General features: G+C 45.8%; 1 protein-coding gene across 6 annotated transcripts; it reads left to right on the forward strand.

Moving 5' to 3' along the window:
• The first annotated feature begins 47,086 nt into the window (after positions 1-47,086).
• CBFA2T2 (CBFA2/RUNX1 partner transcriptional co-repressor 2) lies at positions 47,087-106,741 on the forward strand. Of its 6 annotated transcripts, none has more exons than XM_069751949.1 (11): positions 47,087-47,246; positions 87,779-87,922; positions 94,429-94,670; positions 95,307-95,396; positions 95,488-95,669; positions 95,746-96,008; positions 96,905-97,002; positions 98,866-99,058; positions 99,291-99,359; positions 99,529-99,719; positions 103,314-106,741. In XM_069751949.1, the coding sequence occupies exons 1-11, from the start codon at positions 47,219-47,221 to the stop codon at positions 103,587-103,589; spliced, it is 1,776 nt and encodes a 591-aa protein (XP_069608050.1). In that variant the 5' UTR covers positions 47,087-47,218; the 3' UTR covers positions 103,590-106,741. The 6 variants fall into 6 exon arrangements, with proteins under 6 accessions (XP_069608050.1, XP_069608055.1, XP_069608049.1 ...); XM_069751948.1 differs by having other exon boundaries at positions 47,111-47,246; positions 99,487-99,719; XM_069751953.1 differs by lacking the exon at positions 47,087-47,246 and adding an exon at positions 82,022-82,246.
• Positions 106,742-144,179: the final 37,438 nt, after the last annotated feature.

A 144,179-nucleotide genomic window follows, 5' to 3' on the forward strand; every position in this document is an offset into this window, starting at 1 on the left:
CGTTCAAGTTTTGGGTCTCTAAGCTGGATACATGGCCAGAGCTAAGCCAGTATGCATTGGAGGTGCTGGCTTGCCCTGCGGCTAGTGTCTTATCGGAACGTGTCTTTAGTGCCGCAGGTGGTGTACTAACAGACCGTCGCATGCGACTATCCTCCGATAACGTTGACCGGCTTACTTTCCTGAAAATGAACCAGGCCTGGATCTCGCAGGAATTTGCCACTCCTCTGCCTGATTAAGTAATTGGGTGTCATCCAGGTCTCCTGCTGTGTTCATCTTTCTACCACCTGAACTGCTATTCCTGGGCTCCAACACCGCCAGTTGCGGCTCAGAAGTGCAGGCTGCACAGTCAAAACATACGACCCAGTGTTATTGGGTTTCAGTAACGTCAGCTGATCCCCAGCTGTGTAGCCGGCAATGTGTCCTGCGACCGCCACGCTGGCACAACAACCTAAATGTAAGGGAACCTGTCCCCCCCCCCCCCCCCGTCGTTTGTTACTGAAAGAGCCATCTTGTGCAGCAGTAATGCTGCACAAGGAAAAGGTAGCTCTTTTTTTTTAGCTCCTTGCACACGCAGAACTTAACACTTATAAAATGTGTTCACTGATACCGTTATACTGTCCCGGAGCTGGGACTTTCCTTCGTAATGTGACGCAGCACAGCCGTCATTCCTACCCCCTTGGTGCCATGCGCTGCCTCCTCAGCGTTGTTTTAAGCTGTCACGGAGCCTGCGCTGTTCTGTTATCCCTTGGGCATGCCCTATTTGCGCTGCCTGTCTTCTGACATAATTTGGTGTCAGGCTGGCTGCGCCTGTGCCGCCGCGCTGCCCGAGATCCCGAGAAGGAAATTCGCACCTCCGGGACGGTTTAACGGTATAAGGGGACACATTTTTAGTGTTTACTTTGGTGTTTGCAAGGAGCATAATTAAAAGAACCACCTTTTCCTTTTGCATCCTTAGTGCTGCACAAGATGGCTCTTTCAGCTACAAACGTCTTGGGGGGGGGGGTTAAAGGTTCCCTTTCAACTTGCTCCAATCAGGCTTCGGCCTACACTCTGTTCCTCTGCTCCTCCTGCTGTCCCTGGGCTCTAACACCGCCAGTTGGTGCCTAGAAGTGCTGTGTGCACAGTCAACAGTCGCTCCTCTGTTATTGGGGTTCAGTAACGTCAGCTGATCCCCAGCTGTGTGTGCGGCAATACCTCCAATCTGCTCCTCCTGCTGTCCCTGGGCTCTAACACCGCCAGTTGGTGCCTGGAAGTGCTGTGTGCACAGTCAACAGTCGCTCCTCTGTTATTGGGGTTCAGTAACGTCAGCTGATCCCCAGCTGTGTGTGCGGCAATACCTCCAATCTGCTCCTCCTGCTGTCCCTGGGCTCTAACACCGCCAGTTGGTGCCTGGAAGTGCTGTGTGCACAGTCAACAGTCGCTCCTCTGTTATTGGGGTTCAGTAACGTCAGCTGATCCCCAGCTGTGTGTGCGGCAATACCTCCAATCTGCTCCTCCTGCTGTCCCTGGGCTCTAACACCGCCAGTTGGTGCCTGGAAGTGCTGTGTGCACAGTCAACAGTCGCTCCTCTGTTATTGGGGTTCAGTAACGTCAGCTGATCCCCAGCTGTGTATCCGGCAATGTGTCATGCGACCGCCACGCTGGCACAACTAAAATGTAAGGGGACCTGTCCCCCCCCCCCCTAGGCGTTTGTTACTGAAAGAGCCACCATGTGCAGCACTAATACTGCACAAGGGAAAGGTCGCTCTTGAAATTATGCTCCTTGCAAACGCTGAACTACACACTCATGTAATGTGTCCCCTCACACCGTCCAACCGTCCTGGAGGTGGGACTTTCCTTTGTAATGTGACGCAGCACAGCCGTCATTGCTACCCCCTTGGCACCGTGCGCTGCCTCCTTAGCGTTGTTTGATTCCGTCATGGACCCTGCGCTGTTATGTTATCCCTTGGCCATGCACAGTTTGCGCTGCCCGTCCTCTGACATCATTTGTTGTCGTCCTGGCTGCGCCTGTGCGTCCACGCTGCCCGAAATCACACCTCGCAGTGTCGTCTAATGTGATCCCACAGTGGGCCTGGTATCCATGACCATGCGCAGTGCATATACTAGCCTCTCACTCCCCTTCTTCACGCTTCTTCAGACTAGGCGGCGTCAGCTGATCCCTAATAGCATGCCACGGCCGTGACGCCGCACAGTCTGAAGAAGCAGGAAGGAGGTGAGTGAGAGGCGATGATATGCACTGCGCATGCCCATGGATCCCTGGCCCGCAGTGGGACTACATTAGATAACACTGCAAGGTTGGATCTCGGGCCGCTTGGACGCACAGGCACTGCCAGCCTGACACCTACATGATGTCAGAAGACGGGCACCGCTAACTGTGCATGGCCAAGGGATAACATTACAGCGCGGGCTCCGTGACAGAACCAAACAACGTTGAGGAGGTGGCGCCCGGCACCAAGGGGGTTGGAATGACGGCTGTGCTGTGTCACATTACAAAGGAAAGTCCCACTTCCGGGATGGTTTGACGGTGTGAGGACACATTATATGAGTCTGTACTTCAGCGTTTGCAAGGAGCATAATTTTCGGAGCCACCATTTTCCATATGCAGTATTACTGCTGTACAAGATGGCTCTTTCAGCAACAAATGCCTGGGGGGGTTAAAGGTTCCCTTTCAACTTGCTCCACTGCAGGCATCGGCCTACACTCTGCTCCTCTTTGATTCCCTGGGTTTCAAAACTGTCAGTTGCCACCTGGAAGTGTTGTCTACACAGAAAAAACACTAGGTGATGTGTCAGTGGGGTTCGGCACCGCCAGCTGTTCCCCTGCTGTGTAGTCGGCAACGTGTCCAGCACAAGCCACGCTGGCACAACAGAACAAAAGCTGCCACCAGTGCAGGCTTCGGCCTAGACTCTGCTCCTCTCCTCCTCCTGCTGACCCTGGGCTCAAACACCGCTAGTTTTTGCCCGGAAGTGCTAGCTGCACAGAGAAAAACACCAGCCAATGTGTTAGTGGGGTTCAGCACCGCCAGCTGTTCCCCTGCTGTGTAGCCGGCAACTTGACCTGCAAACGCCACGCAGGCACATGAACTGAAATTAAAGGGAACCTGGCCCCACCCCCCCAGGTGTTTCTATGTATAACAGCCACCTAGTACAGCAGTACTGCTGCATTTGTACAAGGTGGCTGTTTTTTTATCCTTGCCCACGTAGAATTAAACACGTAAAATATGTGTCTCATTACAGACCACTACAATGTCCCTGAGGTGTGACTTTACTTTTCAATGACACGCACCACCCCCCTTGGTAGCGCTGCTCGTCTTCTGACATCATTGGTTGGCTGCCTGTGCCTCTGTGTCCGCCCTGCCCGACACAACCCCCCTCGTTTCATATATTTTGGCTGCGAGGGTGTGATTGATGGGCATGTGCAGTGCATATGTTCGCCTGTCTTAACTCATCTCCTTCCGCCTTCTTCAGACTGTGCGGCCTCCTGGCTGTGGTAGGCGATAAGGGATCAGCTGAGGCCGCCCAGTCTGAAGCAGGTGTAAGGACATGTGTGAGCGGCAAACATATTTACTGCACAAGGCCACGAATCCCAGCCACGCAGTGTGATTTTTTGAAAACACACTGTGAGCCTGGGATTCATATCCATTGCTAACCGCAACGGCCAACATGAAATGAGGTGAGAAGACAGGCAGCGCTCAGAGCGCATGGCCAAGGGATCACAATAGCGCAGACTCCTGTACAGCTAATACAGCGCTCAGGAATCTGCGTCCACCACCTAGGTGTAAATTTTGACACCTGTGCTGCGTCTCCTTAAAAAGACAAGTCACGCCTCCACTACTGTTTGACAGTTTAATTGGCTAAATAGTGTACGTGTTTTATTCAGCGTGTGCAAGGAGCAAACTAAATAGAGCAACCTTTTACTTGTGCAGCATTAATGCTGCACAAGGTGTGGCTCTTCTACTTTGCAACACCTGAGGGGGGGTTAAAGGTTACCTTTGAAATTGGTTCAACTAGGCTTCGGCCTACACTCTGCTCCTCTCCTCCTTCTGCTGACCCTGGGCTCTAACACCGCTAGTTTTTGCCCGGAAATGCGAGCTTCACAGAGAAAAACAACAGCCAATGTGTTAGTGGGGTTCAGCACCGCCAGCTGTTCCCCTGCTGTGTAGCCGGCATCGTGTCCAGCACAAGCCACGCTGGCACAACCGACCAAAAGCTGCCACCAGTGCAGGCTTCGGCCTACACTTTGCTCCTCTCCTCCTCCTGCTGACCCTGGGCTCTAACACCGCTAGTTTTTGCCCGGACATGCGAGCTTCACAGAGAAAAACAACAGCCAATGTGTTAGTGGGGTTCAGCACCGCCAGCTGTTCCCCTGCTGTGTAGCTGGCAACGTGTCCTGCAAACGCCACGCAGGCACATGAACTGAAATTGAAGGAAGCCTGCCCCCCACCCCCAGGTGTTTCTATGTATAACAGCCACCTTGTACAGCAGTACTGCTGCATTTGTACAAGGTGGCTGACTTTGTCTACTTGCCCACGTTTAATTAAACACGTACTAAATGTGTCTCATTGAGACCATTCCACTGTCCCTGAGGTGTGACTTTCCTTTCTAATGATACGCAGCACTACCCTTGTTAGCGCTGCCCGTCTTTTGACATCATTGGTTAGCTGGCTGCGCCTGTGCGTCTGCCCTGCTCGAAACAACACCCCTCTGTGTCTTATTTTTTTGGACAACGAGGATGTGATTGATGGGCATGTGCAGTGCATATGTTTGCCTGTGTTCACTCATCTCCTTCCGCCTTCTTCAGACTGGGTGGCCTCATGACCGCGGCATGCGATAAGGGATGAGATGAGGCCGCCCAGTCTGAAGCAGGTGTAAGGACATGTGTGAGCGGCAAACATATTTACTCCACAAGGCCACGAATCACAGCCACGCAGTGTGATTTTTTGAAAACACACTGTGGGTCTGGGATTCATTTCCATCGCTAACCGCAACGGCCGACATGAAATGAGGTCAGAAGACAGGAAGCGCTCACAGCGCATGGCCAAGGGATAACAAGAGCGCAGACTCCTGTACAGCTAATAACAACGCTCAGGAAGCTGCGCCCATGCACCAAGGTGTTATTTTCGACACCTGGGCTGCTTTTCTTTAAAAAGACAAGTCACGCCTCCACTACTGTTCTACAGTAGAATGGGCTAAATAGTGTACGTGTTTTATTCAGCGTGTGCAAGGAGAAAAATTAAGAGAGCAACCTTTTACTTGTGCATCATTAATGATGCACAAGGTGTGGTTCTTGTACCTTGCAACACCTGAGGGGGGGTTAAAGGTTACCTTTGAAATTGGTTCAACTAGGCTTCGGCCTACACTCTGCTCCTCTCCTCCTCCTGCTGACCCTGGGCTATAACACCGCCAGTTGTAGCCTGGAAGTGCTAGGTGCACAGAGAAAAACACCCGCCAATGTGTTAGTGGGGTTCAGCACCGCCAGCTGTTCCCCTGCTGTGTAGTCGGCATCGTGTCCAGCACAAGCCACGCTGGCACAACTGATCAAAAGCTGCCACCAGTGCAGGCTTCGGCCTACACTCTGCTCCTCTCCTCCTCCTGCTGACCCTGGGCTCTAACAACGCTAGTTTTTGCCCAGAATTGCTAGCTGCACAGAGAAAAACACCCGCCAATGTGTTAGTGGGGTTCAGCACCGCCAGCTGTTCCCCTGCTGTGTAGCTGGCAACGTGTCCTGCAAACGCCACGCAGGCACATGAACTGAAATTGAAGTGAGCCTGCCCCCCACCCCCAGGTGTTTCTATGTATAAGAGCCACCTTGTACAGCAGTACTGCTGCATTTGTACAAGGTGGCTGACTTTTTCTCCTTGCCCACGTGGAACTCAACACGTACAAAATGTGTCTCATTAGAGACCATTACAATGTCCCTGAGGTGTGACTTTACTTTTTAATGACACGCACCACCCCCCTTGGTAGCGCTGCCCGTCTTCTGACATCATTGGTTGGCTGCCTGTGCCTGTGCGTCCGCCCTGCCCGACACAACCCCTCTCGTTGTCTCATATATTTTGACTGCGAGGGTGTGATTGATGGGCACGAGCAGTGCATATGTTCGCCTGTCTTCACTCCCCTCCTTCCGCCTTCTTCAGACTGTGCGGCCTCATGGCCGTGACAGGCAATAAGGGATCAGCTGAGGCCGCCCAGTCTGAAGCAGGTGTAAGGACATGTGTGAGCGGCGAACATATTTACTGCACAAGGCCATGAATCCCAGCACCGCAGTGTGACTTTATGGAAAGGCACTGTGGGTCTGGGATTTATGGCCATCGTTAACCGCACCGGCCAACATGAAATGGGGTCATAAGATGGCCTGCACTAACAGGGTATTGCCAAGGGATAACACAAGAGCGCACTCTCCTGTACTGCAAATAACAATGGTAAGGAGTCTGCGCCCAGCACCTAGGTGTAAATTTTGACACCTGTGCTGCATCTTCTTCAAAACAAAAGTCACGCCTCCACTACTGTTTGACAGTATAATGGGCTAAATAGTGTACGTGTTTTATTCAGCGTGTGCAAGGAGCAAACTAAATAGAGCAACCTTTTACTTGTGCAGCATTAATGCTGCACAAGGTGTGGCTCTTGTACCTTGCAACACCTGAGGGGGGGTTAAAGGTTACCTTTGAAATTGGTTCAACTAGGCTTCGGCCTACACTTTGCTCCTCTCCTCCTCCTGCTGACCCTGGGCTCTAACACTGCCAGTTTTTGCCCTGAAGTGCTAGCTGCACAGAGAAAAACACCAGCCAATGTGTTAGTGGGGTTCAGCACCGCCAGCTGTTCCCCTGCTGTGTAGCCGGCATCGTGTCCAGCACAAGCCACGCTGGCACAACCGACCAAAAGCTGCCACCAGTGGAGGCTTCGGCCTACACTCTGCTCATCTCCTCCTACTGCTGACCCTGGGCTCTAACACCGCTAGTTTTTGCCCGGAATTGCTAGCTGCACAGAGAAAAACACCAGCCAATGTGTTAGTGGGGTTCAGCACCGCCAGCTGTTCCCCTGCTGTGTAGCTTGCAAAGTGACCTGCAAACGCCACGCAGGCACATGAACTGAAATTGAAGGGAGCTTGCCCCCCACCCCCAGGTGTTTCTATGTATAATAGCCACCTTGTACAGCAGTACTGCTGCATTTGTACAAGGTGGCTGACTTTTTCTCCTTGCCCACGTGGAACCCAACACGTACAAAATGTGTCTCATTGAGACCATTCAACTGTCCCTGAGGTGTGACTTTCCTTTCTAATGATACGCAGCACCACCCTTGGTAGCGCTGCCCGTCTTCTGACATCATTGGTTGGCTGCCTGTGCCTGTGCGTCCGCCCTGCCCAACACAACGCCCCTCGTTGTCTCATATATTTTGGCTGCGAGGGTGTTATTGATGGGCATGTGCAGTGCATATGTTCGCCTGTCTTAACTCATCTCCTTCCGCCTTCTTCAGACTATGCGGCCTCATGGCCGCGGCATGCGATAAGGGATCAGATGAGGCCGCCCAGTCTGAAGCAGGTGTAAGGACATGTGTGAGCGGCAAACATATTTACTCCACAAGGCCACGAATCACAGCCACGCAGTGTGATTTTTTGAAAACACACTGTCGGTCTGGGATTCATTTCCATCGCTAACCGCAACGGCCGACATGAAATGAGGTCAGAAGACAGGAAGCGCTCACAGCGCATGGCCAAGGGATATCAAGAGCGCAGACTCCTGTACAGCAAATAACAACGCTCAGGAAGCTGCGCCCATGCACCAAGGTGTTATTTTCGACACCTGGGCTGCTTTTCTTTAAAAAGACAAGTCACGCCTCCACTACTGTTTTACAGTAGAATGGGCTAAATAGTGTACGTGTTTTATTCAGCGTGTGCAAGGAGAAAAATTAAGAGAGCAACCTTTTACTTGTGCAGCATTAATGCTGCACGAGGTGTGGCTCTTGTACCTTGCAACACCTGAGGGGGGTTAAAGGTTACCTTTGAAATTGGTTCAACTAGGCTTCGGCCTACACTCTGCTCCTCTCCTCCTCCTGCTGACCCTGGGCTTAAACACCGCTAGTTTTTGCCCAGAAGTGCTAGCTGCACAGAGAAAAACACCAGCCAATGTGTTAGTGGGGTTCAGCACCGCCAGCTGTTCCCCAGCTGTGTAGCCGGCAACGTGACCTGCAAACGCCACGCAGGCACAACAGAACAAAAGCTGCCACCAGTGCAGGCTTCGGCCTACACTCTGCTCCTCTCCTCCTCCTGCGTACCCTGGGCTCATAACACCGCCAGTTTTAGCCTGGAAGTGCTAGCTGCACAGAGAAAAACACCAGCCAATGTGTTAGTGGGGTTCAGCAACGCCAGCTGTTCCCCTGCTGTGTAGCCGGCAACGTGACCTGCAAACGCCACGCAGGCACATGAACTGAAATTAAAGGGACCCTGCCACCCACCCCAAGGTGTTTCTATGTATAACAGCCACCTTGTACAGCAGTACTGCTGCATTTGTACAAGGTGGCTGACTTTGTCTACTTGCCCACGTTTAATTAAACACGTAAAAAATGTGTCTCATTACAGACCATTACAATGTCCCTGAGGTGTGACTTTCCTTTTTAATGACACGCAGCACCCCCCTTGTTAGCGCTGCCCGTCTTCTGACATCTTTGGTTGGCTGGCTGCGGCTGTGCGTCCGCCCTGCCTGAAACCACGCTCCTCGTTGTCTTACTTATTTTGACTGCGAGGGTGTGATTGATGGGCACGAGCAGTGGATATCTTCGCCTGTCTTTACTCATCTCCTTCCGCCTTCTTCAGAATGTGCGGCCTCATGGCCGCGGCATGCGAGAAGGGATCAGATGAGGCCGCCCAGTCTGATGCAGGTGTAAGGACATGAGGGACAGGCGACAAAATTTACTGCGCAAGGTCACGAATCCCAGCTCTGCAGTGTGACTTTATTAAAAGACACTGCGGGTCTGGGTTTCATGGCCATCGCTAACCGCACCGGCCAACATGAAATGAGGTGAGAAGACAGGCATCGCTCACAGCGCATGGCCAAGGGATAACAAGAGCGCAGACTCCTGTACAGCAAATAACAACGCTCAGGAATCTGCGCCCAGCACCTAGGTGTAAATTTTGACACCTGTGCTGCATCTCCTTAAAAAGACAAGTCACGCCTCCACTACTGTTTGACAGTATAATGGGCTAAATAGTGTACGTGTTTTATTCAGCGTGTGCAAGGAGAAAAATTAAGAGAGCAACCTTTTACTTGTGCAGCATTAATGCTGCACGAGGTGTGGCTCTTGTACCTTGCAACACCTGAGGGGGGTTAAAGGTTACCTTTGAAATTGGTTCAACTAGGCTTCGGCCTACACTCTGCTCCTCTCCTCCTCCTGCTGACCCTGGGCTCTAACACCGCCAGTTTTTGCCCGGACATGCGAGCTGCACAGAGAAAAACACCAGCCAATGTGTTAGTGGGGTTCAGCACCGCCAGCTGTTCCCCTGCTGTGTAGCCGGCATCGTGTCCAGCACAAGCCACGCTGGCACAACTGATCAAAAGCTGCCACCAGTGCAGGCTTCGGCCTACACTCTGCTCCTCTCCTCCTCCTGCTGACCCTGGGCTCTAACAACGCTAGTTTTTGCCCGGAATTGCTAGCTACACAGAGAAAAACACCAGCCAATGTGTCAGTGGGGTTCAGCACCGCCAGCTGTTCCCCAGCTGTGTAGCCGGCAACGTGACCTGCAAACGCCAAGCAGGCACATGAACTGAAATTGAAGGGAGCCTGTCCCCCACCCCCAGGTGTTTCTATGTATAACAGCCACCTTGTTCAGCAGTACTGCTGCATTTGTACAAGGTGGCTGACTTTTTCTCCTTGCCCACGTGGAACTCAACACGTACAAAATGTGTCTCATTGAGACCATTCCACTGTCCCTGAGGTGTGACTTTCCTTTCTAATGATACGCAGCACCCCCCTTGGTAGCGCTTCCCGTCTTTTGACATCATGGTTAGCTGGCTGCGCCTGTGCATCCGCCCTGCGTGAAACAACGCCCCTCGGTTTCTTATTTATTTTGTCAGCGAGGGTGTGGTTTATGGGCACGAGCAGTGCATATGTTCGCCTGTCGTCACTCATCTCTTTCCGCCTTCTTCAGACTGTGCGGCCTCCTGGCCGCGGCATGCGAAAAGGGATCAGCAGAGGCCGCCCAGTCTGAAGCAGGTGTAAGGACGTGTGTGAGCGTCGAAAATATTTACTGCTCAATGCCACGAATCTCAGCACCGCAGTGTGACTTTATGAAAAGGCAGTGTGGGTCTGGGATTTATGGCCATCGTTAACCGCAGCGGCCAACATGAAATGAGGTCATAAGACGGGCAGCGCTAACAGGGCATTGCCAAGGGATAACACAAGAGCGCAGACTCCTGTACAGCAAAAAACAACGCTCAGGAAGCAGCGCCTAGCACAAAGGCGTTATTTGGGACACCTATGCTGCGTCTCCTTAAAAATACAAGTCACGCCTCAACTACAGTTTGACTGTAGAATGGGCTAAATTGTGTACGTGTTGCATTCAGCGTGTGCAAGTAGACAAATTAATAGAGCAACCTTTTCTTGTGCAGCATTAATGCTGCACAAGGTGTGGCTCTTGTACTTTGTAACACCTGAGGGGTGTTAAAGGTTACCTTTGAAATTGGTTCAACTAGGCTTCAGCCTACACTCTGCTCCTCTCCTCCTCATGCTGACCCTGGGCTGTAACAACGCTAGTTTTTGCCCGGAAGTGCTAGCTGCACAGAGAAAAACACCAGCCAATGTGTTAGTGGGGTTCAGCACCGCCTGCTGTTCCCCCACTGTGTAGCCGGCAAAGTGTCCTGCAAACGCAACGCAGACACAAAGCTGACTCCAGTGCAGGCTTCGGCCTACACTCTGCTCCCCCTGCTTACCCTTTGCTCCAACACCGCTAGTTGGGGCTGTAGGAAGACAGTGTTTGATAGGCAAAGCATCCGGGTTCCAGCACCGCCAGCTGGTTCTCGGCAGTGTTTTTGTCACAGGTACTCCCTCGTGCCAAACCTGGTTTCAGCACCGTCAGCTGTTTCCGGGTTGTGTCAAGTTCACTGAGACGCCTATGCTTGCCCCGTCATGGTGCGGTCGGGTTAGCCAACTCCAGGGTGCCTCCAGTTTAGGAGCTTCCTATGTGGGCTGCGTGAACTGGTAGTCAAGGCTGGTTCTGTAGTGCCAGTAGGCCCAGCTCCCCCTGTAGGACTGTTGGGGTTCGGTAACTGCGGCTGCCTCGCGGCCTAGCTGTTCTCTCCTCTCCTGTGGGCCTTCGGGTCCACCTCCTGGTTCCAGCACCGTCAGCTGGTTCCAGGCCGAGCCTTTGGCTTAGGTGCCTCCTCCTGGGTATCCGAGTTCCGCCAACGCCAGGCGGTCCTTGGTAGTGCTTTTAAGCGCGGGCACCTACAGCTTAGTAACCGGGTTCCAGCACCGCCAGCTGGTCCTCGGTCGTGCCATTGGCTCTTGCACACTGGGGCAACGCATCTGGGTTCCAGCAACGCCAGCTGGTTCTCGGCAGTGTTCTTGTCACAGGTACTCCCTCGTGCCAAGCCTGGTTTCAGCACCGTCAGCTGTTTCCGGGTTGTGTCAAGCTCACTGAGACGCCTATGCTTGCCCCGTCGTGGTGCTGTCGGGTTAGCCAACTCCAGGGTGCCTCCAGTTTAGGAGCTTCCTATGTGGGCTGTGTGAACTGGTAGTCAAGGCTGGTTCTGTAGTGCCAGTAGGCCCAGCTCCCCCTGTAGGACTGTTGGGGTTCGGTAACTGCGGCTGCCTCGCGGCCTAGCTGTTCTCTCCTCTCCTGTGGGCCTTCAGGTCCACCACCTGGTTCCAGCACCGTCAGCTGGTTCTCGACAGTGTCTTTTGCTCTTGTACCTTCTGCTCCCCATTTTGGTTCCAGTACCGTCAGCTGGTTCCGGGCAGAGCCTTTGGCTTAGGTGCCTCCTTCTGGGTATCCAAGTTCCACCAACGTCAGGTGGTCCTTGGTAGTGCTTTCAGGCACGGGTACCTCCTGCTTAGTAACCGGGTTCCAGTAACGTCAGCTGGTCCTCGGTAGTTCCATTGGCTCTTGGACCTTCGGCTACCCATCCGGGTTCCAGTACCGTCAGCTGGTTCTCGGCAGTGTCTTTTGCTCTTGTACCTTCTGCTCCCCATCCTGGTTCCAGTACCGTCAGCTGGTTCCGGGCAGAGCCTTTGGCTTAGGTGCCTCCTTCTAGGTATCCGAGTTCCGCCAACGTCAGGCGGTCCTTGGTAGTGCTTTTTAGCACGGGTACCTCCTGCTTAGTAACCGGGTTCCAGTAACGTCAGCTGGTCCTCGGTAGTTCCATAGGCTCTTGAACCTTCGGGTAGCCATCCGAGTTCCAGTTCCATCAGCTGGTTCTTGGCATTTTCTCAGCCTTCTTGTACCTTCTGCTACATTTCCAAGTTGAAGACCCTAACGTCGACGACCCGGAAGACCACCCCGATGACGACGACGACGACCCAGAAGACCACCCCGATGACGACGACGACGACGGCGGAGACGACGACGGCGTAGACGTATACGGCGGAGACGACGACGGCTGAGACGACGACGGCGGAGATGGCGACACTGGAGACGACGACCCTGGAGACGACGACATGGAAGACCGAGAAGCAGAAGAACAAGAGGCTGCAGAACAAAGAGCAGAAGAACATTAAGCATAAGACTTAATATCAGAGCAAAAGATATTATCTAAATTATATGCAGAAGAAGACTAAGCAGTGTATGGGGGTGAGTCCGTTCCTCCTCGTGGTGCCCCTGGATAAAGCCTGATGCTGCAGGCCAAACTGAACGCGGACAAATGTAACTTTTGTGACTGGCAGAACGGAAGGTGTAATCTTCCAACTTTTATAGATAACAACTACGGGAATGCCTGTCACAAATGAGAATATGATGAAGAAGTAGAATAGGAAGAATAATAACAGTTGAATAAAATGAATATGTAGAATAGGAAGAATAATAATAGTTGAATAAAATGAATATGAAGAATGTATTAAAAAAAAAAAAGGTAAAGGATGAAGAAGAAGATGAATAAGGTGAAGAAGAAGTTGATGTCAAAGATGCTGATGATGATGAAGATGAAAGTGTGGGAAAAGTAAAAAAAAAGAAGGGGAAGGGCGTGGAATAGTGAAACATCAATATCTGACAAAATAAAAAAAAAATTTACATAGTCAATATCTTTGTCACTCCGAACGTCTTAAAAAAAAAAAAAAAACATGCTATTCTATTTGATTGGGATAAACCTCTATGACTTTAATGTCTCCGCCACCTCCCCAAATACATCCGGCATTATTCTTAGTTGTTTTCCTTCATGTAGAATGAACCTACAAGGCAAGAAAGGGTTTATTTTAATTCCGATATTTTGGTCCCATTGACTTGCATTGGGATCGGGTATCGGTATCGGCGATATCCGATATTTTTTGAATATCGGCCGATCCTATCCGATACCGATACTTTCCGATATCGGAAGGTATCGCTCAACACTATTAATGACCAAATACTTATTTCCCACCATAATTTGCAAAATAAATCTTGCCAAATCAGACAAGGTGATTTTCTGGATTTGTTTTCTCATTTTTACTCTCATAATTGTGGTCTACCGATGATGTTAATACATACCTAATCGCAGAAGAAATAATGCGGCCATCCTTCATCAGTGTCATTACAATATTTTTTCCAAGTACTGTTATAGTCAGAATGTCTCCATAATCTTGACAGAGAAGGTATGGTATATAGTAGTACTCTTGTATACTGTTTGTGTAGCTTTTTACTATACACAAAATATTTGCTGTAACAAGAATACCCCTTTAATGAGTTCTCTTACTGCACCAAGCATGCATTAAGTTAACACAAACCATCAGATGACAGGCTCAGCTATGTGACATCTGTACAGCATCCATATGTCAGTCTATCTGCATTTATGAACATGGTCCCTCCTCTATGGTCATAGTCCCTGAGATCAGCACTTAAGACTGTATGTGTCATCTTTTATTCTAGCTATATTTGTACAAAGTTTTAATGACTCGTCTATATACACTTTGTACTTGTTGTTTGCTATCCAGCTGTCACTCTTTAGACTGCACAATTAAATATGCTAAATACTTGTACAGAGGCCTCAGGCAGATAAGTCCCCCACCCCATCCAGGCTGCTCAGCAGTCAGATGGCAAATGTCCCCTGCACATAGACAATGGGTCACTCTGCTGTTTGTCCTATTGTACTACCTGCCACGTGCCCCTCACTGGGCCAGCTGCTGGTACAATCCTATTATACAAAGACCCAGGCGGACCTGACCAGGACTGTGACCATCTGTTTCTTCATCAATTCCAGTCTGCACTACAACCGTCATCTGTGTCAAAGCTGTTGAGGCCTGGGGGGCAGGGAGAACTGAACCCGCTTAGAAGCTGTAGGTTTCCAGAAAAACCTGACATATGTGGCTGTATGTGCTAATGAAAAACATCTCATTTCAACCTTATAGATAAAAAGCCAATATAATTCCAACCATTACAATAACTCAGACATTGCTAGCACTACTGCTGCCTCCGCTGACTGGCACATAACTTTCTTCACTTCTTTGGATCGCATCAGTTGTGCAACTTAAGTTTCAGTAATGAATAGTGTTGAGCATTCCGATACCGCAAGTATCGGGTATCGGCCGATACTTGCGGTATCGGAATTCCGATACCGAGATCCGATACTTTTGTGGTATCGGGTATCGGTATCGGATACATAGAGATGTGTAAAATAAAGAATTAAAATAAAAAATATTGATATATTTACCTCTCCGGCGGCCCCTGGACTCAGCGCGGGTAACCGGCAGGCTTCGTTGTTCAAAATCAGCGCTTTTAGGACCTGAGAATCACGTCCCGGCTTCTGATTGGTCGCGGGCCGCCCATGTGACCGCCACGCGACCAATCACAAGCCGCTACGTCTTTGAAAGTCATTAACGCGCTCATTTTTAAAAATGAGCGCGTTAATAGCTTGCGGTGACGTCGCGGCTTGTGATTGGTCGCGTGGCCGCGACCAATCACAAGCCGCTACGTCTTTGAAAGTCATTACCGCGCTCATTTTTAAAAAATGAGCGCGTTAAGGACCTGCGAATGACGTCACGGCTTGTGATTGGTCGCGTGGCGGTCACATGGGCGGCCCGCGACCAATCAGAAGCCGGGACGTGATTCTCAGGTCCTAAAAGCGCTGATTTTGAACAAAGAAGCCTGCCGGTTACCCGCGCTGAGTTCAGGGGCCGCCGGAGAGGTAAATATATCAATATTTTTTATTTTAATTCTTTATTTTACACATCCCTATGGATCCCAGGGCCTGAAGGAGAGTTTCCTCTCCTTCAGACCCTGGGAACCATGAGAATACCTTCCGATACTTGATGTCCCATTGACTTGTATTGGTATCGGATATCGGTATCGGCGATATCCGATATTTTTCGGGTATCGGCCGATACTATCCGATACCGATACTTTCAAGTATCGGATGGTATCGCTCAACACTAGTAATGAAGCACAAAATGTCACGTCGGGACAAGAAACATTCCGCAGTAGTTCCTGCTCCAAATCTACAAACCTGTTGATCTCCTCACCACCTTCCAACCACACAAGCCTAGAAATCCACACAATGGTGCACTGCATTTGACAAATTGCCATCATTGATTGGATTTTCACTGGCCAGCTATAGACGATTACAGAACAAAAGGTAACCTGACTGATCAATATTAAAATTGAATTTCGAGCCTGGTGGACCAATGTTTCTATTGATTGCCATTGTCCACAAACTGTGGTCCCCCAGACACAATGAAGCTGGATGATTTAAATAAACCATTATGTGATAGATGGATTTTTGCTTCTATGAGACAGAATTTTGCCTTAAATATGCATTAATATTCGTAGCATCTCCATTTTTCTTGACCAGAGGTTGGGTGAGGGCTTATTTTTTGTGCGCCCAGCTGACGTTTTTAATGATACCATTTTGGTGCAGATACGATAGTTTGATCGCCCGTTATTGCATTTTAATTCAATGTCGCGGCAACTAAACAATGTCATTTTGGCGTTTTTACTTTTTTTCTCGCTACGCCGTTTAGCGATCAGGTTATTGCTTTTTTATTGATAGATTGGGCGATTCTGAACACTGCGATGCTAAATATGTGTATGGGTTTTTTACTATTGTTTTATTTTGAATGAGGCGAAAGGGGGGTGATTTGAACTTTTTTTTTTTTTTAATATTTTTAAAAACATTTTTCTTTAACTTTTGGCATGCTTCAATAGCCTCCATGGGAGGCTAGAAGCTGCCGCATCTCGATCGGCTCTGCTACATAGAGGCGATGATCAGATCTCCTCTATATAGCAGAATTAATCACTTGCTATGAGCGTCGATAGCAATCCGGCACTGACAACCATAGAGGTTTCCAGGAGACCTCTGGTTGTCATGCTGACGAACCGATGACCCCTGATCATGTGACGGGGTCACCGGTGGGTGTACTTCTGTCATGATTGCTGGGGGCATAAGTTAAATGCCGCTGTCAGAGTTTGACAGTGGCACTTACACTTAACTATTTAATAGCCACGGATGGATCGCGATTCGACCCGCCGCTATTGCGGGTACATGTCAGCTGTACAAAACAGCTGACATGTCCCGGAAAAGATGTGGGCTCGCTGCCGGAGCCCACATCAAAGGGAGGGATACTGACATCGGCGTACAAAGTCCAAAGTCAACTTATATAATTTAAGGCAGGAATTAAAGCCCCCCCGCCCCCCGTCACAGCACAGCTGTCGGGTGACCCGGGAACAGGGGCTCTGTCTCTGTCCCTAACACTAGAGGCACCCTAGCTCGTCCTCCTCCCCGAGATACTTCAGATGGCGAAGATGCCAGGGCCTCTGCCCTTACCTTATCTCCTGAGTTAGCCCTCCATCTGTTTTCTTCCCTACCCAGGCAAGAGGGGGCGCTGCTGGGTTCCATAGAACCCGACAAACAAGGCAACATAAACAAGGGTTAACAGAAAACTCCAGTCATACAAAATATTTACTCACATGTAACAGAGGAATGCATCGGGGTGTGAAGGAAAGGGAATAAACCAAAATAGAGGATAGGTAATTACCACACATACAAACCAAGCAACAGTCACAGATAACTCCATCAACTCTCCTCATATGTGCTCCTCTCCTACCGTTAGCCAAGCAGCAATAAAGCTAGCTCTGACAAGGAATAGTAACAGAGCCCAGAATATAAAGGGAAAGGGATTGGGTGACCGAGCTCAGCTGTGAACATAGGGATTTCCAACATGGCTGATTAACCCCTGTTCTGCTAGAAGAAATAAACACATTTAAAATTAAAGGGAACCTGTCACCTGAATTTGGCGGGACTGGTTTTGGGTCAAATGGGCGGAGTTTTTGGGTGTTTGATTCACCCTTTCCTTACCCGCTGGCTGCATGCTGGCTGCAATATTGGATTGAAGTTCATTCTCTGTCCTCCGTAGTACACGCCTGCGCAAGGCAATCTTGCCTTGCGCAGGCGTGAACTACGGAGGACAGAGAATGAACTTCAATCCAATATTTTGGCCAGCATGCAACCAGCGGGTAAGGAAAGGGTGAATCAAACACCCAAAAACTCCGCCCATATGACCCAAAACCAGTCCCGCCAAATTCAGGTGACAGGTTCCCTTTAAGGAGAAGTGCTTTTTCTCAGCATCGGAGTAGGAGCAATCAGACGCTGCACTCTTCTGGCTCCACACTGTTGTGGTAAACCTCTGACAGAACCCCCTCTTCTACAAGGGAACCTCAGGACCAGGCCTATCGGTGTGTGCCACGTGAAAAGCCCGGACCAGTCTTGCCATATGAACATCAGATGGTAGTACCCACATTCTGTCCTCAGGACCGTACCCCCTCCAATGTACCACATACTGAAATAAACACATTTAAAATGAAGGAGAAGTGCTTCTTCTCAGCGTCGAAGTAGGAGCAATCAGACGCTGTGCTCTTCTAGCTGAACACTGTCGCGGTAACCACGCGACACCCCCACATATATCAGATGAAAATTGGCCAAACCTGCTGATTTTGGAGGGACTCATCAGCTATTTGATGTGTATGAGGGCTTCCTGACTCTTTCTAAGAGTTGATATAAGAGATAAGCTGTCCGATGAACAGTTATCTTATGTATATGCAAGTATATGAGGTGTGTGTTCTCCAGTCAAGCCAGTTGAAGGGGGCACCTTGGATGCCTTCATTTCAATCTTTTTAACATGAAGAATAGTAATGGTTAGTGGTTGAATGTACAGCTGTATTATTTAGTCATTGTGTAGAGCTCTAGATTAATATAAGAAATCTTTGTTGATCACATTATTTTGCTATTTAACCAATTAATGATAGAGCCAATTAAAAGCCTAATTACCAAGCCCCATTTTTAATCTGACCAGTCTCACTCTATGTGGTAATAAGTCTGGAACGCCTCTACATATCCCAGTAACACATTGTACTTTATGTTAGCGGTAAATTAAAGGTAATATGTTTTTTAAAATGAAATTTGATGAAAATTTAGAAAAATTAGCGATTTTCAACTTTCAGTGCTTATATTCTTAAACTCGATAGTTATACCACACAAAACAGTTAATAATTAACATTTCCTATAGGTCTACTGCAACATTTTTCAAATGTTCTTTTATTTTGTTATGATGCCGGAAGGGTTTAAATTTTGCAGCAATTTTTCATTTTTTTAAAGAAATTTATGAACCAATTTTCTATGAACCTGCTCCATTTTGAAGGAACTTTGAAGTGACTATATCGTAAAAAACTCCAGAAGTGATACCATTTTAAAAACTGCACCCCTCAAATTATGCTAAACTCCTGTTAGGAAATATTTTAACCTTTCACGTGCCACACAGGAATTAAGGCAATGTGAATTGAGAAAATGAAAAGTTAAATTTTTTCCACTAAAATATTGGTTTAACTGCAAATTTTTCATTTTTGCAAATGGACCCTAAAATGTATTATGCAATTTCACCCAAATATAACAATATACCATATGTAGTCAACAACTGCTGTTTTGGCACATGGCAGGACTCGGAAAGGAAAGAGCGCTATTTTATTTTTGAACCATAAATTTGGCTAGAATAGATGAATAGATTGTTGGATACAAAGGGCCCCTGAGGTGCCAAAAAGCAGAAGCCCCCACAAGTGACCCCATATTGAACACATTGAAAATTCACTGCTTAAAGGAATTCATGTAGGGGTATAGTTACTATTCTGAACTCACAGAGTTTTATAACATTGAGATGTGGAAATATAACATTTTAGTGGTAAAAATGTACTGTAATTTTTTTATTAGCTGCAAACTTTTCAGTTCTTGAAAGGTTAATAGGTGAGTCTAGACCCCACTATTTGTTACGCAATGCTGTGATGCCCCATATGTCCTCAGAAATTACTGTTTGGACAAGCAGCAGGACTGAGCAAGAAGGAGCGCTATTTGGCTTCCGGAGCACAGAATTTGCTAGAATAGTTTGTAGGAGGCATTTCCGGATCCTTGAAGGTGCTAGAACAGCAGAAAAGAAAACCAAAGTGACCCCATTTTAGAAATTGCACCTATTAATGAATTCATCTATGGCTGCAATGGCTATTTTTGCCCCACAGGTGTTTTCACTTTGTAACATCCCCGCCATGCTTTTCCCTGGAAAATTGCAAATCTGCCAGTTTAGGCTAGGTTCACATTACCTTAATGGGTGTCCGCTAGCGGACTCCGTTACATGGCGCAATTGTCGCAATTAACGCTATGTAACAGATCCGTTAGCGCACCAATGGGTGCAATGGACTGCAATGTGCTAACGGATCTCTAGCGCATGCCATTTTTGGCATGCGCTAGCGATGTCCCGTTAGTTTCGGACGGACCGCGGACACTGCTTGCAGCGTCCGAGGTCCGTTCCTCGCTAGCGCAGATTGGGTATCTGCGCTAGCGGGATCGCCAAACGCGATCCCTTTTGGGACATTGCGTTAGCGCAATCTGCTAGCATATGCGCTAAAAGGATTGCCATAACGCAATGTGAACCTAGCCTTAGTTATTACTCTGGAGACACGCATCTTGTACATTTTTAATTCGGCTCTCCACAATAGTAATGACAAACAGAGAGTCTCATACTGTGGTTTAGGCACAGTGGGGCTCAAGGGGGGGGGGGCTTTTGGGGGCGCATATTTTACTGGATTTTATTTGAGGGTATACTGGGGACGTATCACTTCTCCAGAGCCTGGAGCTCTATCAGTAGCGTATGAACCCCTATATTTCAAGTGACAGATGATGGACCTGCATAGCGACTGCTATGTAACCCAGCTTATGATCATTCACTGAAAGGGCAAAACACTTGGCCATTGGGTGTAATGATCTTTTGTGCAGCAGAAAGGATCATCGTTCTTGGAGGTACATCATCCTGTGTAAACAGGACTCGTGCTGCCAAAACCGTGGCAGAATATCTGCACCAAGCAATCTAATATAGATTTCCCTATGAACATCATTACTGTCAGGGTTGCCAACTTTCTTTTTTTCTGAACAGCTTCTCAAAAAATTACAGGCAGCCAATTTTTTTTACGGACACATTAGAAAACCATTCTGATTATGTTATCCATGTCTACAGCCCATAATTCTGATATGAAAACATGAGCTGCATTTACTGTAAACAGATGATAATTACAGTTATAATAATCTGTAGAAGTTTTTCCAGCTTTAAAGGGAACCTGTCACCTGAATTTGGCGGGACTGGTTTTGGGTCATATGGGCGGGGTTTTCGGGTGTTTGATTCACCCTTTCCTTACCCGCTGGCTGCATGCTGGCTGTAATATTGGATTGAAGTTCATTCTCTGTCCTCCATAGTACACGCCTGCGCAAAGTAATCTTGCCTTGCGCAGGCATGTACTACGGAGGACATAGAATGAACTTCAATCCAATATTTCGGCCAGCATGCAGCCAGCGGGTAAAGAAAGGGTGAATCAAACACCTGAAAACTCCGCCCATATGACCCAAAACCAGTCCCGCCAAATTCAGGTGACAGGTTCCCTTTAAAAAAAAAATCACAGGTGAAACAATTTCTTTTAAGGACAGGGAAAAAAATTGCCATATTACGGACTGTCCACGAGTTTCTGCTTACTGATGTCTAAACAGGCTATTAAACTGCCGCCAATCAGTAAAAATGTAATTTCCTATTGTTGGTCAGTTCCTGTAATTGTAAATGGATTATTAGTCTTGCAAGTGCCCGAAAACTTTATTGCACGCAATATCCAGAAAATAAGTCTGCATACGGTTTGGGCAGGGCAGGGCAAACCATCCATGTGCACAAATGCAGAACCTTCTGAATTAACATTGAGCACATTTTCCATATGTAACATGGACCCCATAACTTCGACACAGCTTTTTATTACCAATAGAAAACCTATTGGTGGCCACCACACCCGTGATGTAGCATGTAATTCAATGTAGGAGAGCCCAAATAAATGTGTTTACATAAAGGAGCCTGGAAATCCATGTTGATACAAAGTCCGATCATGTAGATCAGCTGTTTGGCGTATAAAAGGCACTCAGTGGGTCTCCACCAACAGTGAAGTGGCCTTCAGCCTGCCACCTGCCCTGATGACATTGGATACTTGATGAACATGCAATGTGACAGCCAGAAAAGGACATGTCCTCAGGAAGTCAACCCACGTGTGCAAACACAGACAGGCAATGGATATTTACACTGCACAGCAAACATCAGTGTCCTTCAGCTGTCAAGCTCTGAGTTGCATATGGTAGCAGGTTGACGTTGGACTTGGCATTGGATTATGAGGAGTTAATTTTAAAGATTAGTTTAAACAGCGTATACAGACTTGGATGTAATTAGCACCCGTCTATAAATACAGCATACGCCCACGATATACTGATACATTATTCAGCTGGGGCTGCACGGTGTCATACTGCAGGCATTGCAAGATCACAGTGCAACTCATATACCATATGCAAGTCAAGAAGCAATTCCATTAAAATTCTGGAACAATTTGCATGTACCGTATATGTAGGATGCTAGCAGGTGCGTAGGATGCAGTGACACACAGGAGGCTGAAACAGGGTTAACAGGTTCTTTATGAATAAGAATAGTAATGGTACAAGCAGGGGTTAAGAAATGTGATTGGACGATAGAGCAAAAGTCAAATGCAATATAATGTAACAGGTTAACTTATCAGTCTCTGTGTGCCGGAGGCGGCTGGAAGATCCCACGGCCGCACCTCAGGCGGTGCAAGATGTCTCCGATCCAGTCCCGCAGATGAACGATGCAATTTCCCCTTGAGACGACAAATCCTCAGTGTTCTTTGGCACTCGATCTCCTGATCCGTGCACATGGTGAATCAGGGGTGATGGTAGGTGGCACAGAAGAAGAAGAAGAGAGTTCAGTGAGTAAGGCCGCAGTAGGAGCACACAGTCCAGTGGGCACAGCCACAGGTACGGGCTGGTCCTCAGCAGGCACCGCAAGGATGGGACTAAGCGGTGCCTCCGCCGTGGTGAGCGGAGTGAAGATCTGTACTTTATCCTGGTCACTACCCGGTGAGCAAGTCTCTCTGTACTGAGCGTAGGAAGCGTCGGCAGTCTGGCTAGCTGGGGGTATAGGCTAGCTGGGAGTATAGGCACAGCTAAGGGGTGTGGGTCCATGAAGAGGGAGTTAACTACTCACAAGCTCGGTCCCCGCCAAGTCTCCTGTCTTCACACTCAAAATGCTATTTAATCCGACCTGCCCCATCAATCAGGTGCCCCATACTGCTCCGGTCAGTAATCTCTTCCCCCTGCAACACTGGTGACAGCCCCGATGGTTCCGGCCCAGATACGCAGGAGAGACCATCAACCTGTTTCTCCTCCCTACGAATACAATGGGGCGCACTTTCATAGATTCATGGCAGACTCAGATGTTGAAATTACCAGGCCAGTCAGGTCAGCAATATGGGGAGTTGACTAGGTCCATGTGCAGCCCCTTCAGCTCCTACTCACCACAGGGCGCAGCACTTTGTCTTTAAAATGCATAATAATAGTGCATGCTGCAATTTGTTTTGTAGGCCAGTGTACAGTTTCACACTGACTAACACACTATATGAACAAAAGTAATGGGACACCTACACATTCAACCTACAGGAGCTTCCATGACATTCCATACTAAGTCGTAGGCATCAAGCCTTTCGCGCCAGAGCCTGTTTTCATCTTCCTGACCAGGCCACGTTTTACAATTCTGACCAGTCACTTTATGTGGTAATAACTCTGGAATGTTTCAAAGGATCCCACTGATTCTAAGACTGCTTTTTTTGTGACATGTTATACTTCATGATAGTGGTAAAATTTGTTCAATACGACTTGTATATATTTCTGAAAATATCAGAAATTTGGCAAAAATTTTGCAATTTTCCAACTTTTAATTTTTATGCCCTTAAACCAGAGAGTCATATCACACAAAATAGTTAAAGGGAAGCTGTCACCCCGTTTTTCCAATATAAGATAAAAATACCGTTAAATAGGGCCTGAGTTGTGCTTTACAATAGTGTATTTTTTGTCCCCTGATTCCCGACCTATGCTGCCGAAATACCTTACTAAAGTCGCCGTTTTCGCCTGTCAATCACGCTGGTCTGGTCAATACATGATTTTCATGCAGGACAATGCTCCATCACATGCCTCCAACTACTCCACAGCGTGGCTGGCCAGTAAAGGTCTCAAAAAAGAAAAAATAATGACATAACCCCATTGTTCACCTGATCTGAACCCCATAGAGAACCTGTGGGATATACGTGGTTTTTGTTAAGTTGCCTAATAATTCTGCACAGTAATAGTTACCTGCACAAACAGATATCCTCCTAAGATAGCCAAATCTAAAAAAAAAACCACTCCAACTTCCAAAAATATTAAGCTTTGATATTTATGAGTCTTTTAGGTTGATTGAGAACATACAGTTGCGGCCAAAAGTATTGACACCCCTGCAATTCTGTCAGATAATACTCAGTTTCTTCCTGAAAATGATTGCAAACACAAATTCTTTGGTATTATTATTTTCATTTAATTTGTCATAAATGAAAAAACACAAAAGAGAATGAAGCAAAACATTGATCATTTCACACAAAACTCCAAAAATGGGCCAGACAAAAGTATTGCCACCCTCAGCCTAATACTTGGTTGCACAACCTTTAGCCAAAATAACTGCGACCAACCGCTTCAGGTAACCATCAATGAGTTTCTTACAATGCTCTGCTGGAATTTTGGATCATTCTTCTTTGACAAACTGCTCCAGGTCCCTGATATTTGAAGGGCGCCTTCTCCAAACTGCCATTTTTAGATCTCTCCACAGGTGTTCTATGGGATTCAGGTCTGGACTCATTGCTGGCCACCTTAGAAGTCTCCAGTGCTTTCTCTCAAACCATTTTCTAGTGCTTTTTGAAGTGTGTTTTGGGTCATTGTCCTGCTGGAAGACCCATGACCTCTGAGGGAGACACAGCTTTCTCACACTGGGCCCTACATTATGCTGCAAAATTTGTTGGTAGTCTTCAGACTTCATAATGCCATGCACACGGTCAAGCAGTCCAGTGCCAGAGGCAGCAAAGCAACCCCAAAACATCAGGGAACCTCCGTCATGCTTGACTGAAGGGACCGTGTTCTTTTCTTTGAATGCCTCTTTTTTTCTCCTGTAAACTCTATGTTGATGCCTTTGCCCAAAACGCTCTACTTTTGTCTCATCTGACCAGAGAACATTCTTCCAAAACGTTTTAGGCTTTTTCAGGTAAGTTTTGGCAAACTCCAGCATGGCTTTTTTATGTCTCGGGGTAAGAAGTGGGGTCTTCCTGGGTCTCCTACCATACAGTCCCTTTTCATTCAGACGCCGACGGATAGTACGGGTTGACACTGTTGTACCCTCGGACTGCAGGGCAGCTTGAACTTGTTTGGATGTTAGTCGAGGTTCTTTATCCAACATCCGCACAATCTTGCGTTGAAATCTCTTGTCAATTTTTCTTTTCCGTCCACATCTAGGGAGGTTAGACACAGTGCCATGGGCTTTAAACTTCTTGATGACACTGCGCACGGTAGACACAGGAACATTCAGGTCTTTTGAGATAGACTTGTATCCTTGAGATGGCCCATGCTTCCTCACAATTTAGTTTCTCAAGTCCTCAGACAGTTCTTTGGTCTCCTTTCTTTTCTCCATGCTCAATGTGGTACACACAAGGACACAGGACAGAGGTTGAGTCAACTTTAATCCATGTCAACTGGCTGCAAGTGTGATTTGGCTATTGCCAACACCTGTTAGGTGCCACAGGTAAGTTACAGGTGCTGTTAATTACACAAATTAGAGAAGCATCACATGATTTTTCCAACAGTGCCAATACTTTTGCCCACCCCCTTTTTTATGTTTGGTGTGGAATTATATCCAATTTGGCTTTAGGACAATTCTTTTTGCGTTTTTTTCCTTTAAGACAAATTAAATGAAGATAATAATACCAAAGAATTTGTGTTTGCAATCATTTTCAGGAAGAAACTGAGTATTATCTGACAGAATTGCAAGGGTGTCAATACTTTTGGCCACAACTGTAGTTGTTGATCAATAATAAAAATAATCCTCTAAAATACAGCTTGCCTAATAATTCTGCACACAGTGTAGTGATTGGCAGCCTGTTTACCTAGCAAGATAATCGTAAACCAAGCCATAGGTTACAGAAAATATTGCCTTGCCTTCTAAAGTGGTCTGGTTTTATTGAGACATGCCTTACTATACGTTTCTTTGGGCGTGTACTTTTCTTGTGTACTTTCAGACATTTCCTCTGCTGCACCCATAGGTAACAACTCAATTTTTTGATTCACGAGTTATACAAATTCTTCTGCAGATTTTGCACAATGGAAAATTCTGTACTAAAAATTTGCAACAGCCGTAACACACTGCGGATCTGAGTGTCCTGCATGCTCACAATCTGCTGCCATTTTTTATGCTGCATGCTGTAGGGGCTACGGAAAACCTATTTTTATTTCTTTTTTTTCTTTACTGTATTGTGTAGCATGCTTTCAGAGTCATTTCAACAAATATCCTAATATGAAACCATAGTATCTCAAGCACACAGCACAGCAGTCTAAAAAAGTCTGTACTGTGGCAGACGGACTTCCATATGGCTCCATACCACAGTGCCTGAAGGACTCCATGTGCCTCTATACCATATTTACAGAGTAATTCTCCCCTAGACACATACCTTAAGTTATACACCATGCCGTGATTTATATATGGAAATGGAATGGAAAGGTGTTTTTAATGACAGGAAAATATTTTGCTAATATTTCACCAAATCTACTAAAATGATGCAGCAACTAAACACTACTTTAACCCCTTCCCGACCTTTGACGCCACGTAGGCGTCATGAAAGTCGGTGCCAATCCGACCTGTGACGCCTATGTGGCGTCATGGAGGGATCGCGTCCCTGCAGATCGGGTGAAAGGGCTAACTCCAATTTCACCCGATCTGCAGGGACAGGGGAGTGGTACTTCAGCCCAGGGGGGGTGGCTTCACCCCCCGTGGCTACGATCGCTCTGATTGGCTGTTGAAAGTGAAACTGCCAATCAGAGCGATTTGTAATATTTCACCTATGAAAAGTGGTGAAATATTACAATCCATCCATGGCCGAAGCTGCAATATCATCGGCCATGGCTGGAAACCCTGATCTGCCCCTCCCCCACGATCTCCTCCCCAGTCCTCCGTCCTGTGCTCCGCTCCCCTCCGTCATCCTGTCTGCTCCCCCGTCCTCCTGCCCGCTCCCCCCGTGCTCCAATCCCACCCCCCGTGCACCGATCCCCCCATGCTCTGATCTCCCCCCTCATACTTACTGAGCCTCCCGGTGTCCGTCCGTCCGTCTTCTCCATGGGCGCCGCCATCTTCCAAAATGGTGGGCGCATGCGCAGTGCGCCCGCCGAATCTGCCGGTCGGCAGATTCGTTACAGGTACATTTTGATCACTGTGCTAAAACCTATCACAGTGATCAAAATAAAAAAAAATTGTAAATGAACCCCCCCTTTATCACCCCCACAGGTAGGGACAATAATAAAATAAAGAAAAAATATATATATTTTTTCCACTAGGGTTAGGGCTGAAACTAGGGCTAGGGTTAGGGCTAGGGATAGAACAAGGGTTAGGGTTAGAATTAGGCTATGCGCACACGGTGCGGATTTGGCTGCGGATCCGTGGCGGATTGGCTGCTGCGGATGCGTAGCAGTTTTCCATCAGGTTTACAGTACCATGTAAACCTATGGAAAACAAAATCCGCTGTGCCCATGGTGCGGAAAATACCGCGCGGAAACGCTGCGTTGTATTTTCCAAGGCATGTCAATTCTTTGTGCGGATTCCGCAGCGTTTTACACCTGTTCCTCAATAGGAATCTGCAGGTGAAATCCGCACAAAAAACACTCGAAATCCACAGTAAATCCGTAGGTAAAACGCAGTGCCTTTTATCTGCGGATTTTTCAAAAATGGTGTGGAAAAATCTCACACGAAGCCGCAACATGGGCGCATAGCCTTAGGGTTAGGGTTGATATTAGAGTTAGGGTTGGAATTAGGGCTAGGGTTGGAAATAGAGTTAAGATTAGGCTTGTGGTTAGGGTTAGGTGTGTGTTGGGGTTAAAGTTGTGGTTAGGGTTGGGACTAGGGTTAGGGTTGGGATTAGGGTCACGGGTGTGTTGGGGTTAGGGTTGTGTTTAGGGGTGTGTTGGGGTTAGGGTTGTGATGATTAGGGTTATGGCTACAGTTGGGATTAGGGTTGGGGGTGTGTTGGGGTTAGTGTTGAAGTTAGAATTGAGGGGTTTCCACTGTTTAGGCACATCAGGGGTCTCCAAACGCAACATGGCGCCACCATTGATTCCAGCCAATCTTGCGTTCAAAAAGTCAAATGGTGCTCCCTCCCTTCCGAGCCCTGACGTGCGCCCAAACAGTGGTTTACCCCCACATATGGGGTACCAGCATACTCAGGACAAACTGGGCAACAACTATTGGGGTCCAATTTCTCCTGTTACCCTTGCGAAAATAAAATATTGCTTGCTAAAACATAATTTTTGAGGAAAGAAAAATTATTTTTTATTTTCACGGCTCTGCGTTGTAAACTTCTGTGAAGCACTTGGGGGTTCAAAGTGCTCACCACATATCTAGATAAGTTCCTTGGGTGGTCTAGTTTCCAAAATGGGGTCACTTGTGGGGGGTTTCTACTGTTTAGTCACATCAGGGGGATGTGCAAACGCAATGTGACGCCCGCAGACCATTAAATCAAAGTCTGCATTTCAAAATGTCACTCCTTCCCTTCTGAGCCCTGACGTGTGCCGAAACAGTGGTTTACCCCCACATATGGGGTATCATTGTACTCAGGACAAACTGGACAACAACTATTGAGGTCCAATTTCTCCTGTTACCCTTGTGAAAATAAAAAATTGCAGGCTTAAAAATAATTTTTGAGGAAAGAAAAATGCATTTTCCCAGCTCTGCTTTATAAACTTCTGTGAAGCACTTGGGGGTTTAAAGTGGTCACCGCACATCTAGATTAGTTCCATGGGAGATCTAGTTTCCAAAATGGGGTCACATGTGGGGGAGCTCCAATGTTTAGGCACACAGGGGCTCTCCAAACGCGACATGGTGTCCGCTAACGATTGGAACTAATTTTTAATTCAAAAAGTCAAATGGCGCTCCTTCCCTTCCGAGCCCTGCCGCGTGCCCAAACAGTGGTTTACCCCCACATGTGAGGTATCAGTGTACTCAGGAGAAATTGCCCAATAAATTTTAAGATCCATTTATCATGCTGCCCATGTAGAAATGAACAAATTGTGGCTAAAAGAAATTTTTTGGGAAAAAAAGTACTTTTTCATTTTTATGGATCAATTTGTGAAGCACCTGGGGGTTCAAAGTGCTCATTATGCATCTAGATAAGTTCCTTGGGGGGGTCTATTTTCTAAAATGGGGTCACTTGTGGGGGAGCTCCAATCTTTAGGTACACAGGGGCTCTCCAAACACGACATGGTGTCCGCTAACGATTGGAGCTAATTTTTCATTCAAAAGTCAAATGGCGCTCCTTCCCTTCCAAGCCCTGCCGTGTGCCCAAACAGTGGTTCCCCCCCACATATGGTCCAGTTTCTGTTTTTACGCTTGGGAAAATAAAAAAAAAAGTGTTGCTAAAAGATCATTTTTGTGACTAAAAAGTTAAATGTTCATTTTTTCCTTCCATGTTGCTTCTGCTGCTGTGAAGCACCTGAAGGGTTAATAAACTTTTTGAATGTGGCTTTGAGCAACTTGAGGGGTGCAGTTTTTAGAATGGTGTCACTTTTGGGTATTTTAAGCCATGTAGACCCCTCAAACTGACTTCAAATGTGAGGTGGTGCCTAAAAAAAATGGTTTTGTAAATTTTGTTGTAAAAATGAGAAATCGCTGGTCAAATTTTAACCCTTATAACTTCCTAGCAAAAAAAAAATTCCAAAATTGTGCTGATGTAAAGTAGACATGTGGGTAAAGTTATTTATTAACTATTTTGTGTCATATAACTCTCTCGTTTAACAGAATAAAAATTCAAAATTTGAAAATTGCGAAAATTTTCAAAATTTTCGCCAAATTTCCATTTCTTTCACAAATAAACGCAAAAATTATCGACCTAAATTTATGACTAACATGAAGCCCAATATGTCAGAAAAAAATAAACTCAGAACCGCTAGGATCCGTTGAAGCGTTCCTGAGTTATTACCTCATAAAGGGACACTGGTCAGAATTGCAAAAAACGGCCAGGTCATTAAGGTCTAAATAGGCTGGGTCATGAAGGGGTTAAAACTATGCAGGCCTGCAAGGCTCAAGGACTCTGTTCAGCACAGCCTGGCAGAGAGGTAATGCAGACTATGCCATATGTGGCTGGCAGTAAGAGGGGCACCTGTGGCAGACACTCTCAGCGTCATCCGTGGCAAGAATGCTGAGGGGCATCTGTGGCAGACACTCTCTAGGTCAGTGTTCCCCAAGTCCGGTCCTCAAGAGCCACCAACAGGTCATGTTTTCAGGATTTCCTTAGTATTGCACAGGTGATAATTGCACCACCTGCACAGGCAATAATTCCATCACCTGTGCAATACTAAGGAAGTCCTGAAAATATGACCTGTTGGTGGCTCTTGAGGACCGGAGTTGGGGAACACTGCTCTAGGTCATCTGTGACTGGCAGTAAGAGGGGCATCTGTAGCAGACACTCTCAGGGTCATCCGTGGCAAGAATGCAGAGGGGCATCTGTGGTAGACACTCTCAGGGTCATCCGTGGCAAGAATGCTGAGGGGCATCTATGGCAGACACTCTCTAGGTCATTTGAGACTGGCAGTAAGAGGGGCATCTGTGGCAGACACTCTCAGGGTCATCCGTGGCAAGAATGCTGAGGGGCATCTATGGCAGACACTCTCTAGGTCATCTGTGACTGGCAGTAAGAGGGGCATCTGTGGCAGACACTCTCAGGGTCATCTGTGACTGGCAGTAAGAGAGGCATCTGTGGCAGATGTAAGGGGGTTGGAAAGACTGTCTTGTTCCCCCACACACGTCCTGGTAAACTAACGGTTAATGTTTATCTTGTATTGTAGAAATGGTTTGATGCCCTTAACACTATCCGTTTAATGTCTTACTTGTAGATGTCTATTGTCTTCCATGCTGATAATGCAGAGGTGGGCAATTAATTTTCCCAAGGGACCACATGAGAGACCGTGACTGTTGTGTAGGGCCGAACCAATAGGCCGAAATTACTTCTCAAAAATATTAATATCGGTATTTTATCATTATTATTGATAATTTTATTTATATTAATTGTATCAGAATTGTATATTGAGCAGAAATAAGTATGCTGACATCCCCCTATATATCATTTTAATCCAAGCACAGCCCCTTCTGTATATCTTATGAGCCCCCCGACAGCCCCTTATATGCGGCATGAGCCCCACACAGCCTCCCCCATATGTGGCATGAGCCCCACACAGCCTCCCCCATATGCGGCATGAGCCCCACACAGACTCTACCATAAGTGGCATGAGCCCTAAACAGCCTCCCCCATATGCGGCATGAGCCCCACACAGCCTCTCCCATATGCGGCATGAGCCCCACACAGCCTCTACCATAAGTGGCATGAGCCCTAAACAGCCTCCCCCATATGCGGCATGAGTCCCACACAGCCTCTCCCATATGCGGCATGAGCCCCACACAGCCTCCCCCATATGCGGCATGAGCCCCACACAGCCTCCCCCATATCGGCATGAACCCCACACAGCCTCCCTATATAATGCATGAGCCCCACACAGCCTCCCCCATATGTGGCATGAACCCCACACAGCCTCCCTATATACTGCATGAGCCCCACACAGCCTCCTCCATATATGGCATGAGCCCCACACAGCCTCCCCATATGCGGCATGAGCCCCACACAGCCTCCCCCATATGCCGCATGAGTTCCACACAGCCTCCACCATATGCGGCATGAGTCCCACACAGCCTCCCTATATACACTGCATGAGCCCCGCAAAGCCTCCCTATATACACTGCATGAGCCCACACAACCTCCCTATATGCACTGCATGAGCCCTTTACAGCCTCCCTATATTCACTACATGAGTTCCACACAGCCTCCCTATATGCATTGCATGAGCCCCACGGCCTCTCTATATCCACTGTATGAGCCTCAACAAGCTTGCCTATATAGATTGCATGAACCCCAAAACCTACCTATATACACTGTATGTCACCCCCATAGCCTCCCTATGTGCAGCATGTTGCCCCCATAGCCTCCTCATGTACAGCATGTTGGCCCCATAGCCTTCCCATGTGCAGCATGTCGCCTCCATATGCAGCACCATGTGCCATGTGTCACCCCAATATGCAGCAGCATGTCGCCCACATATGCAGCAGCATGTCACCCTCATATGCAGCACCATGTCACCCCCCTATGTGCAGCACTATGTCACCCCATGTACAGCACCATGTCACTCCCCATGTGCAGCACCATGTCACCCCCCATGTTCTACACCATGTCACCCCCCATGTGCAGAACCATGTTGTCACCCCATGTGTGCAGCACCATGTTGTCATCCCCCATGTGTGCAGCACCATGTTGTCACCCCCAATGTGTGCAGCACCATGTTATCAGCCCCACCATGTGTGCAGCACCATGTTGTCACCCCCCATATGAGCAGCACCATGTTGTCACCCCCCATGTGTGCAGCACCATGTTATCGCCCCCCCATGTGTGCAGCACCATGTTATCGCCCCCCATGTGTGCAGCACCATGTTGTCACCCCATGTGTGCAGCACCATGTTATCAGCCCCACCATGTGTGCAGCACCATGTTATCAGCCCCACCATGTGTGCAGCACCATGTTGTCACCCCCCATATATGCAGCACCATGTTGTCACCCCCCATGTGTGCAGCACCATGTTGTCACCCCCCATGTGTGCAGCACCATGTTGTCACCCCCCATGTGTGCAGCACCATGTTATCAGCCCCACCATGTGTGCAGCACCATGTTGTCACCCCCCATATGTGCAGCACCATGTTGTCACCCCCCATGTGTGCAGCACCATGTTATCGCCCCCCATGTGTGTAGCACCATGTTGTCACCCCATGTGTGCAGCACCATGTTGTCACCCCATGTGTTCAGCACAATGTTGTCACCACATGTGTGTAGCACCATGTCACCCCCATAGCCTCCCCATGCCCACCCAAATAGCCCACACACAAAAGAAAATAAAACACCACATACTCCCCTCGGTCCCGCTCCCTGGTGCTCTGCTTCTCTCCCTGCCTTCGGTGCATGGACTCTCCGAAGTACACAGCTGACGCGATGAAATGACGTCATCGCGTCAACTGTTTCACACGCTGACTGGTGCAGGAAGTGGCCGGAGGCCCCTCCTCCACCAAAGGAGTCAGCGGCGCTGCGCAGAGCCACAGTACACATGGAAACAGCAGGCGGGTGAGCGGGCATCGTGCCGCCCGTGGACCTCTGATTTCCAGCCCCACGGCTGTCTCGGTCTGGACTGAGAGAGCCAGAGGGCCGGGTGTGGCCCGTGGGCCGCACTTTGCCCAGGTCTGTGCTAATGTATATATTTCTATTGTGTCATATAATGTGTTATAGGGAAAGTGCAATACTCTTATTAGCACACTTGGTGTAGTAATAAGGTTAGCCCACTAGAGGGGAATCATTAGGATTAAATAGTAGAAGGATAGAAATAGAAGCTTAGTAGTAAATAGTTAATCTAGGAGAGGCCTGCTGTGGGTAACAAAGAGAATTTCCTGTTTTCTAGTCCGTGGAGCCTGCCAGCCTGGGAGCTGAGACAGGCCAGGAGGGCCAGAGAGCCCAGGCAGTCCCGTAGGGCCTCAGAGCCCGGGGCAACATAGTGGGCCCCGCAAAAGTTCTACCCAGCCATCCAGAGTCAGTGGGCAAGAAGTGCAGCAGTGACAGCAGCAGTGCAAGAAACAGAGACAGCAGCAGTGCAAGAAACAGAGACAGCAGCAGTGCAAAAAACAGAGACAGCAGCAGTGAAAAGAAGCAGTGACAGCAGTACTAGAGCAGTAGCTATCGCAGGAGTCACAGCAGGTCGCTCCAAAAATGTGGCCAAGCCAGACAGGGAGGACACTGCAATACCGAGCGGGATGGGATGTCCTGGGAACACATTGAAAAGCACAGGGAAAGAGAAGGTAATGTGCTGTGTGAAACCTAATGTTGATTCTGTAACTGATAAGGCAAAGGAAATATGCTGTGTTGAACCTAATGTTGATGCTGCAAAAAACATGGATGTGCTGACAGAAGAAACTAGTAAAGTTATCTGTTTTAAGTTGAACATGACCCCTGTCTCTATTTGTGTAACAACACCAGCAGCAGAACTTCGGCCGCTCAGATGGGACCCGGACGGTGCAGATTATGAAGCTGAAGGTACGCTAAAAAGGGGACATTGTTTTCATGTGACAAATAGATAGAATAGAGAGATTACCTGCGGTAACCTCTTCACTGGCATTTTCCCACGGCCAAGAGGTTACCTCAGATCAGGCTGGGAGGGAGCGCAGGCTCAGTAAATGGTAAAACTGTGTGGTGTTTTATTTCATTAAAGGGAACCTGTCACCCCGGTTTTTCAGTACGAGATAAAAATACTGTTAAATGGGGCCTGAGCTGTGCGTTACAATAGTGTATTTTGTGTACCTTGATGCCCCACCTATGCTGCCGAAATAAATTACCAAAGTCGCCGTTTTCGCCTGTCAATCGGGCTGGTCAGGTCATATGGGCTGTTATGAAAGGCAATTCAGTATCACAATGGACATGGAGGTCAGAGCACATAGAGTGATCTGACAATAACCCAAAATAATAGAACGAGCTCTGAGACGTGGGCACTCTGCAGACCACAATCCCTGATCCTCTCCAAACACAACTAGAGGCAGCCGTGGATTGCGCCTAAAGCTCCCTATGCAACTCGGCACAGCCTGAGAAACTAACTAGCCTGAAGATAGAAAAAATAAGCCTACCTTGCCTCAGAGAAATACCCCAAAGGAAAAGGCAGCCCCCCACATATAATGACTGTGAGTAAGATGAAAAGACAAACGTAGGGATGAAATAGATTCAGCAAAGTGAGGCCCGATATTCTAGACAGAACGAGGATAGGAAACATAACTTTGCGGTCTACACAAAACCCTAAAGAAAACCACGCAAAGGGGCAAAAAGACCCTCCGTACCGAACTAACGGCACGGAGGTACACCCTTTGCGTCCCAGAGCTTCCAGCAAAACAAATAGACAAGCTGGACAGAAAAAATAGCAACAAATAGCAAAGAAGCACTTAGCTATGCAGAGCAGCAGGCCACAGGAATGATCCAGAGAAACAAAAGTCCAACACTGGAACATAGACAGGAAGCATGAATCAAAGCATTAGGTGGGGTTAAGTAGAGAAGCACCTAACGACCTCACCAGATCACCTGAGGAAGGAAACTCAGAAGCAGCAGTACCAGTTTCCTCCACAAACGGAAACTCCCAGAGAGAATCAGCCGAAGTACCACTTGTGACCACAGGAGGGAGCTCTGCCACAGAATTCACAACAGTACCCCCCCCTTGAGGAGGGGTCACCGAACCCTCACCAGAGCCCCCAGGCCGACCAGGATGAGCCACATGAAAGGCACGAACAAGATCGGGAGCATGGACATCAGAGGCAAAAACCCAGGAATTATCCTCCTGAGCATAACCCTTCCATTTAACCAGATACTGGAGTTTCCGTCTTGAAACACGAGAATCCAAAATCTTCTCCACAATATACTCCAATTCCCCCTCCACCAAAACCGGGGCAGGAGGGTCAACAGATGGAACCATAGGTGCCACGTATCTCCGCAATAATGACCTATGGAAGACGTTATGTATGAAAAAAGAATCTGGGAGGGTCAGACGAAAAGACACAGGATTAATAACCTCAGAAATCCTATAAGGACCAATGAAACGAGGTTTAAACTTCGGAGAGGAAACCTTCATAGGAATATGACGAGAAGATAACCAAACCAGATCCCCAACACGAAGTCGGGGACCCACACGGCGTCTGCGATTAGCGAAACATTGAGCCTTCTCCTGGGACAAGGTCAAATTGTCCACTACATGAGTCCAAATCTGCTGCAACCTGTCCACCACAGTATCCACACCAGGACAGTCCGAAGACTCAACCTGTCCTGAAGAGAAACGAGGATGGAACCCAGAATTGCAGAAAAATGGCGAAACCAAGGTAGCCGAGCTGGCCCGATTATTAAGGGCGAACTCAGCCAAAGGCAAAAAGGACACCCAGTCATCCTGATCGGCAGAAACAAAGCATCTCAGATAGGTTTCCAAGGTCTGATTGGTTCGTTCGGTCTGGCCATTAGTCTGAGGATGAAAAGCCGAGGAAAAAGACAAGTCAATGCCCATCCTACCACAAAAGGCTCGCCAAAACCTCGAAACAAACTGGGAACCTCTGTCAGAATCGATATTCTCTGGAATGCCATGCAAACGAACCACATGCTGGAAGAACAATGGCACCAAATCAGAGGAGGAAGGCAACTTGGACAAGGGTACCAGATGTACCATCTTAGAAAAGCGATCACAGACCACCCAAATGACTGACATCTTTTGAGAGACGGGAAGATCTGAAATAAAATCCATAGAGATATGTGTCCAAGGTCTCTTCGGGACCGGCAAGGGCAAAAGCAACCCACTGGCACGAGAACAGCAGGGCTTAGCCCGAGCACAAATCCCACAGGACTGCACAAAAGAACGCACATCCCGCGACAGAGATGGCCACCAAAAGGATCTAGCCACTAACTCTCTGGTACCAAAGATTCCAGGATGACCAGCCAACACCGAACAATGAACCTCAGAGATCACTTTATTTGTCCACCTATCCGGGACAAACAGTTTCTCCGCTGGACAACGATCAGGTTTATTAGCCTGAAATTTTTGCAGCACCCGCCGCAAATCAGGGGAGATGGCAGACACAATTACTCCTTCCTTGAGGATACCCGCCGGCTCAGATAAACCCGGAGAGTCGGGCACAAAACTCCTAGACAGAGCATCCGCCTTCACATTTTTAGAGCCCGGAAGGTACGAAATCACAAAGTCAAAACGGGCGAAAAACAGCGACCAACGAGCCTGTCTAGGATTCAAACGCTTAGCAGACTCGAGATAAGTCAGGTTCTTATGATCAGTCAATACCACCACGCGATGCTTAGCTCCTTCAAGCCAATGACGCCACTCCTCGAATGCCCACTTCATGGCCAGCAACTCTCGGTTGCCCACATCATAATTCCGCTCAGCAGGCGAAAACTTCCTGGAAAAAAAAGCGCATGGTTTCATCACTGAACAATCAGAACCTCTCTGCGACAAAACAGCCCCTGCTCCAATCTCAGAAGCATCAACCTCGACCTAGAACGGAAGAGAAACATCAGGTTGACACAACACAGGGGCAGAAGAAAAACGACGCTTCAACTCTTGAAAAGCTTCCACAGCAGCAGAAGACCAATTGACGAAAACAGCACCCTTCTTGGTCAAATCGGTCAATGGTTTGGCAATACTAGAAAAATTGCAGATGAAGCGACGATAAAAATTAGCAAAGCCCAGGAACTTTTGCAGACTTTCCAGAGATGTCGGCTGAGTCCAGTCATGGATGGCTTGGACCTTAACAGGATCCATCTCGATAGTAGAAGGGGAAAAGATGAACCCCAAAAATGAAACCTTCTGCACACCAAAGAGACACTTTGATCCCTTCACAAACAAAGAATTAGCACGCAGGACCTGAAAAACCGTTCTGACCTGTTTCACATGAGACTCCCAATCATCCGAGAAGATCAAAATGTCATCCAAGTACACAATCAGGAATTTATCCAGGTACTCTCGGAAGATGTCATGCATAAAGGACGGAAACACTGATAGAGCATTGGCAAGTCCGAATGGCATCACTAGATACTCAAAATGACCCTCGGGCGTATTAAATGCAGTTTTCCATTCATCGCCTCGCCTGATTCGCACCAGATTATACGCACCACGAAGATCAATCTTGGTGAACCAACTAGCCCCCTTAATCCGAGCAAACAAATCAGATAACAATGGCAAGGGGTACTGAAATTTAACAGTGATCTTATTAAGAAGGCGATAATCTATACAAGGTCTCAGCGAACCATCCTTTTTGGCTACAAAAAACCCCCTGCTCCTAATGGCGACAATGACGGGCGAATATGCCCCTTCTCCAGGGATTCATTCACATAACTGCGCATAGCGGTGTGCTCAGGCACGGATAAATTAAACAGTCGACCTTTTGGGAATTTACCACCAGGAATCAAATTGATAGCACAATCACAATCCCTATGCGGAGGTAGGGCATCGGACTTGGGCTCATCAAATACATCCCGGTAATCAGACAAGAACTCTGGAACCTCAGAAGGGGTGGATGACGAAATTGACAAAAATGGAACATCACCATGTACCCCCTGACAACCCCAGCTGGACACCGACATGGATTTCCAATCCAATACTGGATTATGGGCTTGTAGCCATGGCAACCCCAACACGACCACATCATGCAGATTATGCAACACCAGAAAGCGAATAACCTCCTGATGTGCAGGAGCCATGCACATGGTCAGCTGGGTCCAGTATTGAGGCTTATTCTTGGCCAAAGGCGTAGCATCAATACCTCTCAATGGAATAGGACACTGCAAGGGCTCCAAGAAAAACCCACAACGCTTAGCATATTCCAAGTCCATCAAATTCAGAGCAGCGCCTGAATCCACAAACGCCATGACAGAATATGATGACAAAGAGCAGATCAAGGTAACGGACAGAAGAAATTTTGACTGTACCGTACCAATGGTGGCAGACCTAGCGAACCGCTTAGTGCGCTTAGGACAATCAGAGATAGCATGAGTGGAATCACCACAGTAGAAACACAGCCCATTCAGACGTCTGTGTTCTTGCCGTTCAACTCTGGTCAAAGTCCTATCGCACTGCATAGGCTCAGGTTTAAGCTCAGGTAATACCGCCAAATGGTGCACAGATATACGCTCACGCAAGCGTCGACCGATCTGAATAGCCAAAGACATAGACTCATTCAAACCAGCAGGCATAGGAAATCCCACCATGACATCCTTAAGGGCTTCAGAGCGACCCTTTCTGAACATAGCTGCCAGCGCAGATTCATTCCATTGAGTGAGCACTGACCATTTTCTAAATTTCTGGCAATATACCTCTATCTCATCCTGACCCTGACAAAGAGCCAGCAAATTCTTTTCTGCCTGATCCACTGAATTAGGCTCATCGTACAGCAATCCGAGCGCCAGGAAAAACGCATTGATATTACTTAATGCAGGATCTCCTGGCGCAAGAGAAAATGCCCAGTCCTGAGGGTCGCCGCGCAAAAAAGAAATAATAATCAAAACCTGTTGAACTGGATCACCAGAGGAACGAGGTTTCAAGGCCAGAAATAACTTACAATTATTTTTGAAACTCAGAAACTTAGTTCTATCTCCAAAAAACAAATCAGGAATAGGAATTCTTGGTTCTAACATAGATTTCTGATCAATAGTGTCTTGAATCTTTTGTACTCTTGCCGAGAGCTGATCCACAAATGAAGACAGACTTCTAATGTCCATCACTACACCTGTGTACTGAACCACCCAAATGTCTAGGGGAAAAAAAAGACAAAACACAAAGCCAAGAAAAAAAAATGGTCTCAGAACTTCTTTTTTCCCTCTATTGAGAATCATTAGTACTTTTGGCTTCCTGTACTGTTATGAAAGGCAATTCAGTATCACAATGGACATGGAGGTCAGAGCACATACAGTGATCTGACAATAACCCAAAATAATAGAACGAGCTCTGAGACGTGGGAACTCTGCAGACCGCAATCCCTGATCCTCTCCAAACACAACTAGAGGCAGCCGTGGATTGCGCCTAAAGCTCCCTATGCAACTCGGCACAGCCTGAGAAACTAACTAGCCTGAAGATAGAAAAAATAAGCCTACCTTGCCTCAGAGAAATACCCCAAAGGAAAAGGCAGCCCCCCACATATAATGACTGTGAGTAAGATGAAAAGACAAACGTAGGGATGAAATAGATTCAGCAAAGTGAGGCCCGATATTCTAGACAGAACGAGGATAGGAAAGATAACTTTGCGGTCTACACAAAACCCTAAAGAAAACCACGCAAAGGGGCAAAAAGACCCTCCGTACCGAACTAACGGCACGGAGGTACACCCTTTGCGTCCCAGAGCTTCCAGCAAAACAAATAGACAAGCTGGACAGAAAAAATAGCAACAAATAGCAAAGAAGCACTTAGCTATGCAGAGCAGCAGGCCACAGGAATGATCCAGAGAAACACAAGTCCAACACTGGAACATAGACAGGAAGCATGAATCAAAGCATTAGGTGGGGTTAAGTAGAGAAGCACCTAACGACCTCACCAGATCACCTGAGGAAGGAAACTCAGAAGCAGCAGTACCAGTTTCCTCCACAAACGGAAACTCCCAGAGAGAATCAGCCGAAGTACCACTTGTGACCACAGGAGGGAGCTCTGCCACAGAATTCACTACAATGGGCATGGCGACATCGCTGTTTCTTCCCCCAGATCTTGCATATCTTTCCGTAGGTGGCGTAGTGGTTTGCGCATGCCCATCTTCTGAATCCACTGGGCAGGAGAAGAAAAAACACGCGATCTGCGCTATTTCCCTGGTGATCTGTGGGGGCGGCCTTCTTCCTGAGGCCGCGCGTGCGCATATGGAGTCCTCTGCTGCCCGGGGCTTCAGGAAAATGGCCGCGGGATGCCGCGCGTGCGCAGATGGAGATCGCGGCGGCCATTTTCCTGAAGTTGAGATGCGAACTCGGCTTTAGGAAAATGGCCGCCGCGATCTCCATCTGCGCACGCGCGGCATCCCGCGGCCATTTTCCTGAAGCCCCGGGCAGCAGAGGACTCCATATGCGCACGTGCGGCCTCAGGAAGATGACCGCCCCCACAGATCACCAGGGAAAGAGCGCAGATCGCTCTTTTTTCTTCTCCTGCCCAGTGGATTCAGAAGATGGGCATCCGCAAACCACTACGCCACCAACGGAAAGATATGCAAGATCTGGGGGAAGAAACAGTGATGTCGCCACGCCCATATGACCTGACCAGCCTGATTGACAGGCGAAAACGGCGACTTTGGTAAGTTATTTCGGCAGCATAGGTGGGGAATCAGGGTACACAAAATACACTATAGTAACGCACAGCTCAGGCCCCATTTAACAGTATTTTTATCTCGTACTGAAAAAACGGGATGACAGGTTCCCTTTAAAGGACTTTATTCTGGCTGTGTCTTTATTTACATGTAACAACTATAGGATTAGTAATGGATAGGTGTCTTATAGACGCTTTTCCATTACTAAACCGTGGGCTTAATGTGACTGGTGACATTAACCTCACAAATATTACCCCGCTTGCCACCGCTACAGGGCAAGTGGGAAGAGCCGGGCAAAGCACCAGAATTGGCGCATCTAATAGATGACCTTTTCTGGGCAGCTGGGGGCTGCTATTTTTTGGCTGGGGGGCCTATATCAATGGCCCCTTATAGCCTGAGAATACCAGCCCCCAGCTGTGAGCTTTAGCAAGTCTGGTTGTCAAAAATGGGTTTAGACCCCACGCCATTTTTAAAAATTATTTATTTAAATAATTTAAAAAGCGTGAAGACCCCTCTATTCTTGATAACTAGCCTTGCTGAAGCTGACAGCTGGGGGTTGCAGCCCCCAGCTGTGAGTTTTGTCTGGCTGGTTATCAAAAATAGGGGGGGAACCCACGCCATTTTTTTTTAAATTATTTATTTATAGCGCAGGAGTGGCAGATGAAACCTCCCATCTGCCGCTCCTGCCATTGTAATTAGCGTTAGCAGGTGTCAGATGATGGGATCAGTAGTTCCATCAGCTGACACCAGTGACCGGAGGTAAACTTTATACCTCCGATCACAGCTGAGCGTTCCCGCTGTCTTCTTACAGAGTGGGAACAGCGGCTCTCTGACCGGCAGGGAGGATTTCCCCGTCGATCACAAGCAGTGTTTGCCACGCTGTTATGCATATGACAGCGTGTCAAACACTGTATTTTTGGGCCCCCCATTCAAGTGAATGGGGTGCGGGTCGGCTCTGCTGGATGACAGGCTGCATGGATGCACCATGTAGCCTGCCATCTAGATGTAGCAGAGCGGAGTGTGAGGTCACATCTGGCTGTCCTTGACTTTTCTGCAGCAAATACGCTGCAAGAAAACTCAACCTGCGTATTTGCAGCGTTTTTTCACCATCCATTCAAGTCAATGGGTGAAAAACGCTCAAAAAACACTGAAAGAAGTGACAAGCGCTAAGTCCAAAAAACGCAGCAATGCAAAAAATCCTGATGACACAAAAAAACAATGTGTGTGCATAAGATTTCTGAAATCTTATAGGCTTTGCTGGTACTGTAAAAAGCAGCTGAAAATTAGCATAAAAAAACGCAGCTAAAGCACCCTGTGTGAACTTACACTTAGGCCGGCCTCACACTAGCGAGTTTTACGGACGTAAGAGCGCAGAAACTACGTCCGTAAAACTCGCATAACATACGGCACAATTATTCTATATGCCCCTGCTCCTATCTGCCGTATTTTACTGATCCGTATTATACAGCATGCTGCTTTTGTCACCGTATTGCGCAAATAAAACGTCAATGAAAGTCTATGGAAGCCCCAAAAATATGGATTACACACGGACCAGCAGTGTGACTTGCGAGGAATACGCAGCGCTGTTAGAGAGAAAAGCCGGTAATTCAGTGCGGTGTACAGTAAAATCACACTGACAGCTTACATTAGAATAGGTAGAATAAATGTGCACACATAGAATAGGTATATACAGTGGGGCAAAAAAGTATTTAGTCAGTCAGCAATAGTGCAAGTTCCACCACTTAAAAAGATGAGAGGCGTCTGTAATTTACATCATAGGTAGACCTCAACTATGGGAGACAAACTGAGAAAAAAAAATCCAGAAAATCACATTGTCTGTTTTTTTAACAATTTATTTGCATATTATGGTGGAAAATAAGTATTTGGTCAGAAACAAAATTTCATCTCAATACTTTGTAATATATCCTTTGTTGGCAATGACAGAGGTCAAACGTTTTCTGTAAGTCTTCACAAGGTTGCCACACACTGTTGTTGGTATGTTGGCCCATTCCTCCATGCAGATCTCCTCTAGAGCAGTGATGTTTTTGGCTTTTCGCTTGGCAACACGGACTTTCAACTCCCTCCAAAGGTTTTCTATAGGGTTGAGATCTGGAGACTGGCTAGGCCACTCCAAGACCTTGAAATGCTTCTTACGAAGCCACTCCTTCGTTGCCCTGGCGGTGTGCTTTAGATCATTGTCATGTTAAAAGACCCTGCCACGTTTCATCTTCAATGCCCTTGCTCATGGAAGGAGGTTTGCACTCAAAATCTCACGATACATGGCCCCATTCATTCTTTCATGTACCCGGATCAGTCGTCCTGGCCCCTTTGCAGAAAAACAGCCCCAAAGCATGATGTTTCCACCACCATGCTTTACAGTAGGTATGGTGTTTGATGGATACAACTCAGTATTCTTTTTCCTCCAAACACGACAAGTTGTGTTTCTACCAAACAGTTCCAGTTTGGTTTCATCAGACCATAGGACATTCTCCCAAAACTCCTCTGGATCATCCAAATGCTCTCTAGCAAACTTCAGACGGGCCCGGACATGTACTGGCTTAAGCAGTGGGACACGTCTGGCACTGCAGGATCTGAGTCCATGGTGGCGTAGTGTGTTACTTATGGTAGGCCTTGTTACATTGGTCCCAGCTCTCTGCAGTTTATTCACTAGTTCCCCCCGTGTGATTCTGGGATTTTTGCTCACCGTTCTTGTGATCATTCTGACCCCAAGGGGTGGGATTTTGCGTGGAGCCCCAGATCGAGGGAGATTATCAGTGGTCTTGTATGTCTTCCATTTTCTAATTATTGCTCCCACTGTTGATTTCTTCACTCCAAGCTGGTTGGCTATTGCAGATTCAGTCTTCCCAGCCTGGTGCAGGGCTACAATTTTGTTTCTGGTGTCCTTTGACAGCTCTTTGGTCTTCACCATAGTGGAGTTTGGAGTCAGACTGTTTGAGGGTGTGCACAGGTGTCTTTTTATACTGATAACAAGTTTAAACAGGTGCCATTACTACAGGTAATGAGTGGAGGAAAGAGGAGACTCTTAAAGAAGAAGTTACAGGTCTGTGAGAGCCAGAAATCTTGATTGTTTGTTTCTGACCAAATACTTATTTTCCACCATAATATGCAAATAAATTGTTAAAAAAACAGACAATGTGATTTTCTGGATTTTTTTTTCTCAGTTTGTCTTCCATAGTTGAGGTCTACCCATGATGTAAATTACAGACGCCTCTCATCTTTTTAAGTGGTGGAACTTGCACTATTGCTGACTGACTAAATACTTTTTTGCCCCACTGTATATATATATATATATATATATATATACTAGATTGTGGCCCGATTCTAACGCATCGGGTATTCTAGAATATGCATGTCCCCGTAGTATATGGACAATGATGATTCCAGAATTCGCGGCAGACTGTGCCCGTCGCTGATTGGTCGAGGCAACCTTTATGACATCATCGTCGCCATGGCAGCCATTATGACATCATCGTCGCTGTGCCCGTTGCTGATTGGTCGAGGCCTGGCGGCCTCGACCAATCAGAGACGCGGGATTTCTACGTCGATGCTGTGCCGGTCTCTGATTGGTCGAGGCCTAGCGGCCTAGCGGCCTCGACCAATCAGAGAGCCGGGATTTCCAGGACAGACCGACAGAAAGACAGACAGACAGACGGAAAAACCCTTAGACAATTATATATATAGATATATATGTCAGTGAGACACATATATATGTATATATATTAATATTTCATCCAGCGCGATATAGCAGAAAGCCGGTAATTCAATTGCCGGCTTTTGCTTTCTCCTTCCTAAACCCGACATGATTTGTGACATGGTTTACATACAGTAAACCATCTCATATCACCATTTTTTTGCATATTCCACACTACTAATGTTAGTAGTGTGTATATGCAAAATTTGGCCGTTCTAGCTACTAAATTAAAGGGTTAAATGGCAGAAAAAATTGGCGTGGGCTCCTGCGCAATTTTCTCCGTCAGAGTGGTAAAGCCAGTGACTGAGGGCAGATATTAATAGCCTGGAGAGGGTCCATGGTTATTGCCCCCCCTGGCTAAAAACATCTGCCCCCAGCCACCCCAGAAAAGGCACATCTGGCCACTCTCTTCCCATACCCGTGTAGCGGTGGGATATGGGGTAATGAAGGGTTAATGCCACCTTGCTATTGTAAGGTGACATTAAGCCAAATTAATAATGGAGAGGCGTCAATTATGACAGCTATCCATTATTAATCCAATAGTAGTAAAGGGTTAAAAAAAACACACACATTATTAAAAATTATTTTAATGAAATAAAAACAAAGGTTGTTGTAATAATTTATTCTACGCTCAATCCAATCACTGAAGACCCTCGATCTGTACCAAAAAAAAACCAAACCCAACAATATCCATACCTTCCGCAGATCTGTAACGTCCAACGATGTAAATCCATCTGAAGGGCTTAAAATATTTTGCAGCAAGGAGTTCTGCTAATGCAGCGCAGCTCCTTGCTGCAAAACCCCGGAGAATGAAGGTAAAGTAGGTCAATGACCTATATTTACCTTCATTTGCGGTGAGGCGCCCTCTGCTGGCTGTTCCTAGATCGTGGGAACTTTCCTAGAAAGCTCCCAGGCTCGAGTTCATATGAGGACAACCAGCAGAGGGCACCTAAGGCTACTTTCACACTTGCGTCGGTACGGGTCCGTCGCTATGCGTCGGGCAGACGTATCGACGCACGTGAAATTTGTGCACGACGTGGGCAGCGGACGCAGTTTTTCAATGCATCTGCTGCCCATTCTGAAGTCCGGGGAGGAGGCGGCAGAGTTTCGGCCGCGCATGCGCGGTAGAAAATGGCGGACACGACGGCCAAAAAAAGTTACGTTGAACGTTTTTTGTGACAACGGTCCGCCAAAACACGACGGATCCGTCACACGACAGACGCGACGTGTGGCCATCCGTCGCGATCCATCCTGCGAGCACATTTGCAGGATCCATTTTTTGACCAAAATGACGGATTACGACGGATTGCAAAAAACGCAAGTGTGAAAGTAGCCTAAGTGTCTGCCTCCGCTGGAAGATATCGCTGAACAGCGCTGGTGCCGTGGGTGTAGGTACCAGGTGCTCGACTGTCCACCTGGTCAGTTCCAGGCCGCACACTCACGGCCGGTAGCAGAGTGGTGCGGGTGAGAGCTCCGGTAGTAAGGCTAGGTTCAAATTGCGTTAGTGCAGTCCGTTCAACGTATACATTAAACGGACTGCACTAACGCAAATGCCGACTTTGGCACAGCACTAGCGCAGATGGAGCATCTGCTAGCTCCATCTGCGCTAGCAGTGACGGACCCGGAAACGCTGCAGTCTCGGGTCCGTAACTCAATGACGGCACATCGCTAGCGCACGCCCATTGTGGGTGTGCGCTAGCGATGCGTCAAACATTGCATTCAATGGCGGCATTAACGGACTACGTTACACCGCGTTATGCCACGGTGTAATGTAGTCCGTTTAACGGAGTCACTGAACGCAGTGTGAACCTAGCCTAAGGATGGACGGACACACCACCTCAAGTCTCCCACAGTCAGTGTGCACAGGTACTGCAGCGCGGGCCTGAATTGTTGCGCAGTTCTGCAGAGAGGGAGTTAACCTTCTCTTGCTGCGTGATCTGTCTTCCCACCAAGTGTCCCGCTTTGCAGCGCACCGCCCCTTTTATACCCAACAAGACCCCCTACAGTCAAGTGCAAAGTTCTGTCCGGGTTGGAAAGCTTTCCCCCCTGCAACAATGGTGACAGCCCTGATAGTTCCGGGATAAGAGAAGCATCCCTGGCGGGTCCATCTTCCTACACATGTTTAAAAGCTCACCAAAAACTCATAGCGGGAACTTAGTTTGTATATTTCTTGATATCTCATTCATGAAGCAGTTGCTATAATACGCAGATTTCTCACACAAAACTGCAGGAGACAATTTGATGCATATTCACTATGTGGAACATACCCATACAGGATTAAGTATGCCACATAATAAAAAAAATGCTATAAAAATGAAAATCATGACTGTAAAGAAATGAGATCCTCATATGTGTGAAATAATTCTGTAAAGTGAGAATTTCCAGGATGCTATCCTATAGACACAGTATGTATATAGCTTTATATGAGTGCAGATGGATGTGTGACCTGCTTACTATGAGATGACCTTCTTTCATTTTTCCTTGTTTTATCCCATAATGCCGAAATAGAACAGCTCAGCTATGTGGCCATGTAATGCAATGCTATGTACTATGGGAGGGAGGTGTTTCCTGTAGAGTGAGGTCCACCCTAGAAACTGGGAAGGAGGACTGTTTCCCTGCCCCCTTTTCCTTGTCCTCCTCCTCCCAGCCCCCTATCCTCCAGCCTCCTCCAGCAGAGCAGAGGCCCTGTAACCTCTTGTGTGGTAAGGAGCAGTTGCAGGAGGGCACAGACAGTATATTGTCTTCCTATAGAGGATATATAAGATGGTGGGAATCCCAGGATCATTCCAGTGTAAGTATCTTATTCTTTATTGTTTCATTCTCACTTGTTGGATGGAGTTACTGTGTCCTCTAAGCCGTGTGCTTTGGGAATTATAGTGTAAAAATGATCCCAGATGATGGTGAGAGCACTTATTCAGGGTGAACTCCTTATTATTATCTTCTTTCCTTCCATCAAGAAAAGCTAACAGTGATCATTCATAAACCTGTACGTCATTGCTCTTCGATGCCTTCAGGAGATCAGTTCTGGTTGTAGATGGGTTATCATCACCGTTGCATGATGTCCTAGTTTATAGCATGTCCTTGGTGATGTCATCATGATGCTATGTGTGATGTGGGTTGTTTAGATCAGGGGTCCCCAACTCCAGTCCTCAAGGCCCACCAACAGGTCATGTTTTCAGGATTTCCTTTGCATTGCACAGGTGATGCAATTATTACCTGGGCAAGACTAAGGAAATCCTGAAAACATGACATGTTGGTGGGCCTTGAGGACTGGAGTTGGGGACCCCTGGTTTAGATGAGCCAGGTCTTGGCTGGTAAGGTGAAAGTGCTAATGACCACGTCACATATACATGTGTGATGTTGTGGTGCTGTACCAGTGGTGGAGGACGAGGGATAATCTTGGATTCTTGATTGTGTCATGATCGAATTGTTAAGACTACAATGCGAGATGCTTAAAAAGTCTGGTTCGGCATGGTCTATGGTCATTTGTGAGGATCCCACCATATCGGTGTAACATAATTGGACCAGCAATCCTATAGCGGTTCTACATCTGGGACAACATGTTGTCTGATGCTATCTGTGCTGACTCCAAACTGTTGCTGAATGGACAGATGTTCTTGCAGGACGATGATCTGATGGCATGTGGTGGCTGCGTATATCGCGTGTATATATTGGATGTTAGTACTAGTCCGTTCTCAGTTCTATAAATATTATGTCTCATCTTGGTGTTCTGTTTATCTCACCGTAAAATGTACGCAGCATATACAGTCTAGCGGGAGGTCTGTCTTCTATATACAGTAGCGCAGGTCGATCCTTTTTTGGCTGTTGTCTATGGGCCAGAATATGCCATCCATACTTCATAGTATTTACATTTCAGTGGCGACAGTTCCCAAAATGGTAGGTAGGACTCCTTCAAACTCAAATCCAAGTTATTATAGTTATGTTATAGACTTTACTTTCCGTTTATGAGGATCATATATGCAGTTTTTGATGCTGGCACTAAATCCAATAAGGGTTTGCTGGGCTGAATAGTCCATCGCAAATAGTGCAGCATGCAATGCTATTTTCCCAGTAAATTAGCAAACACCATCACTGAGATCCGTGGGGTGCCGTTGGGAATCAGTTTTCATGCTCCTGTGATAAAAAAAAAGAAAATATTGCACAGATGTAAACCTTGCCTCAAGCCATGTTCTCATGTGGTGTAAATGCTGTGCTTTTTTGGTGGGGAAAACCTAATTTAACAGTTCAAGCAAATTGGATCGGATTTAATGGAAACTCATCCCCACCGTGCGTTTAAGGATGCTATATGCTTCTATAAAGAAACTTAATAAATTCATGTAAAGAAATGCAATTGCATTTTAAATGCAGAATCCCAATGTTTCTCCATTCAAAAAGTGCCCCAAAAAGTGTCAAGTTTGCACCAACAGGAAAGAAATGATAAAAATGCAGTTAAAAAAAACAAATGTTTTCCCTTGTGGGAACTTGGGCTAAGCCTAGGGTATATTCCCATAGGATATATCAGCAGAACAAGCCTTAGGCAGTATAAGCAAACTTTCTAAGGCGAGCTGTTCTAGAATTGCAGATGTTGCAGGCAGCCGCTAAAGGTTGGAGTTTAGATAGCTGTTGGCCAAGAGGTTGGTTGGCCGATATCTTAACTCTCGGGGGAGAGTCGGGAGGCCCCCCACACAAATTAGACTGTCGGGCAATACCACTGATGTTTGTTAGCCTTTAGTCCATATATGAACATTGATTTGTATGTTCACATTTCATTGACACTTAGGCCTATTTGTAGTGGGTGTGTATATCTATATACATATATAATTGTCTAAGGGTTTTTCCGTCTGTCTGTCTGTCTGTCCTGGAAATCCCACGCCTGGCGGCCTCGACCAATCAGCGACGGGCACAGCGATGATGATGTCATAAAGGACGTAGACATCCCGCGTCTGATTGGTCGAGGCTGCCAGGCCTCGACCAATCAGCGACGGGCACAGCGACGATGATGTCGTAAAGGACGTAGAAATCCCGCGTTTCTGATTCAGCGACGGGCACAGTATCGACGTAGATGTCATAATGGTTGCCATGGCGATGATGATGTCATAAAGGTTGCCTCAACCAATCAGCGACGGGCACAGTCTGCCGCGAATTCTGGAATCATCATTGTCCATATACTATGAGGACATGCATATTCTAGAATACCCGATGTGTTAGAATCGGGCCACAATCTAGTATAATAAATATATACAAACTGTTCTGCAGCAGCCATCTTTGTGGCCCACAATTATTGAACCAGTTATTTTCTTGTAAGTGGGCTTTGCAAGATTTTACTCTTTATTTTGCACTTTTTTGGACTCCATATTGAATGACCTACTTGTTTTTTGCTGTTGCAGCTTGACCTTGGCAGCACAATAGGAACTGATGTATTTGCCTCTTGTGCATTCAAAAATGCAATTATATCAGCAAAGATATTGAGACATAGGCTACATGCAACAATGAAATCACAGTGTTGCGTTGCAACACTGCATGGAATGACTTCCTGTGGTGTCGTATTGCAACCTGCTGCAACAGTCGTAATTTTTTCCAAATGTGTTGGATTTTCTGTCCCTTGTTGCAAGTCACATGCGACTCATTTGCCAAAGACTTCAATCCAAATCGCATGCGACTTGAGTCCAATTTGGCTGTTTTATTAGCGGCAAAATTGGAGCTCTAAAGTAGTCGCGCGGCACACAAGTTGAAAAGATGTGTTTGGTTCTGTGACACAGGTCGCCATCTAGTCCCTACCCTTTTGAGGTCCTTCACTGGAAATAACCTATCACCTATCCTCAGTGGTGTAACTTGAAACTCATGAGCCCAATGCAAAAGTTCCAATAGGACCCTCAATAATTGCAAGTCTTTATTAGTATGAACCAAAGGGACTTTTTGGACCCCTTTGGCTTCGGGGCCTGGGTGCGATGGCAACTCCTGCATCTATTAATTACTCCCCTGCCTATGTTAAACACAATAAATGTCATCACTAAGCTTCATGATGTTGACGTGGTTAGTTATTTAGATTCACAGAATGCCCATATAACAAGACCAATGTCAGGCCACAAAGTGATGCTATAATATGGTGGTGGCTTTGGGCCTGCAACTTCAATGATACAGTGGGGCAAAAAAGTATTTAGTCAGTCAGCAATAGTGCAAGTTCCACCACTTAAAAAGATGAGAGGCGTCTGTAATTTACATCATAGGTAGACCTCAACTATGGGAGACAAACTGAGAAAAAAAAATCCAGAAAATCACATTGTCTGTTTTTTTAACAATTTATTTGCATATTATGGTGGAAAATAAGTATTTGGTCAGAAACAAAATTTCATCTCAATACTTTGTAATATATCCTTTGTTGGCAATGACAGAGGTCAAACGTTTTCAGTAAGTCTTCACAAGGTTGCCACACACTGTTGTTGGTATGTTGGCCCATTCCTCCATGCAGATCTCCTCTAGAGCAGTGATGTTTTTGGCTTTTCGCTTGGCAACACGGACTTTCAACTCCCTCCAAAGGTTTTCTATAGGGTTGAGATCTGGAGACTGGCTAGGCCACTCCAGGACCTTGAAATGCTTCTTACGAAGCCACTCCTTCGTTGCCCTGGCGGTGTGCTTTGGATCATTGTCATGTTGAAAGACCCAGCCACGTTTCATCTTCAATGCCCTTGCTGATGGAAGGAGGTTTGCACTCAAAATCTCACGATACATGGCCCCATTCATTCTTTCATGTACCCGGATCAGTCGTCCTGGCCCCTTTGCAGAGAAACAGCCCCAAAGCATGATGTTTCCACCACCATGCTTTACATTAGGTATGGTGTTTGATGGATGCAACTCAGTATTCTTTTTCCTCCAAACACGACAAGTTGTGTTTCTACCAAACAGTTCCAGTTTGGTTTCATCAGACCATAGGGCATTCTCCCAAAACTCCTCTGGATCATCCAAATGCTCTCTAGCAAACTTCAGACGGGCCCGGACATGTACTGGCTTAAGCAGTGGGACACGTCTGGCACTGCAGGATCTGAGTCCATGGTGGCGTAGTGTGTTACTTATGGTAGGCCTTGTTACATTGGTCCCAGCTCTCTGCATTTCATTCACTAGGTCCCCCCGCGTGGTTCTGGGATTTTTGCTCACCGTTCTTGTGATCATTCTGACCCCACGGGGTGGAATTTTGCGTGGAGCCCCAGATCGAGGGAGATTATCAGTGGTCTTGTATGTCTTCCATTTTCTAATTATTGCTCCCTCTGTTGATTTCTTCACTCCAAGCTGGTTGGCTATTGCAGATTCAGTCTTCCCAGCCTGGTGCAGGGCTACAATTTTGTTTCTGGTGTCCTTTGACAGCTCTTTGGTCTTCACCATAGTGGAGTTTGGAGTCAGACTGTTTGAGGGTGTGCACAGGTGTCTTTTTATACTGATAACAAGTTTAAACAGGTGCCATTACTACAGGTAATGAGTGGAGGAAAGAGGAGACTCTTAAAGAAGAAGTTACAGGTCTGTGAGAGCCAGAAATCTTGATTGTTTGTTTCTGACCAAATACTTATTTTCCACCGTAATATGCAAAAAAAATGATAAAAAAACAGACAATGTGATTTTCTGGATTTTTTTTTCTCAGTTTGTCTCCCATAGTTGAGGTCTACCTATGATGTAAATTACAGACGCCTCTCATCTTTTTAAGTGGTGGAACTTGCACTATTGCTGACTGACTAAATACTTTTTTGCCCCACTGTATATTCAAGCAAGTCAGGCTTTCATTTATGTATTATGGCATTTTGGAATGGCTTCCTAAGGATGAATCCCATGTACCGATTTATATAAATAGATAAATGTTGTACAGAGTTTCAATCATTAAAGGGAACCTGTCACCCCGTTTTTTCAGATAGAGCTATAAATACTGTTAAATAGGGCCTGCGCTGTGCGTTACAATAGTGTATGTAGTGTACCCTGATACCCCACCTATGCTGAGAAATACATTACCAAAGTCGCCGTTTTCGCCTGTCAATCAGGCTGGTCTGGTCAGGTGGGCGTGTTCACAGCGCTCTTTTCTTCCCCAGCTTTCCGTTGGTGGCGTAGTGGTGTGCGCATGTCCAGAGTTCCGACTTCCCTGCGCCCACGTGAAGACACAGCGCGCGATCTGCGCTGTTATCCCTTGCATCGGTGGGGGCGGCCATCTTCCTGGGGCCGCGCGTGCGCAGATGGAGTGCTCTGCTGCACGGGGCTTCAGGAAAATGGCCGCGGGATGCCGCGCGTGCGCATTAGAGATCGCGGCGGCCATTTTCCCAAAGCCGAGTTTGCATCTCGGCTTTGGAAAAATGGCCGCCGCGATCTCTAATGCGCACGCGCGGCATCCCGCGGCCATTTTCCTGAAGCCCCGTGCAGCAGAGCACTCCATCTGCGCACGCGCGGCCCCAGGAAGATGGCCGCCCCCACCGATGCAAGGGATAACAGCGCAGATCGCGCGCTGTGTCTTCACGTGGGCGCAGGGAATTCGGACCTTGGACATGCGCACACCACTACGCCACCAACGGAAAGCTGGAGAAGAAAAGAGCGCTGTGAACACGCCCACCTGACCAGACCAGCCTGATTGACAGGCGAAAACGGCGACTTTGGTAATGTATTTCTCAGCATACATGGGGAATCAGGGTACACTACATACACTATAGTAACGCACAGCGCAGGCCCTATTTAACAGTACTTATAGCTCAATCTGAAAAAACGGGGTGACAGGTTCCCTTTAATTGCAACCATATGTTTCCATATCTCCAGTGTACACAGTGAAGTACATAAGATTGCCTCCATTGTGCTTATGGCTTATTAATAGACGTTAGAAGTCAATATATTGGTCAGTCACATTTTCTATTTAGTTTGTAACCTAAATTTCATTATTTTAGGATTAGAAACGGAGCCAAAACCAAGTAGTAGTAATATGTTTTGTGACTGAAAGCAAAATTCACCTTAGAGAAATAAACTTGTCAAAAAGCCAAGGGAATGAGAAGTTGAATTCTGGTTGCTCTGTGGACATTATCAGGGTCCAGGCCTGGCTTGTGTTATGGTGTGTGAGGTTTCACAGAGCCAGCCCGTCTCTGAGAGCAGCTGCTATAGATTAACGTCCAGAGACTCCATTGATTACACAGACACAGCTCGCCTGCATATAAATAGAATTTTGCTTGAAGTAACTTTTTTTTTCTTAAAGGGAAATCAAACTGTTTAGTGTGTGAGCGTCCGTACATGTGGTTGTAGTTATACACATATGTAAGGCACATGTGTGCAGGTACAGCAGATTCATGCTAGCAATACATCTCTGGAGCCAGACAGTCTAGCTGCCAGATTCTACCAAGGGCTCCAGGCTTTCTAGAGAATGATTTGTATAAATATCTCGTTAATTAGTTCCTTCACTTTTTACCTGTACACATTCCTTTTTGTCTCTCAGGACTGTGATTACTCTGGGCCTACTTTACACCGTATGATGTTGCTATTAGGCTTCCCACAAATGACAACTGTTTGTATACGGAGGTGTATGGCAATATGGAGCTCACACTATTGGTGTCACCATGTGGTCCCTTCATCTTGCTACATATTCCTATTCTTTATGCAAACAACTCTAATTACAGCAAATTAAAAGTGGTGATTCCGGTTTTAGAAATCCGCTGCCCATCACCTGCAGTTTGTTTTAAAAAAACAAACTGTAATTTACTCACCCTCCCAGGGTCCTGCGATGGGTCTCTACCGCTGCCCCTGGGTCTGTTATAGTCTGCATTGGTGACTTCACATCGATAGTATGGGGTCACTTTATTGGCTGCAGCACTGTCGACTTGTCGTCAGCGCTGCAGACAATAACAGACATTGGGAGCAGTGGTGGAGAATTAGCGCCGGACGCGGGGAGGGTGGGTAAAACCAGCTTTTTTTAAAATCTGCCGTCAAGACAGGGGTTTCATGAAACTTAAAAATGCCCTTTTAAAAGCTTGCAATGATGTTCTTTTTGGGAGCCAATACATATTAGACTGTTCATTAAGGTACCGTCACACTAGACGATATCGCTAGCGATCCGTGACGTTGCAGCATCCTGGCTAGCGATATCGTCCAGTGTGACAGGCAGCAGCGATCAGGCCCCTGCTGTGATATCGCTGGTCGGGGAAGAAAGTCCAGAACTTTGTTTCGTCGCTGGATCTCCCGCTGACATCGCTGAATCGGCGTGTGTGACGCCGATTCAGCGTTGTCTTCGCTGGTAACCAGGGTAAACATCGGGTTACTAAGCGCAGGGCCGCGCTTAGTAACCCGATGTTTACCCTGGTTACCATAGTTAAAGTAAAAAAAACAACCACTACATACTTACCTACCGCTGTCTGTCCCCCGGCGCTCTGCTTCCTGCACTGGCTGTGAGCACAGCGGCCGGAAAGCAGAGCGGTGACGTCACCGCTCTGCTTTCTGGCTGCCCGGCGCTCACAGCCAGAGCAGAGAAGCAGAGCGCCGGGGACAGACAGCGGTAGGTAAGTATGTAGTGGTTGTTTTTTTACTTTAACGATGGTAACCAGGGTAAACATCGGGTTACTAAGCGCGGCCCTGCGCTTAGTAACCCGATGTTTACCCTGGTTACCGGCATCGTTGGTCGCTGGAGAGCTGTCTATGTGACAGCTCTCCAGCGACCAAACAGCGACGCTGCAGCGATCCGGATCGTTGTCGGTATCGCTGCAGCGTCGCTTAGTGTGACGGTACCTTTAATCAGCTGGATCAGTGAATTGAACGATCATTCATTCTGACAGACCGACAAACATTTGTAATTGTTCAAAACACCAGTTGAGCGTGTTGGATTTTTTCAGCCGAAGATCAGCATTGATTGCATTATTGGCCAAAAAAAATTAAATATTGGCATATGTAGTCTGTGATCTGTTTGGGGCTATGATCATCTGTTTGAACAATTTTCAATAAATTTGTATAGGGTTCCTTCAGGCCACAATATATATGTGAGAGAAAAATTATTTGGTTCAGCTGGCTACCTTTTGTTTATTACATGATGAGACAGATGATTGTAAGTTAATGATCTGGTATGTCTGATATCGGACTGGCAATCTTTTTTTTTTTCCTGAGATAAGCTGCCACCACACCTCTAGCAGCTTCTTTCATAGAGAACACAGGAGTGCTCGAGCGAGTGAGCATTCTTGTGTACCGGTGAGACAGCAGAGATAGCTGCCAGCTGAGCAATTGGTCAACAGACATCTAATGTGTGTGGGGTGCTTTAGAATGTATTTACGCAATCAGTAGTGCTGAGTCCAACAAATAGACCATGGGCAACACCATTTTTGGATATATTGACAAGTGGCAAATGTTCTGCAGTAATTTCGTCAACTAAATACTGGTTTCATTCAAGTGGAAGGGCTTGTTCTTGCAGCAAGCTCCTGGATTTCTGCAAGCCTCATTCAGATGACTAGAAATTTCTGTAGCAAATCTGCAATGCCTGAATTCACTCTTACACCCCACACACACTAGACTGTCAGTCGAATCCACCAGTAGCAAGGGGTTTGGCCTACAGTCGAATGTGTATCAGGACCCTAGATGATTGTTGGGGGAGTTAAGGACCCTGCATGTCAAGAGACTGCTGACCCTTTTGTTCTTAAAGGGAAGAGTCACGATGGCTATATAACTTGGATGAAGAACGCCACACAATGCTTGTGGATCGCCCCCACGTAAGGGCAATGGGGTACTCGGTACCGGGTCCTTCAGTTCCCTCTGCGAGGATGTCACGGTGACCCGACCTGTACAGTGGCCCTATGAGGGGCGCCCAATAAAAGGCAGAGTTCGTAGATAACGGTAGTGTTCGTGACGCCACCTGTGGTATTCAGTCAGGGTGACCGACGCTGCTTAGGGGTCCGCTGGGGTAATGGAATGGCAGCTAGATGGTATACCTTCCCACAGGTGAAGTATATCCCCAGGGCTTCCCAAAAGTGTAGATGGTGAATGGTGCAAGGCGCGGTGAATAACGAGGACACAATGGGTGCAGTCTCTTTACCTTTACTGAAGGCTTCAGCATCCACAGTCCAGAGTGCCAGATGAAAGGGTAGGCAGAGTCCGGTCGTTCTGATGGCAATTCCAGAATCCCCTTATCCAGGTGGAAATCAGTAGCCTTCCCCTTGCGCACAGTAACGTAGTAGGTCCCTACTTGCATTAGCTACCATAAGGTCCTCACTCTTGTTACTTCTCTCTCTCTGTCCCCCAGATGGATAGGACATACCCGTATGACGGTGGTGGCCTGAGGCTATTTTATAGGGACCCTAGTGTCGCCCCTCCTCCGCGTTGCCACCTTGTCTGCTTAGGTGTTTAGGTCGGACAGCTAACTTGGAATCGACTGCCCTGCCGATCTCTGAAGTAAAGCGTAGAGTCTATTACTCCCTCGGTGTTCCGGTCACCGGATCTGCGCTTCAGATGGAGGCAGCCTGCTTCTAGCTGGTCTCCCACTGATGTTTCACTCCTGTTGCTATGACTTCTGTGCTCACTCACTGCGGCACACTTCCCTTCGTGTCCTTGCTTAGGAGGCTGCCGCATGGGTTGCAGGCGCAGCTCCGTGTCCTTCTTTCCTACTGAGCCGCTGATGTTCTTCCCTTTGTCCTCTGTCTGCCTGACAGGAATTCCCTGGGCCGAGCCCAGTCTGCTTCTCTCCCTCTCCTTCTCATTTCGACTCCCTGATTGACTATCTCCTTCTCCCTCCAGTCAGCTTCTGTCTGACTTCCTAACCAACCCACCAGTTTTACCCTTTGTGAGGAGTGACCTAGTACATAGAACCCTTAGCTCCCCCTGGTGGACTGGCGTGTGAAGTGTGTGTGTGTGGCTGTGATACCTGGCAGGGTGAACTCCTTTGGTGCCATCAGACGTACCATCGCTCCCCCTGGTGGAAGAACGACATTACTGCAACGACCAGGACTCTGGGGCGCTGCACTTGGACTGGCCAAAGGCTCTCCTGACCCTAGCGTGACGGCATGTATTTCAATGCAGTTGTCAAGCTCGTGTCACCAGGGCCGTCGGTGTGTGAGTATTGCGTTGCGTTCCTTGTCCAAGGCAGCACTCATATAAAACAGGAGTGCGCGGCTGAGTAAGCAATCCTGTATATGGGATTGATGGCGAAGATAGATGCCAGCTAAAACATTGTTTGTCTGACAGCCGACTAATGAGTATACTGTATTCTTAATCTGTACAGTATATTACTTTTTTCCATTGAAGTCTATAGAGGAAAACTGCAAGTGAACGCAGCATGCACTCAAAGCCATGTCGTTTTCAGACCCTTTGCATGAATGAGATTTAGTTCACTTTAAGGCCTCTTTTCCACTTGAGAGAAAAAAAACGGTCCGTAATCTGGACCGAAAAAAAGGGATGAAAAGTATGCTTTTGTCATGCGAGTTCAATGCGATTTTTTAATCGCACCATCCGTTTTACATCCGTATGACATCCGTATGCAATCCGTTTTTTTTCTCTGCAACTATTTTTATACAGTCATTTACAGGACTATTTACAGTGTTCTATGCCACAGAATGGTAAGGTATCCGTAAAAAACGGATAGAATACGGATGGTCCGTATTCCATGCGTTTTTTTTCTCGCACCCATTGACTTGCATTGGCGAGTCTCATCCGAGACTCGCAGCATGCTGCGATTTTTTTCTCAGTCCGATTTCAGCTGAGAAAAAAAATCGCAAATGGAATGTCACCTAATGAATAACATTGGTCCGAGTGCAATCCGATTTTTTATCGGATTGCACTCGTCCGTTTTTCTCGCAAGTGGAAAAGAGGCCTAAAGGTAACATCTCGGTGCAATATTAATGTTCGTGGGTATATAGTAAAGGTAGCTATTGGCTGCATGCTTATTCGGCCAACTGTTATCTTGACTGAGATCCCCATGTGTGCTATGTGCATTGTGCCTAATAAGTTAGTTTAATGAGGAATAAGCCAATTGCACAACTGAACCATTTTTGGTACCCAACAGCAGGCGACGCATACAGTTTAACTAGCACCAAGCCCACCAGAATATCATCAGTTACTGCAGAAATTGTTAGGACATGCCAAATTTGGTGAACATTCCCCACATAAATGATCCAAACGTATTTTTGTATGCAGTGTTCTAAAAGTCAAAAAACGTAATCAAATGTGTATACATATATTATCAGCTGGTTATAGACATAATATATCTGTGAACAGGTGTAGACCTTTTGGTGGGCGCTGTGGGCATGTCTAGCTTCGCCATTGGTAAGCAGTAGATCTAGCCTAAAATGATGGGAACCACGTTTTCCCGAGTTGGGGACTCTTTTTGAAGCTTTTTTTTAGGCTCCCTTCACACGTCCGTATAAAACTGGTACTGGAAAAGAACAGTACCCGTGTCTTTAGTGTTTTGGATCAGTGTGTCATCCGTGTTTTTCTGGTATGGATAAATAAAGACTGAAATTAAAAAGCTTCTCCTATACTTCTCAACGTTAAACACGGCAGCACGGGGATGGCTGTACATGTTCTTCATGAACCCGAAAATTGGTATTGGCTCTTGTCATCCGTGCTGCCGGAAATAAACTGAGGTGTCTCCGTGTTGTTCGGTCTGTGTAAAAACATGGAAATGTAAAGATCACCAGGTTATAATAGGTACATGTGGTATCAGTGGAAAAAACGGATTCTGGTAATGTCTGGAACGCGCTGTGGAATTAATGGCGCTATATAAGTGAGTAAAATAAATAAAATGCCACACGTACATGTGAAGGGGGCCTTAAGCAGTACTGGGGAGTAGGTTCACAGGTTTTTTTTTTTTACATGGATTTTCCTTTCCGAAAAAGCCACATCTCTAAACTGCTTATTAAACAAAGATACGGTATGCATATTTTTTGCTGCGGCTGTTGACACAGAGTTTTTGACTGTAATATTGGATATATCAGAATGGTGTGTGTTTTTTAAAATTTTTACGTGGTTAAGCTGTAAAAGCACAATTTTCGCTCCCAAAATTGATATATGCTTTTTTTTTTTTATTGGTACACGTATTTAGTCAGTATTTTACCTCTGTATTTATAATCCAAAACCAGTAGGAGAACAGGGGAAAAGTATAAGAGAAACCCGTCACCACTTCTGCATTTATTACCCACTCCTGGTTTTGGCTTACAAATACTGCAGTAAAAACTGAACGTGTGACTGTGGCCTAATACACATAAAAAAATCATCAGAGGCACGTTTTCCCATTCAAATAAATGAATCTTGAGACCAGATTTTTTTTTGTCAATTTTAGTACAGAATCTATGCCTAAAACAAAGTAAAAAAAAATTGTGAGAGTGAACATAACCTTGAAGTGTTTTTTTTTTTTGCAGCCTTTTGACTTGATGTGTCAAGTTTGGAGCTGATTCCAAGAGGAATTTGCCTCAAAGTTGTAACATGTCAATTTTTTTTTTTTTGCTACCAGCTATTTTTCAAAACTTTTTCAGGAAAAAAAATACTGAAAAACATTCCTCAAACAGCGAAGTGGAATTCACATAAAAATGAATAGTAAGAGTTATTCTAAGTGTTTTTTGAAGTGGATCCATTCCATAAACTGTTTGTGAACCCAGCCAAAACAGAAGGATAGCATCCATATGGATGAGCACTGTTCCCAGTCATGGCTATTATGGATGAGAACGCTATTCCCGGGCATATGCATCTTTATGTCCACATGAGCCTTTTCATGATCTGGATGTTTGTGTAGTCATTACTATATGTACTAGGTGGAGACCATACATGTCGCCTGTGGGTGTGGGAGCAGCCAGGTGTGTAGGGCCACCTGGCGGGTGTGTGACTTGTCTGGCACCTGGGACTAACGTCAGCGCTTCCCACCAGGTGTCCAGGTCTCCCAGTTTACCTCAGGCCTGGACTGTGGGGGATGTGTATTAAGTATTTAACTTCTTGTATGCTGTCACACAAAATGATCTGGACCATAGGACTATCATGTGCATCTCCAGCAGAATCTTAACCCTGCCTGCTCCCATGTTTTTTTTTCCCTTGGAAATGGAACTTTGAGGCAGATGCAGATTTTCCTGAATAGAGCCAACCCTGTATTTATATGTTAACAGCCCACTCAGCTGGGTGACAAAACATTTCCTTCATGCATTGAGCAGCCTTTGTGCTGCTAATGACCCCTCCCAGAGGCCTTTGCAGAAAGCTGCCTATTAGCTGACTTACTGATGTGGTGGGGACACACAAAGAAATCTCCCTATGTCCTCAGCTCACTTCCAAGCAATTCTGCTCACTCTAATCTCTGGCTTATTTACCACACAATTTCTACTCCGATGGGTAAAAATAGGAAAATACAGATTTCTATTTCCTAAAATTGCTTAACCTGCAGGAAGCATGGGATTTTCACAGGAGGAAGCCATCTTTGTCTTTCACCAAGTTAATCAAGCTAGGCTTTGAACATATTTTTCAAGCATGCTGAAGACACTCAGTTAGCACACGAGCGTGCTCAGATAACATGTTCTCTCATCACTATTTTTTACCTCAGCATTTGTAAGCCAAAACCAGGAATAGGACAGTCAGAGGAAAAAGTATAATAGAAACACGTCACCACTTCTGCATTTACAAATACTGAGTTACAAACCTCACCAAATGCTCAACGTGTTCACGTGGCCTCATCACAGCGGCTTCCCTGCAACAGTGATTGTGCAAAAAGACTGCAGCAGCACAGGACTGTTGCTGGTAAGCCACAGTATGGCTGCTCTATGTGAACACAACCTAATGAGTGTCGGGATCACACTCAGTCGGAGCAGCCTTTGGAAGTGGGGAATCACCAGAAATAATACACAAGACACGTCTTGTATAGTGTATCACTGGGAAGTCTCTGAAGCACGCCTGCCTTCAAAGTGCTATCCCTTCTTTATATAGTTGTTTCAGTAGGTTTAGTGGTTATACAAGTTTTGCATGTTTAAACAAAGAGACAAAACAGGAAAGAAAGAAAAGAAAAGAAAACAGTTTCGTGGGCGGCAGTTTCACAACAAACAGTACAAAGGCAATTCCACAGACAAGAAAAAACAGGATTTCATACTATAGCTAAAATGTCCTTGAATGGACAGGTCAATATTTATCACAAATTCTTTTTTTTTATTTTTGTTCATTGAGGTAATCATTTTTGTTCTGCTCTTCACAATCCCCCCTTTGACATATTCCATTCAAAACCTTGTCAATCATTTGTCATTCTTTTTGTGATATTACAAAAAAAACCTTTATATTCTCGCATCCATTACACAAAATTTATTTGTGCATACCGAGATACCCTTGAGTACAACCTTGAATAATACATATATAATTACAATAACCATAACTGTATGTATTAGGCTTTGCATAATCCCGGTAACCCACCCACCGATCCCTCTGAACCAATTGGCCGGGTTAAGAAAAGAAAAGGTATCTGACCACCAGCTATCCTTATTTTGGTCATTGTCTTTGTCATACTGATCCCTGAGTCGTTGTACGTCTTTTAATTTAAATCTCATACTCATAGTACTATTCGGGTCTATATAATGACAGCAGGTGGGTCCGATGATTTGACACATACCCCCTTGTGAGGCAGTTAGGTAATCCAATACCAGGGTATGTTGGTTAGTGACTATTATAAGCTGATTCTGTACAGCTATACTAGTATTTAATATGTCCAATATATCCCAAATCTGATCATCTAGATAATCCGTGGCTCTAACTAATTTATCCCACATTTGTGTTAACATAGGATAAATAAAAATGGTACTAGCAATTTTGTTGGGAATTCCCATTTGTACTATATGCGGCCTCCCCGAGGGACGTGGTGAGTTATCTGCAGCTCTTTTATACAGTGTGTGCTTGGGCACGGCTTGCATATTCACTTGTTTATTTGAAATTATGAAAGTAGCCGGGGTTAGGCGTCCTAATGTACAAGTACCCTTTATACCTACGGGAAGCCATTTATATGCTCCTTCTCCGCATATCCAAAATGTACCCTCAGGCAGATCCCACAAAGCTGAGTGCTGCAATACCAATCTGTGAGCCAAATCCACAAAACTAGATACATTCTGAAGCATACACCAAGAGGGTTTTTGTCCCAAGGGGCTACAGTACCCGGCTGCGGGATTCCCACATACATGCATTCCGTTGACATACTCATTGGATTCATTACAAACCAGGTTCCCCGGCTTACTTGTACAACTGTCTGCATCACCTTGGGGGAACAACTCAGAATGTTCCCATTTTCTATTATGTATGTATCTTTCCAATACTGTAGGTTTGAAAGCATCAGAGGAAGGGGTGGTTGTACTGAAACTGAGCTGTAGATTTTCAGTGGGGACCTGTCCTAAATCAGTTAATCCAGTCTTATTCCTAGGTACCCATTTTCCTCCCTTGAATGCTAAATATTGTAAGTTGTCTATTTTTCCTGTAAGATTGCCCTGCCACCAAGGAAATTCTACCCATCCCACAATTGGTATGGCGATTGTAGTATTCCATAGTCTAGTATTGCCAGGTTGGTTGTTGGCCAGGTTGTCTGAACAATTAGGCCAAGCGAATATTTCTTCAGCTGACACGGGAACTGCTAGAAAAGGTATACTTGTGGCTGATACTGGTGAATGGGTACAGATCCAACAATCTGCCAGGGGTTGCGTATTATTTAACAAGTCATGCACTAATTTTCTATGATGTTGTACGAATCTATTGTTCAAAGGGGCTAGAGAATTCAGTCTTTCCCATGCCTCCGTTGAGGTTAACATTATTAACATCAATATCATGAGTCTTATACTGCTTTTTTGCAATGGCTTGCATGTATCCATGATGCCTTTCCTTCAAGCTTGACTGCTGTTGGAGTTGTTAACAGGACTTGGAAAGGTCCGTCAAATCTCGGTTCCAGAGTCTTTCTGGTGTGTCTTTTCACGTAGACTTGATCACCAGGTTCCAACTTGTGGCCTCCTTCGAGATTTTCTGGATCTGGAAGGGAAGCAAAAACTTGCGAATGCACTTTAGTTAAACGTTTTTGTAATTCTTGTACATAAGCAGTTAAAGTCTCAGTATTCAACATCAGTTGTTGTGGAAAATAACAACCCAAATTTGCTGCTCTACCAAAAAGAATCTCATGTGGTGACAGCTTAGCCTTCCCCCTTGGGGTGTTTCGGATGGAATACAGGGCAAGTGGTAGACACTCGGTCCAAGGCTTTCCTGTTTCTGCCATGGCCTTCTGGATTTTTAATTTTATTGTCCCATTTAATCTTTCCACTTTACCTGAACTCTGTGGATGATATGGAGTGTGAAACTGGTTTTCTACTCCCAACATTTTCATAACATTCTGGAATATTTCCCCAGTAAAATGGGTACCCCTATCTGACTCAATCACCTCAGGCATGCCGTAACGGGGTATCAGTTCATGTGCTATTTTAATGGCAGTAGTTTTTGCTGAGGCTTTACGAACTGGATAAGCCTCTGGCCACCCTGAGAACATGTCCACACACACAAGCACATATTCGTATCCATTGTACCTAGGAAGTTGGATGTAGTCGATCTGGAGTCTTTGAAAGGGATACAGTGGTCTTACATGATGCTTGGTTGGGGTTTTAATGGCCTGACCTGGATTGTGTGCCAGGCATATAGCGCATGCAGCACACATGTTCCGAGCAAAATTACCAAAGCCTGGAGCCAACCACCTTTCTTTTACCTTGAGCGTCATACCATTTGCCGACACATGCGTGGGTAGGTGGAGGTCACTTGCCACTGCGGGTACCAGGCTCTGGGTAAACACAACAAAGTTCCTTTTTTCCATAATCCTTGCTGATCTTCTGCCCCTTTTTTCTGCCACTGCCCTCGTTCTTCGTCGTCTACCTGTTTCTGAGCTTCCTTCAATCTTTCCTCATCATCTTCAGAGCTATCTAGTGTGTGGGCATGATGTAAGGGTTTACGTGCTGCCTGTTTTGCTGCCTTATCGGCTTTATCGTTACCCCTGGCTTCCTCAGTGTCGAGTCTCACATGTGCAGCTACATTTATCACCGCTATTTCTTCAGTTTCTTGTGCTGCCTCCAGAATCTGTCTAATGAGGGAGGCATGTTTAACAGGTTGGCCTGAAGCAGTCATATAACCTCTGGCTCTCCATATTACGCCAAAATCAAAAATAATGCCATGTGCATATCTAGAATCAGTGTATATGTTTGCTGTCTGATCTTTGGCTATTTTTAGAGCTTCAACTAATGCCGTAAGTTCTGCTTCTTGTGCAGACTGATTAGCAGGGAGAGGTTCTGCTTTCAGCACTTCATGCTGAGTTACTACCGCATAACCTGTATGAAATTGTCCATTCATATCTGCATATCTACTGCCATCTATGAAAAGTTCAAATGTAGCATTACAGAGTGGCTTGTCACATACATTACATAAGCCCTGAGTCTCTTGTTCCATTAATTGTACACAATCATGCATTGACTTTGATGGGTCAAAGGAGTTGGAGAGTGCAGTTTCAAAGGAGTTGGAGAGTGCAGTTTCCTCAGGTATGGTACCCCCCTCAGACTCTAAAGGGAGCAAAGACGCGAGATTAAGAGTCTGAATCCTGGCAAAGGAAATGTTGGGCGGCAGTAGTAGGGAACATTGGAGACGGAGGTGTCTGGCCATTGAAATATGTTTAGGTTGGACCTGGTTAAGAATGCCATGTACATCATGAGTGGTCTGAACTAGAAGTGGGTGATCAAGAACAATCTCAGAAGCTTTATCTAATAACAGTGAAATTGCGGCTACTACTCTTAGGGTACCGTCACACAGTGCAATTTTCATCACTACGACGGTACGATCCGTGACGCTCCAGCGTCGTAACAATATCGCTCCAGCGTCGTAGACTGCTGTCACACTTTGCAATCTACGACGCTGGAGCGATAATTTCATGACGTATGTGCGATGTAGAAGCCGTTGGTTACTATGCGCACATCGTATACGATATATGTTACACCATGCAATCATGCCGCCACAGCGGGACACTAGACGACGAAAGAAAGTTTCAAACGATCTGCTACGACGTACGATTCTCAGCGGGGTCCCTGATCGCAGGAGCGTGTCAGACATTGCAATATCGCTCGAACGTCACAGATATATCGCTCGAACGTCACGAATCGTGCCGTCGTAGCGATCAAAATTTCACTGTGTGACGGTACCCTTACACAAGAAGGTGCGGCTCTAGCTACAGGGTCCAGATGAGCTGATATGTATGCCACAGGTCTGTTTGTTTCCATGTTTTTGTGTGAGCACCCCTGTAGCATGTGAGGATATCTCAGCTGCCATCAATTGAAAAGGTTTAGTGTAGTCTGGGAGTCCCAAAGCCGGAGCTGATACCAGTGCTGTTTTCAAAGAGGAAAATGACTGTTTAGCCTCTTCACTGAGTGAATATGGTGTGTTGGCAATACAGTCATATAAAGGCTGCATGAGTTGACTTGCATGTATGATCCACTGTCTACAGTGTGAAACAATACCTAGGAAAGCACGCAGCTGTTTGTGATTCCTGGGTTCAAGCATGTTACGTATGGCTTCCATACGTTGAGGTGTGAGGTGTCTGATGCCCTGTGATATGCAGTGACCTAAAAACACGACTGTTTGTTGACAAGCCTGGAGTTTCTGTCTATTTACTTTACAGCCTTCTTGCGCTAGGAAAATTAAGAAATTAACAGTTGAGGTAACTGCCGTCTGTTCATCAGGGCAACAAATAAGTAAGTCCCTGCAGACTGTGAGCCCTCGCGGGCAGGGTCCTCCCTCCTTATGTACTCGTGTGCCTTGTTATCTGCTCATGTTTAATGTATTTGTCTATATTTGCCCCGTATTCACATGTAAAGCGCCATGGAATAAATGGCGCTATAAAAATGTATAATAATAATAATAATAATAAGTCATCTACATACTGTAGAATGACTACTCCTGGTTCTGGGATGAAATTTTTTAGCACGGTCTGCATTGCTTCAGAGTACAAAGTTGGTGAGTGTACCATACCTTGTGGCAATCTTGTCCATGCTAATTGTTTACCCTTGAATGTAAAGGCAAACAAATGCCAACAGTTCTTATGTAGTGGCACAGAAAAAAATGCGTTTGATAAGTCAATTACCGTAAAATATGCAGCAGTGCTGGGAATCTGAGACAGTAAGGTATGAGGATTCGGTACCACAGGGGTGACCGGTGCCAAAACCTTATTGATTTCCCGTAAGTCGTGCACCATGCGATATTTCACCATAGTTTCTTTGGAGGACACTTTCTTTTTAACAGGATATAAGGGTGTATTGGCGGGTGACCTGATTTCTACCAAAACACCTTGTAACACATAATCCTGAATTTGTTGAGAAATCGCCTGTTCTTGCTGGGCGCTGATGGGGTATTGCCTAAGCTGAGGTAATATGGTTCCCGGGGCAGTTTCTAACAGTATAGGAGCTACTGATAAAAATCCTACATCAGTGTCTCCTTTTGCCCATAGGCTGTCAGGAACCCGAGACAAGTCAATTTTTGCTTGTTGAGTGTAAATTTCGGGAAAATCCTCCATTGCCTGTATTCTAACATATGGTTCCAGAGTTTCTGCATCTTCAGGGATGTTCAGCATAACTGTGCCATCTTCTCTAAAATGGATGTTTGCATGCATTTTACTTAAGACATCAGTACCCAACAAGCAGGTAGGTGCACCTTTAGCAAATAAAAATTTGGATACAAAAGTTTTAGGGCCAAAGCTCACATTTAAAGGTTTTGTAAAGGGCAACGCCTGAATTTTACCATCATACCCTTCTGCATATGTAACATTTGAGGATATATTGTCAGGATATGGTAAAAAGTCCTGATTTAAAATGGAGGATGTTGCTCCCGTATCTATCAGAAAAGGTACATTTTTACCCTCAACTTCAACTTGTATTATTGGTCTTCTAGAAGGAAGAGAGACCTGCATAACTTTCAGTCATTCTGAGCTGTCTGTTTGATCAGGCACTGGGTTATTTATCCTATTTTTGGGTACAAAGGTTCCTGAATCTATATCTGTTTTTCTCTTCCTACATTCCCTTTGGAAGTGTCCTGGCTTCTTACAGTAATGACAAGTAAACTTTTGATTAGCAGAGCCAGTATTAGCCTGTGCAATTCTTACTGGCTTAGAATTTTCTCTTAAGTCCATTTCTATCCCTACAGCTTTCTGTCTAGCCAGGTGTTGGTCTTCCAAGGTTCTCCAATCAGGGGTTGCGGCCTTAAGCTTTTCCTTCACTTTTGGAGACAACCATCTATAAAGGTTTTTGTAACTAACCTCATCATTCCTGGAGCGGTTAGATCCATGCCTTCATCTCTGAAATTATTTTCTACACTTAGATAATATTCGTCTACTGATTGTCCAGATTTCTGAGCCACCACTCCTGTTGTTCCTCTCTGCCTCTGTCTCTCCCTCATGAAAACCATTAAGTGATCTACAAATTGTGTACCTGATTCTATCGTTTGTAAGGCACCATCTCCTGCTTGGGGCCTATGTACCTGTAGATTCGCTAATAGCTCCTGGAAGAGTCCAGGAGTCATTTTCATTCTACATAATTCTTCTCCATCTGCCCAAACTCCAGCGTGAGTCTGCATAATTTGCTGTATATATTGTGCAAATCTAACTGGACACTGGGTGGGATCTGGTGCGTTATGCAAGAGAGACATGCCTTCAGCGGGGGACCAAGGGAAATATTGTCGAGTTTGGTGATATCTAGTTCCCATTACTCCGTCAGCACCAGGTTCCCTAAAGGGTCTTGGTACTACCCTAACAGGGGCAAGTACAGCGCCATGTCTAGGTGTACCACAGGCTAGGCAATCATTTCTCCAGTCTGGATTTTGTTGTCCACAGTGCGGACATACCCATCCTCCTGGTCCGGCTAAACTTTGAGGTGGTGTTTGGAGAAAAGATGGGGCATGTGGGTTAAGGTATGGGGGTGGGGTATTTTTAGATTCCACATTTTGTTTTTCTCCACAGCCTGTGGGTCTAATACACCACTTTTTACTCTGTTGATTATATGTCCATCCCTCATTTTCTGCTACCCTAGAGACATCAATCAATGCTTGGATCTGATCTATCCATTTCTTGTCTCTGATTATGCCTTTTTTCCTTTCCTGAATTCCTTCCCATAGTTTTCTACTAAAAGCTTCTGCCCTAGTAACTCCAAACTTACTAAAAATCTTTTTCAGCCCCTTAGTGGCATCTTCACCACTTCTCTCCTTTATGATAGTATAGATATCTAATTCTTCTGGTTCCGACTTTGTTTGCTTATTCCCCATTTTCTTATCCTGAGCTTTCTTGCCCTAGGTGGCGTTTGGGTATGAGAATACCTCGTTACCTTCTTCCTAAGGAGCTAGGATGTCTTTTTCTTGCCCTAGGTGGCGTTTGGGTATGAGAATACCTCGTTACCTTCTTCCTAAGGAGCTAGGATGTTTAAACTGTGTTGATGTAAGAAAATCCTGATTCCTACACCTATAGCAAACAACACAAATGCAACCAGACAGAAAAAGAAAAAGAACATACAACGTATCTTGTCCCAGGCTAATTTATCTGTCCTGGGCTTATACTATCACATACAACGTATTCTTGTCCCAGGCTAATTTATCTGTCCTGGGCTTATACTATCACATACAACGTATTCTTGTCCCAGGCTAATTTATCTGTCCTGGGCTCATACTATCATACACTTATCCGTCACCAGGTTTTTGTCAAAGACAGGATCAGAGATTGAACATAGGCGCGGAGGTCTCCCCGAAAGGACGCAACCACGTTGCCCAGTGGGACAGTCACTTCTTCTGTTTCAACCCCCTGGGCGGCTTATAGGGCTATTCCCAACTTCCACACACCTTCTATTCACATTCACTCTCATTCAATGCCGTACTCCGTGAGGTGATCAATTCCTAAATAGTTCAAGAACCCGAGCTATAGGTATCCTCCTCTACTAGAACTACCCGCTAAAGAACACGACACAGAAAATCTTACGGACAGTGCAGGGCAGATATAAGAGATCTAACAGTGTCTCTTACCTGGCCAGGTTTTTGTTCATCTGCCGTCCATTATCCCAGATTCTCTTTTCGTTCATATTCTGCTGGTGTTCTTGAAGGAATACACAGACCTCGGGTCCCTGTTCAGGCGCCAGGAAATGTCGGGATCACACTCAGTCGGAGCAGCCTTTGGAAGTGGGGAATCACCAGAAATAATACACAAGACACGTCTTGTATAGTGTATCACTGGGAAGTCTCTGAAGCACGCCTGCCTTCAAAGTGCTATCCCTTCTTTATATAGTTGTTTCAGTAGGTTTAGTGGTTATACAAGTTTTGCATGTTTAAACAAAGAGACAAAACAGGAAAGAAAGAAAAGAAAAGAAAACAGTTTCGTGGGCGGCAGTTTCACAACAAACAGTACAAAGGCAATTCCACAGACAAGAAAAAAACAGGATTTCATACTATAGCTAAAATGTCCTTGAATGGACAGGTCAATATTTATCACAAATTCTTTTTTTTTATTTTTGTTCATTGAGGTAATCATTTTTGTTCTGCTCTTCACATGTCCCTTTATTGACGTGATTTCAGAAATATCTGCAGCATTGTGAGCGGTAACAATTTTCCCACAAAAACCGATAGGAAATGGTTTATGGACTGTTGGCATTCAGGGTTCAAGAACAGACTGCTGTGACCTAACCGGCCACAGGTCTCCTGACCCGAACTCAAAAGCGTGTTATGGTGCTTGCACAGTGAATGACGGACATCTTAAACTGCCTAAAACCTCATTCAGGCGTGATTTTTCTCGAACACAGAACACCGGTCCAAGTTCCGTCAGTGTTTGGTCAATATTTACCATCAGAGTTTCATCATTGATTTTCAATATATGAAAACATAAATGACAAAGCTTCTTTTATATGTTACAATGTTAATCACGGACAGCACATGGATTGTACACTGATGTCATCCATGTGCTGTCTGTTAATTTCACGGATCATTAGACTTGTATGGATAATTTTCACTTGTGATGCTGAGATCACCCCCCCCAGACATGTCTCTCCTTGACTTTTTGTAGTTACATGGTCTGTAAAAGAACGCAGCCATGTGCATAGCCCTGTAGACTATAACACGTATGCTTGCTATACATGGAAACCCCAAATTGAACACACATGTAAAAAATGGGATGTTTGACCTAAAGGTACCGTCACACTTAGCGACGCTGCAGCGATACCGACAACGATCCGGATCGCTGCAGCGTCGCTGTTTGGTCGCTGGAGAGCTGTCACACAGACCGCTCTCCAGCGACCAACGATGCTGGTAACCAGGGTAAACATCGGGTAACTAAGCGCAGGGCCGCGCTTAGTAACCCGATGTTTACCCTGGTTACCATCCTAAAAGTAAAAAAAACTAACAGTACATACTTACCTACAGCCGTCTGTCCTCCAGCGCTGTGCTCTGCACTCCTCCTGTACTGTCTGTGTGAGCACAGCGGCCGGAAAGCAGAGCGGTGACGTCACCGCTCTGCTTTCCGGCTGACCGACGCTCACAGCCAGTACAGGAGGAGTGCAGAGCACAGCGCTGGAGGACAGACGGCTGTAGGTAAGTATGTAGTGTTTGTTTTTTTTTACTTTTAGGATGGTAACCAGGGTAAACAGCGGGTTACTAAGCGCGGCCCTGCGCTTAGTTACCCGATGTTTACCCTGGTTACCAGTGAAGACATCGCTGAATCGGTATATTATGGAGCAACGTGGCACAGCTGTAAGGTGCACAAAGAAGGTTCCCAAACCAGTAACTATTAAAAATAAACTTTGGCACTCAACTTAAGTATGTCGTAAATTTTATTAGCAGCCACTCGTACAGACGTTTCGGTCAGTATTATTGACCTTCTTCAGTGTACTTATAGTCAAAGGTAGCGAGAGTGTGGCTCAAAATGTAGATAAGGTCCTAGTGTAAGTTTACAGGGAAGGTCCTAATGTAGATCCCGTATACAAGTCACAATGAGGGTCATGTGTAGGGAAAATCCAATGGTGGCTCTTGACTATGGTAAGTAGAACTGAAACCTGTGAGAGTAAATGTATTGTATGGGTCTAACAGGTGAGCCAAAGGAGACCTCTTACCCAGGATCGGCAGTAGCTAAATATGGACCAAACAAGTGTGTTGTATGGATCTAACAGGTGGACCAAAGAACACCTCTTGCCACAGAACTAGCGGTGGACACCGCGTTCCTCACCATCATCCGTCCTGGAACAGGAACATATTCCTGCTCCATTTCTATGGTCCGCATATAGCTACTACCGATTCTGGGCAAGAGGTGTTCTTTGGTCCACCTGTTAGATCCATACAACACACTTGTTTGGTCCATATTTAGCTACTGCCGATCCTGGGTAAGAGGTCTCCTTTGGCTCACCTGTTAGACCCATACAATACATTTACTCTCACAGGTTTCAGTTCTACTTACCATAGTCAAGAGCCACCATTGGATTTTCCCTACACATGACCCTCATTGTGACTTGTATACGGGATCTACATTAGGACCTTCCCTGTAAACTTACACTAGGACCTTATCTACATTTTGAGCCACACTCTCGCTACCTTTGACTATAAGTACACTGAAGAAGGTCAATAATACTGACCGAAACGTCTGTACGAGTGGCTGCTAATAAAATTTACGACATACTTAAGTTGAGTGCCAAAGTTTATTTTTAATCGCTGAATCGGTGTCACACACGCCGATTCAGCGATGTCTGCGGGGAGTCCAGCGACGAAATAAAGTTCTGGACTTTCTTCCCCGACCAGCGACAGCACAGCAGGGGCCTGATCGCTGCTGCCTGTCACACTGGACGATATCGCTAGCGAGGACGCTGCAACGTCACGGATCGCTAGCGATATCGTCTAGTGTGACGGTACCTTAATGGAAAGATTCACACTTATTCTTTGTTTGGAGCCACTCCTGGTTTTGGCTTACAAATGCTGACCAGAAATAAGAAAGATATATATCTTGGTACCGTGTTAGCCAGTAGATAGAAAAAATATTTAGAATTGAGAGTCCTCAGTGGTTGATACCTTTTAATGGCTAACTGAAAAGATGGTAACAAATTGCAAGCTTTCGAGACTACACAGGTCTCTTCATCAGGCAAAGACTAAATCAAATTACGGTATGTTGTGCATAAATATGCGATTCTTCAGAATTTGTTTTGCAAGGGCAGGGTCCTCGCCCCTCTGTATCAGTCTGTCATTGTTAGTTTGTTTACTGTATGTGATATTTGAAACTTGTATGTAACCCCTTCTCATGTACAGCACCATGGAATCAATGGTGCTATATAAATAAATAATAATAATAATTCTAAATATTTTTCGACCAGAAATAATGATGTGTGAACAAGGCCTGGGAGCATTTTTATATGTAAGGGCCATGGAAGGTTTCTTGCTGCATGTCTACGCATTGCACAACAAAAAAGCAGTTTACTTCTGTTTGGTTTTCATGAGCTCCATGGATGATTGCTGTGTAACCACATGCACCGCGGGATGGCCTGTGTGTGAATATATGTGCTACTGCATCGCTGTAGCTCGAACTTGGACCGTAATTCTCCTTATAAAATATTTATCAGTTCAGCACTGACAATGCTTCTCACCAGAATTTGGACTTAGTTTTTTTCTGATTTAAAATGACATTTGATTTGTTTTTAAAGTTTCTAAACAAGTAGTAAGTCCTGCTGACCCCATAGAGGGTGCACACATGGTATGGTCCACCTCTTCTCCTGGGGCTATGTAGTAATGACATGCTGTGTAATGGAGGTGGGCGGCTGACTTCCTTGTGAAATGAATAGCTGGGAGCAGCTCACTCCATCAGACATCCTGGAGCCGCAGGCTGGCCCTCTGGAATGCAAGCAAAACCTCACTCTGCTTCGCTCTGAGGGGGGAACAATTAATGGTTGTAGGATCTGTGGTCATGAGAACCTTTTTAACAGGATATCACAGAAATCAAATGCTGGATATCTTCATTCCATCTGCGCTTTATCTATAGTGAAAGGGAAATGACAGATGATTATAGATGCACAAATATTGTTATTTTGCAATTAAGTGTAAAGCGCCAATAAAATCTGCATTGTAGTGGTTCTTGCTAATAGGGCAGGGTTCACACGTTGCAGCTCCAAGAAATTATCTCGGAATATAAATTGCTCTGTTGTGAAATCTGCTTACAGCTAAGGCTGTTTTCACATTGCGTTCTGTGTCCCTGATGAGACATAGGTGCAAACCGGGGTCCGGACATAGGTACAAACCGGGGTCCGGACAGGGCCAATAGTCTGTAATGGTGATAGTAGAGCGAACGTGAGCTCTGCCGTACACTTTTTTGGGAGTGTTCGCCTACACGAGGCACATGCTCAGATGCAGTCTACTATGTCTGAATGTTCGTCTCCTGTAGACGTGCAGCCGCAAAAATGATGCGCGGCGGAGCTCTTTTGCTCTACCGTCACAATTAGTCTATGGCTCAGTCGGAGACACAGAACGCAATGTGAACGCTTCCTAAAGTTTATGTGTCTACCACATTTTATATTGGATCAGTAATCTTCATGTCGGTTAGCGCAGACCAAAACCGTGAATTGTCTTTACCATTGAACATCCTGTTATTATTATTATTTATTATTACAGCGCCATTTATTCCATAGCGCTTTACATGTGAGGAGGGGTATACATAATAAAACAAGTACAATAATCTTGAACAATACAAGTCACAACTGGTACAGGAGGAGAGAGGACCCTGCCCCTGTTGAAGTTTATCCTTTCCCCGCCACGAGTCTGCAACAACCGATATTGCGCTTTCACAGGAGTCGTGCCTACACAACTCTCTCAAGTGAGCACGATACCTGGATCCATCCTGTCTTTTTATAAAAGTATCCCCCTATGGTCTGCTGTGCTGTTTCCCTACACTGTTTATCTAATGTAAAAAAAATTAAGTCTAAATGGTGAATTAGGAATGTGAGAGGGGGAGGGGAGGTCAGCGTGTGTTTATTCTCTCTCCTGGACATGGGATACATCCATGGGGATTTCTCTGTATATCCAGAGAGAAGTATTCTCTCTTATTTAAACATTGTTTAAATATTCCCGGAAGAATCCAACTGTGAGAAATAATAAGTCATATGTGGTTACTGAATGACAAAACCAGGACCACCAGCTACTTTCCCGAAACTTCAGGAGAAATAGTGTCCACCATCATTCCTTTAGCTGCATATTATGTTGATGTGAGCAGGGAGGCAGATCAAGGATTAACAGGTTTTAATAAACAAGGTCTTACTCCACGCGGGGAGATAGGGAAAACGTGAGGTAAAATATGGGCAGAATAGGGAATAAAGGGGTTTGGTTGGGGAAAAATCAACGCAGGTAAAACAAAGAAAGTCATTCTCAATAAAGTCACTTATCCATCAGGCGTTTTCCTGACCGGAATGGTTCTGGATTAGATAATGGCGCCAACAGCCGTGAACGCAATGTGGATCCGATGTGGTCCTGAAGAAGGTCATGATTAGTGATGAGCGAATATACTCGTTACTTGAGATTTCCCGAGCACGGCCGTGTGTCCTCTGAGTATTTTTTAGTGCTCGGAGATTTAGTTTTCCTCACCACAGCTGAATGATTTACATCTGTTAGCCAGCTAGATTACATGTGGGGATTCCCTAGCAACCAGGCAACCCCCACATGTACTTATGCAGGCTAACAGATGTAAATCATTCAGCTGCAGCAAGAAAAACTAAATCTCCGAGCATTAAAAAATACTCGGAGGTCACCCGAGCGTGCTCGAGAAATGTAGAGTAACGAGTATATTCGCTCATCACTGGTCATGATACATTCCCGGCTGCCAGCATTAAGTCTTTGAAACATCCCGTGGAGTCGGCAGTAAGGAGACTCTGGTGGCCGGCAATGTATATGCCACAGTCCTGTCAGAGTTAGGTGAGGCTCAATAAATATACACCGGCGATTCAGGAAACAGCAGTACACAGTTACAGTCTGTCAGGTGGCTCACACGCAGCACTGACTGTTACAGAGCGATTGGCACCTTGATGCCCGGGTGCCCGACCTGCACACGACAGGCTTCTTGTCAGAGTCTCTGCAGTCCGTCTCTCTCACGGCCAGGTGCGCGCCTCAGCTCCTAACTGCCCCGAAGCAGGAGCTCTCACTCCCCTCAGCCGCGCACTGCACCTTCCCGCCCACTCTGTTCCTGTGCGCTGCACTCACCCTGATAATGCTTAGCCATGCCCCCTGTCAGCCCGTACAAAGATCGTTCCGGTTCCCTAAACTTTCCCCCGAGCAGCAGAGGACGCAGCCTCATCAGTTCCGGCCCCGACACGCAGGCACCCGAGCTACAGTCGTCCCCCTTACATTGAATATAAAAGTAAGAATAGACACACCCATATCCACATCCCAACCACACCCATTTAGCACTGCTGATCACACTGTTTCATAAAGAATAATTATAAACAAAAATATGGCCACACATGATGCTCCATACTGCATAATGGTCGCACCTGATGCTCCATACTGTATAATGGCCGCACATGATGCTCCATACTGTATAATGGCCGCACATGATGCTCCATACTGTATAATGGCCGCACATGATGCTCCATACTGTATAATGACCACACATGATGCTCCATACTGTATATTGGCCGCACATGATGCTCCATACTGTATAATGGCCCCTGTTGTGAGTTCTGTTTTTGGGCTCCCTCTGGTGGTTACTGATGGTACTGGGTGACTTGTCTTTCCTGGGTCTCTGGGTTCCACCTGTTCCATCAGGATATGGGAGTTTCCTATTTAACCTGGCTTTGCTGGCAGTTCCTCGCCGGTTATCAATGTATCCAGTGTGTCTTGTTACCTCTGCTCCCTGCTCCTAGAACCTTCTGGTCAAGCTAAGTTTGGATTTTCCTGTTTTGGTGTTTTGCTTTATTTGGTTTTTTAGTCCAGCCTGCAGATATGTGATTCTTTGCTGCTGGTTGCTCTAGTGGGCTGAAATTGCTCCTCATGTACCATGAGTTGGCACGAGTTCAAGTAATTTCAGGATGGTTTTTTGAAGGGTTTTTCGCTGACCGCGCAGTTCACTTTTGTATCCTCTGCTATCTAGCTTTAGCGGGCCTCATTTTGCTGAAACTGTTTTCATACTGCGTATGTGCTTTCCTCTCATTTCACCGTCATTATATGTGGGGGGCTGCTATTTCTGTGGGGTATTTCTCTGGAGGCAAGAGAGGTCTGTGTTTCTTCTAATAGGGGAAGTTAGATCTTCGGCTGGAGCGAGACGTCTAGGATCATCGTAGGCACGTTCCTCGGCTACTTTTATTTGTGTGTTAGGTTCAGGGTCGCGGTCAGCTCAGGTTCCATCGCCCTAGAGCTTGTTTGTATCTGTGCTTGTCCTTTAGTGATCCCCTGCCATTGGGATCATGACAGGCCCCACATGATGCTCAATACTGTATATTGGCCGCACATGATGCTCCATACTGTATATTGGCCGCACATGATCCTCCATACTGTATAATGGCCACACATGATGCTCCATACTGTATAATGAACACACATGATGCTCCATACTGTATAATGGCCGCACATGATGCTCAATACTGTATAATGGCCACACATGATGATCCATACTGTATAATGGCCGCACATGATGCTCCATACTGTATAATGAACACACATGATGCTCCATACTGTATAATAGCCACACATGATGCTCCATACTGCATAATGGCCACACATGATGCTCCATACTGCATAATGGCCGCACCTGATGCTCCATACTGCATAATGGCCGCACATGATGCTCCATACTGTATAATGGCCGCACATGATGCTCCATACTGTATAATGGCCGCACATGATGCTCCATACTGTATAATGGCCGCACATGATGCTCCATACTGTATAATGACCACACATGATGCTCCATACTGTATAATGACCGCACATGATGCTCCATACTGTATAATGACCGCACATGATGCTCCATACTGTATAATGGCCACACATGATGCTCCATACCGTAATGACCACACATGATGCTCCATACTGTATAATGACCGCACATGATGCTCCATACTGTATAATGGCCACACATGATGCTCCATACTGTAATGACCACACATGATGCTCCATACTGTATAATGACCACACATGATGCTCCATACTGTATATTGGCCGCACATGATGCTCCATACTGTATGTATATTGGCCGCACATGATACTTCGTACCGTATAATGGCCACACATAGCTACTCCTACACACGTGGCTGCGCTCCGTACACTTTGCACACACGGCTCCGCTCTGTACACATGTGCTCCGCTCCATACACCTCGTACACACGCGGCTCCGCTCCGTACACCTCGTACACATTCAGCTCTGCTCCATACACCTCGTACACACACAGCTCCGCTCCGTACACCTTGTACACATTCAGCTCCGCTCCATACACCTCGTACACATTCAGCTCCGCTCCATACACCTCATGCACACACGGCTCTGCTCCATACACCTCGTACACATTCAGCTCTGCTCCATACACCTCATACACATTCAGCTCCGCTCCATACACCTCATGCACACACGGCTCTGCTCCATACACCTCATACACACATCGCTCCACTCCGTACACCTCATACACATATGGCTCCGCTCCATACACATTCAGCTCCGCTCCATACACTTCATACACACACGGCTCCGCTCCGTACACCTCGTACACACATGGCTCTGTTACATCCACACTATAAACACCTCCTGACCCCACACACAAGGCAGCTTACTTACCTCATCCAGCAGCACCATGGCAAGATGGCAACCAGCACAGCCGAGTCCTGCAATCCACGGAGGTCCCGATCATGTGACCCCTGACTCCTCCCCTCCTGTGACCTCATCACAGGTCCTGTGCGCACGGAGCAGCCAATATGTGGTGTGCTGTGCTCAGGCTGCTCTGCGGGTGCAGGGATTAGGCTGACCGCCTGATATTGCAGCACACCTCCCAACCACTGCGGGACAACTAATGTCCCGCCCGGGATCATGGGGCTGACTGTCAAAATCGGGACAGTCCCGCTGGATCCGGGATGGTTGGGAGGTATGGGGTATTATACATCAGTATTTGTAGCCAAAACCAGGAGTGGAACAAATAGAGGAAAAGTATAATAGAAACATATGCACCACTTCTGTATTTATCACCCACTTCTGGTTTTGGCTTACAAATATTGAGGTAAAATACTGACCAAATACTGCTAGTGTGACGGCAGCCTGAGGCTCTGGTCATGTTGCTTTTTTTTTTGCTATACAGTAAAATGTATTTATACGTATGCAAGTTGTATTTTTACAGACTCTAAATGAAATGTAAGGCTCCCCATACACCTTACATAACCTTCCTCCTACAATAGTAACGACTTGTGTTTCTCAGGTTAGGTTCAGACGACCACATTGAAAATTGGGCTAGATGATGCTGCAAAATTCATAGCTGGCTCCACGTACCTGTCTCTATTGCAGATGGGTGCAGGAGCTGCCTTTACATTATATGCACTATTCTTGTGCATAAAACTGGCCACAGTAGTGCATGCAGTGATTATTTTTCAGTCTATCGGACTGCATGGGATATTGGCCTTGTACACCGGCACACTGACTATAAGGCTATGTGCACACGTTCAGGAATCTCTGCAGAATTTTCCTGAACAAAACCGGACTTTTTCTGCAAGAAATCCATTCGCAGTTTTTTTCATGTTTTTGCCTCGTTTTTTTCCGGAGTTTCCCCAATGCAATAATATAGTGGCAAAAATGTGAAAAATCCGCAAAATTAATGAACATGCTGTGTTTTTTTACCACAATGTGTTTTTTTCGCGGAAAAAAACGCATAATGTGCACATAAATTGCGGAATGCATTAAAAATGATGGGATGCTTATGTAAGCTTTTTTTTTAGCGTTTTTTCTGCGGAAAATGGCCAAAAAAACATGAAAAAAAGCGAAAAATCCTGAACGTGTGCACATAGCCTGATAGGTCTGTGTGTGGTCTTATGTAGTACATGAGTTGATCATCGGCTTATCTGAATAAGCCCTAGGACATGCCCACCTTCTATCCCATGTCTACAATAGTGAACTACATACTGTACACGCTAAACAGTTGCCCATCCAGCCAAAATCAATGGATTCTGCCAAATATACCAAATATATATGGACACCTTAGATTGGAATTTCTTTGCATCTAATAGATGCAAAATCTTTATTTTGGCCTGTTGGTATCCTTTTTTTTAAACTGTATTCAAAGGGGCTTAGAAGACTCTTTCCTAGACAAAGGGTCACCGCAACAAAAAATACACAGTGTGTGATCACAAGTGCTAGGTACAAAGAGCCTTTAGGCTTTCTTTAAAGGGAACCTGTCACCCCCCAAAATCGAAGATGAGCTGCAGCCACCGGCATCAGCAGCTTATCTACAGCATTCTGTAATGCCGTAGATAATCCCCCGATGTAACCTGAAAGATGAGAAAAAGAGGTTATATCATACTCACCCAGGGGCGGTCCCGCTGCGGTCCGGTCCGATGGGTGTCCGGTCCAGGGCCTCCCATCTTCTTACGATGACGTCCTCTTCTTGTCTTCACGCTGCGGCTCCGGCGCAGGCGTACTTTGTCTGCCCTGTTGAGGGCAGAGCAAAGTACTGCAGTGCGCAGGCGCTAGGCCTCTCTGATATTTCCCGGCACCTGCGCACTGCAGTACTGTGCTCTGACCTCAATAGGGCAAAGTACGTCGGAGCCGCAGCAGGAAGACAAGAAGAGGACATCATCTGATGAAGATAGGAGGCCCCGGACCGGACCACGTCGCCCATCGGATCAGACCGCCCCCCTGGGTGAGTATAATCTAACCTCTTTTTCTCATCTTACAGGATACATTGGGGGCTTAGCTACAGCATTCCAGAATGCTGTAGATAAACCCATGATGCCGGTGGGCTTAGCTCACCTTTGATTTTGGGGGTGTCAGGTTCCCTTTAAAGCGTTCATCCAATTTTACAAGAAAACAATGGTATTGCATTGTATTTCTAAATCATTCTACAAGTGTTTTTTATGGTAATCTGCAGCATAAGCTGGCTAAAGTCAGTGTTGTGAACTACAGTAAACTTTGTAATCAGAGATGGGAGAACCTGAACAGAAATGTTCGACGTTTATACCTGTCAGACATTGTTCAGGCCTGAATTCTGAACACGGACTTTCTGCAGAAGTCCGGTACAGTGTTCAGGGTAAGTCTGTGGTGGCAGAGAAATAATTATTTTTCTTTTCTTGGCAGCTTAGGTAGCCATTATTTTCGGCCGGTTTCACACGTCATTGGCTCCGGTACGTGAGGTGACAGTTTCCTCACGTACCGGAGCCACTGACACACGTAGACACAGTGAAATCAATGCATCTGTGCAGATGTCATTGATTTTTTGCGGACCGTGTCTCCGTGTGCCAAACACGGAGACATGTCAGTGTTCGTGGGAGCGCACGGATTACACGGACCCATTAAAGTCAATGGGTACGTGTAAAACACATACCACACATGGACGTTGTCCGTGTGCAGTCCGTGTGCCATGCACGAGACAGCGCTACAGTAAGCACTGTCCCCCCCACTGGTGCTGAAGCCGCAATTCATATCTTCCCTGCAGCAGCGTTTGCTGTAGAGAAGATATGAATAATCGTGTTTAAAATAAAGATCCATGACCCCCCCCCGCCCTGCTGTTATTAAAATACTCACCCGCTCCCTCGCTCGCTGGCGCTGCTTCCTGTCCTGGCCGCACCTTCTACTCTATGAGCGGTCACGTGGGGCCTCCCATTACAATCATGAATATGCGGCTCCACCACCCATAGGGGTGGAGCCGCATATTCATTACTGTAAATGAGCGGCCCCACGTCGTGCGACGGATGCGTCGTGTTTTGGCGGACCCTCGGCACAAAAAAAGGTACATGTAACGTTTTTTGTGCGTCGAGTCCGCCATTTTCGACAGCGCATGCGTGGCCGAAACGCCACCCCGGACTTTAAAATGGGGCAGCGGATGCGTTGAAACACTGCATCCGCTGCCCCCGTTGTTCATTTCTTTCACAACGTGCGTCGGTGCGACGGCCCCGTACCGACGCTAGTGTGAAAGTAGTCTTAGAGAAATAACCCTACCCAAGGAGACACTGGCAGCCGCTCCCTCCCAACTGGTAACACCCAGTTGGTAATTTATTTGTAAATATTCTGGAGGAATAACAGAGGAACAGTACTAAGCAGCTAAAAGAAAAGATGCTCCGAAATTATTGCATGTGGACTTGAAATATTATTTATTGGCGCAGAGATGTCAGGAGGGGTAACCGGTCCTCTTTACTTTATTTTTTTCCCTTTCCTCTTCAATGTATTACTGAGTTTAGTGACAGGAAAAATATGTTTGTACCATGTTAGCCAGTGGATAGAAAACATTACAATTGAAGTTTTGTGGTCTTCTCTGTAGCACTTCGGTGTACAGTGCTCTTGGCCAAGAAATGTCTCCTCTGGTGCACCCAGCCATAAACAAGCCCTGCGTATAGTCCCATTGGCTCTGAGCCAGCGGTAGGTGTATATCTAGTGACATAGAAATGCAGAAAGCCCTAGTAACAGCTAGAGTGAGAGCGCCAGGCAGATATAGACAGGAGGGGTCTCTCTCTCCCTGGCAGAAGGGGGGGTAATTCAGTTTGACAACACATCTGCAGTCCATCTGCGCCAGAACAGTCCTGCTTCTCCCAACACACTGAGGAATCGCAGATGTGTTAAACACAGGCAGGGGCGGAGGGGTATCCCACTCAACTCAAGAAAAAATCCTGTTAAAAATTCCACGCCCGCAGACGGTAAGTCGCCCGCATTTCAGCGCACTCCCTTCTACCTCCCTATGTCCTTGAATATGGATCAATAATTTTATCCTTACTGCAGATATTTTGTTAGACGCTGCCAAAAGGGTTAACGGCGAGCCTTAAGACATCCATGATAATAAAAAGCGTTGCGTATTTAAGAGCACGTCTTGTTAACAGCTTTGGTTATCATGGAGAAATCCGGCGTATTAAGCAGAGATTTTAGTAATTGGTTTTCTCTTTGCTCAGATCAATGATAATCCGTTCTGCCCGGCTCTTGGCTGGATACATCACAGTGCCCTTTCTTGGTTTATGTTCCTTTATAGATATGTTCCTGTTAGTGATATATATGGTATATGGCTTATTTCATATGTTATGTATCATTACAGTGACACACTGCTCAAACCTGAACACTCAGGACTGTGACGCCTGTTAATGGTCGCACTAAATGCCAACCACAACCCAAATCTGAAGATGCTCGCCACGGTCCACACTGGAGGGCTGGTGGTCACCATGGATTTTCTTTCCCTGACCAAGCGTTCTTAACCAAAAAATAAATAAGATATAGCAATCCTAATGTTATAGGGCAGAGTCGGGGGAATAAAATGATCTGGGACCACCAACTGTTTTAAGTGTGAAGACCCCTTCCAAACCTCCTCCTAAATCTCAGCTTGTGGAGAATATTGCCATTTTTTTTTGGATTCCACCTTTTATATAAAATAAGAGATTTTGGCTGAGGAGTAAGGTTAGTAGTGGTCTGCATTGCTGCACACCTTCTATTTAAGGTTCAGGTGGGTCTTTGAAACATTTTCTACCTTGGAGACTTTTTTTTTACATCGCTTAAATTAAAAAATATAAGTATTGTAGTGATGCTACTATTATATCCCGTACACACAATGGTGCAGTGCCTGATGCCTGCGCCTGGCTCCCAGGCTCATTCTGTGTGGCCCCCAACAATATATATATATATATATATATATATATATATATATATATATATATATATATCTCCTTTCTGTTTAGTTCTCCAGAGTGTAAAACCCACCATACACCTGAGGGGCCCGAATGATATTTGGTTCTATCATCTGAGCCGTTTCTGCCATATGCTGGAGTGCTCCTGTGTTTTCTACGTTTTCTTGTGGGAGGGTATAATAGAACCCCCAAAAAGTTGTACACCCCTGCTGTACAATGTAACGCGTAGTAAATGTCCCCTTCCGCCAACTCATGGCCATTATACATATATATGCATGATGTGTCCAGCATGTAGCACATCTCTGGGCATCACTTTCTAACACTAGTATTACATCATGAAACTGAACTGCATAGATGATTTTTGTCCTGAAATAAGTTAAAAAAAATGTTCCAGAGCATAGATGACCTCTTTTTAATAAAATAAAATAAAATACAAAAAATCCAACCTGTTGCCCGTGTGGACCACGTGAGTCCCCCATCCCTACAGGGCAGAATGTGTTGCAGTCTGTATGGTGCAGTGACAGATGTACATCGGGCTCCCCGCACGTGTTCCTACCCCCCTGCAACTGACACCAGGTGCACCCTGTGTTACCCACAATCCCAGTCACTACTGTTCATCTGTTTCCATTGTTTCAGATGGAGATTAGCCTGGCTGCAGGTGACTGTCATAGTATCAGCTGCTGGCCTTGATTCCTGTGTATGACAGACATATGGGGGAGGGGAGGCCTGCTGATGTGTCAATTAGGCCTTCCCCAGGAAACAGTGCAATTAATGCATTATTCCAGTCTCCGCAATAGATGCCATAGTGATTATTTCTAATCAGCCAGTCCAGAAAACATGGAGATGATACATTGATATTTATTTCTTATCTGCAGGTCTGAGATATTCCAAAATGACTATTCGCGACTAACTTAGCCACTTTTCTGTAGCTCAAACCATTCTCTGCTTGACTGGCAATCTCCTCTTCTCCGAATTTCTCCTCCGTGGATCATATTGCTGATTAGAGTCGCCAAGCTCACTAATTCTACCAATCTTTTCTGCTTTTAACACTCGGCTGTCTTCTGTTTGGCACTATAGAGGTTAATATCAGAGGAAAACCTCAGCCTGGCAGAAACGGGAAACAGATGGAAAGTGGTTTTACCACTGCGCTCAGGGAAAAACACAGAGAGGATTCTGGGAAAGTCGGAGCTGGAGAATTTTATTTTGTGTCTTTTAATTCGGTGTTTTATTGTGTAGGCGGCCATCAATTTATTATCTACATTTCCATCTATTTCGGTCTGTTTTTACTGATGTAGAAGAGCTGAGTGTTTTTGCTGCTGTGTGGTTGGTGAACCATTGTACCCACTGGCATACAGTGTGTGACCAGCTGTCCTATAGAAAACTGCAGATTATACTGTATACACTTTGATATACTAAATCGTGTTATTTGCCTTGGGGTGCAGTCAGACGGCCGTATAAAGCAGACCGAGATCGGAACGCAGAGCATGGACTGGCCGGCAGCTCTACCGACCCAAGTGTCACAGCTTCATATGTTTCTATGCAGCTGTCATGTTTAGGGCAGGATTGCCGCCAGCCAGTCCATGCACTGCGTTCCAATCTCAGTCTGATTTAATACGCCCGTCTGACTGAGCCCTTAGACCCCCTGTCACCAAATTTGTTATCCTGCTTTGCATTAATGATGAGGTGCAAACACCGCAAATGGAGTGTCTGATTTGGCTTCTTATCCGGAGTCTGGTTGTGGCAAGATCCTTTGGGTATTTGCACGCATTGAGCATTTGCAGCAGATTTTTCTGATTCAAAACATAGCGTTTTGACAGGAAAAACATTTTGTAAAATACGTGTTTTTGAAACTTTTTTTTTATGTGTCTTTTTTCCCGTTCATTTGAATAGACGAAAAATGCTGCAAAAAACACTGAAATAATTTACATGCTGCAGATTAGGAAAAAATGCTTTTGGTTTAAATTTGTAAGCAAAGAAATGAGCAACATGTGCATGAGAGTTTAATAATCTCAATCATGTTGCAGCTTTTTTTTATCCTTGAAAAAAACGCAGCTTGTGAACGCGCCCTTTCAAAGAGTGGATATTGATTTTTAGGATTGCTACCTCTAATAGGTGGCACTAGAGTTCCTCTCCTCTTCCTTCCAGAAGAAGCGGTTTGCATATTAGCCTACATGTCTGTAAACTGTGACCTAACATTTTCAGCCATGCCTGTGTAACTTTTTTAGTACACATAACTACACTGCTGAAAAAATAAAGGAAACACTAAAATACCACATCCTAGATATCACTGAAATATTCCAGTTGCAAATCTTTATACATTACATAGTGGAATGTGTTGAGAACAATAAGACACAAAAACGATCAATTTAAATCAAAATGAATATCCCATGGAGGTCTGGATTTGGAATCATGCTTAAAATCAAAGTGGAAAATCAAATTACAGGCTGATCCAACTTCAGTGGAGATGCCTCAAGACAAGGAAATGATGCTCAGTAGTGTGTGGCCTCCACGTGGCTGTATGACCTCCCTACCACACTTCGGCATGCTCCTGATGAGACAGCTGGTGTTCTCCCGAGGGATCTTCTCCCAGACCTGGATTAAAGCATCAGTCAACTCCTGGACAGTCTGTGGTGTTGGTGGATGGAACGAGACATGACGTCCCAGATGTGCTCGATTGGATTCAGGTCTGGGTAATGGGCAGGCCAGTCCATAGCATCAATGTCTTCATGCAGGAACTGCTGACACACTTCAGCCTCATGAGGCCTAGCATTGTCATGCATCAAAAGCAACCCTGGGTCCACTGCACCCTCATATTGTCTCACAATGGGTCTGAGGATCTCATCCCAATACCCAATGGCAGTCAGGGTACCTCTGGCTAGCACATGTAGGGCTGTGTGGCCCTCCAAAGAAATGCCTTACCACACCATTACTGACCCACTGCCAAACCGGTTATGCTGGAGGATGTTGCAGGCAGCAGAACATTCTCCACGGCGTCTCTAAACTCTGTCATGTGTGTCACATGAGCTCAGTGGGAACCTGCTCTCATCCATGAAGATCACAGTGCACCAATGTTGAATATGCCAATCTTGGATGTTCTCTGGCAAATGCCGATCGCCCTGCACGGCACTGGGCGGTAAGCACAACATGCACTTGTCGATGTTGTGCCCTCATACCACTTGCAGACACAAGAATATTAGTGGCCTGCTGGAGGTCATTTTTCAGGGATCTGGCACTGTTCATCCTGTTCCTCCTTGCACAATAGAGAAAACAGCTATCCTGCTGCTGAGCTGTTGTCCTCCTACGGACCCCTCCACGTCTCCTGGTGTGCTGGCCTGTATCATGGTATCTGGTCCATGCTTTGGACACTGTGCTGACAGACACAGCTTTGCTTCTTGCCACAGTTCGTATTGATGTGGCATCCTGAATGATCTGCACTACCTCAGCAAATTCTGTGGGTTGTAGACACTGCCTCAAACTACTGTACATTATCTCTAAGGGGTGAGAGCAATGACAAAACGCAAAAGAGACCAAAACAAACAGCTAAGGCTACTTTCACACTTGCGTTGTGTGACGTACGTCGCAATGCGTCGTTTTGGAGAAAAAACGCATCCTGCAAATGTGCCCACAGCATGCGTTTTTTCTCCATAGACTTGCATTAGCGACGCATTGCGACGTATGGCCACACGTCGCATCCGTCGTGCGACGGATGCGTCGTGTTTTGGCGGACCCTCGGCACAAAAACGTTACATGTAACTTTTTGTGCGTCGAGTCCGCCATTTTCGACCGCGCATGTGCGGCTGAAACTCCGCCCCCTCCTCCCCGGACATTACAATGGGGCAGCGGATGCGTTGAAAAACTGCATCCGCTGCCCCCGTTGTTAATTTCTTTCACAACGTGCGTCGGTACGTCGGGCCGACGCAAGTGTGAAAGTAGCCGAAAAGGGATGAGAACAGAGAAATGGTCTGTGGTCACCCCCTGCAGAACCACTCCACTCCTTTTATAGGGATTGTCTTGCTAATTGCCTATAATTTCTACCTGTTGTCTGCTCCATTTGCACAACAGCAGGAGAAATTGATTCACAATCTGTGTTGCTTCATAACTGGACAGGTTGATTTCACAGAAGTGTGATTGACTTGGAGTTACGTTTATTTTTTGAGCAGTGTAGTAGGGACTTGCAATCTGTATATCAATGGTAATCCTATGAGCAAGGGCAGCTTGTTATATTTTGTGTTATTTATTGTACATCGTAGAAAAATAATTTATAGAACCTGCCCACAAGGTAATGTTGATGGACCTTGCATTTTCTTGATATATAATAATGTACTGACTGGTAATGGGTCTCTGTGCTTATCAACACACTGACCAACATGGCAGTATGGGTAAGTTATAACTTTACTTTGCGTTCCCCCTGTGTTGAATGCAGGTATTACTTAGGGAATTCATATGTGGGGAGTGTTCTGGTGCAACCACAGCTGTATATGATGGTGTAGCCGCGCTTAGGTGCATATAATATTCACAGGATATCTGTATTTATGTTATGCCATCTTTGTTCATTTGTAGTCACTGGAGATAAGAGGCTGCCTTCAATGCCTGGGTCTCCCATGGATGTGAAGATTCATTCACGATCCTCACCTCCTACCATGGCGCCTTTGCCACCTGTAAACCCAAGTGGCCCACGGCCTGTGTCCTTCCCACCCTCGTCACGTATGTATTCTGAGAACACAATGCTCTATATAAAATATAGTTTTCGCTTTATATACAGCCAAATGATCATTTATGAAAGGTGAATTTTTCTCCTACTTCTATGTACTCCATTTCTGTTGGGAAGGCAGGGTGACAACCAATATGGCTGATTGTAAACTACTTACGGTAACTTATTTTTATACATTTCCAGTCTCCTGGCAGGCAAATTTGCTATATTAAGGAGAAATCACACCAGCTGAATTTACGGTGTTAGATGACCATGAATTTACCTATTTTAAATCTTTTCCGATCGTTGAGTAGCCTACTTACACAGGTAGAACGCGCTTTAGATGTGCACTGAAGGATCTGTAATAGACCGCTCAGTGCAGGTGCTGTTTACACAGGATGATGATCATTTCACCCGACGAAGGAACACTTTGCTTGGTTGTCTGGTGAACGACTGCACGATTATTGGGAATTGAGCATTCCTATGATCGTGAAGTGTAAATGTACCTTTACACAACAAGCTGTGTCTAAAGCCCATATCTCTACGAAAAGGAAAAGCTTCTGTGGAAATAGCCATATTGATTGTCGCCCATCTTTCCCACAAACTGGTATAACTAAGAAATAGCTAAATAGATTTTTTTTTGTATTCTGGTCTAAATAAATACTGTAATGGCCTAGGTGATAATTGTTTGAACAGTGGAGTTCCACTACTGAAACCATAGTCAATAAGTTCTTCCTTGGTCGCAAACCACGACAAGGAGGCGTAGAAATACAAGTATGGCACCGACACAGACGTCCGAGCCCAGATGTCTTCATATGTTCAGTGCCATAGATTTAAAATGAAGCAGCATTCTTATCTTAGCTGTAGTCTTTTAGCAAAGGGTAGAACCAATAGTGAATGGGGTCTTTGTGCCTGGCAATTATAGGGGGGTCACCATGATTGAAGCCACGCCAATCTTAAGTATCACCAGTCGATAGGCTCTTTAACAAAGGAGGGCAATGCAATTACATAGTGTTCAATATATATATTTTTTCATTTGAGGGAAATGCTTTTTTTTCCAGTATGACTTCAAGTACAGTGGGTACGAAAAGTATTCAGACCCCTTTAAATTTTTCATTGCAGCCACTTGGTAAATTCAAAAAAGTTCATTTTTTTTCTCATTAATGTTCACTCTGCACCCCATCTTGACTGAACACCCCCCCCCCCCAGAAATGTAGATGTGTAAAGAAATGTATTCTTGCAAATTTATTAAATGAGAAAAACTGAAATATTACATGGTATTCAGACCCTTTACTCAGTATTGAGTAGAAACATCCTTTTGAGCTAGTACAGCCACGAGTCTTCTTGGGAGTGATGCACCAAGTTTTTCACACCTGGATTTGGGGATCCTCTGCCATTCTTCCTTGCGAATCCTCTCCAGTTCCATCAGGTTGGATGGTAAACGTTGGTGAACAGCCATTTTCAGGTCTCTCCAGAGATGCTCAATTGGTTTAGGTCAGGGCTCTGGCTGGGCCAGTCAAGAATGGTCACAGCGTTGTTCTGAAGCCACTCCTTTGTTATTTTAGCTGTGTGCTTAGGGTCATTGTCTTGTTGGAAGGTGAACCTTCAGCCAAGTCTGAGGTCCAGAGCACTCTGGAAAAGGTGTTCATCCAGGATATCTCTGCACTTGGCCGAATTCATGTTTCCTACAGTGGCAACCAGTCGTCCTGTCCCTGCAGCTGAAAACACCCCCATAGCATGATGCTGCCACCATGTTTCACTGTTGGGATTTTATTGGCAGGTGATGAGCAGTGCCTGGTTTTCTCCACACATACTGCTTAGAATTATCACCAAAAGTTGTATCTTCAGCTCATCAGACCAGAGAATCTTATTTCTCATAGTCTGGGAGTCCTTCATGTGTTTTTTTTAGCAAACTCTATGCAGGATTTCATATGTCTTGCACTGAGGAGAGTCTTTTGTCAGGCCACACTACCATAAAGGCCTGACTTTTGGAGGGCTGCAGCGATAGCTGACTTTGTGGAACTTTCTCCCATCTCCCTACTGTATCTGTGGAGCTCAGCCACAGTGATCTTAGGGTTCTTCTTTACCTCTCTCACCAAGGCTCTTCTCCCACGATTGCTCAGTTTGGCTGGACGGTCAGGTCTAGGAAGACTTCTGGTGGTCCCAAACTTCTTCCATTTAAGGATAATGGAGGCCACTGTGCTCTTAGGAACCTTGAGTACTGCAGAAATTATTTTGTATTTGGCCGGTTGCGTGCCTTGCCACAATTCTGTCTCTGAGCTCCTTGGCCAGTTCCTTTGACCTCATGATTCTCACTTGGTCTGTCTGACATGCATTTTGAGCTGTGAGGTCTTAAGGTGCCGTCACATTAAGCGACGCTGCAGCAATATAGACAACGATGCCAATCGCTGCAGCGTCGCTGTTTAGTCATTGTGTGGTCGCTGGAGAGCTGTCACACAGACAGCTCTCCAGCGACCAACGATGCCGAAGTCCCCGGGTAACCAGGGAAAACATCGGGTTACTAAGCGCAGGGCCACGCCTAGTAACCCGATGTTTACCCTGGTTACCATTGCAAATGTAAAAAAAAAAACACTACATACTTACATTCCGGTGTCTGTCGCGTCCCCCGGTGTCAGCTTCCCTGCACCGTGTAAGCGCCGTCCGTAAAGCAGAGCGGTGATGTCACCGTTGTGCTCTGCTTTACGGCTGGCCGGCGCTGACACAGTGCAGGGAAGCTGACGCCGGGGGACGCGACAGACACCGGAATGTAAGTATGTAGTGTTTTTTTTCTTTTTACATTTACAATGGTAACCAGGGTAAACATCGGGTTACTAAGCGCGGCCCTGCGCGTAGTAACCCGATGTTTACCCTGGTTACAAGTGAAGACATCACTGGATCGGTGTCACACACGCTGATTCAGCGATGTCAGCGGGTGATCCAGCGACAAAATAAAGTTCTGGCCTTCTAGCTCCGACCAGCGATGTCACAGCAGGATCCTGATCGCTGCTGCGTGTCAAACACAATGAGATTGCTATCCAGGACGCTGCAACGTCACGGATCGCTATCGTTAGGGTATGTGTCCACGTTCAGGATTGCATCAGGATTTGGTCAGGATTTTCCATCAGTTTTTGTAAGCCAAAACCAGGAGTGGATGATAAATACAGAAGTGGTGAATATGTTTCTATTATACTTTTCCGCTAATTGTTCCACTCCTGGTTTTGGCTTACAAATACTGATGAAAAATCCTGACCAAATCCTGATGCAATCCTGAACATGGACACATACCCTTATCGTTCTAAAGTTGCTCAGTGTTGAAGGTACCTTTATATAGACAGGTGTGTGCCTGTCCAAATCAAGTCCTATCAGTTTAATTAAACACAGCTGGACTCCAATGAAGGAGTAGAACCATCTCAAGGAGGATCACAAGGAAATGAATAGCATGTGACTTAAATATGAGTGTCTGAGCAAAGGGTCTGAATACTTATGACTATGTGATATTTCAGTTTTTCTTTTTTAATAAATTTGCAAAAATATTTACATTTCTGTTTTTTTTTTTTAATTTAACTAAGTCAATACTTTCCGTACCCACTGTATGTTGCTCATGTGGGCAACCACACCATAAAATCCTATGTGACTAGATTTACCCACATAGATTCAATACCTGACAGATAAAAGTTCACATTTGCGTATATGTGCACAGCGCATCATCTGCATGCAAAAACACATGCAAAATAGCTTGCAAACGCATGCTTACGCAGCGTTATTTATCCGCATCAATTTACGCATGACGGGAAAAAAAGCTGCATGTGCATGCATTTGTATGGGTTTTTGCCCGCATTTGCATTTTTATGCGCATGTGTTCGATATTCCAAGGAGGGCGTGTCTCAATGGGCGTGTCTTAATCAGTTCCTGAACATGCACAGTCCTAAGTATGCAAGCTCATCGAACGCATACGTTTGCATGGACATGCATACGTATGCAAGGACATGCGTACGCATGCTTTCCCATAGACAGCAAGGCTTTTTTTTAATGCACTCATCCGCATGCGCATGCCTGCGCATATTTGATGGATTTTTGATGCTTTAAAAAATGCAACATGTTGCGTTCACCGGACCCTGCTGCACACCGAGAAACGATGCATGCGTACGCAGATGCATGCGAACTGATGCAAACGCATGTCCCTGCGTACTCCATGTTAAAGATGGGTACACATGATGCATGCGGATCTGTGCGGATGATACGCTGCACACAGAGACGCAAATGTGAAACCACCCTAATCCTTCTGACCCCTCACACCATACATGGGCACACTTGTATTGACATGTATTTTTTTTAATTTAAGAAATGAGAAGGAAGTAAACTGTTTCCAGATGGCTTTGGCGGCTGCTTATCCTCCCTTTGTTCTGTGGACTTGTGCATTGAAATTAAACATGCCCTATCAGATATCGTGCACAATCAGGAGGCCCACCATAATAATAAAATAGTCGGTTTCGGCCAACTTTCCTCTAATTTTTCTATTTGTTTTATGGAGCACCAGCACACATGCACTATGCAGGTTCCTCACCGTGGCTATGCTGGTAAGAAAAGAATAAAATGTCCTATCCTATTAATCACTATGGGACTGAGTGGATACAACGATGAGTGGACTTTTATTTATAGCTGCAATCATGCCTTAGTCATGTATACCCTTCAGCCCTGTCTATATGCAATCAGACATGGCGTATTTTTTTTATGTTTCTGGATACTTGTCTGTGACCCCCGAAGAACTATATTCCCAATGAAAGGCCTCCTGCACACATCAGTGTCTCCGGTATGTGTGATGACAGTTTTCACATGTAGTGGAGACGCTTACACACTTGGACGCATTTAATTTTTTGCGGGGCTGAACACACATGTCCGTGTCTTCACATGGACCATGTGACCCACACGTGAATGTGTCCGTTTTCCCAGGCAGCACGGACATCAATACATCCCACATATGTCCAAATGGAGGTCCCACGACGATCCCTGTCTTCTCCGTTCAGCATATGGAGCCCAGTTCAGAGAACGAAGCTCTATAGACTGGAGCAGCAGCCACTGACGGTTCTCACGCTGTACTCCACGAGAACCCGACTGCAGTGACATCAGTAAGGTTACGGCAGTTCACAGCCACTGATACTCACGAAGGCAGCGCAAGAGCCAGAATGATGAGCGGTCACGCTTCTCCATTATAAATCACTGGGCTTAATGTCAGCTGACATCAACCCCATAAACCATTACCCCGATTTCCACTGCACTAGAGCAATCGGGAAGAGTCAAGGCTAAGGTCCAGAATTGGCACATCTAATCGAGGAGCCGTTTCTAGGGCGGCTGAGGGCTTGACTTATTACTCAGGGAATGAGCCAATATCCACAGAACTTCTCAGCCTATTAATGTCAGCGCGTAGCTGTCTGCTTAGCCTTTGCTGGTTATTAAAAATAGGGAGGACCCCACTCCATTTTTTTTTTTAATTAGCTAAATACAAGCACAAAAAACTACAGATGAAAAGTACTGATTATATATCTAGCTGACCTATTTCTCTCTGTATCTTTGCACATCTAACACCTAAACATCTGTCATTCCTATTCTAGTATGTGTCACATTAATTGGTGCAGGTGGATGGCACACGGATGCCATACGTACAGACACACTGATGGCACACGGTTGTACACATGAATACAGATGGCAGTGGTACTGTTTTTTCCAGTACCGGAAATATCAGGACTTATGAAGTGATATGTACTAATAGTAGCCCCATTCTCTTTAGTATTCATGCTTAGACATTTTTACATTTTCTTTAAGTAAAAAGAATCCATTCTGTATTTTTAGGGAAAAAATGAAGTCTTTCTAGTAATTAGGGTGTCAACATGGGTAACACTAAGTACAAGGCAGTAACACCCTACTGGTAAATATAGCTAGCAAACTACCAGGGCTGTGGAGTCGGTAAACCAAACCTCCGACTCAGACTCCGACTCCTCAATTTCCATGACACCAACTCTGACTCCACCAGAATGGGCTCCGACTCCACTCTTCGACTCCGACTCCACAGCCATGCAAACTACAAATCTGAGGATAGCAAAAAAGCTCATAAAAGCTAATATAGCTATACCTGGGTGTAAACATATAAGTTTTGTGGTTATATTCAGTTACACAGCATGGTGGTAGGACAGTGCCTCAATATATTTCTTTTATGTTACTTAACCCTTTGATCTTACAGCCTGGCATCTAAATGCACAATGTATATAGTACAAGAATAAACAGGATACAACAGAATCCTTTTTGATCTTCTCTATAGTTTATTCTTTAATGACCTAATTGGCATTTTCCCTTTTATCTCCGATTTTTGCTTTTGATGTATATTTGCTTTTTTGTCTGGCATTTTCTGCTCTCTGTACCCTTATACCTTGTTCTTCACTTACAGTCCAGAAACTATTTTATATGCGCACCTACATAATATGTATCCCATATTACCCTGAATAACAATCATTTCTATACTCTGCAGTTTCTAATGGAATGAACCATTCTCCTCCATCCCTGAACGGAGCTCCATCTCCACCACAGCGCTCCAGCAATGGTCCTTCATCATCCTCATCCTCCTCTCTAGCCAATCAGCAGCTCCCTGCCACGTGTGGAGTAAGGCAGCTCAGCAAGCTGAAGAGGTTCCTCACAACATTACAGCAGTTTGGCAACGATATCTCTCCAGAGATTGGGGAAAAGGTCCGAACCCTTGTTCTTGCTCTGGTGGTAAGTTGATGCTCGGAACAACTGAAGATTAAAGTAGATTCAGTAACTCAAAGGATTGCTGTAGGACAGTGGTCTTCTTCTTCTTGTGGTTCTCCTGCTGTTGAAAAACAACTCTTAGCATTTCCTGACAACCCTAGGCTCTCAGGCAATTGCTGTTAGTTGAAGTTTCTCTACAGCAGGATAGCTACAAGTTGAAGACCACCTCTGTAGACAAAATTATATATTAACTGTTTAAGGAACCATGTAGTGCATCAAATCCATATTTGCCAACAGTCTCTAGAGCTGGACCACGAAAGAGGTTTGGCTTGGCAAAGACGCAGCCATAATTGGTGGTTTTTGGACATTCTGGTGTTTTTTGGAGCATTCTGAACAGGGTTTTAATATAAATTTAGCATTTTTAATGGTAGTAATTAATATGCAAATCCAGTAATGTTAAGCATATTGTAATGGTCAGTCTGTTAGAAATAATGTAGAAACTAAGAAATAAGCATGAAAACCGCTGTGGGGGAATTAATAGCTAATATAAATCCATTGAGATCCATTACAAGATCCATTACAGGCCTTAGGACTGATCTGAAATCTATTCCAGTAGTCTCATTGCCCTGTGTGGTCATTTTAACCTCTTATGTTCTACAGAATTCCACTATAACCATAGAAGAATTTCACTGCAAACTCCAGGAGGCCACCAACTTCCCTCTACGACCATTTGTCATCCCTTTCCTCAAGGTGAAAATTCTAGCTGCATTCACTGATCTATACTGGCTGACAATTTACTTACGGGGTTAAATGTAATCTGGATGCTGATTTTTACTTTCAGGCCAACTTGCCACTTCTCCAGAGGGAGCTGCTGCACTGCGCTCGTGCTGCCAAGCAAACTCCCTCACAGTACTTGGCGCAACATGAACACATCCTCCTCAATACCAACACTTCTTCTCCATCTGACTCCTCTGAGCTGCTTATGGAAGTCAATGGGAACGGAAAGAGACATAGCCCAGAGAGGTACGGGATTAGTGCACGACATGTGTGAGGCTTTATCTCATAAATATTACAAATCAAACCATTTTCTCATTTGCAGGAGAGAAGATAATTGCTTTGAAAGAGAGCCTTTACCCCAAGAGCCAACAATTAAGAGGGTGTGCACCATCAGCCCAGCCCCCCGACACAGCCCAGCTCTGTCTTTGCCCCTCTTGAACAATTCCAGCCAGTTTCACCCCACCCCTCCACCCCTGCAGCACTACACGCTGGATGATATACCTGGATCACAGTTGTACAGGGAACCTCTGGGCAAGATTGTGGAGTGCAGAGATGGAAGGGAGCGCCACCACACTGTCACAGGAGGTAAGCAAAATGCTTCTTTCTTAAAGAGAACCTGTCACCCCCAAAATTGAAGGTGAGCTAAGCCCACCAGCATCAGGGGCTTATCTACAGCATTCTGGAATGCTGTAGATAAGCCCCCGATGTATCCTAAAAGATGAGAAAAAGAGGTTAGATTATACTCACCCAGGGGCGGTCCCGGTACGATGGGCGTCGCGGTCCGGGGCCTCCCATCGTACGATGACGTCTTCTTCTGGTCTTCACTCTGCAGCTCCGGCGCAGGCGTAGTTTGCCCTGTTGAGGGCAGAGCAAAGTACTGCAGTGTGCAGGTGCCGGGCCTTTCTGACCTTTCCCGGCCCCTGCGCACTGCAGTACTTTGCTCTGCCCTCAAAGAACGCCTGTGCCGGGGCCGCAGCGTGAATGCAAGAAGAGGACGTCATTGTAAGAAGATGGGAGGCCCCGGACCGGATTGTGACACCCTTCGGACCGGACCGCAGCGGGACCGCCCCTGGGTGAGTATAATCTAACCTCTTTTTCTCATCTTTCAGGATACATTGGGGGCTTCTCTACAGCATTCCAGAATGCTGTAGGTAAGCCCCTGATGCTGGTGGGCTTAGCTCATCTTCGATTTTGGGGGTGACAGGTTCCCCTTAAATATGTGTTCTTCTCTGTAACATGGTCTGATTGCTGCACCTATTATTTATTTAATCGTATGAACATATATTTTAACATCATATAAGAATTAAATCAAATATGATGTAAAATATATTGACCAGGAGATCTAGATGTAGTTTGATTGTCGTCAAGATTGTTAGTCCTTTAGCATTACCCAGGGTGCACCACGTGGAGGTGGACTAACATTTGCACCCCGCTGCACCTATTTATAATTCAACCATTCAACCTTATTTCTCGATCTGTAGGTATCAATGGTGGCGTAACCAATGGTTACCAAGAAGAACTTGTAGATCACCGGCTGACGGAGAGAGAATGGGCAGAGGAATGGAAACATTTGGATCACGTAAGGCTACTAAGAACAATTTGGGAAGGCAATCTTGCATTTCTTTTGTTAAATATGTGCTTCAGCTAGTAAGAGTGAAATTGATTAGCATTAGGAAATTGCTATTTATGCAATTATCTGACTTAAGTTCCCTTGGCCTCATTTGGTAACTTCATAAGGTGAAAATGTATATACCGGAACGATTTGCTCAGGCCCATGATACCTTGAAGCAACTGGAGAGTGCAAACCTTCACTGTCCTAGACCCCATCACTATTTTGTATTTGTACACTGAATAGTATGGTGTGGGCATAATTGGGTGTATGTGGGCACTAGTTATATTTGAACACACTACTGCAGTATTATTTGTGCATTGAATAGCAGAATGAATTATGCATGCAGTAAAGGGAGTCTGCCTAAACCACAGGCAGCATGAATTAGATTGCAGCCAGGTATGTTTTTCACTGAAACACTTTGTCCGGCTTCTCCCAGCGCCTCTCAATCTTAATCGCCTGCAGCAGCGCTGGGAAAAGCCGGCCAAGAGTGAAGCAGGACAGTTCTAGTCTCCAGCGATGGCCCCCATTTGGATCTTCTGAGTATACCTTCTTTAAAACGCTCTGGCATTTCAGCTGAAAATATACCTGACTGCAATTGTGCAGCTAGGATGTGTGTGATTCATACTGCCTATGGTTTGCGCAGCATGAATCTCATGACAGGTTCCCTTTAACTAGATGTAAATTTGTTTCAAGTAATTTGTGATTAGGAAACACTTGGGTTAAAGGGACTCTGTCACCCCCCTCCAGCCGTTAGAAACTAAAAGAGCCACCTTGTGCAGCAGTAATGCTGCATTCTGACAAGGTGGCTCTTTTAGTTATTGGTGCAGTTAAAGCCAAAATAAAGCGTTTTATAAATTCGCCAAAATACCTGTCTTTAGCCCTGGAGGCAGGTCTTAACCCCCCTGCTGCACACGCCACACTGCCGTCACTCAAGGCTTCTTCGGCGCCGGGCGCCGCCCCCTCCGCGCTGTTTTCAAATCAAATCCGGCGCCTGCGCTGTTTTGTTCTGCCAGGGGCAGGCGCAGTGAGCGCTGCCCGTCTGTCCTCATATGCAGTCTCGCAGACTGCGCCTGTGCGGCCACCCAGCTTGTGAATGCCAGCCCCGCAGTGTGTTATGCATTATGCACAGTGCGGGGCTGGGATTCACAAGCTTGGTGGCCGCACAGGCGCAGTCTGCGAGACTGCATCTGAGGTCAGACGGGCAGCGCTCACTGCGCCTGCCCCAGGCAGAACAAAACAGCGCAGGCGCCGGATTTGATTTGAAAACAGCGCGGAGGGGGCGGTGCCCGGCGCTGAAGAAGCCTTGAGTGACGGCAATGTGGCGTGTGCAGCAGGGGGTTAAGACCTGCCTCCAGGGGTAAAGACAGGTATTTTTGCGAAATTATAAAACGCTTTATTTCTGCTTTGACTGCACCAATAACTAAAAGAGCCACTTTGTCAGAATGCAGCATTACTGCTGCACAAGGTGGCTCTTTTAGTTTCTAACGGCTGGAGGGGGTGACAGGTTCCCTTTAACCATGTAATTAATATTTTCATTCAGAGTTCAAATCTCACCAATGACAACATCTGCAAGAACTTTATATGTTCTCCCCGTAGATGGGTACTTCGGTTTCCTCCCATAGACATACTGATAGGGAATTTAGATTGTGAGCCCCAGTGGGGACAGTGATAATGATGTCTGTAAAGAGCTCAGAATATGATGGTGCTGTATAAACAAGTGACCTAATAATACATGCACTGCAACGTTAATTGACAATATAAAATACATATGTCGCCATCTTGTGTTTTAGAAGGCAAATTACAAGTTTTACTTGTGTGATTTTTGAATAGGCCTTGAATTGCATCATGGAGATGGTGGAAAAGACGAAACGCTCTATGGCAGTGCTGCGCCGGTGTCAGGAGGTGGACAGGGATGAGCTGAATTACTGGAAGAGGCGTTACAGCGAGTCCTCTGAGCTTAGGAAAGGAAGTGAACACTTAAGCAGACAGTTCAGTCCAACATCAACTGACTCGGGCACCAGTGGTAAGAAAATAAGTCCGAACAAACTTTTCTGGGTGTAGAGTTTTGTTAGTAATATACTATATTACCGTACCTTCCAATAGCAAAGGCAACCATCCACATGTTAGGTACATGTTAGGAGGCAGCCATTCCGATGTTCATGGGAACTCAACCTACTACTTTATAAAGCTTTGCCAAACATCAGGGACATCCTGGTGGGATTCCCCAAAAACCTAACATGTATTCTTTCTTGCAGACTCTCAGAGGGACTTTGGAAGCCGAATTGGAGGGAATTATGTCACTGAAGAAATCTGGAGGAAAGCAGGTATTTCACATGGCCTTATATACTGTGTTTTAAAAATATATATTTTTTTTTATTTTAGGATGAAATATTTATATATATTTTTGATTTTTTTTTTAATTAATTTTTACCATTTAAAATGTTAATACAGTAAATTCGACCATCAACATTAACCTCCCTCCTCCCTACACAGAAGAAGCGGTTAATGAGGTGAAGCGACAGGCCATGTCTGAGGTACAAAAGGCGGTAACTGAGGCCGAAAAGAAAGCGTGTGAGACAATCGCTTTGGAGAGGGCCAGGATGGATCAGACTATTGCCGATGCCAAGAGGAGGGCAGCTGAAGACGCATTCCTCGTAGTAAATGAGCAGGAGGAGTCAACCGAGGTATGAAATGGAGTCCATCAGCTGCAGAGATCCTCGGGGTCTCATCATGCCTGTACTCTCCGATTCATCAGCCTTTTTATAGCATCACATGTTAGATTCATGCTTGGGAAAAGTCAAACAAGTCTGTTGGGGGTCTGTTAGTATTGTCGCCTATTAGACATTTATAACACATGCACCTTTTTGCTATTTTTTTTCATTTAGATTCTATTGTATTATTCAGCTTTTGCTGCAGATTTGAGCACTATTTCTGCATAAACATGGCCAAGCGCTAGTTATGTAGCTTGTCCAAAACAATGAAAAATCGTCACCTGTTAAACAATGATTTGACATCACATTCATATAATGGAGCGCTACTTGGTGTGGTGGGCCACTGAGGAGGCGTCAGATGTTGCAGAAGGGCCAGCTGGGGCACGTAGTGCCACTGGCAGCAGATAATGATGTCATGGTATCTGAAGTGGGTTGCCGGAAAATGCTTTAAGACATAAAAGAGGCTGATGTCCAAACAAAAAAAGGTGTTAAACCGCACCCTTAATCGTCCAAGTCTTTCAAGACCGAGAGGCGCACGTCAAAACCAGGGAGTCCATCCCAGAGTGTGTTCCATATCCAGATAAATCAAAAAACAGCGCCTCAAACTGTAGTGAAGATTAAATCTTACATTTTATTCTGTGGCCCAGATTTATCTGGGTATGAAAGAGGCCGATGTCATACATGAAAGTCAAAGCCCTTGGGGTGCACCGCTGTTCCTTGTGGAAAAAAAAAAAGCTACATCTGTTTCTGCGTGGATTACCACAAATTGAACAACATGCACAAGGATGTCTACCCCTTAACATGAATTGAAGAGTCCCTGACTGCTCTCGGATCGGCGCTGGGCCTTGGTGTGTCTATATCTGTGGCAGTGCTGACACAAAGGTCTCGAAGGCTGGTTTCACATTAGCGTTTGTGTAAGAGCCGCATAGATCCGCGTGCATGTTGCGTACCTATATTTAACATTGGGTACGCAGGGACATGCTTTGTATGCGGATGTATCCCCGTGCGTCGTTTTGACGTACCCGCCGAATGCAACATTTTGCTAATGTGAAACCACCCTTACAGCGAGCAGCTTTGGAGGTAGACTTCTGGGTGGAGGCTCCTGGGAGACAGTACTGTCCTGGGTTTGCTCCCTGGAGCGTGAAGGTGGGTATCAGGTTTTATATTATATATATATATATATATATATTATATATTATATTATATATAATCAGGTTTTTGATCTGCTGGGAGACTTGCTCGAATCCTCTGGCAATGTTATCTACACGGGATTCAAGGGATGCCTTGGAGTGCACAGCGGGAGTCTGTGTAGCTTGCATGGTACCTGGCGGGGTAGCAGGAATAGACCCAGCTAGAGAAGCATGTGTGACAGAGTTTTCCTGTGTATATTCATTGCCATGGACACGGATGGCTAGGGCCTTGAAGTCTGCAAAGGTGAAGCTGGGATGTTGTTTAGCAAGCTTGCGGAGTAGGCTCTGCGACCGTTCAGAACCTGCCCCCTCTATGAAGCGGTCTATCAGGATTTTGTCAGTCCACAATTTCACAGGGGGTCAACCTGTAGAACAGCAGAGAAAGCCTCTTGGAGGGATAGAACATAGTACCGTAGGGTCTCACCTGTTGTCATCTTGCAAAGAATTTCATCTTGACCTCAGAGAAGGATGTAACTTCAAAGTTATCCTTCAGTTTTGCAAGGATATGCTCAGGTGTTCTTTTCTCTGATGGGGCCAGGATCAAACTTCCCTGGAAGCAGCACCCTCAAGATGACCCAACAGGATCTGCTCTTGCTGGACTGGAGAGAGGGGGTAAAACAGAAAGAGAGCCAGCAAATTGTCACAGAAGTTCCTGAAGGTGTGTGGCTCCCCCTTGTAGCGTGGCAACCAGGGTGCCCCAGGATAAAATGGGACAGAGAACGGTATGTTGCACACGTTCGGCACGGAAAGGCGGTTAGCACCAGCTTGGCTGTTGTCGCTGGGTTCACTCATGATGTAGATGCTGAGGTGACTGCTCATAATCGGACAGAGTCTCTGATATAGGCACACAGATGAATCTTGTTTGTGACACCAAAAATTATGGTGGGGCACTGGGGAGGTGCCAGATGTGGTAGAAGGGTTAGCTGGGGCATGTAGCCCCGCTGGCAGCAGATAATGATGTCACGGTAGCTGAAGTGGTTCACTGGACCTCTCAACATTTCCCTCGTGTCCACGACAATTGTCAATAGCAGGAGGTGGTACTTGTGGATGGTATAGGACCCCCCGGAGGCACACCTGTAGCAGTAGTGTCTGGGTGCAGGTTTTGGAGCGCCCGTGGTGTTTGTGCAATCTCAAGCAGCCAGACACGCAAGTAAACATAACAATTTTACTGAAAGAGGTAACAGGGTACCGTCTCTCTCTTAAAGGTAAAGTTCACAGTATATTGTGCATATGAAAGTAATGGTTCTCTCCTCATAAGACAAGCAAGGTTATGGCCTCTCAGGGAGGCTGGAGCAGAGTTCTCTTCCTATTATAGGAAATGCTATGCGCAGTCCAAGAAACATTACACTGATGGAGGGACCTTAGTGTGGAAACACACTAAAGTGTGGAAGTACTCACAGTTTTGAGCCTACCGTTCCCTTTCGCATGGGGTAGGTGAAGCAAAGTTGGTGGCGTGGCAGCCATGTGGATCTGGTCCTGGCTAGAAGCAAACAGGAAAACCAGATTGCTGGAGAGCACATGGGCAGCGTTATCTCTCCTGACTGGATGAGGCTTCACTCTTTTGTAGAGGAGATTATGTGCAGAAAGATGTGCTCCCAGCTTGGAAACTATGCTGGGAACAGTAGTGTCTGCTTCCTCAGGCAGCTTGAACCGCCCAGAACTGTAAGTTACCTCAGGAAGTGTGGAGCCCTGAGCTGGGAGGCTCCTTCCTGCTGTTTCTATGGCAGCTTGTGAGAATATTCACTAAGCTTTCATATACACACATTGGCCAGTAGATGGCAGCCAAGCACATTTATGAATCGTTGGTATACAATGCAATGTATTACATCTCCTAAGTCACTGTGCCCAAACTAATTCTGACACACTGGAACAAATCTACTGCCACACGACAACTGCCTCATTCAGCAGCAGTAGAATGGGTATCAGGATACCACATTGCGCTATACAGTACAGTGTTGTAATGTGGTGGATCTGTAGTAGTGTGTAAAAGCTGAAATGCTTCCATATTTCCTGACAGAGATGTAATCATACTAATTTACCTTGTTCTTACCTATAGACTTGATCATCTATGTTTATAGGAAGGGGAGGGGAAGTTATGAAAAAAATCGGATTTTAGTGTGTCAATATGAAGAATAAAATCTAACATAGTTTTTTCTCTGCAATTGTTGGAAATACTGTCCCAAAGACCAGTCTCTCGATTGCTCGCACTGCAATTATGATCCCTCCTTTATATAAACTGATTATATGATTGATCTACTTGATGTATGATACAGCTGAATAGTGAGGAGGATGGATTAATACCTAAGTTGAGTGCCCTCCTATTTATCCTAATCTTTGTAATTTGATAATCTTACAATCATTTTTTTCTTTTATGCAGAGCTGTTGGAACTGTGGTCGTAAGGCTAGCGAGACATGCAGCGGGTGTAACATTGCTCGCTACTGCGGATCATTCTGCCAGCACAAAGACTGGGAAAAGCATCATCGTATCTGTGGGCAGACACTACATGGCCCTTCCAAGCCACTAACTCCTATCCGCTCCTTAGTACCCAAACCCTCAGACCCCATTTTGCTTAGTCCCGCTGTGGAACGGTCATCCAATGCCACCTCACGCTCCTCCACTCCTGCGTCTGTCACCGCTGTCGAAAGCTTGTGAATGAGGAACTTGGTCTACATTGTCTTGTCTTTTGTTATATTTGACACCTACAAGGACTTTGGATTACACTATAAGAATATATCTATATATGAACCCTTTAGATGTGGACTTGATATGTGGTGGACCAAACGCATTGCAAATGAGTTGCACAAGACCTACAAAAAAAAACTTGGAAGATATTGCTGTCTAAATCAAATATCACTCTATATTGTTCTCTGCCCAACCACAGAATGCATCAAGGCGTACGTGACTGTGGACCATGTACCATCATATAATGGGCCAGTTTTGGTTCTAAAGATGGAGCCCCTAATAATAAGATAAGAACTTTTAGGCATGGCTGACACTCAAAGACTAATAGTCTGATCTCCACCAAAATGGCAACACAAGATATTACGTTGTTACTTCGCATGATATTTTTTTAAATTGTCCTTTCCCCTTGTACATTTGTCTTTGTTTTTGTAATTGACTTTAAGGGTGTACTTGTGTAACTTGGCTGCTAAGCCCCTCCACTTAAGAATATATCGAAGAATATTAGATCAGAAATAAAGGAAGAGCATCCGCTCAGGTAAAAAGTGTTACTTACAGTGGGCAAAAGCTGGTGCTTGTTACTGGGAAGAGATAGAAGTAGGCAGTACCAGAAGAATATGGAGAGGAAGTATGGAAATTTGAAGATAAGGGGAAAATGACGTGCTGCACACTTACTATGCAAATGGTTCATATACATTCTTCAAATGACGCTTTCCTGTTTCTTTAAATGTGCCCATAGTCACGTACAAGATTTTCAAGTATGTAACTCATCGAATGACTGGCCTTCAAAGCCAACCATAGGGTGTTTTAAGACTTTTTATTGTTCCAGTGCATTAAAAAGAATAGCAAATAGTCTTGACTTAAAAAAAATGTTCTCCTTAACGTATACAGCTCCCATGCAACTGAAGTGTCTCAACAGTTCTACACCACAAACAAGAACTGTGTTGTCTGATCCTGTGGTCATGTGCTAAGCTGTCCATATATACTCATATGTATGGACAGCTTCACATATGAAAAAAAAAATATATATATTATATTAAAGGTCAATGGGAAATTATGCGAATGATTAACAATGACCGACATCAGACAATATTCCAGAAAAGTGATTTATTGGGTTTGACTTTTTTTAGCCTTCTTTGGCAATGGCCCCAGTGCAAAATCTCCACCCTTTTTTGTCGGATTTGTTTGTTTTCGAAAATGATTTGTGCCCCTATAAGCTCCAGGGTGGGTGCTACTACAACTCCGGCTCTCACCCTATAGTTAAGCCCCTGGTCATTGTTTGAAAAAAATGAGTGTATGGCTAAATGTAGCTGATCATTTGCCTCTATGCCTAAACCTGTGCAAGCCTTTCACCTGTAACTGGTTATTGGTATTTTGGCCAATGCTTATCCTGGAGGTAGGGACAGGTGTACTCATCCATTTTACCCCTGCCCTAAAAGAACACAACTATTTTATCTGCCAGCCTAAAATGGAAGAGCCCAACAGAGTTCTACAAATTATTCAGATCAAACTACCCCCTCAGGTTTTAGTCTGAAATCATGGAGACAGGAGCTGTAGACACAAAACAGGAGATTTCTCTTGAAGACTATTTGCAAAGTAGCTTCATCTTTATATTTTAGATGCATGGAAACAATAATAAAAAATGGCTAAAGTGGCACATATTGAAGGAAATGTATAAACCTTGTTGTGTTACTTTTGTGGAACAAAACAGGCGCAGGTTAGGAAGCATAGCATATTTCTGCAATAATTTGTGATTTTCTCCACTTTCCCCTTTTTGAAAAATGACAGCAAAGTAAAGTTAGCTTAGCGGGGGCAATTCCCAGCACCCTGACAATTTATTAAGTCAGAAATACCACAGAAATTTATGCAAATCTTTACCCTGTTTAGTCTGGTAAAGATCTTGCTTTCTGGCTACAAATCAGCCTATTAAAAAATAGTACATATATATTTTACTCTAATATAAATGTTTTTTTTAGACATTTTTAAATCATTTAGTTTTAGTAAATCTCCTTTTGTTTCAAAATCATGTACATAGCTAAAGGAAGCAGGGTTTGGGGTCCAGGAGTTGGGAACTTCACCAATCAAGGGTTCAAGCACACTGAGCATGCACGTGCCGATACACCAAGGAAATCAATGTCGTCTTTCTTGTGATTTCTGAAAATGCAGAGCTGGAGAGGTCCAAGCACTTATACCTAAGGGCATTGGTGGGAGTCCCTTGTTCTAGACCTTCAACTCTTACTTTTTATACCTTAAGAGAGTCATAGTTACTCCCGCCGTTTTCCCACACTTCATTGAATTTCTTCACTTTGACATTCAGAGCACTGGGCAGAAATCACATCGCGTCAACACCCGTCTCGGGCCTTCGCGATTCTTACTTTTTATAATCGGAGGAGCCTTTTAATTGAAAATAAGTGATGCCCCTAGACATTTTACACAATCTTTTTATCCTGACTGATAAAGAAGAGGGTTGGCAGGGTGTTTTTCCAGGGTGATGTCTTGCGTGGTACCAATAAGCACTTCCCTTGTCCAGGGTATTTAGATACAGAAGTAGGGCAGCAAAATGTATCTGTGCTGTGTGAAAGCAAACTTAGCTATGACCCTGCATGTTGCTCACTATGAACATCATTAATGTAGCAGAGCTGATTTTGCCATGTAATGCACTGTGTTGCGGCGATGAGGTAAGATAATACAGTAAATTACCCATAGCCACCGATAGCACGTACGTGGCTGAGGCAAATGCTAAAATCAGTTCTGCTCCATCCGTTAAAGACCAGCCATCAGCAATGCAGCTTACAGCTAGTGCAAGGGGTGCATGTTCAGTAGCCATTTAAAGTGTATACTGCCCCCCTCACCTCTTAGTCTGTAAGTTCGTCCTCGCGTTCAAAGACAATGCACCACCAAATGAAAACCTCATCGTGTCTGTCTCGGAGTTATCTATTTTTTCTACACACGTGTCCTATTTAAATGAGTTTATTGGTTTGCTTCACGGCTGCATCTTTAACAGAAGCCCACATTTTCTGTATTATAAGATATTTCACAAATAAGCTATGTAATTGTGTATCCTGTATGGAGAAGCAGGGTGTTTATTACCAAGTTTATTCAATAAATCCTGTATGGGAAGATGACTGGTTAAACAATTTTTTGTGTAATTTAAAGGAAAAGTCAATCTATGATCATCCTTGAACACCAATGGGCCCAAAGCTCACCTATGCACAGTGTAATGCCCCTACAGCTCCTCTATACAGAGTGTGATGCACCCACAGTTCCCCTATGCACAGTGTGATGGGCCCACATCTACCCTATGCACAGTATGTGCCCATCTCCCCTATGGACAGTTTGATGCTCCCCTGTGTATAGTATGATGGGCCCAAAGCTCACCTATGCACAGTGTAATGCCCCTACAGCTCCTCTATACAAAGTGTGATGCACCCACAGTTCCCCTATGCACAGTGTGATGGGCCCACATCTACCCTATGCACAGTATGTGCCCATCTCCCCTATGGACAGTGCAATGCTCCCCTGTGTATAGTGTGATTGGCTCAAAGCTCCCCTATGCACAGTGTAATGCCCATACAGCTCCTCTAAACAGAGTGTGATGCACCCACAGTTCCCCTATGCACAGTGTGATGGGCCCACACATCTACCCTATGCACAATATGTCCCATCTCCCCTATGGACAGTGCGATGCTCCCCTGTGTATAGTGTGATGGGCACAAAGCTCACCTATGCACAGTGTAATGCCCCTACAGCTCCTCTATACAGAGTGTGATGCACCCACAGTTCCCCTATGCACAGTGTGATGGGCCCACATCTACCTTATGCACAGTATGTGCCCATCTCCCCTATGGACAGTGCAATGCTCCCCTGTGTATAGTGTGATGGGCACAAAGCTCCCCTATGCACAGTGTAATGCCCCTACAGCTCCTCTAAACAGAGTGTGATGCACCCACAGTTCCCCTATGCACAGTGTGATGGGCCCACACATATACCCTATGCACAATATGTCCCATCTCCCCTATGGACAGTGCGATGCTCCCCTGTGTATAGTATTGCAGCGCCCCAGAGACCTGGTCGTTGCAGTATGGCCCCAAGGCGAGTAGCGGTACGTCCGATGGCACTAAAGAGTTCTCCTGACCAGGTATCACCAGAACACATTACACTTCACACTCCGGCCACTAGGGGGAGCAAAAGGCTTTATTTATTGGGCCACTCCTCACACTGGTAAAACTAGGGGCTGGGGAGGAAGTTAGTCAGAAGCTGACTGGGTTGGAACCAGGCAACATCCCGTGGCAGGGGGTGTTGCGGGGAGAAGACACAGGGGGGTCCCTGTCAGGCGTGGGAACCTGGCAGGTGCCTAGCGACAGAACAGAACGTAACGGAACCGTGCCTGCACGACTTGCGGCGGTATCCTAAGGAAGAGACAAGAGGGGAAGAATATTGTGGAACAGTGTAAACGAGATCAGCACAAAGGAGAGCCAGTAAGAGTCGTGCCGAGAGAAGAAGGCAACATCTTACTGAGGCGCGTAGTCGGTGGCCGGATCACCGTAGGAGTAACTGACTTCAGGCCTTACTTCAAATTCCGCTGGACAGTTGATTATAGGTTGGCTGTCTACCTTTTACACCTACGAAGACATAGGGGGCAACACTGGGAGAGGGGCGTCTCTAGGGTCCCGGAAGACCTCCAAGCCTTCCCGTCAAACGGGTGGCGTCCTAGCCATACTTTATCTGGGGGACGATAGAAACTAACAACATCTGGAACCAAAGAATGAGAGAGAGAGAGCTGTAGAGAACGAACAAAAGAGAACAGCAGTTGTGAGGACTATTCCAAATGCTCAGCAGGGTAGGACTACAACACACAGGCGCTATTGGTAGGCAACGATTTCCATCTGCGAGGGAAACTCTGGATGTGCCCATCAGACCGGCCGGTCTCTGATAGCCCGGTTGAACGTACTCTGGACTGAGTGTACTGAAGCCATCAGTAAAAGGTAAAGAGACTGCAACCCTGTGTCCTCGTTATTGCCTGCACCTTACACCATCACCATCCACCTTACTGGGAAGCCCTGGGGACATACTTCACCTGTGGGAAGGTATACCATCCAGCTGCCATTTCATCACCCCAGCGGACCCCACAGCAGCGTCGGTCGCCCTGACTGAACACCACAGGTGGCGTCACGAACTACTGACAGACTGTACTACCATTTTCATTGGACGCCCCTTAGCAGGGTCTCGACCGGGTCCAGCCACCGTGACAACCGCAGAACAGAAGAAGGGACCGGTACCGAGTGACTTGTGGCCCTGTGTCTGGGGGCGCTCCAACTTGGCGTCACGAACAGGATCCTACTTAAGTCTGAGAAGCAGGTCATGTGTGCCTTGGAACTGTGATTGAAAACGTGTTGGACTGTGATTTATTGCAAGGACTGTGAATTGCTATTTACGCAAGATTCCCGCCAAAACTGCCACCATTGCCGCGCCACGAGGAGCGCAGGAAAAGAAGGAGGGCGTGCCATGGGAGGAGACTATCAAAGTGGCGCCAGAAGTGCTGACCGCCCCCTCCGATTGCTGTTGCGGGAGGACGACCTACCCCGAAGCAGAGGAGAACCGCCCCCTGATTTGCAAAGGCGGGAACCAAGACAAGAAGGAGCTCGACCCCCAGGAAGTGGAGGAGCCGCGTGGGAGTGCCATTGCCGATCCCGGAGAGGGGATGACGAACAAAGAGTACCTGAGCGGCGAAGAAGTGATCCGGGCTTGTCCCCGCCAACCGGAGGAGGACCCAGACTTTTCGGGGTCGTGGGCGGAGGAGCCGAGTCAGCCTATCCCGAGTATGGAGCCAGCCGATGTGAAGCTTTGGAGATCGGAGCCGCCACCGAGGGCCGCGTCGGGAGAACCGCAGTGCGAGCCGCAGCCGATTCCAGTGGCCTTGTCAACGGAACTGATCGGCATCGGTGGAACCATATCAGACAGAGGTACGGAAAACGCCCCTGCCCTCATGACCGATCCGGTTCCCGCGACAACTCCCCGTCCTGACAGCGACCGACTCCCTGCCCCCGAACTGGTGGCTATAACCCCCGGCACCATGGAGAAGCTGGTGCCTCCACTCCCAACAACTATGGGGACACCACTGTGCGTGAGCTCCGAGGGGGTGATCTTCCAATGGGATAACCCGAGGGTAGGGTCAGACGGGACCAGACAGGAGGGTACTAGCATCGCTGTGCTCACCTGGGAACAGTATAAACAATGCCTGATTTTACACTGGAAAGACTGACAAGAGACAGAACAAAGTGACCCACCGAAAATACCAGAACCAAAGACCAGACGCAATAAAGGAAGTCCGGTAAAGCGGGGAACTGTGGTAGCCTTTTACCCGAAGCGGGGTTGGGGCTATATACAGGAACCGGGGCTACCGACGGAAATCTTCTTTACTAGCTACAACGTGAAGACCCCACACCGCGATAGATGGGATGACCAGCTACTGTATCACGGGGATCAGGTGACGTACACTGTCATGATCCCAATGGCAGGGGATCACAAAAAGGACAAGCACAGATACAAACAAGCTCTACGGCGATGGAACCTGAGCTGATCGCGACCCTGAACCTAACACACAAATAAAAGTAGCCGGGGAACGTGCCTACGATGATCCTAGACGTCTCACTCCAGCCGAAGATCTAACTTCCCCTATCAGAAGAAACACAGACCTCTCTTGCCTCCAGAGAAATACCCCACAGCAAATAGCAGCCCCCCACATATAATGACGGTGAAATGAGAGGAAAGCACATACGTAGTATGAAAACAGTTTCAGCAAAATGAGGCCCGCTAAAGCTAGATAGCAGAGGATACAAAAGTGAACTGCGCGGTCAGCGAAAAACCCTTCAAAAAAACCATCCTGAAATTACTTGAACTCATGTGCCAACTCATGGTACATGAAAAGCAATTTCAGCCCACTAGAGCAACCAGCAGCAGAGAATCAAATATCTGCAGGCTGGACTAAAAACCAAATTAAGCAAAACACAAAACAGGAAAATCCAAACTTAGCTTGTCCAGAAGGTTCTAGGAGCAGGGAGCAGAGGTAACAAGACACACTGGATACATTGATAACCGGCGAGGAAATGCCAGCAAAGCCAGGTTAAATAGGAAACTCCCATATGCTGATGGAACAGGTGGAACCCAGAAACCCAGGAAAGACAAGTCACCCAGTACCATCAGTAACCACCAGAGGGAGCCCAAAAACAGAACTCACAACAGTACCCCCCCCTTGAGGAGGGGTCACCGAACCCTCACGAGAACCACCAGGGCGACCAGGATGAGCCCTATGAAAAGCGCGAACCAAATCATCAGCATGAACATCCGAGGCAACCACCCAAGAATTATCCTCCTGACCATAACCCTTCCACTTGACCAAATACTGGAGTTTCCGTCTGGAAACACGAGAATCCAAGATCTTCTCCACAACATACTCCAATTCTCCCTCCACCAGCACTGGAGCAGGAGGCTCAAGAGAAGGAACAACAGGTACCTCATACTTCCGCAACAACGACCGATGAAACACATTATGAATAGCAAACGATGCCGGGAGATCCAAACGAAACGACACAGGGTTAAGAATTTCCAAGATCCTATAGGGACCGATGAACCGAGGCTTGAACTTAGGAGAAGAGACCTTCATAGGAACAAAACGAGAAGACAACCACACCAAGTCACCAACAAGAAGTCGAGGACCCACGCGGCGACGGCGATTAGCAAACTGCTGAGCCTTCTCCTGGGACAACTTCAAATTGTCCACCACATGACTCCAAATCCGATGCAACCTATCCACCACCATGTCCACTCCAGGACAATCAGAAGGTTCCACCTGACCAGAGGAAAAACGAGGATGAAACCCCGAATTACAAAAGAAAGGAGAAACCAAGGTAGCAGAACTAGCCCGATTATTAAGCGCAAACTCGGCCAGCGGCAAAAAGGTAACCCAGTCATCCTGATCAGCAGAAACAAAACACCTTAAATAAGTTTCCAAGGTCTGATTAGTTCGTTCAGTCTGGCCATTCGTCTGAGGATGGAATGCAGACGAAAAGGACAAATCAATGCCCATCTTAGCACAGAAAGTCCGCCAAAATCTAGACACAAACTGGGATCCCCTGTCAGAAACGATGTTCTCAGGAATCCCATGCAAACGAACCACATTCTGAAAAAACAGAGGGACCAACTCAGAGGAGGAAGGCAACTTAGGCAAGGGTACCAGATGAACCATTTTAGAAAAGCGATCACACACAACCCAGATGACGGACATTTTTTGAGAGACAGGGAGATCCGAAATAAAGTCCATGGAAATGTGCGTCCAAGGCCTCTTCGGGATAGGCAAAGGTGACAACAATCCACTGGCCCGAGAACAGCAAGGCTTAGCCCGAGCACAAACCTCACAAGACTGCACAAAAGAACGCACATCCCTCGACAAGGAAGGCCACCAAAAAGACCTGGCCACCAAGTCTCTAGTACCAAATATTCCAGGATGACCTGCCAACGCAGAAGAATGGACCTTGGAGATGACTCTACTGGTCCAATTATCCGGAACAAACAGTCTCTCAGGTGGACAACGATCAGGTTTAGCCACCTGAAACTCCTGCAAAGCACGTTGCAAGTCTGGGGAGACAGCAGACAAAATCACCACATCCCTAAGGATACCAGAGGGCTCAGAATTTCCAAGGGAGTCAGGCACAAAACTCCTAGAAAGAGCATCCGCCTTCACATTCTTTGAACCTGGCAGGTATGAAACCACAAAATTGAAACGAGAGAAAAACAGTGACCAACGAGCCTGTCTAGGATTCAGACGCCTGGCAGACTCAAGGTAAATCAAATTTTTGTGATCAGTCAAGACCACCACACGATGTCTAGCACCCTCTAGCCAATGACGCCACTCCTCAAATGCCCACTTCATGGCCAAAAGTTCCCGATTACCAACATCATAATTCCGCTCAGCCGGCGAAAACTTTCTAGAAAAAAACGTGCATGGCTTCATCACTGAGCCATCGGAGCTTCTCTGTGACAAAACCGCCCCCGCTCCAATCTCGGAAGCATCAACCTCAACCTGAAAAGGGAGCGAAACATCTGGCTGACGCAACACAGGAGCAGAAGAAAACCGGCGCTTAAGTTCCTGAAAGGCCTCCACAGCCGCAGGAGACCCATTAGCAACATCAGCACCCTTCTTAGTCAAATCCGTCAAAGGCTTAACAACACTAGAAAAATTAGTTATAAAACGACGATAGAAATTAGCAAAGCCCAAGAACTTCTGTAGACTCTTAAGAGATGTAGGCTGCGTCCAGTCACAAATAGCCTGAACCTTGACGGGATCCATCTCAATAGTAGAAGGGGAAAAAATATACCCCAAGAAAGAAATCTTCTGGACTCCAAGGAGACACTTTGAGCCTTTTACAAACAAGGAATTGGCCCGCAGGACCTGAAACACCTTCCTGACCTGCTGAACATGAGACTCCCAGTCATCAGAAAAAACCAAAATATCATCCAAATACACAATCATAAATTTATCCAGATATTCACGGAAAATATCGTGCATAAAGGACTGGAAGACTGAAGGAGCGTTAGAAAGTCCAAAAGGCATTACCAAATACTCAAAATGGCCCTCAGGCGTATTAAATGCGGTTTTCCACTCATCACCTTGCTTTATTCGTATAAGATTATACGCACCCCAAAGATCAATCTTAGTGAACCATTTAGCCCCCTTAATGCGAGCAAACAAATCAGTCAACAATGGCAAAGGATACTGATATTTTACGGTAATCTTATTCAAAAGACGATAATCTATACAAGGCCTCAAGGAACCATCTTTCTTGGCCACGAAAAAAAAACCTGCTCCCAAAGGGGACAAAGATGGACGGATATGTCCCTTTTCCAAGGACTCCTTAACATAATCCCGCATAGCAGTATGCTCTGGCACTGACAGATTGAACAAACGACCTTTAGGAAATTTACTGCCCGGAATTAAATTTATAGCACAATCGCAATCCCTGTGAGGAGGAAGCGAACTGAGCTTAGGCTCCTCAAAAACATCCCGATAGTCAGACAAAAACACAGGAATCTCAGAAGGAGTAGATGAAGCGATAGAAATCGGAGGTGCATCATCATGAACCACCTGACAACCCCAGCTTAACACAGACACCGATTTCCAGTCAAGGACTGGATTATGAGTTTGTAACCATGGCAGACCAAGTACTAGAACATCATGCAAATTATACAGTACCAGGAAGCGAATCACCTCCTGATGAACGGGAGTGATACGCATGGTCACTTGTGTCCAGTACTGAGGTTTATTCATAGCCAAAGGTGTAGAGTCAATTCCCTTCAAAGGAATAGGGACTTCCAGAGGCTCCAGACTAAACCCACAGCGATTGGCAAATGACCAATCCATAAGACTCAGGGCAGCGCCTGAATCCACATAGGCATCGACGGAAATGGATGATAATGAACAAATCAGAGTCACAGACAGAATGAACTTAGACTGTAAAGTACTAATGGCAACAGACTTATCAACCTTTTTTGTGCGTTTAGAGCATGCTGATATAACATGAGCTGAATCACCACAATAAAAGCACAACCCTTTTTTCCGCCTATACTTTTGCCGTTCACTTCTGGACTGAATTCTATCACATTGCATTATCTCAGGTGACGGTTCAGACGACACCGCCAAATGATGCACAGGTTTGCGCTCCCGTAAACGCCGATCAATCTGAACAGCCATAGTCATAGACTCATTCAGACCAGCAGGCGCAGGGAACCCCACCATAACATCTTTAATGGCCTCAGAAAGGCCATCTCTAAACTTTGCAGCCAGAGCGCACTCATTCCACTGAGTAAGTACCGACCACTTCTGAAATTTTTGACAATAAATTTCTGCTTCATCTTGCCCCTGAGAGAGGGCCAACAAAGCTTTTTCAGCCTGAATCTCTTGGTTTGGTTCCTCATAGAGCAAACCCAATGCCAGAAAAAACGCATCTGCATTAAGCAACGCAGGGTCCCCTGGTGCCAATGCAAATGCCCAATCCTGAGGGTCACCCCGCAGGAAAGATATAATTATCTTGACTTGCTGAGCAGGGTCTCCAGAGGAGCGAGATTTCAAAGAAAGAAACAACTTGCAATTGTTCCTAAAATTCAGAAAACGAGATCTATCTCCAGAAAAAAACTCTGGGACAGGAATTCTAGGTTCAGACATAGGAGCATGTACAACAAAATCCTGTATATTTTGAACCTTAGTGGCAAGATTATTCAGGCTGGAAGCCAAACTCTGGACGTCCATGATAAACAGCTGAGATCAGAGCCATTCAAAGATTAAGAGGAGGAGGAAGTAGCCAGGCTGCAATAAGGCTAGGCAGCAAACTCTGAGGGGGAAAAAAAAAAAAAAAAAACTTCCTCAGACTACTTATCCTCCTACTTCAGCCAATACAATTAACACTTTGTGGGCCGGTTATACTGTCATGATCCCAATGGCAGGGGATCACAAAAAGGACAAGCACAGATACAAACAAGCTCTAGGGCGATGGAACCTGAGCTGACCGCGACCCTGAACCTAACACACAAATAAAAGTAGCCGGGGAACATGCCTACGATGATCCTAGACGTCTCGCTCCAGCCGAAGATCTAACTTCCCCTATCAGAAGAAACACAGACCTCTCTTGCCTCCAGAGAAATACCCCACAGCAAATAGCAGCCCCCCACATATAATGACGGTGAAATGAGAGGAAAGCACATACGTAGTATGAAAACAGTTTCAGCAAAATGAGGCCCGCTAAAGCTAGATAGCAGAGGATACAAAAGTGAACTGCGCGGTCAGCGAAAAACCCTTCAAAAAAACCATCCTGAAATTACTTGAACTCATGTGCCAACTCATGGTACATGAAAAGCAATTTCAGCCCACTAGAGCAACCAGCAGCAGAGAATCAAATATCTGCAGGCTGGACTAAAAACCAAATTAAGCAAAACACAAAACTGGAAAATCCAAACTTAGCTTGTCCAGAAGGTTCTAGGAGCAGGGAGCAGAGGTAACAAGACACACTGGATACATTGATAACCGGCGAGGAAATGCCAGCAAAGCCAGGTTAAATAGGAAACTCCCATATGCTGATGGAACAGGTGGAACCCAGAAACCCAGGAAAGACAAGTCACCCAGTACCATCAGTAACCACCAGAGGGAGCCCAAAAACAGAACTCACAACAGTACACCCGCTATCGGAGTGCGCAAGGGTGGTGCGCCCGGAATGTTTACCGATGCGAACCGGTGGTGGCGCCACCTGTAGTCCTGAACACGACTAACTCGGATTTGACGAATTCCACCCCTGTCACCACAGTGTGCATTATTGCCGCTACTGAACTTGCAACCCAAGCCGACATTCGGATTCATACACTGGGTGACCTGGCCGCACCCGAGCGACAAAACCACAACAATGACACTGCAACAGGCGAAAACACGGAACCGGGACTCCCGCGGCCGGGAAGAGTCCCCTACCGATGGTTCACTTGCAACCTATTATAGAAATAAACCTCGAAGACCTGAACATATGTAAATAGTTAACTGTTACCTGCTGCTACTTCCAACCCGTCCAGGGTTAACTCCTAGGGATCCCTTTGTTGACCCGGGATCCCTATTGTTTTCTATTGTTTGTTTTCGTCATTGTTTTAAAGACTGCCGAATCATGGCCAGTGAATGATTCACAAACTGGCTTTGTAAATAGTTGCACCTTCTTAAAGGTGCCCCCTACTGGTTTTATAAGTCGAAGAAGACTTTGCGAAGACTTTGCGAAGACTCGCTGCAGAAAGACTTGATTGCTGTGAACTTGCTGAAAGAGAGTCTGTATCAGAGACTTGGGTCCCTCTTAAAGGGAATGTTTGATGATTGTTTTACTAAAAAGTTAATAATGCTGAAGAATTTAGATAGTTTAATAATGTTAATAAAGATTGAGGACAGGAAAGTTTGAAGTGAGCCCGTAGGGGTTAGAGAGAGAGTCCTCCTGAGAAACGTAGAAAGATGGTCGGCACAATGGCAGTAGGCTCAGCCAAGGAGCTAGGCGGTCCTGCATTGGTGAAGTGAGAACGGAAAAGAAAGTTGAGTTGTTGTAGTACTTGATAGTAGGCCTTCAGTGGGTTCAGATATTAACCCAAAAACATATAAGGCAACCAACACTAAAATAGAAGGGATGCCAGGATGCACATATAAGGGTTCAGTGCATATAAATACAAATAACCAAAAAGAAAAAGAAGCACCAGCAGAACCAATATAACAAATATAATAATTTATTAGACAAATATTAAAAACACTAATCGGAACAGGAGCACAAGACAAACGACAGGGAACACATCACAAGGGGTGGCAACATGGTGACCACTAGGCAACCCTATGTATAAGAATAACAAACATAGCACACCTATAAGTACAAGGATAACAACCATAGCACACCTGTAAGTATGTATGACCCAAATGAAAAGCAACAGTGCAGAGTCTATGGGAGTGCCTAGGTACATACAAGCAACTATAAGGCACCAAAAGGAAGCTATGACCGTACAGAGAGGACAAGCACAGATGAGCTTGAAAGGGGGTTTACCTGCGGAGACCAAGGTGCCACCCACCCCAACGCGCGTTTCGGCTCCGTGCCTTCTTCCGGGGGTATGGCATTAAGAGTAACCGGCAGGGTTTTAAAGGCTGAGGCAGCCAATCCAAATCGCCGTAACGCAAATGCCCATGAGTCGGCGCATGCGCTGTCGGCCGCATCCAGAAGGCAGCGCGACACCGAGGGCGTCAGGCAAGACCAAGATCCACGTCATCGGACACGCCCACGTGAGATCACATGAGCGGAACAGATGGCAAGGATCCGGCCGAGCTGGAAAAGACGCCGTCAGCATCGCCTGGCAACGGAGCGCCGGCGCCCATGCGCACTGGGTCAGATGTGTACATACAGGAACGGCATGCAAAACAAAGCCAAAAAAACTAACAATGCCCATTAAAATCTAAGACGCAATTATTAACCATTGTGGGCAAGTGAACAAGAGAGACAAATGGAAGAGAACACAACTCTAGACTAAGGGACAATTAGAGTGCAAAGTGCAGCATAACATGAATGGTACAAATACAACTGGTACAAAAGGTGCAAATGCAACTAACAGTACCAAATATAACTAATAAAGAGAACAAAGAACATTATAACCAGTACAGTAACAATGTGTACAAACAAATTAGAAAAGACAGCAATCATGTGAAGACAAACATGTCTCAAGTACACAGCGATGAATACAAAATATATCCAAACATTAAGTAAAAGTGCATAACGTGCTTTGATCTTCATAGAAAATCGATGTCCCATATAGTCCAAAGGTAATGGTGCACAGTCAAATGCCCACGATAATGATCAATCCAAAAAGACATAAAATCTAAAAATAAGGAACAAATGAAAAGTTAATAAAAACAAATAACAATGCCAATTAAAAAGTGTGGCCACGACGATCAAAGGAAAGAGGCAAAACTAAGTGTTTCGTTAAGGCCCAAGGGATGGAGTGTCTGAAGTTTCCATATCCATCATGCTTCCTTCTGCGCCAAAAGGCGACTCAAATCCCCACCTCACAAGTTAGTTATAAGATGGTCAATGCCCTTGATCCTGAAACCAGAGGGATCACAAGAGTGGTGTAGTTTAAAGTGTCTGGGGATGGTCTTTAAACACTCCACATTGTCCACCTTGGCAGCCGCCAAGATATCCCGGACATGCTCACGTGCTCTCAATTTAAGGGCACGTGTTGTGAGCCCCACATATATTTTATTGCAAGGGCATGTCCCATGATATACCACCATTGTGGTCAGGCAATTGATGGTATGCGTAATGGTAAATTCACGACCATCTGATGCAAAAAAGTGAGTGGCAGAGTCGATGTTCGGACACGCAATACAGCTGCCGCACGGTTTGCAGCCCCATCGAGGACGATTACACTTAGAACCACCAGGGAAAAGTGGCAAAGGGGGCACCGGTTGAAAGTAACTCCTGACAAGGTGATCACCAAGATTTTTGGATCTACGTGCCGTGACAGATGGATGGGGAGGCAAATATTGTTTAAGGACCGGGTCAGCGAGCAGGATAGGCCAGTGTTTAGCCAAAATGTCTGTCATCTCCCCCCACCGAGAATGGAATTGTGTAACAAGTCTAACCTGATTTGAAAACTTGATTGGTTTAGACGAAAAGAGGAGTTGCTGTCGATCTGAATGTTTAGCCCTGTTATACGCTTTTTTGATGCTCCTTTTGCTGTAACCCCGGTCCACAAAGCGATTTTTCAAATCCTCAGCTTGAGTTTCAAAAGATTCATTGGTAGTACAAATTCTTTTCAAGCGAAGAAATTGTCCAGTAGGAACCGCTCTTATGACATGGGGTGGGTGGGATGATGAAGCATGCAACAATGCATTAACAGCTGTATCCTTACGGAAAACGTTGGTCAAAAGGAGCCCGTCCACACTCCTCTCCACCAGGACATCTAAAAAATCAATGCGGGAAAAATCATATTTGTAAGTGAGGTGAATATTCAACTGATTATTATTCAACTCCTGCACAAAAGACTGTAACTCAACTGGAGTCCCTCGCCAGATCAAAAATATGTCATCGATGTAGCGGGCCCAAAATATGACCCGCTCCATCGATGAACAATGATCTGACGAGAATAGATCCCTCTCCCACAGCCCCAGGAACAGGTTGGCGTACGAAGGCGCACAAGCCGCGCCCATTGCTGTTCCCTGGAGCTGCAGGAAGAAGGACCCATTAAAAAGAAAAAAATTGTGTGTGAGGAGGAATTTTAAAAGAAGAACCAAAAAATCGATGTCACTGGTGGAGAGGCTAGTAGTAGAAAGAAAGTGTGAAACGGCCCTCAAACCATCCTGGTGGCGAATATTTGTATAAAGTGACTCTACATCACATGTGACGAGAAGCATGTCCTCGTCAACATGGATGGAGTCTATCTTCTGTAAAAAATCAGATGTGTCTTTAAGATAAGAAGGCATAGTCTCCACCAAGGGTTTTAAAAAAAAGTCAACATATTTCCCAACGTTCTCCGTAAGCCCACCCACCCCTGAAATAATGGGCCTACCTGGAGGTGTCTGAAGTTGCTTGTGGACCTTAGGGAGAAGATACAGCGTTGGTATGCAGTGATCATGCCCCATCAAAATGTCACGGACCTGTGTTGTAATAATATCATCAGAGAGTGCTTTTTGCAGGATTTTTGCCAATTCTTCTCTAAATGAGGTTTGAGGATTGAATGTTAATTTTTTATAACAACTGGGGTCCCTAAGGAGGCGTTGTGCCTCGGCTAGATACAGTTTGGTTGGCCAGATAACAATATTCCCCCCTTTGTCAGCTGGCTTAATGATCACATCCCGAAGTTGTTTGAGCTTCTTTAGAGCCTGCGTCTCCCCATAAGGTAAATTACCATGTCTAATATGGGTCGGAATTGAACCAAAATCTTGGGAGACCAGCTTAACAAAAATATCAACATTCGGGCACAGTGACAAAGGGGGGAATTTTCTGGACCTAGGGAGCAATGAGGGGGGTACCTTACCCAACGCCGGATTCAATTGCTCACGGGCCAAATCCTCCAGGTCTTGTAATGCTAGCTGTTCCTCAGGTAATGGAAATGCGCGTTGAATATCCTCATTATGATGCCACTTCTTGAATAGCAAAGATCGTGCAAACATATTTAGATCCTTGAGAGCCAGGAAAGGATCAAACTGCATACTAGGCGAGAATGTTAAGCCTTTAGTAAGGAGAGAGGTTTCAGCAGGACTTAAAATATGTTCAGAAAGGTTAATTACCTTTGGGGTATTATTTAGGGAAAGATTAGTTACCTTCAAAGTATTTTTTTGAGGAAGATGGTATGGACCATGTTTGTTCTTATAAGTTTTCCTCTCCCATTTACGTCTACCATTATTACCAAAGCGAGTTTGCATCCGGTGTGAGGAGGAGTCAGACACATCCCCCGATGACGAAGCCGAGGACACTGAAGGAGACCTATGTTGGTTGTTCAAAGGATAGTTCCGTCTCCATCTATACATGGTCTTATTCTGAAAGTCCGTCGTGTCACGAAGTAGTTTCTTGGCATGGGTAGTTTTTATTTGTGTTTCCCATTCCATGGAACTTTTGTCCATAGCCGTGTTAAACATTAGTGCCACATCGGCACTCGCCACCTTTTTGAAATTAGCATATAATGCATCAATTTCAGTCTCAATAGTCAAAAGGGAACTTTTCCCAAAATTAACCAATAATTGCATAAATTGAGTGGATGCTTTATTGCAAACCTCCTCCCATCCTGTAATAAATTGTTCATCAGAAACTGGGAAGGACGGAAAGATTTGTATCCGCAGACCACGCGGGATAAGATTCTTTCTTAGGTAATTCTCTAAAAAGGCCTTATTCCACCATAATTTTGTACGTTTGTACATCAATTTTTTAATTTGAGTCTGTAAATTATTAATATCCCCTCGATCATCAATGGGCACACTAGATGGGTCCCTGTCGAAGACCTGAGCAACTGCCGATTGCCAAGTTGCATCTCTAGAACGATAATCCATCCTGCAACAAAATAGTCTGTGGAAACCACAGCACAAAATCAGATATTAACCCAAAAACATATAAGGCAACCAACACTAAAATAGAAGGGATGCCAGGATGCACATATAAGGGTTCAGTGCATATAAATACAAATAACCAAAAAGAAAAAGAAGCACCAGCAGAACCAATATAACAAATATAATAATTTATTAGACAAATATTAAAAACACTAATCGGAACAGGAGCACAAGACAAACGACAGGGAACACATCACAAGGGGTGGCAACATGGTGACCACTAGGCAACCCTATGTATAAGAATAACAAACATAGCACACCTATAAGTACAAGGATAACAACCATAGCACACCTGTAAGTATGTATGACCCAAATGAAAAGCAACAGTGCAGAGTCTATGGGAGTGCCTAGGTACATACAAGCAACTATAAGGCACCAAAAGGAAGCTATGACCGTACAGAGAGGACAAGCACAGATGAGCTTGAAAGGGGGTTTACCTGCGGAGACCAAGGTGCCACCCACCCCAACGCGCGTTTCGGCTCCGTGCCTTCTTCCGGGGGTATGGCATTAAGAGTAACCGGCAGGGTTTTAAAGGCTGAGGCAGCCAATCCAAATCGCCGTAACGCAAATGCCCATGAGTCGGCGCATGCGCTGTCGGCCGCATCCAGAAGGCAGCGCGACACCGAGGGCGTCAGGCAAGACCAAGATCCACGTCATCGGACACGCCCACGTGAGATCACATGAGCGGAACAGATGGCAAGGATCCGGCCGAGCTGGAAAAGACGCCGTCAGCATCGCCTGGCAACGGAGCGCCGGCGCCCATGCGCACTGGGTCAGATGTGTACATACAGGAACGGCATGCAAAACAAAGCCAAAAAAACTAACAATGCCCATTAAAATCTAAGACGCAATTATTAACCATTGTGGGCAAGTGAACAAGAGAGACAAATGGAAGAGAACACAACTCTAGACTAAGGGACAATTAAAGTGCAAAGTGCAGCATAACATGAATGGTACAAATACAACTGGTACAAAAGGTGCAAATGCAACTAACAGTACCAAATATAACTAATAAAGAGAACAAAGAACATTATAACCAGTACAGTAACAATGTGTACAAACAAATTAGAAAAGACAGCAATCATGTGAAGACAAACATGTCTCAAGTACACAGCGATGAATACAAAATATATCCAAACATTAAGAAGTAAAAGTGCATAACGTGCTTTGATCTTCATAGAAAATCGATGTCCCATATAGTCCAAAGGTAATGGTGCACAGTCAAATGCCCACGATAATGATCAATCCAAAAAGACATAAAATCTAAAAATAAGGAACAAATGAAAAGTTAATAAAAACAAATAACAATGCCAATTAAAAAGTGTGGCCACGACGATCAAAGGAAAGAGGCAAAACTAAGTGTTTCGTTAAGGCCCAAGGGATGGAGTGTCTGAAGTTTCCATATCCATCGTGCTTCCTTCTGCGCCAAAAGGCGACTCAAATCCCCACCTCGCAAGTTAGTTATAAGATGGTCAATGCCCTTGATCCTGAAACCAGAGGGATCACAAGAGTGGTGTAGTTTAAAGTGTCTGGGGATGGTCTTTAAACACTCCACATTGTCCACCTTGGCAGCCGCCAAGATATCCCGGACATGCTCACGTGCTCTCAATTTAAGGGCACGTGTTGTGAGCCCCACATATATTTTATTGCAAGGGCATGTCCCATGATATACCACCATTGTGGTCAGGCAATTGATGGTATGCGTAATGGTAAATTCACGACCATCTGATGCAAAAAAGTGAGTGGCAGAGTCGATGTTCGGACACGCAATACAGCTGCCGCACGGTTTGCAGCCCCATCGAGGACGATTACACTTAGAACCACCAGGGAAAAGTGGCAAAGGGGGCACCGGTTGAAAGTAACTCCTGACAAGGTGATCACCAAGATTTTTGGATCTACGTGCCGTGACAGATGGATGGGGAGGCAAATATTGTTTAAGGACCGGGTCAGCGAGCAGGATAGGCCAGTGTTTAGCCAAAATGTCTGTCATCTCCCCCCACCGAGAATGGAATTGTGTAACAAGTCTAACCTGATTGATTGATTGATTGATGGATGACAGACATTTTGGCTAAACACTGGCCTATCCTGCTCGCTGACCCGGTCCTTAAACAATATTTGCCTCCCCATCCATCTGTCACGGCACGTAGATCCAAAAATCTTGGTGATCACCTTGTCAGGAGTTACTTTCAACCGGTGCCCCCTTTGCCACTTTTCCCTGGTGGTTCTAAGTGTAATCGTCCTCGATGGGGCTGCAAACCGTGCGGCAGCTGTATTGCGTGTCCGAACATCGACTCTGCCACTCACTTTTTTGCATCAGATGGTCGTGAATTTACCATTACGCATACCATCAATTGCCTGACCACAATGGTGGTATATCATGGGACATGCCCTTGCAATAAAATATATGTGGGGCTCACAACACGTGCCCTTAAATTGAGAGCACGTGAGCATGTCCGGGATATCTTGGCGGCTGCCAAGGTGGACAATGTGGAGTGTTTAAAGACCATCCCCAGACACTTTAAACTACACCACTCTTGTGATCCCTCTGGTTTCAGGATCAAGGGCATTGACCATCTTATAACTAACTTGCGAGGTGGGGATTTGAGTCGCCTTTTGGCGCAGAAGGAAGCACGATGGATATGGAAACTTCAGACACTCCATCCCTTGGGCCTTAACGAAACACTTAGTTTTGCCTCTTTCCTTTGATCGTCGTGGCCACACTTTTTAATTGGCATTGTTATTTGTTTTTATTAACTTTTCATTTGTTCCTTATTTTTAGATTTTATGTCTTTTTGGATTGATCATTATCGTGGGCATTTGACTGTGCACCATTACCTTTGGACTATATGGGACATCGATTTTCTATGAAGATCAAAGCACGTTATGCACTTTTACTTCTTAATGTTTGGATATATTTTGTATTCATCGCTGTGTACTTGAGACATGTTTGTCTTCACATGATTGCTGTCTTTTCTAATTTGTTTGTACACATTGTTACTGTACTGGTTATAATGTTCTTTGTTCTCTTTATTAGTTATATTTGGTACTGTTAGTTGCATTTGCACCTTTTGTACCAGTTGTATTTGTACCATTCATGTTATGCTGCACTTTGCACTTTAATTGTCCCTTAGTCTAGAGTTGTGTTCTCTTCCATTTGTCTCTCTTGTTCACTTGCCCACAATGGTTAATAATTGCGTCTTAGATTTTGATGGGCATTGTTAGTTTTTTTGGCTTTGTTTTGCATGCCGTTCCTGTATGTACACATCTGACCCAGTGCGCATGGGCGCCGGCGCTCCGTTGCCAGGCGATGCTGACGGCGTCTTTTCCAGCTCGGCCGGATCCTTGCCATCTGTTCCGCTCATGTGATCTCACGTGGGCGTGTCCGATGACGTGGATCTTGGTCTTGCCTGACGCCCTCGGTGTCGCGCTGCCTTCTGGATGCGGCCGACAGCGCATGCGCCGACTCATGGGCATTTGCGTTACGGCGATTTGGATTGGCTGCCTCAGCCTTTAAAACCCTGCCGGTTACTCTTAATGCCATACCCCCGGAAGAAGGCACGGAGCCAAAACGCGCGTTGGGGTGGGTGGCACCTTGGTCTCCGCAGGTAAACCCCCTTTCAAGCTCATCTGTGCTTGTCCTCTCTGTACGGTCATAGCTTCCTTTTGGTGCCTTATAGTTGCTTGTATGTACCTAGGCACTCCCATAGACTCTGCACTGTTGCTTTTCATTTGGGTCATACATACTTACAGGTGTGCTATGGTTGTTATCCTTGTACTTATAGGTGTGCTATGTTTGTTATTCTTATACATAGGGTTGCCTAGTGGTCACCATGTTGCCACCCCTTGTGATGTGTTCCCTGTCGTTTGTCTTGTGCTCCTGTTCCGATTAGTGTTTTTAATATTTGTCTAATAAATTATTATATTTGTTATATTGGTTCTGCTGGTGCTTCTTTTTCTTTTTGGTTATTTGTATTTATATGCACTGAACCCTTATATGTGCATCCTGGCATCCCTTCTATTTTAGTGTTGGTTGCCTTATATGTTTTTGGGTTAATATCTGATTTTGTGCTGTGGTTTCCACAGACTATTTTGTTGCAGGATGGATTATCGTTCTAGAGATGCAACTTGGCAATCGGCAGTTGCTCAGGTCTTCGACAGGGACCCATCTAGTGTGCCCATTGATGATCGAGGGGATATTAATAATTTACAGACTCAAATTAAAAAATTGATGTACAAACGTACAAAATTATGGTGGAATAAGGCCTTTTTAGAGAATTACCTAAGAAAGAATCTTATCCCGCGTGGTCTGCGGATACAAATCTTTCCGTCCTTCCCAGTTTCTGATGAACAATTTATTACAGGATGGGAGGAGGTTTGCAATAAAGCATCCACTCAATTTATGCAATTATTGGTTAATTTTGGGAAAAGTTCCCTTTTGACTATTGAGACTGAAATTGATGCATTATATGCTAATTTCAAAAAGGTGGCGAGTGCCGATGTGGCACTAATGTTTAACACGGCTATGGACAAAAGTTCCATGGAATGGGAAACACAAATAAAAACTACCCATGCCAAGAAACTACTTCGTGACACGACGGACTTTCAGAATAAGACCATGTATAGATGGAGACGGAACTATCCTTTGAACAACCAACATAGGTCTCCTTCAGTGTCCTCGGCTTCGTCATCGGGGGATGTGTCTGACTCCTCCTCACACCCGATGCAAACTCGCTTTGGTAATAATGGTAGACGTAAATGGGAGAGGAAAACTTATAAGAACAAACATGGTCCATACCATCTTCCTCAAAAAAATACTTTGAAGGTAACTAATCTTTCCCTAAATAATACCCCAAAGGTAATTAACCTTTCTGAACATATTTTAAGTCCTGCTGAAACCTCTCTCCTTACTAAAGGCTTAACATTCTCGCCTAGTATGCAGTTTGATCCTTTCCTGGCTCTCAAGGATCTAAATATGTTTGCACGATCTTTGCTATTCAAGAAGTGGCATCATAATGAGGATATTCAACGCGCATTTCCATTACCTGAGGAACAGCTAGCATTACAAGACCTGGAGGATTTGGCCCGTGAGCAATTGAATCCGGCGTTGGGTAAGGTACCCCCCTCATTGCTCCCTAGGTCCAGAAAATTCCCCCCTTTGTCACTGTGCCCGAATGTTGATATTTTTGTTAAGCTGGTCTCCCAAGATTTTGGTTCAATTCCGACCCATATTAGACATGGTAATTTACCTTATGGGGAGACGCAGGCTCTAAAGAAGCTCAAACAACTTCGGGATGTGATCATTAAGCCAGCTGACAAAGGGGGGAATATTGTTATCTGGCCAACCAAACTGTATCTAGCCGAGGCACAACGCCTCCTTAGGGACCCCAGTTGTTATAAAAAATTAACATTCAATCCTCTAACCTCATTTAGAGAAGAATTGGCAAAAATCCTGCAAAAAGCACTCTCTGATGATATTATTACAACACAGGTCCGTGACATTTTGATGGGGCATGATCACTGCATACCAACGCTGTATCTTCTCCCTAAGGTCCACAAGCAACTTCAGACACCTCCAGGTAGGCCCATTATTTCAGGGGTGGGTGGGCTTACGGAGAACGTTGGGAAATATGTTGACTTTTTTTTAAAACCCTTGGTGGAGACTATGCCTTCTTATCTTAAAGACACATCTGATTTTTTACAGAAGATAGACTCCATCCATGTTGACGAGGACATGCTTCTCGTCACATGTGATGTAGAGTCACTTTATACAAATATTCGCCACCAGGATGGTTTGAGGGCCGTTTCACACTTTCTTTCTACTACTAGCCTCTCCACCAGTGACATCGATTTTTTGGTTCTTCTTTTAAAATTCCTCCTCACACACAATTTTTTTCTTTTTAATGGGTCCTTCTTCCTGCAGCTCCAGGGAACAGCAATGGGCGCGGCTTGTGCGCCTTCGTACGCCAACCTGTTCCTGGGGCTGTGGGAGAGGGATCTATTCTCGTCAGATCATTGTTCATCGATGGAGCGGGTCATATTTTGGGCCCGCTACATCGATGACATATTTTTGATCTGGCGAGGGACTCCAGTTGAGTTACAGTCTTTTGTGCAGGAGTTGAATAATAATCAGTTGAATATTCACCTCACTTACAAATATGATTTTTCCCGCATTGATTTTTTAGATGTCCTGGTGGAGAGGAGTGTGGACGGGCTCCTTTTGACCAACGTTTTCCGTAAGGATACAGCTGTTAATGCATTGTTGCATGCTTCATCGTCCCACCCACCCCATGTCATAAGAGCGGTTCCTACTGGACAATTTCTTCGCTTGAAAAGAATTTGTACTACCAATGAATCTTTTGAAACTCAAGCTGAGGATTTGAAAAATCGCTTTGTGGACCGGGGTTACAGCAAAAGGAGCATCAAAAAAGCGTATAACAGGGCTAAACATTCAGATCGACAGCAACTCCTCTTTTCGTCTAAACCAATCAAGTTTTCAAATCAGGTTAGACTTGTTACACAATTCCATTCTCGGTGGGGGGAGATGACAGACATTTTGGCTAAACACTGGCCTATCCTGCTCGCTGACCCGGTCCTTAAACAATATTTGCCTCCCCATCCATCTGTCACGGCACGTAGATCCAAAAATCTTGGTGATCACCTTGTCAGGAGTTACTTTCAACCGGTGCCCCCTTTGCCACTTTTCCCTGGTGGTTCTAAGTGTAATCGTCCTCGATGGGGCTGCAAACCGTGCGGCAGCTGTATTGCGTGTCCGAACATCGACTCTGCCACTCACTTTTTTGCATCAGATGGTCGTGAATTTACCATTACGCATACCATCAATTGCCTGACCACAATGGTGGTATATCATGGGACATGCCCTTGCAATAAAATATATGTGGGGCTCACAACACGTGCCCTTAAATTGAGAGCACGTGAGCATGTCCGGGATATCTTGGCGGCTGCCAAGGTGGACAATGTGGAGTGTTTAAAGACCATCCCCAGACACTTTAAACTACACCACTCTTGTGATCCCTCTGGTTTCAGGATCAAGGGCATTGACCATCTTATAACTAACTTGCGAGGTGGGGATTTGAGTCGCCTTTTGGCGCAGAAGGAAGCACGATGGATATGGAAACTTCAGACACTCCATCCCTTGGGCCTTAACGAAACACTTAGTTTTGCCTCTTTCCTTTGATCGTCGTGGCCACACTTTTTAATTGGCATTGTTATTTGTTTTTATTAACTTTTCATTTGTTCCTTATTTTTAGATTTTATGTCTTTTTGGATTGATCATTATCGTGGGCATTTGACTGTGCACCATTACCTTTGGACTATATGGGACATCGATTTTCTATGAAGATCAAAGCACGTTATGCACTTTTACTTCTTAATGTTTGGATATATTTTGTATTCATCGCTGTGTACTTGAGACATGTTTGTCTTCACATGATTGCTGTCTTTTCTAATTTGTTTGTACACATTGTTACTGTACTGGTTATAATGTTCTTTGTTCTCTTTATTAGTTATATTTGGTACTGTTAGTTGCATTTGCACCTTTTGTACCAGTTGTATTTGTACCATTCATGTTATGCTGCACTTTGCACTTTAATTGTCCCTTAGTCTAGAGTTGTGTTCTCTTCCATTTGTCTCTCTTGTTCACTTGCCCACAATGGTTAATAATTGCGTCTTAGATTTTAATGGGCATTGTTAGTTTTTTTGGCTTTGTTTTGCATGCCGTTCCTGTATGTACACATCTGACCCAGTGCGCATGGGCGCCGGCGCTCCGTTGCCAGGCGATGCTGACGGCGTCTTTTCCAGCTCGGCCGGATCCTTGCCATCTGTTCCGCTCATGTGATCTCACGTGGGCGTGTCCGATGACGTGGATCTTGGTCTTGCCTGACGCCCTCGGTGTCGCGCTGCCTTCTGGATGCGGCCGACAGCGCATGCGCCGACTCATGGGCATTTGCGTTACGGCGATTTGGATTGGCTGCCTCAGCCTTTAAAACCCTGCCGGTTACTCTTAATGCCATACCCCCGGAAGAAGGCACGGAGCCGAAACGCGCGTTGGGGTGGGTGGCACCTTGGTCTCCGCAGGTAAACCCCCTTTCAAGCTCATCTGTGCTTGTCCTCTCTGTACGGTCATAGCTTCCTTTTGGTGCCTTATAGTTGCTTGTATGTACCTAGGCACTCCCATAGACTCTGCACTGTTGCTTTTCATTTGGGTCATACATACTTACAGGTGTGCTATGGTTGTTATCCTTGTACTTATAGGTGTGCTATGTTTGTTATTCTTATACATAGGGTTGCCTAGTGGTCACCATGTTGCCACCCCTTGTGATGTGTTCCCTGTCGTTTGTCTTGTGCTCCTGTTCCGATTAGTGTTTTTAATATTTGTCTAATAAATTATTATATTTGTTATATTGGTTCTGCTGGTGCTTCTTTTTCTTTTTGGTTATTTGTATTTATATGCACTGAACCCTTATATGTGCATCCTGGCATCCCTTCTATTTTAGTGTTGGTTGCCTTATATGTTTTTGGGTTAATATCTGATTTTGTGCTGTGGTTTCCACAGACTATTTTGTTGCAGGATGGATTATCGTTCTAGAGATGCAACTTGGCAATCGGCAGTTGCTCAGGTCTTCGACAGGGACCCATCTAGTGTGCCCATTGATGATCGAGGGGATATTAATAATTTACAGACTCAAATTAAAAAATTGATGTACAAACGTACAAAATTATGGTGGAATAAGGCCTTTTTAGAGAATTACCTAAGAAAGAATCTTATCCCGCGTGGTCTGCGGATACAAATCTTTCCGTCCTTCCCAGTTTCTGATGAACAATTTATTACAGGATGGGAGGAGGTTTGCAATAAAGCATCCACTCAATTTATGCAATTATTGGTTAATTTTGGGAAAAGTTCCCTTTTGACTATTGAGACTGAAATTGATGCATTATATGCTAATTTCAAAAAGGTGGCGAGTGCCGATGTGGCACTAATGTTTAACACGGCTATGGACAAAAGTTCCATGGAATGGGAAACACAAATAAAAACTACCCATGCCAAGAAACTACTTCGTGACACGACGGACTTTCAGAATAAGACCATGTATAGATGGAGACGGAACTATCCTTTGAACAACCAACATAGGTCTCCTTCAGTGTCCTCGGCTTCGTCATCGGGGGATGTGTCTGACTCCTCCTCACACCCGATGCAAACTCGCTTTGGTAATAATGGTAGACGTAAATGGGAGAGGAAAACTTATAAGAACAAACATGGTCCATACCATCTTCCTCAAAAAAATACTTTGAAGGTAACTAATCTTTCCCTAAATAATACCCCAAAGGTAATTAACCTTTCTGAACATATTTTAAGTCCTGCTGAAACCTCTCTCCTTACTAAAGGCTTAACATTCTCGCCTAGTATGCAGTTTGATCCTTTCCTGGCTCTCAAGGATCTAAATATGTTTGCACGATCTTTGCTATTCAAGAAGTGGCATCATAATGAGGATATTCAACGCGCATTTCCATTACCTGAGGAACAGCTAGCATTACAAGACCTGGAGGATTTGGCCCGTGAGCAATTGAATCCGGCGTTGGGTAAGGTACCCCCCTCATTGCTCCCTAGGTCCAGAAAATTCCCCCCTTTGTCACTGTGCCCGAATGTTGATATTTTTGTTAAGCTGGTCTCCCAAGATTTTGGTTCAATTCCGACCCATATTAGACATGGTAATTTACCTTATGGGGAGACGCAGGCTCTAAAGAAGCTCAAACAACTTCGGGATGTGATCATTAAGCCAGCTGACAAAGGGGGGAATATTGTTATCTGGCCAACCAAACTGTATCTAGCCGAGGCACAACGCCTCCTTAGGGACCCCAGTTGTTATAAAAAATTAACATTCAATCCTCTAACCTCATTTAGAGAAGAATTGGCAAAAATCCTGCAAAAAGCACTCTCTGATGATATTATTACAACACAGGTCCGTGACATTTTGATGGGGCATGATCACTGCATACCAACGCTGTATCTTCTCCCTAAGGTCCACAAGCAACTTCAGACACCTCCAGGTAGGCCCATTATTTCAGGGGTGGGTGGGCTTACGGAGAACGTTGGGAAATATGTTGACTTTTTTTTAAAACCCTTGGTGGAGACTATGCCTTCTTATCTTAAAGACACATCTGATTTTTTACAGAAGATAGACTCCATCCATGTTGACGAGGACATGCTTCTCGTCACATGTGATGTAGAGTCACTTTATACAAATATTCGCCACCAGGATGGTTTGAGGGCCGTTTCACACTTTCTTTCTACTACTAGCCTCTCCACCAGTGACATCGATTTTTTGGTTCTTCTTTTAAAATTCCTCCTCACACACAATTTTTTTCTTTTTAATGGGTCCTTCTTCCTGCAGCTCCAGGGAACAGCAATGGGCGCGGCTTGTGCGCCTTCGTACGCCAACCTGTTCCTGGGGCTGTGGGAGAGGGATCTATTCTCGTCAGATCATTGTTCATCGATGGAGCGGGTCATATTTTGGGCCCGCTACATCGATGACATATTTTTGATCTGGCGAGGGACTCCAGTTGAGTTACAGTCTTTTGTGCAGGAGTTGAATAATAATCAGTTGAATATTCACCTCACTTACAAATATGATTTTTCCCGCATTGATTTTTTAGATGTCCTGGTGGAGAGGAGTGTGGACGGGCTCCTTTTGACCAACGTTTTCCGTAAGGATACAGCTGTTAATGCATTGTTGCATGCTTCATCGTCCCACCCACCCCATGTCATAAGAGCGGTTCCTACTGGACAATTTCTTCGCTTGAAAAGAATTTGTACTACCAATGAATCTTTTGAAACTCAAGCTGAGGATTTGAAAAATCGCTTTGTGGACCGGGGTTACAGCAAAAGGAGCATCAAAAAAGCGTATAACAGGGCTAAACATTCAGATCGACAGCAACTCCTCTTTTCGTCTAAACCAATCAAGTTTTCAAATCAGGTTAGACTTGTTACACAATTCCATTCTCGGTGGGGGGAGATGACAGACATTTTGGCTAAACACTGGCCTATCCTGCTCGCTGACCCGGTCCTTAAACAATATTTGCCTCCCCATCCATCTGTCACGGCACGTAGATCCAAAAATCTTGGTGATCACCTTGTCAGGAGTTACTTTCAACCGGTGCCCCCTTTGCCACTTTTCCCTGGTGGTTCTAAGTGTAATCGTCCTCGATGGGGCTGCAAACCGTGCGGCAGCTGTATTGCGTGTCCGAACATCGACTCTGCCACTCACTTTTTTGCATCAGATGGTCGTGAATTTACCATTACGCATACCATCAATTGCCTGACCACAATGGTGGTATATCATGGGACATGCCCTTGCAATAAAATATATGTGGGGCTCACAACACGTGCCCTTAAATTGAGAGCACGTGAGCATGTCCGGGATATCTTGGCGGCTGCCAAGGTGGACAATGTGGAGTGTTTAAAGACCATCCCCAGACACTTTAAACTACACCACTCTTGTGATCCCTCTGGTTTCAGGATCAAGGGCATTGACCATCTTATAACTAACTTGCGAGGTGGGGATTTGAGTCGCCTTTTGGCGCAGAAGGAAGCACGATGGATATGGAAACTTCAGACACTCCATCCCTTGGGCCTTAACGAAACACTTAGTTTTGCCTCTTTCCTTTGATCGTCGTGGCCACACTTTTTAATTGGCATTGTTATTTGTTTTTATTAACTTTTCATTTGTTCCTTATTTTTAGATTTTATGTCTTTTTGGATTGATCATTATCGTGGGCATTTGACTGTGCACCATTACCTTTGGACTATATGGGACATCGATTTTCTATGAAGATCAAAGCACGTTATGCACTTTTACTTCTTAATGTTTGGATATATTTTGTATTCATCGCTGTGTACTTGAGACATGTTTGTCTTCACATGATTGCTGTCTTTTCTAATTTGTTTGTACACATTGTTACTGTACTGGTTATAATGTTCTTTGTTCTCTTTATTAGTTATATTTGGTACTGTTAGTTGCATTTGCACCTTTTGTACCAGTTGTATTTGTACCATTCATGTTATGCTGCACTTTGCACTCTAATTGTCCCTTAGTCTAGAGTTGTGTTCTCTTCCATTTGTCTCTCTTGTTCACTTGCCCACAATGGTTAATAATTGCGTCTTAGATTTTAATGGGCATTGTTAGTTTTTTTGGCTTTGTTTTGCATGCCGTTCCTGTATGTACACATCTGACCCAGTGCGCATGGGCGCCGGCGCTCCGTTGCCAGGCGATGCTGACGGCGTCTTTTCCAGCTCGGCCGGATCCTTGCCATCTGTTCCGCTCATGTGATCTCACGTGGGCGTGTCCGATGACGTGGATCTTGGTCTTGCCTGACGCCCTCGGTGTCGCGCTGCCTTCTGGATGCGGCCGACAGCGCATGCGCCGACTCATGGGCATTTGCGTTACGGCGATTTGGATTGGCTGCCTCAGCCTTTAAAACCCTGCCGGTTACTCTTAATGCCATACCCCCGGAAGAAGGCACGGAGCCGAAACGCGCGTTGGGGTGGGTGGCACCTTGGTCTCCGCAGGTAAACCCCCTTTCAAGCTCATCTGTGCTTGTCCTCTCTGTACGGTCATAGCTTCCTTTTGGTGCCTTATAGTTGCTTGTATGTACCTAGGCACTCCCATAGACTCTGCACTGTTGCTTTTCATTTGGGTCATACATACTTACAGGTGTGCTATGGTTGTTATCCTTGTACTTATAGGTGTGCTATGTTTGTTATTCTTATACATAGGGTTGCCTAGTGGTCACCATGTTGCCACCCCTTGTGATGTGTTCCCTGTCGTTTGTCTTGTGCTCCTGTTCCGATTAGTGTTTTTAATATTTGTCTAATAAATTATTATATTTGTTATATTGGTTCTGCTGGTGCTTCTTTTTCTTTTTGGTTATCTTTAGTGGGTTCAGCTTATACGCCCTTAAAGGAAGAGTTAGTTTAATGTTTGAAAATTTTGCACTTAGTAGAATACCCGGCTGGGTACAGAGAGTTATTTATAGTCATAATGTTATTTAAAAATATTTAACTGTTATTTTTGTTTGTAACGTTCAAGTGTCCTCACCTCCCATAAAGGGAAGCACCTTTTCTATTTATTTGTTCTTAGCATCCAAAAATTTTGTATGTCTTTCACTGCATTATATTGTTGTTCTTCTTCCCAGTCCAGGAGTACTGGATTTAACCGGGGGGGGGGGGGGGGGGGGGAATGCAGCGCCCCAGAGACCTGGTCGTTACAGTATGGCCCCAAGGCGAGTAGCGGTACGTCCGATGGCACTAAAGAGTTCTCCTGACCAGGTATTACCAGAACACATTACACTTCACACTCCGGCCACTAGGGGGATCAAAAGGCTTTATTTATTGGGCCACTCCTCACACTGGTAAAACTAGGGGCTGGGGAGGAAGTTAGTCAGAAGCTGACTGGGTTGGAACCAGGCAACATCCTGTGGCAGGGGGTGTTGTGGGGAGAAGACACAGGGGGGTCCCTGTCAGGCGTGGGAACCTGGCAGGTGCCTAGCGACAGAACAGAACGTAACGGAACCGCGCCTGCACGACTTGCGGCGGTATCCTGAGGAAGAGACAAGAGGGGAAGAATATTGTGGAACAGTGTAAACGAGATCAGCACAAAGGAGAGCCAGTAAGAGTCGTGCCGAGAGAAGAAGGCAACATCTTACTGAGGCGCGTAGTCGGTGGCCGGATCACCGTAGGAGTAACGGACTTCAGGCCTTACTTCAAATTCCGCTGGACAGTTGATTATAGGTTGGCTGTCTACCTTTTACACCTACGAAGACATAGGGGGCAACATTGGGAGAGGGGCGTCTCTAGGGTCCCGGAAGACCTCCAAGCCTTCCCGTCAAACGGGTGGCATCCTAGCCATACTTTATCTGGGGAACGTTAGAAACTAGCAACATCTGGAACCAAAGAACGAGAGAGAGAGCTGTAGAGAACGAACGAAAGAGAACAGCAGTTGTGAGGACTATTCCGAATGCTCAGCAGGGTAGGACTACAACACACAGGCGCTATTGGTAGGCAACGATTTCCATCTGCGAGGGAAACTCTGGATGTGCCCATCGGACTGGCCGGTCTCTGATAGCCCGGTTGAATGTGCTCTGGACTGAGTGTACTGAAGCCTTCAGTAAAAGGTAAAGAGACTGCAACCCTGTGTCCTCGTTATTGCCTGCACCTTACACCATCACCATCCACCTTACTGGGAAGCCCTGGGGACATACTTCACCTGTGGGAAGGTATACCATCCAGCTGCCATTTCATCACCCCAGCGGACCCCACAGCAGCGTCGGTCGCCCTGACCGAACACCACAGGTGGCGTCACGAACTACTGACAGACTGTACTACCATTTTCATTGGATGCCCCTTGGCAGGGTCACGACCGGGTCCAGCCACCGTGACAACCGCAGAACAGAAGGAGAAGGGACCGGTACCGAGTGACTTGTGGCCCTGTGTCTGGGGGCGCTCCAGTATGATGGGCACAAAGCTCCCCTATGCACAGTGTAATGCCCCTACAGCTCCTCTATACAGAGTGTGATGCACCCACAGTTCCCCTATGCACAGTGTGATGGGCCCACATCTACCCTATGCACAGTACGTGCCCATCTCCCCTATGGACAATGCGATGCTCCCGTGTATAGTGTGATGGGCACAAAGCTCACCTATGCACAGTGTAATGCCCCTACAGCTCCTCTATACAGTGTGATACACCCACAGTTCCCCTATGCACAGTGTGATGGGCCCATATCTACCCTATGCACAGTACGTGCCCATCTCCCCTATGGACAGTGCGATGCTCCCCGGTGTATAGTGTGATGGGCACAAAGCTCCCCTATGCACAGTGTAATGCCCCTACAGCTCCTCTAAACAGAGTGTGATGCACCCACAGTTCCCCTATGCACAGTGTGATGGGACCACATCTACCCTATGCACAATATGTCCCATCTCCCCTATGGACAGTGCAATGCTCCCCTGTGTATAGTGTGATGGGCACAAAGCTCCCCTATTGTTATGATCTGGTGATTAAGGAGCGACGAGCTCTGAGCAGGTGGCAACTATACTGACCGCAGTCCCTAAGCTCAACACAACACTAGAAGTAGCCGTGGAATGCTCCTAACTCTGCCTAGGCATCTCGCCACAGCCTAAGAGCTAACTACCCCTAAAGATAGAAGCAGGAAAACTATCTTGCCTCAGAGAAAATCCCCAAAGGATAGATTAGCCCCTCAGAAATAATCACTGTGAGAGGAGAAGGAAATGACATACGTAGTATGAAACAAGATTTAGCACAGGAGGCCACTTCTAGCTAGATAGAAAATAGTACAGGACAGAACGCTGTGCGGTCAGTAATAAAAACTAGAAAAAGTCCACCGCAGAGAAATGCAAAAATCTCCACACCTGACTAAAGGTGTGGAGGGCAAACTCTGCTGCCCAGAGCTTCCAGCTTAGCTGAATAGATCCATACTGAAAAGCTGGACAAATGAACAAAAACAAAGAAAGTGCTGAACAACAAGTCCACAACAAGAGAACCGCAAAAGGACAAGCAAGGACTTAGCTTTGATGAACTGGTAGAGTGTCAGGAAAGTCCTAAGAGCAATGACTCCAGGCAGGAACAATTGACAACTGGCATTGAATGAGGGATAAGGCCAGACTAATATAGCCGAGCCAGAAAGACGATCAGTGAAAACAGCTGCTGAAGCTAAATCCAAGAAGCAGCCATACCACTCAAAACCACAAGAGGGAGCCAAAGAGCAGAACTCACAAAAATGCTACTTACAACCACCGGAGGGAGCCCAAGAGCGGAATTCACAACACCTTTGCACAGTGTAATGCCCCTACAGCTTCTCTATACAGAGTGTGATGCACCCACAGTTCCCCTATGCAGTGTGATGGGCCCACATCTACCCTATCCACAGTATGTGCCCATCTCCCCTATGGACAGTGCAATGCTCTCCTGTGTATAGTGTGATGGGCACAAAGCTCCCCTATGCACAGTGTAATGCCCCTACAGCTCCTCTAAACAGAGTGTGATGCACCCACAGTTCCCCTATGCACAGTGTGATGGGCCCACACATCTACCCTATGCACAATATGTCACATCTCCCCTATGGACAGTGCGATGCTCCCCTGTGTTTAGTATGATTGGCACAAAGCTCCCCTATGCACAGTGTAATGCCCCTACAGCTCCTCTATACAGAGTGTGATGCACCCACAGTTCCCCTATGCACAGTGTGATGGGCCCACATCTACCCTATGCACAGTATGTGCCCATCTCCCCTATGGACAGTGCGATGCTCCCCTGTTTATAGTGTGATGGGCACAAAGCTCACCTATGCACAGCGTAATGCCCCTACAGCTCCTCTATACAGAGTGTGATGCACCCACAGTTCCCCTATGCACAGTGTGATGGGCCCACACATCTACCCTATGCACAATATGTCCCATCTCCCCTATGGACAGTGCAATGCTCCCCTGTGTTTAGTATGATGGGCACAAAGCTCACCTATGCACAGTGTAATGCCCCTACAGCTCCTCTATACAGAGTGTGATGCACCCACAGTTCCCCTATGCACAGTGTGATGGGCCCACATCTACCCTATCCACAGTATGTGCCCATCTCCCCTATGGACAGTGCAATGCTCCCCTGTGTATAGTGTGATGGGCACAAAGCTCCCCTATGCACACTGGTGCCTTCACCTCTCCCCGATACAAAGTATGATGGGCCCACAGATTCCCTACAGTGTGATGCCCCTTCTGCTCCTGCTTCCCAATACACAGTATGATTGTCCCACGGATACATGTATGATGGCTCGCACAGTGGTCCCCACAATGTATGATGGTCCCCACAGTAGCACCCATGCTGTATAATGGCCTCCCACAAGCATTACAAAAATAAAATCATCACTTGCAGGGGCGTGGCCTGGCTGCAATGAGGAGAACACGTGTTTAACACGAGCTCCTGAACAACCCAGAATAATCTAGGGGAAAAGTGGAGCTTTTTCTGCAATCTGACCCCCAGAGTGAAGCTGAACTCCTCTGTGTTCTCTGGGCGAGACTCTTAGGCTGCCGTCACACTAGCAGTATTTGGTCAGTATTTTACATCAGTATTTGTAAGCCAAAACCAGGAGTGGGTGATAAATCCAGAAGTGGTGCAGATGTTTCTATTATACTTTTCCTCTAATTGTTCTACTCCTGGTTTTGGCTTACAAATACTGATGTAAAATACTGACCAAATACTGCTAGTGTGACGGCAGCCTCAAGGAGAGTCCTCTGCCGTCCCTGCAGATCTGAGGGACTGAACAAGCTATCCAGCAGAGAGAAGGACGACGCCATCTTCCCGCCTTAAATCCTTGTTGCTGACAGAGGTACTGAGGATGCGGTCACCCCACAGTGACTCTGACCCTCTGCTCCCCCCTGAGGTACTATCCCCCGATTCGGCTCTTATCCTGCAGTGCGAAGATGCCCCTGCGCCCCTCCGGCACCCCACGCCTTGCTGAGCGGGCGGAGGAGCGCGCTTCATTGGGTGACACGCCAGACCTACTGGCCGCTGTGGAGCGTGGTGTGTCGCCCCGGCTTCTCTCTCCTTCCACTCCCCAGGATGTGACCCTGCCGTGCTGAGACGGGGGCTGCGGCGTCTGGGGTCTCTCTCTTCCAGCTGGCGCCATCTTGGGGCTGTGTGCTGAAGGAGGGGGATATAAAGTAAAAAAAAATCTTATATAAACCCAGAGGAAAAAAGAATACTATATAGAGAGGAAACAAATAACCCACTTAGACCATATCTTTGGCCTCTCTTAAATTCCTGGATTCTCCTATATAGTATTACTTCCTCTTGAAATTCCCTCAAACAACATATCATTTCATCACTAGTGTAGAAAAAGGGGGGAAAGAAGAGGATAGAACTCTGCTGCCATCTACTGACTGCTTTTTCTACTACAAGTTCAACTATTCTTGATATTCCTGGGACAATTGGTGACCACCCACAGAAGCACACAGGACTGTTCATTTAATACACCTTACTAAGCTCGTGTCCAGCATATATACACAGGACTGTTCATTTAATACCCCTTACTAAGCTTGTTTCCAGCATATATATCATTCAAGGCGGATTACAATAGACCATAATTGTCTCTTATAATAATTAACCCCTTGAGCCCCGAGGGTGGTTTGCATGTTAATGACCGGGCCAATTTTTACAATTCTGACCACTGTCCCTTTATGAGGTACTCTGGAACGCTTCAACGGATCTTGGCGATTCTGACATTGTTTTCTCGTGAGATATTGTACTTCATGTTAGTGGTAAAATTTATTCGATATAACTTGGGTTTATTTGAGAAAAAAGCGGAAATTTGGCAAAAATTTTGAAAATTTCGCAATTTTCCATTTTCCAAGATTGCCTTGTGCAGGCATGTACTATGGAGGACAGAGAATGAACTTCATTCCAATATTGCAGCCAGCATACAGCCAGTGGGTAAGGAAAGGGTGAATCAAACACCCGAAAACCCCGCCTCTATGGCTGAAAATTGTTTCCTCCAAATTCAGGTGACAGAGTCCCTTTAACCCCCATCTGACATGTACACGAGACTCGAGCATGATGGAAAAAATATAAAACAAATTTGGTGGACTTACAGGAGAGGCACACAGAGCGTGACCGCCTTTTAAACCAGATCCTGCCTATACAGCCCAGTCTGCTAGATACCACCACTGTCAGCAAAGAATTTGACTGTGTATGAGATTTACCCCCTGGCACTGCTGACTTTCAGGAACTGTAGCCTTTTTTCCTCTTTCCAGAAGCACTGTGTGTAGATCATACGACATTAAAAAGGAGAAGCCTGTGGACCGCGCTAAAGTACTGGCGTGGTTCTCCCGACTACCATTTCTGCCGGCCATAAAAGACATTAATGTTAAAGCCAAATACACTGCCTGCCGATTGCACAACTCTCCTCTGGCTTGCTATCTGGGGATATATGTGGCAAATATACACCACCCCTTACCCGCTTAGAGCCCGCCATTGAAGATTATGATATTGTAATCGAACTACGACAGTCTTCCTACTCCCCAACCCACTGCGGCCTGTAGCCTGTTAATACGATAACCTTCTCTGTTGCCCACCCACTGGCTACCTCCCCATAATTGTGGGGAGTTGAAATGGACAAATATCTAATAAAAACCCAAGCAGAGAAATTCACACATTCATAGGTGACTTCATTGTTCAGTGACAATCGCCATCCACAATGCAGAAAAACAAGCCCACCTTGAAAACACCAAAACAACTTGCTAAAAGCTCACGCCACCAACCCGCTTCTCCGCCACCAACCCGCTTCTCCGCCACCTGTTACAGATGGATGACAATTTACCTCCACCACAGCTCTCTCCATTGTCGAGCTGCTCTGAATCCTCTATGCAAGTGGAACGCCCGCAAGGCCTGTGGGGTACTCGGTACCGGGTCCGGTACTTAAAGGGATGTGTCACGGCGGAAGCGACCAGGTCTATGGCCCTAGACGCCCATGTTAAGGGAAAAGTCTTTCAAGGGGTTTGAATAAAGTTTGTTAGTGACGCCAACTGTGGTACACAGTCAGGGGTGACTGACGCTGCTTAAAGGGGTCCGTTGGGGTGATGTCATAGCAGCTGGGATGGCATGGCTTCCCACAGGTGAAGCTGGGTCCCCAGGGCTCCTGATGTAGTTGGGACAGGTGGTAGGTGGTGTAGAAAGAAACGGAGGACACAGGGTTGCAGTCTCTTTCCTCTTTACTGATGAATTCAGGCAGTCACAGTCCAGGGTACCGGATCACAGGTGTTGATGGTCGACTTGGAAGCGAATCTGGAATCCCCTTTATCAGGTGGGGTTGGAAGCCTTCCCTCTAGCGCTGTGGTGTAGTCCCTTGCTGCCTTAGGCCTCACACAAGGTCATCACATTTTCTCTCTGTCCCCCTGAAGGTAGGACACTACCCACACAACAGGTAGCTTGAGCCTTTTTACAGGATCTCTATCACGAGAGATTTGCTACTGTGTCCTCAGGTGTCAATGGTGGACAGGTAACTTGCAATCTGCTGTCCGCCGGTTTCTGACGTGGGGCATAGAGTTACCCCCACAACCTTGGTCTTCTGGCTACCGGTATCAGTGCTCAGCATGGAGGAAGCCCAGTCGTAGCTTCTCTCTCCAGCTTATCACTCTCCTGTGCTTCTTTCCTCCTTCACGCTATCTACAGCTTATTCCGTCCTTCCTTTCCAGGAGCTGAAGAACTAAGTCTGCACGGCCCCTTCTTTCCTCACAGGAGCTGCAACACTTCTCATGGCTGCATGGCCCCTCCTTCCTCTGTCTCTGTCGCAGACTCCTCTCACTAACAGATTACTTTCCCTCCAGCCAGAATATACAGGGGTTGGACGAAATAATGGAAACACCTAACGTTTTGGCATCATAATCTTTGAACATGTGATAAACATGCAAACGGTGACATATGGTAATGTTTTGTAGTTGATTATTTATGTTATGTGATATGTGTATGTAAATTAACTGTTTGTTTTGCATAATTGTAAGAACATTGATGAGAACCTGATACCAATGGCATACCTCTTGGATTTTCAAAGAGGCCAAATTGTTGGTGCTCGTATGGCAGGCGCTAGTGTAAAAGAAAGTGCCCGAATGCTTGGCGTGTCAAGAGGTACTGTCTCCAAAGTAACGACTGCGTTTGAAAGAGAAGAAAAAACGTCCGCAGCAAAGCAGAGGTCCGGCCGAAAGTCAAAGTTGACTGAGAGAGACCGTCAGACTCTAAAGCGAATTGTGAGAGAGGATCGCAAGACCACGGCTCCGAAAATCACTGCTGAGCTCAATGAACACCTACAGCAACACCTAGCAAGTCAGCAATTCTACTAAATAGAGGCGATCTGAACATCGCCTCTATGTAGCATTGCCGATCGAGTTGTGCCAGCTTCTTGTTTCCTATGGAGATTATTGAAGCATGACAAAAGTAAAAAAAGTTTTTAAAAATAGAATTTAAAAAAAAATATATATAAAAGATCAAATCACCCCCCTTTCGCCCCATTCAAAATAAAACAATAAAGCTATTTTTTTTAACAAAAGTTTGCAATTTTTTTTCACCACTTAGATCAAAAAGAACCTAGACATGTTTGGTATCTATGAACTCGTAATAACCTGGAGAATCATAATGGCAGGTCAGTTTTAGCATTTAGTGAACCTAGTAAAAAAAAGCCAAGCAAAAACCACCTTTTTTGCAATTTCACTGCATTTGGAATTTTTTTCCCGTTTTCTAGTACACGACATGGTAAAACCAATGGAGTTGTTCAAAAGTACATCTCGTCCGGCAAAAAACAAGCCCTCACATGGCCATATTGACAGAATAATAATAAAGTTATGGTTCAGGGAAGAAGTGAAAAATGAAAACCCAAAACTGAAAAAAGCTTCAGGGGTGAAGGGGTTAATTCATATCTAAAAAAACTTAGAATCCATCTTAACCAAATGAAAGGATTTTAGCTTGTCATACCACCTAGGCAGAGCCAACTTATTTAAAATGACAGAATTTACACGTCTTCTCTACTCTCTACTTCTATTCTCTCAATTTATTTTGCTCCTAAAGAAGAGAAACGGATCAATTATACCGCTCATTTGTCTGGTAGGGAAAAAAGCCCCATATAGCCTTTAAATTACTCCAACAGTTGAAAGGAAATGGGGGATAAACTTCCCTGATATTAGACACTATAACCTAGCATCCTTATTCCGGGTGGTGGTGGACTGGCTGAGAGGGACGTCCTGTTACTCCCAATACGACTTGGAGTGCTGTCTCACCACGGGGCTGGCTCTCCCTGCGTTCTTACAGCTCCCTTATACTGAACTGCCGGCTGAAGTAAGAGTTAACTCACTTCTGATGTCTACATGGAAAGCATGGCAGAAAATACGTCGGCAGTTCCGAATTTCTCCTTCTTCCACTCGCTGGTAACCCTTTTAAAGTGGACACTTGAGTCGCCCGCCAGGGCCGTGGGGTACCCGGTACCGGGTCCGGTGTTCACAGGGGGATGTCATGGTGGCAACCCGGTCCGTGGCCCTGGGCACCCATGTAAAAGGGAAATTGAATATAATTTATGCTCGTGATGCCACCTGTGGTATTTGGTAAGTGGGGACCGCCGCTGCTTTAAGGGGTCCTCTGGGGTGATGTTATGGCAGTGGAGCGCCCCCAGACACAGGGCCACGAGTTCTCGGTACCGGGCCTCTCTGGTTCGGTTCTGAGGCTGTCACGGTGGCTAGACCCGGTCCACGACTGAATCAGGTCCGCGTAATTCAAAAATGCAACATTAGGCATACTATAAGCTTCAGCACTTTCTGCACATAACACTATCTAGCATATAAAATACAGTTCTGACTAACTTCTCTGACACCATCAAACATCACTTTAATAAAGTGCAGTAAATCAACATTCCCTTTAAGGGTGCAAACGTTTTTCAAGCCATTAGTATTTTCTGAGTACGTTTCCGATCTATTCTGACTATATCAAATGCTATCATTTTATTTAACAAAGTGCAACCAATTCAACATTTTACTATGCTTTCTTCTGCTATTTCCTTATTAACTGAGTTAGCATTTTTCAAAAATGCAAGTTATCATTCAAGTCAATCATTTAAACAGCAACAACGATGATTTTGGGTGGGCTTCAAGGCGTGTATCCAGACCCGGATTCCTGCCACACCAAACGGGTTTTTCTTCTGGTCTCTGTAAAACAAGGCAACGTTCACAGCAATATCAGAAACAGTTTCTTTAAAGCTTCTTTGTAAAACCAGTAGGAAGCACCTAAATAGGTGCCAACTATGTACAATGGAAAGTTTTTGGATCACTCACTGTCCATGATCTCACTGTCTTT

This window comes from Ranitomeya imitator, chromosome 2, assembly GCF_032444005.1.
Source record: "Ranitomeya imitator isolate aRanImi1 chromosome 2, aRanImi1.pri, whole genome shotgun sequence".
Classification (NCBI taxonomy): Eukaryota; Metazoa; Chordata; class Amphibia; order Anura; family Dendrobatidae; genus Ranitomeya; species Ranitomeya imitator.

Bases quoted from the DNA above. Each gene is read 5' to 3' on its own strand.
- CBFA2T2 (XM_069751948.1), top strand. From the start codon at position 47,219: ATGGTGGGAATCCCAGGATCATTCCAGT. The intron at 96,009-96,904 runs GTAAGCAAAATG...CTCGATCTGTAG, and splicing joins CCACCACACTGTCACAGGAG to GTATCAATGGTGGCGTAACC. The intron at 99,059-99,290 runs GTAAGAAAATAA...TCTTTCTTGCAG, and splicing joins AACTGACTCGGGCACCAGTG to ACTCTCAGAGGGACTTTGGA.